The following is a 122057-nucleotide window of genomic DNA, read 5'->3' on the forward strand; positions in this document are numbered from 1 at the left end:
GATTCTGCTCGGGGTTCTGCTCTCACTGTGGGAGGGTGTGCAGTCATACAACCAAAGTATCAAACATGCAAGAAATCCATCCAACCAGTAGGGAGCAGCTGGTGGGGCTGTAGTCAAGTAATGGTTGGCCATCGTATCCCTCAGTGCGACAAATGACATACAATCTTACTGAAAGTTGGTGTGACTTCCAGGTGAGTCATGTGACTCCAAATTTGTATCTGAATCAGATGAAATTTGTGTACTCCCAGCTTAATAGACTGCATTAATTTATGTATCAGATGTTTCATGGCACCTTAAATGTTATAACTAGAGATGTTCCAATACCATTTTTTTCAATTCCAATACCAAGGTGTTGGGTATCAGGCGATACCAGTGTGAACTTTCTGGACTGACTTTGCAGACTAGCAAATTATTTTAGACCTATATTTGACTCAGAACATTGCTCAACAAATAGAATCATAATGTACAGCATCTCTGTGACCCTAAAGTTGTTTTCCTGCTGATAATTAAGTTTTAGTGCTGAATATTAAAATAACAACAGTATGGGGGGGCTGCATCACAGGCTCTCTCTGTCTCTCTCTCCATTATGCTCTATTCAGGCAGCATGACGTGATGAAGGAACAGCCTGCCATTGGCTGAGAGACCCTCACAAAGGGTAAACAGTATGACAGCTAGCATTCCATCTAGCAGTAATAAATTATCAAAATTGGAATGATATGGATAAAAAGGCATTCAGTATTGGGTTTACTGGTGTGGATTTAACTATTTAATTCCCAAAAGTCACATGAGTTCCAGGCTCGCTAAAAATGCTGCTGGATTCAATAGCATCAACAGCGTCAGGCACAAACGGCTAGCTTCAAGAGGAAAAACAAGTAAGAGGCAGCAATTTATGTTTTTAAATTTTGATAAACTGTCACTTGTTGTCATGTACAACAGCGCCGGTCTAGTAGGCATTTTAATGATCACATTCAGGGAAAAACTGTCACGCAGCCTTGATGCTTTGCTGCTGCAGTGGGTCCTTTGCTTCTTCTTTGCTGCTCTAAACACAATAGCATGTGCATGCAAATTTTTCCAGCGGCAAAGAATAATAGCTTTCTGGTTTTTAACATTAACATTTAGCATGGAAAAAGCAAAATATAAAGTTAAACCAAATGGTATCGGACCCATGCATAAACTCGTGTACTTGTTGATACCAATTCCTGCATTTTAAGCAGTATCCAATGTGTTTCTGATACTGAACTCTAGCTTCAACCATGCTGAGGTTAATACAAGAGATTGAAGCCAGAGAGAAACAGGAGCACCTGCTCTTCAGTTTCACAGCTTGAAACGTGTTTGATGCTTAAACAACAATCAAAACAGAAACTGATTAAAGGAAACAGTCAACATCATCATTTTTCAAAAGCTGACCTATTACTTCTTTCGTGCGTTTTGACATGCAGCTGAAGCACTTTAGTTTCTGTCTGATCAATGCATAAAACCCCTTTCCTCTGCTTAAAAGTAGTTCTTCACTGTTAGAGGGATTCATCTTTTTATCTTTTTTTTTTTAAACTTTGTGGTGTATTGTAAAAGATTTCAGTAAGTAGATATTAATTGACCTTTTCCACATGTAGATGAGAGTTAATCAGTATCATCGTTTTCTGAAAAACAGTTTGACTGAGCTCATTGATGCTTGTGTGGTAGTTTGAGGCAATATAGAATATGTGTTAGCAGATGAAAACAACAAAGTTGATCTAAAGCAGCCGAAATTTCACTGACCAAAGACACAATAGATGTGATCTTTCAGATGTATTGTATGTTTTAATTGTGACCTGCCAGGGGACACAATTAGCTTAAAGCTAGCTCTGGAACAATGCATCACATTCAGCTTTTATGTTTATTTTTGTACATGCTCCCTATACAAATAGGAATAATTATCAAATAAATCTATATTTCCCTGCACAAAACCGTCTGATTTTGTAAGTGATTTAGTCATTACGGATGTTTTTGTACTCCGCTGTCACCACAAATGATCCTTCAAGCAGAGATGCTTTATGGGACTTTAAACTGATACAGCAGATAAATGTTCACGTTGCTAATGAGATTTCGCTTTTTAGTTAATCATCATGTTGCTTGTTTTTCATGTTTCCAAGATGTCTGCCTATAAGTGTTAACCAAACAGATTGTACTCTCTCTTTAACAGACATCGGAGTTGTTGTAGTTTTGTTTTACAGAATCTGTTGAGCATCTGGGAGACATTTTCTTATCAAGAATTCAGATGCACTTTTTTGTTATGCCTAGCTCTGTTTTCCCAGAAGACCTTTCACTGTCAGAATGTTTAATATTAACAAGTGTCGGCATATTGAGCTATAGCAAAATGTATTGGGAGTTTTGCAGACAAGATAAATTAGTAATGGCCCCTCAGGCTCCTCTCAGTTTTTGAGTTTGTTTAGCTGACATGATACAACAGACAGAGACATACTGAAGTCATTTCTTGATGAGGAAGCAGAGGCACACATTCAAGGTTAAGTTCTCTACCCAAGCCTGAGATGAGCCAGGCCAGGTCTGGATCCACCCCCCTCTCCTGAGGCCAGGCCGGGTTCAAAGCATTAAAGACGTCTGCCAATGACATCTGATCATCCTGTCAGTCATAGCAGCATCACTAGAGATTTGAGTCTATTTTTCTTGCAATAACTTTAGAACAGCCTCCCTCAGTGCAGACCCACTGCACTCCATATATATATTAAACATATATAGATTAAAATAAACTTTTGTGGGCCCCTGCTCCTCCCCTAAACAAAGTCCAAATGGTTTAGTCCAACCCTGGTGCAGCAGAGTGAGTCTGGAGGAGAAGAAAGAAGGGCTGAGCAAGATGAGGATAATGGAGGAGAAGAAAGAAGGGAAAATGAAGGTTTTTTTCTGAGGACTGTGGATAGAAGGAGAGTTTTATTAAGAAACAAAAGTAGTGGAAAAAATACATAAGCATTTTCCTAAGATCTAAAATAGTTAGAGAGCTAAAATGAGATATATTTTTATACATGTCATAATGTCAGGCAGATAGTAAAAATAATTTTAATCCATCCATTGTAAAAAATATTTCTTATTAATATAGGTAAATTATAGTTCAAAAATACATTATAATAATGAAACATCCTTTGCTTGGCTGGCCAGCCAAGGAGGCCTGTGTAGTTTTCTTTCTGGGAGCCCAGGATCCCTAGCTGGGTCCCTGCTACCTCTACTAAAAAACCTCAAATCTTCTGTAAGTAAATGCACTTGTCTTTTTTATGGTGAAAATATCACACAAATCTTATTTCAAGCCACAGTCACTGGAATCATATCAATCTTATTTCAAGACAGAAACTTTTTCTTATAATGGACAAAACTATCAGGCAATGAAACAAGAAAAAATATTTGAACATGCTGAAATAAGATGTTTGAAACTAACAAAGATAGTACATCTCATTTTACTTCTTAATCTGCAGTCATGCAATACTCTGCATCCTCATCTGGAGCCTGTTCCTCATCCTCTGCTGTCATCCATCTCACAGCACATTGTTTAACACCTGCAGGATGCTCACGAGACTCCGCCTCCACTACATCTGAGACATGACAAAGCTGGTACTACGTGACCTCCAGTCCACCCCCTAATCCACCTATATAATTACGAATACCTCTCTCCAGCAAACACACACAAAGAGGCAGGAGGTGGGTGGAGGCAGAAATCAGATTATGATGCCTCTCAGCTTCATCAAGTGTTTTCCTGTCAGCGACAAAAGACACTTAAATGGCGCATGGACACACAAACACCAAAGCACATTGTTTATCCCTGATAGATGCACGCAGACAATAGAAAGAGCAAGACAAAGGATGGAGAAGACAGAGATAAAATAAATAAATCATTCTGTACCACAGAACACCGACAGTTTGATGATGATTGTCGGCGGCACTGATTGACCGATAAACACATGCAAATCAAAACCTTTCTCTGACTACCATTTAAATTGCTGTTTATCTCTCCCACTGGGATGGAGCGAAGGAGGAGTTCCCAATCACCCAGCCGTCCATGCTTGAAGCCTCTGGAGGGAAGAGAAAAAAGAGAGAGGCAGGCTTAAGTAAACAGAAGAGAACAAATGAGCTCTGTGACGGCTCAGCAAGCACTGCCTCCCTCCTCGCTTGTCTGAATGCCCGGCCTTTGTTGATGGCTGAATAGGGGGCTAAATATCCCTTGAAATCAGAGCCAGAGCCACCTCACTGGATGCTATATTCTGAGGCTGCAGCCTTTCAAATGCAAATCTAAACTGGGTCAGAATTGGTTCTACCCCAGTGGTTGGTGTGCAAAAATGGACATCACATTTGGGGTCAGAGGATGAGTAATGGGCCAATATTTGAGTTTCTCATCTTCTGTTAGCTTTTGGAGTCTTTGGGTTTGAGCTTTGTGTGCTTATCCCTGCTGCTTTGACAAGATCGCATTTTCTTTAAAGGGAGGAGGCCAGATGGCGTCCCATGAACTGGTGTTAAGCATGGCAGGAAGAAGGGTTTGGGGTGAGAGTAATGCTTAGTTACAATTCACTGAAGGATTAGTGCCTGTGTGGGAGTTTGTTTGATGAGGACATATCTTTGTGTGTGTGTGGCTTGGCAACCCATTCATTAGGACCTAAATCACCGACTAATACCCTCTGAATTCCCTAAATGGGTAGGGTCTTTAAAGCACAAACACACAATCTGTGGTGACTTTGCTCTGGTGTTGTTGAAGCCAGCCAACATTCACAGTGAACACAGACGCAAGCTTAGATGAAACCATATCAGTGGTAAAGTAACCAGAATTTCAAGATAATTAAAATATCACCTATCAGTACTTTGCCAACTCTTTGTAAAGTATCGTTAACCTTACACACCAGCTGGACTGTTTCACTTATCCATTGCATGGAATATGTCCCACATCCATCTTGGCCGCTGCTAATTGAAAGTGTTTAGGAAGGGCAGAACCTTTGTCTTGGAGGGTGATTGGACAAATGTTGTGTATGTCTTAACCATTATTGGCTAATCATAGTGACAAAGCACATGACGTAATCGGACCTGGCTCTGGAGTGGACTAGCCATGATATCCGCTATGGCGGCTAACTATTAATGGAGGCAGTAGGTAAAAAACAAAAACATCTTTTAACTGCACGTTGGATGGTTCACGCCTCCATGTCGTCCATTAATCCCTGATAATTTGACACCTCGTCGGGCATTAACCCTTACTTATTCATCATTTTTGCACTGGATTATTTGCACTGTTTTCTGTTTTTCCATTTGAATAAAGGGAATAAAGAAAGTTCAGATTTGAAAAGAATGTTCATGGAAATTTATACATGAAAATAGGCAAGATAATGCTAAATAAATGTGATAATTATGAAACCGAGACGATTTCTTGGACTATAATTGTGACACCAAAATCCATAATTGTTGCATCCCTCCTCCTGACTGAATTAGTGTTACCGTAATTATTCAATTAAATATACTTAAGTGTCCCGTGGTGAAGATTTTTATGAAATCGCATTGCAACAGAACCCACCCCAGCCCTTCTTCCAGATTTGCCTCTCTATGTTCACTCTCTTCTTCACCCTGCAGATGCTTATGACTGTCAGGTAGTGGCTCTAGTGTAACCATATTTACTGAGACAACAGATTTATTCTTAACTTGAGCATAAGATATGAACAGGTGAACACTAATATTCTCGAAAAATAATTTTGGTGGCACTATATTTTAGTAGGCTATAGTTACCTGGGAATTTTATAGTGCTATATAGTATAGCATTTTATAGTAATACGTGTAATAATCAGGTATTTTCCATCACTTGATTACCAAGTAATAAGCTGGCATTTTACCAAGTAATAAATCATTAATATCAAGGAAGTATTTAGCTAGTAATAATTTAGTAGTTATCAAGTAATTCCTTATAATACTGTGGTTATTCTCTGGTAATTAAATGATATTTTACCAATAAATTTCTTAGAAATAAGATGATAATTTTCCATATAAATTGCTCAGTAATTCCTCTGGATTTTTTTTATTTGGTCCTTTGAATTAAAGTGAGCCCTGCCTAGACAGTTTGCAAGTCATTTTTAGGGTTAGATGTATGAGTTAGGGTTATGGGGTTACCGGTTTGAGTTAGGGTTAGGGTTAGGGGTTAGGGTTAGGGGTTTGAGTAAGGCTTACGGGTTTGAGTAAGGGTAAGAGGTTTGAGTAAGAGTTTGGGGGTCAGGGTTAGGGGTTCGAGTAAGGGTTAGTGTGTCAGGGTTAGGGTTAAATACTACCTAATTACCAGAGAATAAACCCAATATTACAAAGAATTATTTGAGGGTTAATACATTATTATCAGGTAGATCCTTACTTAATATGACCATATTTCCGATTTATTACTAAGTGAAAGGTCAACTTATTTCAAGTGAAATTGCCACCGTATTCTGTAGAAATTACTAAATAATTACTACCCATTAATATAAAATGTTCAACCTTTATAATCTGTCACACAAAAAGTAATGAATATAAAAATAAGCTGAATGATAATTTTCTCACTATCAAACAAAAAATCACCACTTAAGCTGCCTAAGAAAGATGGAAAGGATTTCTCTTTTTATTAACTAGAAGCAATCTGTCAGTACATTTTTTTTTTATCAAAGAGGAAACTCATAATATCCTCAGATTGGTGAATGTCATGGGAAAAGAAGACCCTACAATTTTCAGCAGCCTTGTAGAGTCCTTGACTGACTCTCAGCGGTTTACTTAAGAGCAACCAGAATATTGGCTTTTGTCTGTGACAGAAATGAGGGCAATTACCTGTGCCTCTTATAAGGCTCACTGCCGCCTGTAATCTTTCTGTGGAGAGGCTGAAGGGAAAATAAGAGTGCTAAGACAAGTACATCTACACTCCATCAAGATTTAAAGAACAGAATGGGCTTTTTTGTCAAGGTGGAATAATAGAGGTCACCAGGTGAAGGTGTTTTTCACCTGAGGATGCCAAAATAGATGTTTTCACCATTCTGTTAATACTTCAGGTGCTTTGAATGAAAGCTTTTGATCAGTGCATCAATGTCTGGATGAAACTGTGAGCTGGATGAGGATCTATTATCAGGAGAAGCACGGTCAACAGGAGGTTTTTTTTTTGTTTGTTTGACAGCTGTAGAAACTGCAGCAAGTAACTGCTTATGTCTGCCTTGAATCAGCACACTTCTCAATTGATTTCTCAACACTGGCACAGTCCTTCAGTCACATTAGATGAAGAGATTTGCTTGGGCTATGGGCACACTCCAGTAGTCCTGATCCTTTAGTTTAAGAGATGGTGTAGCTTCACTGAGTAAGTGAGGGATATTTCAAAGGCTGGGCTCACTTGTCTGCTTTCAACTCAATTAATCAATAAATAAATGCATCTATCTTTAATGATATTATATATAGAGGCTTAGTATTAGTCTATACTGAGAACTTGGAAACAGTGAAAACTGGGGCTGTCAGCAAGAATCCCAATTTACTAAGGTCCATCAGTAGTGCGTACAATTTTTTAAATTGCGATAAATCACATCTCCCTACATCTACAGTGAGCTTAATTAAGAACCCAGCTGCATAATAAGGTTTTATTTGACTTATGAGACTTACAAACAGCTCATTCGGGAAGTCAAGATTCATCTGTGTCTTGTTTGATCAAACATTTTCCCTTTCTCATTTTCATTATTTCCTTTACAATCCATATCAAGTTTCTTTTCCATGTTCAGTTCATGTTATGATCTTCAATCTACTTAAAATTTCTTATTTTATTTCAAAATAAAAGCAGGTCAATATCCAAACAGGAAGTTGATTTACTTTAGTTTAGACAGTACCAAAATGCAAAATAAAACAAAAACAGTTCTAAATGCAAAGAAGTCAAATTTCAGACAATACAGTAAGGCTAGATTAATTATGATTGACAAAAGAAATTCTAAGATTATCCATCCGTCTTCTGTCACTTATTTGAGGTAAGGTTGCAGTAGCAGCAGGCTGACATCCCTCTCCCCAGCGACACTTTCCAAATTCGTCTGGAGGATCCTGGGGCATTCCCAGACTAGATAGGATATACAGTATATATGAAAGGTATTCAACACCTTAGATGTTTCACCCTAATACTGATTTTATCAATCAATCATGGTCAATATATCTTGGCTTAAAAAAAACTCTTTGATGTCAAAGTGAAAACAAATAATTCTACAAAGTAATTTCAATTGAGTAAAGTATGTAATGTAAAATAAGTGACTGCATAAATATTTACCCACTGTAAAGTGACTGACCTAATTCAACAGAGGTCCAGCCAGTTGTGGCTAGGATTCTCACAATTACTGAGATGGGGATCACCTGAGTGCAGTGAATGTGTCTTCAGTGATTGTAGTATAAAGATACCTGCGTCTGAAAGGTCCATTCACTGGTTAATTAGTATTCCTGGCTACCATTACACTATAAAGACAAAAGGACACTCCAAGCAACTCAGAGAAAAGGTGATTGAAAATATAAGTCAGGGGATGGATACAAATATGTTGAATGCACTGAGCATCCCTTGGAGTTCAGTTATATCCATCATGAAGAAATGTTACGAATATGTCACATGTGTAAATCTGTCTACATCAAACCACCCTCACAAACTGCATGACTGTGCATGAAGGAGATAAATGAGAGAGGCGACCAAGACACCTATTACTACTCTGAAGAAGTTCCAAGCTTCGGCAGCTGAGATGGGAGACTCTGCATACAACAACTGTTCTTCACCAGTCAAAGCTTATGACGAAAACTCAGATTAAATCTGGATTAGAGTTAGACAAAAGGCATGTAGGAGACTCCATGGGCTACAAAGTTCTTTGGTCTGATGAGACTAAAATGGTTCTTTTGGACATCAGAAAAGATGGCAAACACTGCACATCATCACAAACACACCATCCCCACTGTGAAGCACGGCAGTGGCAGCATCATGCTGTAGGGATGCTTCTCGGCAGCCGGCCCTGGAAGACTTGTGAGGGTAGAGGGTAAAATGAATGTGCCAAGTATAGGACAGTCCTGGAGTGCAATCTTATTCAGTCTGTAAGAGAACTACGGCCTGAGGGAAGATTTATTCTAAGGTAAGACAATGAACCGAAATTTAGCAAAAGCTACACAGAAATGGGTTTTAAGACAGCAAGGTGAATGTTCTGGAGTGGACGAGTCAAAGCCCAGACCTCAATCCAATAGAAAATTTGTGGCTGGACTTGAAAAGGGCTGTTCACACTCGATCCCTGTGCAACCTGACAGAGCTTTACAAAGAAGAATGGAGTGAAATTGTGTTTTTCAGATGTGCAAGCCTGATTGAGACCTATCCACACAGACTCAGAGCTGTGATTGCAGCCAAAGGTGACTCTACTAAAGGCTGACTTGAAGGGGATTATTATTTATGCTGTCACATATTTTACATTACATTTTTAATTGACATTTTTTTGTAGAAATCTGTTTTCACTTTGACATTAGAGAGGATTTTTCATTTTCCTTTTTTGGGGAGGTAAAAAAGCCAACTTATATTGACCATGATTAATTTGTAAAATCAATTAAAGGGCGAACACCCAAGGAAGTGAATACTTTTTATTATGTAAATGATTGGCTAACTATCAGGATGTGGAGTAGTTCTAAGATGGGCAAACATACTTGCAATTTAAGTGAAGCAGGGGAATGCATAGATGATTTATAAATGCACATAGCGATATAACTGCTAAAAGTGATGCACATTCACATCATGATAATTTAAGGGTACTGCTTGTCCATTGAAACCTTATGCAAAGTATTACGTTGCTCTTGTAGTCCAGAGTCTTGAAGCAGAGTTATCGCTCCTCATTATGAATCACTCCTTTATTCTCTGTGGGTGTGTGCAGGTGTGTGAATGTGTTTATTAGTTTGTGTATGTAAATGTGTGATCATCATGCTTCCAGATTGTGAATCATTATTTTAATACCAGAAGCACAAATTAAAACATCTCAGTTTGTTGCTATTCCTGATTCGGCCTCTTAATCAGAGCTGAGTGGCACATTTGAATTAATTTGCATTCTGAGTGAAGGAAACGGAGCTCAGAGATAAATACATGTTGACATGAGATGACATTCAGCAGACTCTATTAAACAGCACACACAGTTTACTGTCGAATATAATTTAAGTTATGCTGTTGTGCTACTGTACAAATACATACATTACATGCACATGCTCAGAAACACCTAGACTGAATATCTATGTTTTGCAGCCAATTAACAGGGAATGCAAACACCTATGCTTCTGCTATCATAACAACTGAAATGTAAAAGAACATTGGTTTTATGAGTGTGCTTGTCTTTTTTCATTAATGTCTGTAGATATAGGCGAGGAGATTATTTTATCTGTTTAAATTATAATCTATCTTGACACTGAGCTGGAATTACACTTTCAGCAACTAAATTGTCATCTCATCTGTCTCTATATTGCAACTGCAACATGTCAAATTAATTTTAATGTTTAAAAAGTACCCCCTCTTACCAACTTTTTATGTTTAACTATTATATATTTATATAATGTGACATTTTTGATAAAATGCCCTGTTCAGGGTTGCTGTTAAGGCACTGGTTTAGCCCAGTTGGTAGAGCAGCCGCTCCAGTCCTCAGTGTATCCATAGGTCTTTCCCCACTCTCTTCCCTTTTTTCCTGTCTCTCTTCAGCTGTCCTGTCAAAAAAAAAGGCCAAAAGCCCCAAAAATAATCTTATAAAGACAAAAAAGTTGTTTATATGACCAAATCTTTTAAAATTAAAATATCCTTAAAATGAAACATTTACTTCATGTACCTCTTTAACAGCATATGTGCTTAGACAAAATCCTCTGAAAAGTATAATTTTGTTGAAGTTTTTTTTTTTTTGCCTGCTACCACTGCAACTTGGCCCCAGATAAATGGAAGAAGATGCATGCATGGATGGATGGATGGATGGTCCTGAGGCTAGACCAGTTGAGAACCACTGGCCTAAAATGAAACCACATCCACAGAATGGTTGGGCATAGAACTGAAATAAGAGTCCATGTTAATGACAAATAACTTTAATGTAACATCAATGCTTGGATAACGATAGAACCTCCCACAGTATGACACACCTGACTTTATGGAGTTGGAGGAGTCTGTCTCATGAATTACACTCTAGCGTTGTATGATTAGATCTAATATCTCCTAACATTTCATCAAAGCACTTCTCTGTAAATCAAGGCAAACTCTAAAACTAAGCTATTCTTATTTTCCTCATTTGATCCCAGATCAGTCTTCTGTTGTACAGCAATCAGCTCGTTGTTTGTCCCTGCTTGACTGTGTGTTAGCTCAGTAATGTCTATATGCACACAGGCTGGGGTTTGTTTTCTGTCTAAATACGCAGGCAGCATGTCAGCAGCCTAATGGCCTTAATGTATTGTGTAACTGGGTCCCATAGTTGTTTTGAAATGAAGAGTTGTCATGATTCCAGGCCTCAAGTATGTGAAAGTCTGATCTGTGCATTCTTTTGGTTCTGATGGTGGATTGCTACTTCAGTGAGTGGTAACACTCTGCTCTTTCTTGTTAGGTCTTCCTCCTTGAAAACTTTGAGATTTAGAAGCAGATGTTGCATGCAGATGATACCACAGATACGTGTCTACATGGTCATGAATGAATCTCCAGGCTCACACATACAGAAAACCTCCTCTGAATGCAGTATAGGATACTGTAACTAGCCTGCACAGAGCCCTGACCTGAAACCCATCATGCATTTTGGATGATCTGGATCACCTCAAACAAGTAAAGTCTTATCACCGAACACCGCTACTCAAACTCACTAATACTCTCATGACTGAGTCCAGATGACACATCTGACATCAGATATCAACAATCCTGCCCTCCTGAAGATAATCCAGGACTCATAGATATAGAATAATTCTGTCTGTTTTAATGCCAAATGTTATGTCCACATACTTTTGTCCATGTGTTGAAGTGATGTCTGATTTATCCTGACTTGCACTGCCTGAAGCGACAGCAGAAAGGCTGCCTCATTAAAAAGTCAATTATTTGATCCGTAGTTGTGGGGTGATAGAGGCGGGAGGCCTGAGCTGTTTGTCAAGTGATTTGAGTGGTAATCTATCCAAACCTTCAACCTGTACACACAAACACAGTCTCCGTCCTCCTTCCTGTGCTGTCCTCTGACACACAGTCTGCTCTCTCTCACACTTTGCTTTTCTCTGACGCACACAGACACACAAAGGCCTTCTTCCTGAGGACAATAGCTGTGCAGCGAGGTGAGACTGCAAGAGGAAAAAGCATTTATCCGAGCGGAGTAGTGCTGATGACCCTCCCTGCTGGCTTTCTCTTGCTCTCTTTCTCCCTGAGGGTGAGCACAGGAAGCTCTTCTGTTGGCTGGACGGAGTCGGGGGGGGGGGGGTTTGCAGGGTTAGCAGCAGGCGGACTGCTGTCACACCACACACAGCTTTTTCAGTATACAGGCTGTACTTTTGACATGTGTCTACTGACATTACCCATGATGCTGCCCTCCTCCCTCTCTCCCCTGGCTAGGGTTGTCTCCTCGCCTCACAGGGGTAATGGTGTGTGAGACAGGTCGAGAGAGGGAGAGGGAATATGCTGTGTGTGTGTGTGACAGAGAGAAACTCAGGCTGAGAAACATGTTAGAAAGAGAGGAAGAGCCGTTTCCCTCTGCAGCTCCAGAAATTGTCAGTTTGACTGTTTTGCTACGGCAATTTTTTTCTCCCAAGAAGAGCTCGATTTAGTGTATACAAGTAAACATATGTTCTCATGCCCACCATTTGAACATGTATGTTCAAACAAAGGGAAATAATGTAATTCAACAAGCTATCTGAAGTACCAGCAATCCTGCTTTCTAATGCTTTAAAAAAAGTTTAAGATAGAGCTTTTTTCTTCTTTTTTCCACTGATCAGAAAGATTTTTCATTCTGCTTTGAGTTCTTTTTTGTGCCTGTTGCCTGTGCAAAAACTGGCCCTTGTACAAATGTAGCTGATGACCCATGCTTTACAGTACAATCAGGATATAGACATCTACTTTTTCAGGACAACCTTGACTATCAGAGTTTGTGTGCTTCAAGAAATTTAGATGAATGTGTCAATAGTTATATGTCCAGAAAGACCAAGTGAAAGACCAACATGGAAATTGAATCTCACATAACACAAAATATCATTATTATTCATCTGCGTAAAACCAATTCAAGTTTTGCACATGGGTTTTCCAGTGTGTAAAGTCTAGGACTCATCAGCTGTGGAATCAGCAGAGCGTTACCTTAGCAGTTGTTGACCCCACTCTGTGATTTTACACGCTTTCCTGTTCGCCACTGTGTTGCTGTTGTTCCTAAACGCTTCCATTTTCTAATGATATCACTTACAGAAGACTGTTTAATATCCATCAGGGATAACATTTCGCCAACTGTCTTATTGCACAGTGAGAACTCACTGAGCTCTTTAGAGCGACCCATTTTGTATCACGTGTTTGCAAAAGGAGACTGCATAATCTGATTGAAACGCCTGAATTCAGTTATTAACAGGTGTGGCCAAATACTTTTGTCCATATAATGTATTTTACCATAAGTGGTTAAATGCCTGATGAGAGTGTTCCTGACTGAATTATAGCTGCTGTGTTCAGATCACTAATGATTTATGAGTTTGTACACGCTGGAGGAGAAGATGCCTCCAAGCAGACCCATAGATCTGGTCTGCATCTCTGGGTGGTTGGTAAAACACCTCTGGACCCTCTGCTTACTTTTCTCTCTGCTTGTTTGTGTCAGAAGGTGCAGCTCAAGCATCAGATCAGGATGACTCCTGGTTGTCTCCCAGTGGAAGTATTCAGGTCACATCCAGCGTGTCAGTATGAACTTACATGTGTATGTGTGCACTAACACACCTTTCATATCAGGCGATATCTTCAAGCTGCTGCAACAAGTTGAAGCATGGGATTTACTCAGGGAAACATGTGATCTATTCTGAGATCTCAATTTAGAAAATAGCTTTATTATAACAGATTTGTTTATTTTTAAAGCTGTTGAACCATACTCTTGAACGTAACCATCAGTGACAGAGCTGGCTTATTATGTGATTAGTCTCACTGACTCAATCCAGTTTTCAAAGCACCATTATACCCAGTGTGATGTTTTGACCGCTGCTTTGAATTCCGGTTTTTGGACCCCACACACACACACACACACACACACACACACCCCACCCCAACCCAACCTCACACACTGAATGGACAGTTTCCCCTTTCGCCTCTCGCTTTGCATAGCGCCCATAGAAATCCCAGGAACAGGCTCACACTCATTTGCCTGTCACATTAACTTGGCACCTCACTTTAAGCACTGTGACCCCCCCCTGAACAAATGACCTGTTCATACAGCACAAAGCCCGCTGCCTCTCTGCCAGGCTTCCGGCTTCATTTTACTTCTCTCTCTCTACAATGACCCCCTCTAACCTCCCCTTCCTCTTCTTTTGTGTTTGTTTTCTTTCAGAAGTTTGTCACTTTACGTCATCACTTAACTAGAAACCAACCACATACATTTCAGGAGTAAATTCTATTAAATAAATAAGAATTTCTTTTAATGCTGATGAGGGCTGCTGCGAACCTAGCTGTTATGTTGTGCTCCCAATGTGCAGAGGCTATTGTTGCTGAAGCTGGCAGCCTGGGATGGACTCTAACCCTTGGCACCTGTCATTTCCCACTCTGTCATCCCTGTTTCTGACTTTATACACTGTCTGTCTCTAAAAAATAAGGTAGAAAAGCCCCAAAAAATTATAAAATAAAGACAACATACAATCACATCATCAATGGCTATGTCTTATTCAATTAAGATCTATGGCTCTGATTCTGAAACAGAAAACTGGCATGCATTTGTACAGCCCTCTTTTAACCTGAAATGTATGCAATTACTATTTCCGCTTTTTCAGTTTCTGTATTTGCAAAACTCCAACAACAAGCATCCTTTAACCTCCAATTTCCACATACAGTGAACGTGCCATGAACCGCCAACGAATCGTACTGCGTAGCAAATCGCTCCATCTCCAGTCTATCAGAGCATTTCCACAGCCAGCACTCCTGACCAGCAGCGGCGCGTGCCTGGACCGACACTTCGCTCTGCTTTGTTTAAGATACGCTGCAGGTCTATTTTCAGTGCGCTGATGTATACTACTTAAGAGCTTAATGGAAGAGGAGGGGACCAGAGTTGTACTGTGAACTGTTAGCAATGGCTACCTTGTTGTTGGTGGAGTGATTAGCTCGGATGTAGCCATAGTATAAACATCAGTTTTATCAAAACTGGACGGCATTTCTTTATTAAAAGACCAAAGAGCTGCATTGAAGGATTTTCAAGACAGAAAAGATGTTTTCACTCTTCTGTTGACCTGTCTCTGCCAGAGTTTGCAATTGTTACGGTTGGTGTTGAGTTGTACTGTAAGCTGGCATATACAATGGCCACCACCATGGTAGCAGTTAGCTCGGATGTAGCTATAGAAAAACAATAGTTCAATCAGACCACAGCCACATTACTTTTTAAAACAAGAGCAAAATACCACACTGAAAGCTTCTTTTAACAGAGCAGATGTTTTGCACTTCTCTGGTAGACTTCAGCATGAATTTTAGTCACCAACATGTTTTTCCATTCAAACACTACAGTCGTGTCAGCCTGTGTAGCGCATCTTAGCAGTGGAGCTGTGCATGTTTTTCTGCCTCATTTTTTTGTTGTCCCTCTGATTTGCTCGTCAGGAAAGTGACAGACAGAACATTCATCCAATCACCCTACGAGAATTTTTTGAAAACTCCTGCCTTTTCCAAACACTTTGTATTGGGGTTTCCCAGAAAGAGTCTGTCTGGGGTGTGAGGTTAAGCTGCTCCTAGATGTGCCATAACGAGGCTTAAAACTGCAGGCATTCAAGCTTTTGGGTTAGCTGCTCTGAACCTTTGGAATAGCTAATACTGTGTCAGGCTAAGTTAATGTTAAATGGCAAATAATACTAGCAACAATTTTTTCTGTTACCCTCTGTAACATTACATAGCTATTTTAACCATTTTTCTTACAACATGTGTAAACCATCAGAGACTTGACTTGGACTTGAGCCTGTCGCTGTCTAACAGTAGATGAAGTTTAAAGTGAAAACATGCATGAATTGACATTAATCTTTTAGAAAAACACCTTCCGGCAGGTCAGAATGAATGAACTTGTGTTGACGTCTGTTGTGACAGTTGCTGCATCAGGTTACGGTTGAACTACAGGATCTCTAATGATTACAGAAAGACATGTTTACTCACTCCAGTGTGATGCAGGTCACTCTGGGCCTCATGTTTAATGTATAACTGACATGTTATGTAACACAAGCAGATTCATCCATAGTCACTGTGTGTTTGTCAAGATTCCTTTTTGCTTTGCAGAGGTTAAGTGTGTAAACACTCAAAAACTGTTTTTGTTTTTATTTATACAGTTTGAAATAATTGATTTGACTTGAAGAGTCAGATTTTACATAGGTCATATGTTCGGAATCTTAAATCTTTAATTGCATTTATAATAAGAAAACAGATGATTGTTTGACTTTTGGGGTTGTGCAACAGGTCACCTGTGTAGTCTCAAAGCCTGTGCACACCAACCTTTTTGAGCTGTTTTTGCCTTCAAAAAGAATTTCTTTGGGTTTAGATGCAAAATGATTTTGTTTGATATACTGAAAAGGGAATAATTGAAATCATATCTTTGCCATTCTAAGCTGTGAGCATGCTCCCTGCATTTGGGTTTGCATGAAAACTGGAGCACTGGCAGAAATGTTGCATTAAGGGGTCAAAAGTGGTGAAAATAGGTGAAAAATGGCAAGAAAACTGGTTAAAACTGGAAAAAGTGACAACAATGGGTGGAAACAGAGGGATCTAAAAGAAGCATGAATATGCAAGTTGAACATCATAATCCAATGATAGTTTGACACACTTTTAGCTCCAATATGAAGTAACTGTTAGCCATGATGCTGGCGCCAATGCTGCTGATCCAAACACATGCTCTGATATCATAAAGTAATTACAACTGGGGAGGGCACATTCTCTGGGTTTTTTAGGGCCCAGCCAGTTCTGTGGGCAGCTCTGCTTCCACTTTTAGCCTCAGCCATTGCCTCTAAGAGCTGAACCATGAGTATTTCTTGCTAGAGAACCACGAGCCACTGCCAAAGTTGCATAGTGCTGATAGCAGGATGCTCTGTAGTTATAGTGCAGACACCATTCTCCCTGCTGAAATTCATTGTTCTATTAATAAACTTAAAAAACTTATTTTAAGGTGGGAAAGTTGCATATTTTAGCTTTAAGTCAACCTTGCAAAGCCGATAGATTCGCCCATTTCCGTGTTTTTCAGTGGAGAATCCATCTTGCAAAGCTCCTGTCTGAACCATTTGGGCCCGGTTAGAAAGTGACAGGACCAATCAGCGTCAAGGGGCAGTACATTTGGGTGCGGTGAAGTTGTGACGCAAGCGAGCAGGGACAAGAGGCCAGTCCAATTATAGTGGAAGACATTAGCATGGATGCTGCTAAAGCGCCAGTTTTATCAGAACTTGATGACATTTCTTCTTTAAAAGAAGAACAAAGAACGGCAGTGAGTTGTTTTCTTTTCAAAAATGACAAAAGTCTACCGTCACCATGGTTTGCATTATGCAGTTCTCTATGGAGTTTACTCCTCAGTAGCAGCACACTAAGTGACGTGTTTTGTCGCTCTTACTGGCCCGTAAAGATGTGACAGACACACCGTCCACCCACTCACCCTCCAAGTTTTTTTTTGAAGGTGCTGCCCTTTCCCAAACACTGTCTAAGAGAGGTTTTCCAGATGGATGAGTGAACCTCATCCATCTGGCATGTCAGGTTAGCTTTAGGTAACAGGAAAACAAAAATAGTAGTTCTAAAAACCTGAAAACCTGTCTTTAAATTTGTTATTATCAGTGGATAAAGGGAATAAAAATGCACTGTTCCTGTGTGTAGGAATGCTGCTAACAAATCATCTGTATGTTTTGATGAGCTCTTCATGCTGTGTTTTACTCAACACTTTCCCTCTTATTCTCCTTTAAGCGGCACTTTTGCCCTCTGATCCTAATTATCTGTGAGGACGTCCTCGTTCCAGCTCACACTGATGGAGAGGAAGGAAGGAAGTTTATAATCATGTTCAATTAGTGCTCCTTCACATTTTATCCCAGCCCTTGCACTGGGCTAATTACTTATTTGTACCAATTATTTGCTTTGCTGAGCTTGTTAACCCCCGTGTTCACCTTGGCAGTTAGAGCGATTTGTGTGAGGAATGTTTCACAGTTTGCCGCTTTCAGGATCATGAAATGAAACAGATTTTTCTGTAGTTAATGTCAGTGAGCCAGCGGTTTTCTGTTAATCGCTGTTTTCACCTCTGAAGATGGCCAACTAGAACTGTGTGTTCTAGATCTGACTGCCTCTCCAACCCTGCCCTCATTTGTCTCATTATTATAAAACTCATTAGCATTCAAGAGAAGCTCCTAAACCTCCATAATGACACCATATCCATCATAATGGAATCACCAGTGTTATATGCATTTCTCTGTTACAAAAGGCAAACAAAGACGACAGTATATTCCTCCTCTCTAAAGTTTCTGCCTCTTCAGTCGGAGTGGGCGATAGAGGACATGATTGATCCTGCAGCCTATAGTCACTGTTTGTTTGTTTGCTTTATGCATCATACTGCTGAACTCCTGTCCTCCTTGATATTTCTGGAGCAGTTTGACATTCTGGGATAAATTATAAATCTTTACATGAGGTTATTCCAGGTTATTCAGAGATTTAAAGTTACTATGGGGAGTTTTAAAGTGGTTATGAAACCAACACTGATGTCTCTTAAAGGCCCTCTGAAGCCAAAGGGCTTCAACCACACATTGATTACTGCTATTCAGTAATTATTCATGACTGAAACCACTGTAGGGGGTAGGTGTCAGGTGGAGTGTTAATCTGTCCCCTGTGGATAGTCTTCTTTTTCCAATGCAGAAATTCTTTATCTAAGAAATTAAACAGAGACTTACATTAAAGATACGAGCAGGAGAAAATCAGAGACATAATGCTCTATCTATAGAGGAATAGGAATGCTTTTCATTTTATTTCACAGTCAGGTGGGCAACACCCCCTACATGGTGTTTAGAAAGGGCGGACCCAAAAAGAAAAACTTTAAGAGGGGGGTTTGGGCCAGTTTTTTTTCTGTCACATTCATTACAGGCCAACTAGAGCAATGAAACATGATGAAGTAGGCGTGCAGCTAACATCTTTTCCACCAAGTAAAGTTATATTACGGTTCTTTGCTCTTCTCTATGTTAAGAAATGTTGTCCAGCTCTGATATGACTGTTGCTATAGCTGTAGCCACAATCTCTTCGATGGTTACCATTATTTCCCGGCCTGCTGTACACCTAAACCATGCCTGTAGTTACCGCCTCATTCTCAAATACTGATTGGACCTTTCATTCTATGACAGTCATATCAGACGTGACAGACATGGAATCTGAACAATCCAGGGGCTTGGCAGGATCACGGTGTGGAGTGAACTAAGCTAGATGTTTGTAAAGATTACTTGTCCCAACATTTAAACCACTTAGAATTGTGGGTAAAATTAATCAAAAATGCCTATCAAGGAATACCCAGATTAAACTGAATGCTGTGTCTGAACCATTTGGAGTTTAGGAAAAACGAGGTGTTTTTAGACAGGTAACGCTCTGAACAGACTTACTGTTGCTACTGGTATTAAGTGATACAACTAAAACATTTCTTTTTCATGTCTGGATTGGTATTGTGAAACAGAGGCCTGTAGATGACTAAAGCAAGGAGGTGTTAGCTGGAAAACTCATCTGGGCAAGAGCATGAAGCCTTAGCTAGTTCGGGTTTAAAGTTGATAACAATGGAAAAGAAAATGAGGATTTTACACATATTTTTATTTCAAAAAGTCCAGGTGTTTCAAACTCCAACAAGAATCAGGATTGGCAGATATTTTTCTATATAACATTGCCAATAATTGCCTGGAAAATAGAAATTATTACATTAAATACAGTGGACTACTTAGAACAACAACAGCAAATTTTATATTATACAGAACCTGTCCATGGATCTCTATGGATGCAGTCCTGTTTTTGCACTAAATATATGACTGGATTAAGATTGTGTGGACTATTTCTGATGCAGCAGGACTGGCTTAGATGGAATGTTATGATCAGGAGAGCTTCCAGTGTTGATTTTTATTATTGCTCATTGCAGCCTGACAAATGCATTCATTTTGGCTGCTGTGATGGTTTTATCATAGAATGGTTAACATGGTCAGAATCCTTAAAATCAAAGCTTTCTGGTGGTGTATAAAGTGTGGTATACATGTGAACAGTAATTTTGTAAATAACTGAATAAAAAGATATGCCGGCCCTTTAAAAACTAGTACCAAAAGATGACCAGCTCTACTGAGCTTTTTATTTTATTTATTTAACCTTTATTTAACCAGGCTAGTCCCATTGAGATCAAAGATCTCCTTTCCAAGGGGCTGAGCCAAATGATCAGGAAAGAGATGGATTTCCCATCACAGCTAGTGAGACTGGACATACATCAGCTGAGGAAATACAGGCAAGATCAGAGTTTAATGTGCTGAACCAGGGATTCTCAAACTTTTTTTTGCCACACCTGAGTTCAAACCAGAATTTCAAGGCACACCATCACCATATCCATGCAAAATCACCTCTGTACATTTTATTAGGAACAACTGTATTATACAAATACATGCTAATATTCATGTTTTTGCAGCATACATTTCAACCATATCAGTCTTATACACAGCTGTTGATTAAAGCAATCTATTGTTACTAATACAAAACTTTATGTACCTGTTATAAATCTTTTTTTTAAAAAAACAAATGATCAAAAGCATAGATATGAAACAGAGGAACAGTAAAAACATATGAGAAATACCACAGAAAAGGTTTTTCTAAACAGTTGTCCTTTTTTTGATACTTGCATAGTCATAGCAGTCATGCGTAGTTGTACAAATTCTCAAGGCACATCTAGATTTGCCTCAAGGCTCACTGGTGTGCCTCGCCACACCATTTGCGAACCACTGTGATAAACCATGAAAAAAACGGCACTGAACCAAACAGGACCACTTTGCGGAAACGGACCATACATGAGTGTTGTGTGACACTGCTTGTCCAGGCTTTTTAGGCAGAGGCTTTTTTAATTCCTGTCTGCTGCCATCTTTTTTTTACATCCACTCACCCAAATAGAGTATGGACAGTTACCCAGACTGATGTGAAATATACTCTGTCATATGCAGTGGATATGTGAAACAGTCTATTTAGTGCCAGGTTGCACATTTATAACTCACTGACAACAGCTCTCAGACCAGGGTTGGAAATTGTAACGGTTGGATTCAAAAATCTACCAGCCACTTTTCTAACGATCAATAGAATTTAATGTGGTATTAAATAATAATCAAGGCTTACAGCACTCAAGTTAAAGGGTATTCAATGAGTAGAAATGTTTCACCGGTATTTCCCTTTGTTATGAGTGGCAGACTTGCAAAAATTAAATATTTTGTGCACGATTTCTGCAATACAGCAGAATTCAGTCCTTGTTTAACTCTCTTGGACTTGGGATGAGTGAAACATTGGTTCAAAGACACCTTAAGCAGATACACCAGCTGCAGAACTACTCATATATTGAGTTAAATAATCCCGGCGCACAGCCAACTAAACATCTGAGAGCAGCTCTGACACGGGGAGGAGGAGGCAGGGCTTCAGTCAGTAAGCATGGAGGTCTCCTTGGTTCTGATCATAAAGCAGGAAACCAGGACTTGATTTATGCCATATCTGGTCACAAAATCATTCTTTGACATAAATTGCATTAATCTTCCCATAGTGGCCAGTAGGTTGAGAAAACTCACCAGACCCTGCTCAAAAATACCTGCATTTGGCAGGTGGTGGGTGCTAATTCCCACTTTTTTTCTGACCCACAAGTTGAGAACCACTGTTCTTAAAATCATGACATCAATAACATGATCAAATGTACCATGAGAAGCATCACATGTCAGTGAGTCATGCTGGATTGTACTGGGGTTTCTGCCTGTACATATCACCAACTCTGACACATTTGATATTCAGTATACAGTCAGGGAGCTGTTAGCTTTCCACAGGAAGCCTCCACCCTGAGCAATTATTGATAAAATCCAATTGAGGTATTGTTTTCAACAGGCAGTGTGATCAAAGACCAGAGGGAAGGCCTTTATAGCAGTAAAAGCATTGAATTATACATAACAATATGAAAACTCAGCACACTCACTCACACACAAAAAGCCCTCCTCTAATTTGAGCCCCTGATCCTGAGTGGGCTCTTGTGTCCGGCAGAGACTGATGAAAGCTTCTCATCTTAAGGACGGGTCAGAAGATGGAGCGTGGCCTGAACACTATCAAAGGAACCCAAATGACCTCTGGGAGCTGAAGCACCGGCGCTCTCTGCCTCTACACAAGCTCCCTTTAATCTCCACAAGCACTTGGTTATCCAGTGAGTGATGGAGAAAGGAAAGAGCTTCTCGCTTTTTATCTGCTCCTCTAGTGAGGAAAAAAGAAACACTATGGTGTTTTTCTTTAGGCTGCTCGTTTCAGCCCAGTTGATGTGCTTATATGAGCCGATCCTGGAGACACACGGAGGTGGAGGGCTTTAGCTGCTGAAAATGGAAGAAAAAGTAGAAGTTGGAAGAAAAATATGAAACCATAAAAGGCTGTCTGTAAGAAGAAGAGAGAAAAAACTCATCATTTTACTCTCCATCTCATCTGAAGGAGAGATGAAATCTGTCAGGTAAAAGAGAGCAAAACCTCTGGCTCTGTGCTGAAATGGGCCGAGGAGAGAAATAGAGAGCAGAAGGGTGAAGGGTGCTGCATCTGTTTTCCCTTGGCGATAAAAGCTCTTGACTGTCAAAAGAACAAAAAAAAGGGGTTGTTACAAGTTGAGCCTTTCAGAGCGCTGAGACACCGTCAGCTTTTAGCACAGAGCAAGGGGAAATGTTTTTAAAGATTGGGCGAAATGATGAGAAAAGTTTGAAAGTTTTATAAAGAAACATTTGGCAGGAATTTACTTTAGTGCCCACCAAAGGTCTCTGAGTGCAGCTCTGATCTGTTTATGACATTCGCTGACAAACAGAGGATGACGAAGCCAGCGAAGATGAGAGAGCCAAAGAGCCATGTCAGCTGACAAGGCACAGTAATGGTGCTGGAGCTAGTGAAAGATGACTATGCTAGCATCTGCTGCCATGATGTCTATAGACCAGGGGGGTCCAAACCATGGACCGGGAGCCAAGTGCGGCCTGCTGTCCATTTTGATTGGCCTGCAGCAAATTCTAAAAATAAAATGAACTATGACTCACATTAGAACATGAATCCTGTGTGACTGTATTGTACTTCTTAGTTTTGACACAAGGCTGTACTACCACGCTAATCATGTGACAAACATTTTGACAAGAAGAATTTATTGGGGGTTTTTGTGTGTAAATTGAGACAACGCTGTAAGCATATTGGCAACTAAAATTTTAACAAAATCTTGATTTATAATGCCCTGATAGCTTACGCGAACAAATAGCAGCACCACTGGCATTCCAGGGGCAGAACTAGTAGTAGCCAGGGCCTGAAATCTGATTGGCCTCCCCAAAATCCTTAATTTGCAGCAAAAGTTACAGAGCTGAAAGCAGATGACCAAGATCTCTTGAAACACGCCGTAGATGGGCTTCTTTTTGTTTAAAGTCATCAGATTGACTGTGAGACTGCTATGTCAAGGTGGAAAAGTTATGTTTTGTTGCTTTTAAGATGTTTGTTTTTATGTCTTGCTTTTTGCATGATGTCTAAATTTAGAAAAAAAAATGCATGAAGAAGAGATTATGACACTCGCAGTGTTGTCTTTTTCATGTTGAGTCGAAATGGCTCATAAAACCAAGCAGGACTGGTTTTCTCTTATGTCAACATCACAAGAGCAAACAGCCAGATGAGATTTTTATCTTTAGGCTGCAACCTCCCTTGATGTGAAAAAGGAGAGGCACTCATTTTCAGAAATATTTCTTGAGCAATACTTACCCGCCCTTAAGACTGTGGAAACCCTCTGTGCTCTTTTTTATAGAAGTTCCCTGTTCATGTAAAAATACAACCCAGAGTCAAACAAATCAATCTGAGGCATTTGAAGTTGACATAAATTTTGTATCAGAAAGTTTTAAGTGCATTAGTCTGTTTTTGTTACAGTTGCTTCCTCATCTCACTGCTAAAAATGTTTGGTGAGACATAAAAAAGGCTCAGTTTTGCTCTCAAATTACACAATTATCAGCTGTTATTCAGAAATTACAGAGGATAGTCAGGCAAAGGACATGCAGGAACAGGTTGGTTCATCTTGTTCATCTTTATTTCTTTGTTTACAGTCAAATCCTTGAAAATAAATTCTCAAACACTTCATAAAATAGACTGAGCTCTTTCTAGGTCATTTCATTGAAGGTTATCAAAAGTAGAAGCACCTGGTTAAAATGCTGGGAAATCATCATTTGTTGTGGTTAAATATTAAAGTCAGCGTTCTAACAGGACACTACATGTTCAGAAGATATTTTATTCTCCACACATCACAAAAAAATCCTACTGTTTTTGTATTCTTGTCTTTTTAAAAACGAGAAAGACCTAAAGTCATCATTCCCTTCAACACAACAATTTATTTGCAGTTATATATATATTTTTTAGAATTTTACATTTTAATCTACCAAATATGTGTTTGTTATAATATAGAATTATTTATTGTTTGTTTGTTAAGAAATAAATAAGATGAGAAACTTAAAAAAAAACATGACAATATTTGGGGGAAAATCGCAATTAGATTATTTAGATTATTATATTGTTCAGCCCAACTGTTTAAAAATGATCTTGTATACAAATATCCACATGGATTTCAAAATGTCTATTTGGAGATGCTTAACAGACATCTGTTAACTAAATGACATTAAGTTTTCATGTTTATTTTATTCACGAAAAAGGACAATGTATTCAAAGAAAAGAAAAACATTTGTTCCATTTTTGATTTTTTTTCTCTTTTTGGTCATGTTTTACCAACTAAAACCTCTTTTAAAGAGTGGCCTACATTTCTCAGCCAAATCAGGCCACAGGATTATGTGGGTGGGTTTGTTTTTCTGCTTAGAGTTTATGAGACACAGAGAGGGGGAACTTTCTTTAAAACACCACCCCTGTCAGACATGACAAACTCAAAACCAAACGCTCCATATGTTGCATCAGCGATAAGCAGTGCTTGTGTAGAGGCTTGTTTCAATGATTTTTCAAGGTGGCATGTTTTAGGGACTAAATGAAGTTGCTAGTTTTGTTTTTGGGCCGTTACCTTCACCTGGATTTCAGGATTAACATGATTTCAATCAGGACAAACTTGATTCAAATATAACAAAAATTTATTTTACAGATTTTGTTGGAAGAGACATGTGCAGTGTCTTTGACAATTAGACTGCACTGTGATGACTTCATGTGCCCCTCTATGGAGTCTAGACACTGGTAGTGGTGCTGTGAGATACAGGATCAGATGAGAAGTAGACCAGGACACCATTGAGGTAGCTAGGAGGAGGAGACTGAAGTATGTAGGATGAGATGAGCAGAAAGCTGTGAGGATCTGGACTAGATGCTGATGAACTGAACGGAGGTGGCTGTGGTGGAGGAAGGTCCAGACCGAAACGACAGGCTGACTGTGAAAGAGAGGACGACAGAGGTGAAATATGACAGATGCATGATGACAACAAGGCTGTGGCAGAATCCGATTAGCTTAGTGCTTAAGAGAGTAATCGGCTGATCACCAGAGCGGGAAGAGAGAAAAAAAAAAAGTAGAGAGAGACATGAATGAGTAAGACACAGTCTTCCTGTTTGAACTTCAGTTGTACTGATTGTTTGACTAAGATATGACGGGTAAGGCAAGGAGCACACACTGTGAGTCTGCTGTGTTTTCCTCACACTAAAGGAGTAGTTTTTGTTTCTGTGTATCTGTGAGCAATTACTGCTGGACTCTTATTAACAGTCTACAGTATGACCGAAGTTATGATATTTTGCACTTTAATGAGTGTTAAGCCTTTAAAGGCCCAAAAACTGGCTGGTGCAGGAGAAAGGGTTACAAGGCCCCTAGCAGTCCAGAGCCCAGGCCTGGCCTACCTTCACCTATTTGTCAAGTCTGCCTCTGTTCAGTATGAAAATGGAGCACCTTTTGACCTGAAACGTCACTGTTTTTGTGTCTATAATTGTTATGTGAAAGGATTTAATTCACATAGTTATTGCCTTTTCTTTAAAATGTATTTGCTTAAATCACTGAGCTATATATAAAGATCTTTTCCAGCAAACAGGATTTCTCACAGATGGCTGCAGCTCCTCTAAATGTATGTTAAGTTATTTGAGGAAAATATGTGCATGTATACATTCACAGCTCAGCCATATGTACAAAGGCTTGAGCCCACACAGTTAGCTTAAATGTGTGGCAAAGAAATCGCCCCATATTGCATCTCTAAGCACCAAATCTCTCCCCTCGCTCCCTCACACTTACACAGTCAGAAATCACAGCCTTCCAGCCAGCTCCCCCACAAAAGTGAAAATGAATGCACTCGCCACCTGTGGTGGGAGCAGAACAAGAGAGTGGGAAAGGACGTGGGAGAGGAAGAAAGAGAGGAGAGAAGGAAGAGACGTGGCAAGCGTTCAGGGCGATGAGTCAGTCAAACAGGATTCAAAGACGCTGACATTAATAGTACACATGATGAGTAATCCTATGGAAGCCTGTGCGTGACAAAATACAAAGTAGAAAAGTCAAAAGTCGTGGTTTCATAACCACATGCTGGCTGTGAGACATTTTATCTGCACTCATCTCTGATATCAGCACAAAGCAACAAATTCCCAAAGTGGTTTGTCTGATTCTCAGGTGTGTGTGGGAGTGTGTGAAATCTGAGTGTGACTAAATGTGTCTCTGTTGGTGCTGCGATTCAAGAGAGGCAACAGAGAAGTCACTCACTGAGTCTGTGTGTGCGGTTTGGCAGGCCGCACAGACCCTGAGCTGTGTCTCATCCCTCCCACTATCACTCCTGTGAGCAGGCCCGAAACCACAAACCATCCCGCCTGGAAACAAAGCCATTAACTTATAACAAGCGTCTCTGTCTCCCTCTCACACCTTTTAGATCTCACACTTCACTGCTTTCATATCGGTGTGTCACAACCACCACTTTAACCGTTCCCATTACCAGAAATTACGCCTGCAGCACCTACTTCATTTCTCTGTTAGAGTTGGCATTTGCTCTGTTTTGTTTTGTTTTTGTTTTTATTGAGCGATAACAGTTTTTATATGCAATACCGAACACAAACTCAAACTGCCTTGATTTTAGGAAGAAAAAAAAAACGAGTTAGATGAGTTTTTTTAAATTGAATATTTACACTGAATGTCAAACAGGTTGTCTTACCCTGGCTAACCTTACCAACAAGTTCAGGCTCATCCAGAGACGTCTGGTTGCAGACCACAGTTCTCAGGCGCCCCCTCTAGCAGACCACTTCTATGAGACGTCGCCTCTGTCAGGAAGGAAATTACATAATATCTGGTACAACATATTTCCATTTTAGATTTTTTTTTTTTCGGTAACAGACCAGGCAACATTTCATAAATAAAACAAAGAAGTTCAGATGTCTAATCTGGGATTAGATTATGTATCTACTTAGAAGTACTGACACATATGGCTCACTTTAGCTTTGTTAGCTATAGCTTAAGCCGACATAGCTATGTAAGCTATATTGCTAACGTTACTATGTCAGTGAATGTAGCTATATTAGCTTCAGTAACATGTAGCAAATGCTAATTTAGTTATGTTAGCTACATAGGTAATATGGTTATGTAGCAACAATGACTAAGTTAGTTTTAGGTAACGTAACTTTAGCAAACAAAGCATAAGCTAACATAGCTTTGTTAGCTGTGTAGTTAACGTAACATCAGCCAATGTAGCTATGTTTGCTTAAAATCAACATCAACATGAGCTTAAGCACCGTAGCTAATACTAGTTTAGCAAAGTCAGTTACACAGACAAACATGATTAAGTTAGCTTAAAAAAGCCCAGACTATGCCAACATAGCTTTATTAGCTTTAGCTACATTAGCTATGTATCTTTTTTATTTGAATAAAATACGGGTTTGGGAGATTTGTAAAACCATACAATCTGCTGGTATGTAAACTACAGACCTTTCTTAGCCCAGTTAGCTTCAGCCTTAGCTACGTTGGAGTGTTTTCAATTGAGGACGAGCTTTGTTCCTTATCGAATGTTTTACCATCAGGTCAGGTTTTTAACTTTTGGTATCCTAACCCCTACTTTTACCCCTTACCCAAATACTAACCCCAAGTGTAATTCGATTTCTTTTTTTTTTTTTACATGTATTTCCATTTTGACAGAGACAATAGTGGTCTGCAAGAGGCAGCATCTAAAAAACTGCAGTCTGCAGCCAGACGGTCTTGAGGGCTCAGCATGCTCCTTTGTGGTCACCTATGATTAAGCTCACTAATCCTATCTACTACAGCATGGTTTATTTGCATTTAAGTGCAAATGAACTGTGCTGTATATGCATCATTCATTTTAATACAGTTTTAGAGGATTATTACTATGATAGTACTCTTTCTTTAATCCTAAACATACATCAAAATCTGGGCTACAAAAGAATGGCTTCACCAAGGGAGTATAAAGTTTTAGATTGGTCTAGAAGGGGCCCAGACCTGAATCCTGCTCAGAATGTTTTGGTTGACTCAAAGAGGGCTGTGCACAGAAAGTGCTCCCATGATCTCAAAGATTTTTTGAAAGGAAGAGGGGAGAATTTATGTAACATTAAGACAGATTTCCCTGACAGACCTCTGCCCTAAAGGACTTAACGCTGTAATATGGTCAGAACGTGCTTTAACAAAGGCTTGGTCAAGGGTGTGCATGCCTTTTTATAGTAGTTTTTAGAATCAGTAATTTTACCTCTACTCCAGTATATTTTGGTGGACGTCATGTACTTCACTCCATTTGAAAAATAACCAAGTACTGAGTAAATCAAATTATGCTGAAAGCAAGGTCAAAGCCCTGACTTGCCAGCAGTTTGGTTTTAATCAAAAATGATGACAGTCAATAGCACAAAACGACAGACAGATACCACATGAGTGCAACCATTTTTTTTTACTGTATTAGTTCCTATTTATTAAAGACTTTGGTTGATTTTGAATTATATTTTATATGTTGTAGGTTACATTAAGGCTGGAAAAAAGTCATTAATAATATATCTTGGCCTAATTTTTTTATTAGGTGTATTTATTTATAAATTCTTCTAAATTAGTTGTGCCACACCGGGTAGAGAAACTTGCTTTGCGGGCTGCAGGGTTGTATCATTCACTTGCTTTTGTATTAAGTAAATAACCAGCCACAGTTTTGAATGTTTGACTTTAAAACCAGTACCAGTTAACCCAAGTGGTATCAGTATTCTGACATCTGAATTTAACAACAAAAACCTTAAACTTACACACTGTATTTCTCTTTTTAAACAGAGACTGGGCGTATTCGAGGGTGTTTCATGTGAACTCCACTGCTACACAAGGAAACTTCACTGTCTGAGGTGAGCCAAAACAATGAAGTCAGACAGTTATAAGCAGCTACCGTCTTGATATGATTACTCCTAAACTTACCTGACTAACAGAAGAGATATAAGAAACAGTGATTTAGTATTAGCCCTTGTGTATAAACCTCTTATTTTAGAGAAATGGGGCGATGTTGGGGGCTGAATGTTTTCCATTTGAGTTTTAGAACTGCTGATAAACGGACCATAACACAGCCAAGCTAGCTGTTTGGTTTCACTTCGATAACCAAATCTAGATTCTGTAAGTCATGAGCAAGTTTTCAGAACAATGTGGGAAGTTTTGAGTAACAGCTGCCAAGGACATCAGTGTATCAATAACAAAGAGGGGCCGTTCTACAAAAACAGTTTTATTGATTTATTAACAACTGTACATTTCTTTTCAGTGCTGACAGCATTTGCTACATACTTTGGTGTGACTCAGAGGGACTGACAAATGTTGCCCCTTCTCATTTCTGTTGTGGGAAATGCTGACAGGATCAGGAGCACAGTGTACAAACCAGAATTATTCACACCCATCTAAATGTCAACATCAGAGACACTTCATTACTTCATGTGTTACCTTCCTCATGAGCAGTTACACGTCTCCATCTCACTATCACAGTTGACCAAACATGTTCCAGGAATATTGATAAGATACAAAGAGCAGAAAGAGTCCAACAGCACAGATTGGACTGTTTGAGTTTAGTCTGTAACCAAGAAATCGATGGTGCAATTCAACATCCATATTACGTCAAGTTAGCAAAAAGCACATTATCATCCAGTTTGTGCCTGCAGCACTGCTTCTGCTGCCAACTGAGTGAGGTCCAAGGGTTAGGCTAAAGATTAAACGTCCCCTATCTCTCATAATCTAACAAGGTAAAACAAACAGAGAGAGAGAGAGTTAGCACAGACAGAGATGTACACTTTAAAAACGCCTTTTTGATATAGATATGAATTAAATTTACATCCATCTCTTCTCTTCAGTTGGAGAGTCCTGCTCAGTCACATAGTGGTCCAAACCAGCTGAGGCTCTGCCAGAGTTAAAGGACTCCACATTTTCACTGTTCGGTAAGAGCACTGTGACAAAGGCCATTTTTAAAACTCCACAAAAACGTCCTACACGTAGATTTCATGCTCCTCTATTTGATTTTCTTAGAAGGTCAGCCTGTAGAACGGCTTCAAGGAAATCAAAGAGCAAAACTTGTTCAAAAGTTGAACTCTATGTTCTGCTCCCCCACTCAGAGATCATGGCACAAGACTGAGTGGGCAAAAAAAAAAAAAAAAAAACATCACAAGTACACCCAGGACATGAAAATATATATATTTTATAATATATATAAAATGTCTTTTATTTAATCCAATATGTACACTTTTCACAAGACGTCTGGGGAACATGGGTCTTAGAATAGAAGCCCTGCTTCATCCGGTTAAGCCAAAAAATTCCCAACAAAAAACAGAGCAAAAATGTTGAAGTTACAAAAAAATAAACCCTCCAAAAAAAAAAAAAAGCACAGTTATCCTTAGGCCAAGAGCTCCATTGATTCCTGCCAGGTGACTTTGCCAAGTCGGTAGTTTATGGTAGCGAGTTGTAGTCCACAGATGGTTGGTCAGAGGAAAGTGATCTCAGTAGAAGTGCTGAAGCAGAGCAGGAGCCTCGTCTGTTCAGTAGATGACCTCGTAGACTGTCGCCTTCTTGTCCCCAGATCCGGTCACGATGTATTTGTCATCCGCCGAGATGTCACAGCTCAGGACAGAGGATGACTCCTTTGACTGTGGAAGCAAATTAAAGTCTTCAATAAACCTTCCTCAAATGGAGCATTAGTTCTAGTTTATTATGTTACACTTTGATCAACCTGAGTGCTACATCCTTGGTTTACTGGGCACATGTCCACCCACTAGACAGTAATGGTAGTCAACATGCCAGGCAGTTGGTTCAAAACAACCAATGAAGAATGATTTAACTGGTGGAAATGGGGAGTTTACCACATTACAAAAATAAAACAGAGAAATTACATAATTACTCAGGGATTAAATTATATAGAGAACCATTTTTTAGAAGTAGTTACACAAATGGTAGCTCACGTTAGCTATGTCAGCCAATGTAGCTTTAGCAACACCAGTTTAAACAAAATGTAGCTAATGCTAATTTAGCTACGTTAGCTACACATGTTACATGTTTAGGTCGCAAACATGGCTATGTTAGCTTTAGCAAACGCTAAAATAACTACACTAGCTTCAGAATTAATGTTACTATTTTATAGTAGTAGCTCATTAGCTTTAGCAATGTGAGCTTTAGCAAATGTAGCTCTAGCTTATGTAGCCAACTGCTACATAAGCTACACTTCAGGTTTTTGACTTTTAACTCTTGGGTTCCTAACCCTTAACAGAAGTTTAATTAGATTTTATTTCAAAAGTTTTAGCTTGTATTTCCGTTTTGACAGAGATGGCATCTAGGATGAACAGTCTGCAGCCAGACCCAGCTCTTTGTTTAACATTTTTGATTAGCAGGGATTCCAGTCAGGTTTTTTATGCACATATTAAAAATGCTCATAAATTAGTGAATGGAAACCCTGCAACAAAGAATCCCTCTTGAAACTGATGTATGTAATTTAAAATAATTTCAAAATCCATCAGCTTATATCCTTCTTTCCATCCAAAATTCAGCCATTTAGACTCAAAAACTAAAATTGCCAATTGTAATCAAAAGTTAAAAAAAAAATCTTGACTGGACTGTTAAATGAGATCATTCAGGAAACTGCTTCAGTTTTAAATGACAGATCCTGCTTTCTTAAACCCCATTGTAGCATTAACCCTTTTCCAGTGTATTGCTAGTGTTTATGTTCTTTATAGTTACCTGGAAAATGCTGGCACCATAAGGAGTCCTCCATGCGTTCAGCAGGTTGTCCTTCCCTGTGCTCACAAACCATTTACCTGCAAACAAAGAACAGAGCAGTTAAGAAAACAATCTGTCTCATGTACAAACAAACACGCTGTCTTGTCTCTAGGCTTAAAACACAAACTCACAACACTTGTGTCTGTAATAGCCTCATCAATGACCATCAGACCTCACTGAGAGAAAAACCATCACATTAACCGTCATAAGATGCACATAATGAAGGAGACTCACACCATTTCCACCCTGGTAATTATTTTAATCAGCCTCTGATTAATTACCCCACCGACTAGTTGGCTAATGATTTAATTAGTGACAGTGAGAGCTCTGAAGCAGTGAGCATCATCTGAATGAACCCGTTCTGTGTGGCGGTGATATGAGGCTGTGCTCAGGGGGGTCTTGTGAGGGGAAATGAATACCGACAGTTCTGGTTTAAAAAAAGTGAGGCGATAGTAAAAGCTAATTTGTCAGGGCCTTAAACTTGAAACCAGCTGGTCTGCCTGACAGGCACAATGATTTAAACTGAAAAAGCAATTACTAAAGTCTCTAATGAGAAAATAACAGCTTCATTGTTAATACAGTTACAAGGCTTCACTGAGTGCTTTTTCCACTGCAGCAAGTGTCAGGAGCAAGCAGTGATGTGATATTTAAACAGAGGAAACAGTCTCGGACAAATTAACGGCAATTATACCAACATCGTGTGAGAAATAATAAATATAAAATGTTCTAAACCTGTCATTAAGGAGCTTTCTATCCAAATGTATTGAAGATTTTAGAACATCAGCAAGAGAAAATATGTATTTGTGTTTTTCATGACATGTCAATCACTAGGTAGTGCTACTATAAAAACAAGTAATTTTATTAAGTGAATTAATGGTCAGCATTGGTATGTGGTTTAAAGATTATATCTTGGAGCTTGTGAAAAGATAATGACTGAAAAGAAAAGATGCACAACATTGGAGTTTATCAGATGTCAAATATGCCAATATTTATGTATTACTTTTAGCCCATACCGATATTCTATGGCAGCCCATTTCTGCCAAATAAAAAAGAAAAATTGTGAAAGTAAGGCAATCCTTGAACATAAATTGAATTTTTTTTTAAGTCATATGAGATAAAAAGTCAAAATTATGAGATGCAAAGTTGAAATTATGAGATAAAATTGACTTTTTATCTCATAAATTTGACTTTGTATCTCGTAATTATTACCTTTTATTCTATAATTTTGACTTAGGATTCTTTTTTTTTTTTAAATTGCAGAAATGGGCTTCCATAGATATTCAGTTGTAGTTCAGACCTTAAACATCAGTCCTTAAATTTAAAAAAAAATTCTCTTCTTTAGAGTATAAGGAAGATGATGATGCAGAAAAAGACTTGAGCTGATGCAGGTCCAGCCTAAAACTCCACTAACTTATTTGTTCACATGGCCAATATTTACAGCTCATACAAGCAGATTTTTATTGCAAGAATTTTGGGACAGACATGAGAGAAAGGAGAGGCAGGAGGATTTTGGAAAAACAACGATCTCTTAATATATGTGCTCTTGGAGAGCTCTAAAAAAAACCCTGCTGCTTACTTAAGCATTTTATTATAGAGATGTCACCGTCTGTTTCCTAAAGTTGTTTGCACTGTAAAAACTGTACTTTCCTTTGACAGGTGCAGAGACTTTTCCATCTCATTCAAGCTTTAAACTTTGTGATAATTCAAGGTTTCTTTTTGTATTTGTGGGGTTTATAGTCAGATTGAAAATGAACTTGTGTATGGAAACCCCACTCCTTTTGGCAGAAGGCGGCTGTTTCAGGTTTGAATGTCAGATAACACTGCTCACCAGGGACAGACTGAAGTAGCTCAAGGTCCTGGCCAATGCTAGTATTTCAGCTTTTATTTGTTTGGAGAGGATATAATAAAAACATGTTGTTTCTATCAGGGTTTTAGCCAAAACAATAGTCTGATTCTTCACTTTTGCCTTGCTTATTTTTAAGTCTATTTTCAAGACACAATCTTGGAAATTATGAAAATAAGAAACATGTTTTTTTTTCAGATTTTAATGTAAATCTCTCTACATTTAAGACTTAGTTTGCTCTCAAGGCTTTAAGCCAAATTTGACCCTTTACTCTCTAAAGCACTTTGGTCAACCCAGGTTGTTTTAAACGTACTCTATAATGAAAGTTGACTTGAAAGCCAGTTGACCTATTGCTAAGCAAAGCCCCACATGTCACAAGCCAATTATATCTCTTTTAGCTACACAATTTACTTGGACATCCAGCTCATTGACCTCTATAAAAAATCATTACATTTTCTAAATTTTTGTGGTTTGATTGAAATTCACACCATTATAACTTTGAAAGGGGTTAAAGCATCACTGATATGAGGTATCGTGAGAGGCTAGGGAATTAGATATTTAATATATAGCCCTAAATTTCACAGAAACACGAATAAGTACAAGGTAAAGTAACATTATGTTATGAAAGTATTATAATATGGTATGTAAGTACCATGTATAACCTTACAGCTAACTATAAATTAGCTAAACACAACTAATGTAATGGCTAACTTCAGCAAACAAACAAACATCATTGCTAACTATAGTGACAGGTTGTAGTTGAAGCCCACCAAACTGTTGACTTGGATAGCGTCCCTCCCTCAGAAGGAGTCACACTTTTAAGTTTGTTAGCCTTAAAAATAAATCATGCTAGCCATCATTAACCTCAACAGATGTTGTACTGATGTGACTGTGAAAGAATAAGAGGACTAGTGATCAGTTATTATTGACCATGCTACTGTCTTCGAATAAATCTGTCAACCCTAAATTAAAAAGCCTACATGAGTCTACATCACCCCCAGATAAATATCTATTTGCTCACATATTTAAAGAGAGATCTTCTGTTACTTACCACAGTAGGCGAACTTCAGTGAGAGGACGCAGCTTTCATGCAGGTGCAGCTGATACTTGTCAGGCTTGGTGTGGTGAAGTACCTCCACGTTACTGCTCTCCATGCCCACAGCCAGCCATTCTCCAGTGGGACAGTAGCCCAGTGAGAAGATCTGCAACAGGGGTTACATTTTACTCTAAACAAGCCTGTTTTGTAATGAAGGACAGCACAAAAAAACAGTAAACTTATTCATGTGTGCTTCTCAAAGGCTTCTCTGTACCTGTGAGGTAAAGTCATGTTGCTGGAGCTGCCGTCCCTCCCTCAGATCCCAGGAGCGGACCGTGTTGTCCAGTCCTCCGGTCCACAATTTGGTCCCATCGTGAGAGATATCAATGCAGCTGGCTCCGTCTGTGTGGCCCTGGAACTGCCTACAGCACCCCAGGTAAACAAAACAGGAAGTCAGAGGATTGATGACTTCAACATACAGCTGTCCAGTACCAAAGAGAGTGGGTTGATTCTTTTACTTTGTTATGTTGTTAAAAAGCACAACCTTAGAGTTACTGCACTGACCTAACAAGGGTCTGGTTGTGAAGGTCCCACACAGCGATGTTTCCGTCAGAGCAGCAGGAGAAGCAGACCTTGGCATCAGGACTAATGGCCAGTGCGTAGCAGGCCGGAGCAGAAGACGTGAGCTCGGCCTTTATGCGGGGCGTCTGTGAGGCCAGGTCCCAGATGGTCAACGTGCTGGCCTCACCACCCACTATGAGGGTGCGGCCGTCAGGCAACAGCTTGCAGGAGCGGATGTAATTGTCCCTGTTCTGAAACGAAAAAAGCACCATCAGGATCATGATGAACTACGTAAAGAACACAATTAGAGGTTATGAACAAAGTCAATAACAATTCCATTGAGCAGGTCAAGACCATCTCAGGCAGAGTTTTCTTTGACAAGTAAAGTTTGAAGACTGCTGCTGACTCCTCTGCGTTTCAGTGAAGATGTGGGTGTCAGCTTTAACAAGAGTTGCAAGGAGTGTGTGGGGCTGCAGCTGTTGGCTGGGCTCCAGGAGAGCAGAAAGAAAGGGATCAATAAGGCCGCTGAAGCTCTTGGTCAAATTAAAACAGCACCCTGATGGCTTTATAAGACCCAACTGCACTCTGGACGCACCTTAAGGTTGCTGGAGGCTTTATGAGTTGAACGGCATGAAGCTGCAGTATCAAAATGAGAAATGGGAGGCAGTTGGGAGGAAGTAATGAGCTGGGTAATGGCAGACAGGGTCGGCCAATCAGAACATCATTACTCAGCAGGCTTTTTTTTTCTCACCAAGGATTATTTCAGTACAGCAGAGACACTTTACTGAATTATTCACATCTATGTCAGATGGGATCTGGGGGAAAGCTACGATGGGATGTGGAGTCAGGCTACATTTGATGCTCAAGATAATCTTAATGAAGGAGGAAGCTTGCAGAGACCTTGTGAAACAAGAACATTATGTCTGTTCTGGTCGGACACCTTGTTAGCACTTTGAAATATCCACCTTAATAACACAAAACTCTTGCACAAACATTTCACATATCCTTCAGCCATGACTTGCAAAAGAGAAGAACAAAGATGAGTTACCAGGCAGTCGAGCTGGGACACGGGGCTTTTGCTGCCTGGCTGGCTTATGTCCCAAATCTTGACACAACCTTTGCCACCTGTGTAGACATGGCGTGTAGGGTTGCTAATGGTGACTGCGCACACCACTTCCCCATGGCTCAGTGTGTTAATCTGGCGAGCGTGGCGTGGGATGCCCGGGCCAATCAGTGCATCTGGAGGAAAGGGCACGGGCTGCATCTGACCATCCGCACTTACGTGAAAAGAATACGCTCTGTGAAGGATGGAGACAAACAGTCAGTATAAGTGAATAACATGCTTGTTATCTGATCATGGAAAAAGACTGAATCCAAACTCACGGTTTTCCTCCAGAAATGGACGTGAGGCTGGCTGGCAGCCCAGGAGCTCTCATGTGAGGATGAGGGTCAAACCCCGCCTGGAGGAGCAGTAGAAGCAAAGAGTTAAGAAAACAACTAATAATCTTCAAAGATACATTAGAGCTAAGTTAATATTCAAATTGAAAACTATGCTTTGCTTTATCTGATAACACCCCAAGGAACTCTTGTAGGAATCATTTGCAGGAAAATCCCTTGAAAGGTGCAGATTCAGCTTCATTGCATGCAGAGAGGCTTTACACAAGGCTACAGCATCCCGCTTGCTAATGCTAATGAAAGCCTGGGAGACTTTCAAACATGGAGCTGCATTTTTTTGGAGGGGGAGGGGAGCTTTTTAAAGCCTTTAGAATGCTAACTAACTAAGATCAAAGTGAAGGAGCGCGGCAGTCTTTGTACTCTCTCATTATGTACACACAACAAGCAGCAGCCAGCCGAGCAGAAATATTCACAATGAGTTATGGAAATAGAGGATGAATACTCAAGTTTCTCAAAGTCATATTCCAGACTGACTTTACCAACTAACACCAAGGAGGAAAATTCATACTGCTGCTGGTGAGGGCTTCCGTGTCAAACTGACAGAGGTGGAAATGATACATTTACAGAAGAAAAAGCTGGTAAATTCAGTTAGGAGCCTTAATATTCATAAGCATCGAGGAGGCTGGTTTACTTACAATTGGAGAGCGACCATAGGCGGCAGCAGCTGCAGCACTCATCTGTGGTGAGATGAGACCCGGATACACCCCTGGGCTGGTCAAGGATCCGTTCATCTCATGATGACCCATCATGGCAAACGGGGTGGCATAGGAACCCGCAATGGACAGAGGGGTACGCAGAGCAGGAGCAGCTGAAACAGAGAAAGACACATTTGAATAAATCTATAAAAAAGCAGAAGAGAGACGAAATAAAAACATTTGGAAACACACAACTGTAATGCCACTGCTGAGTTCATGATAATTGAATTTACTTTCAAATGGACGGGTCTATCAGAGATAGACCACCTGAATGAGTGAAATCTCCAAATCAGCCACTTCTCGACCCTATGGTGAGATTTTTGAATACCATTTTTCCAAAGGTAAGGTAAAAGAAATCACAAAACTATGTATTTCACACTAAATAGACTTTTCAGACATTTTTGTTAGAAACTTTCAGGAATGTTCATCTTATATTTCTGGAAAATTTCATTATATTTTTTTGGGAAGTTTGGGGATTTTTTTTTCATAATAATGGAGTTTGTATAAGTTACAGTACAGTGGAATGGTCCCTAGTGGTTCCTTTTTTTTTTTTTCAGTTTTGTTATGTTGCAGCCTGAAGCAGCATAATGTGTTAAGAAATCAATTTTATTCTTATTAATCTTAATCTACACTCAGTACCCCATCATGATGAAGTGAAAACAGAATTTTAGATTTTTTTGCAAAATTATTTAAAAAGACCAAAAAAAAAAAAAAAACAAAAAACAATATTAACCTTGCAAAGCAGATGGATGCACCTGTTTCCGTGTTTCTTTCTGGCAAATCCATCTTGCAAAGCTCCCTACTGAACTGTTTGGGCCCGGTTAGAAAGTGATAGGACCAATCAGCGATGAAGGACAGTACCTTTGGGCACGGTGGAGTTGTGACGTAAGCAAGCAGCAACAAGAGGCCAGTGCCATTATGGCAGAAGACATTAGTGTGGATGCTGCTAAGGCGTCAGTTTTATCAGAACTTGACAACGTTTCTTCATTAAAAGAAGAACAAGAACAGGAGTGAGTTGTTGTCTTTTCAAAAACAAAAAAATTTTGTGCTGACATGTCTAGAGTTGCCATGGTTTGCATTATGCAGTTCTATGAGTTAGATAAGTTTATAAGTTTATTCCTCTGTAGCTGCGCATGTGCACCTAGGTAGTGGCGACAGCATCACATGTCTTGCTGCTCTGATTGGCCCGTAAAGATTTGACAGAGCGTTAATCCATTCACCCTCCGAGTTTTTTTTTCAATGGCTCTGCCCTTTCCCAAACGCTGTATATCAAAGTTTTTCCAGATGGATATGTGAAACAAATCCATTTGGCATGTCAGGTTACTGGAATATCATATTGACATATGTTTTTAGATCCTTTGCAAATAAACCTGAAATTTAACTCCGGTTCCTCCCATATCTCCCAATCTTTGCTGAGATGTTTCTACACAAAAGTACAAAAAAGTATAGCATTGACAATGTTTACATACCCAGTGCCTCCATGCCGGGTGGTTTGCCCATTGTGAGGGGCCTCAGTCCCGGGGTGGTGCTGGTTCCTGGTGTCGGGGCCTCATTTCTTGGTGTCGGTGTGTTTGACTTCAGGCTCGGTGTGGACGACTTGTCATTCTAAAACAAGAAAAACAACTTTTTAACCTCTGGTTGTGACCTTGTTTGGTATCCTCTTACTTAAGTTGTAAGTTCACTCACTCTCACTACTAGCAGTCACACACACCAACACAAAACAGCTGTCCACAGTTTTTAAAAAATGCCCCAGTGATTCAAAAATACCCCCACTGCCAGGAAAATCCAGAGTGACAATCTGAGTGGACGGCTCAAGGTAATCCAATCTAACACTGACACTTCATTACAGCCTTAGTGTGTGTTTGTGGTGTGTGTGGGGGGGCTAGGGGCATAAACCTTAGCTTAGAAGTCAAGCTCGTTAAGAGTGGCTAGACTAGCAAGGTGGAGGACCAAACGGTTTTTCTCATAATTAATCCATCTTTCTTCCTCTGCAGACGGAAGGGGGCTGGGGGTTTATCTTGGTGACACACACTAATGAGGGCAGAAAGAAGCTGGGTGTCTTGGGAGGTGGAGGGGAGTAATGTGGACTATAAATCTGTCCTAATCCTTGTTGAAGTGGTTGTAAAAGCAATGCATAAGGATTGTTTTAGCCTGGTTAGTGAAGAGTGTTTTTTTCATCGTCTGAAGCTATGACTAAAAATGTTTGTCAGGTATCTTTTTCTATGAGGAAGACTAGACTAAAGGCTTCAGCACACCGAGTATGTTTTTCCATCCCCAATTTTTTACGTTAATAAAGAAAAATGAGCTCATGTTGTGACAGTCGTGTTTGCACACTGATGCAGAAACTTTAGTGTCGTTATTTTTCCGGAACAGGTTCAATTTTTGTGTTTTTGCATCTATTGAAGTTAAATACTGTTTTGCTCAGCTAAGCTCTTCAGCCATAATTGTACCCCCTCTTGCTGCTGCTTGTTTACGTCACGACTCTGCCATGCCTGCGATTGGTCCTGTCACTTTCTTAACCAGGCCCAAATGGTTCAGACAGGAGCTTTGCAAGATGGATTCACCAGTGAAAAACTAGGAAATGGGTGCATCCATCTGCTTTGCAAGGTTACAGCAGACCTGGATTTGTTCAAGAAAATGACAACAGCTATGCTAACTGATGCAATTGCAAAATGGGTCACCAAAGACTGCAGACCATCAACATCATTGAAGACAAGGGTCTTCAAGAGAAACAGTTTACATTCACTTTGCAGCTCAAGTTATTTTGTTGGGTGTTTGTCTGCTGATTAGTTTTACAGTTTATGGATATTATTGCTCTGTAAATTAAGATTTTGTAGCTTACAAACCATTAGAACTACGCTGAGATGTTAGATAAAGTTTAAAAACTGCAGTTTACCACACCTGCACTTCTTTTGTCTAAAATCAGGCTACGAGGCTACGATGCGATCCTGAGCAGTAAAATAATCGTGTTGACATTACACATGAGGATCATTCAGACAAATATGTCATTTGAAACGAAGCTCCAGTCAGAACCTAGGGGAGAGGTGATCTTGCTTCAAACTGGGCTTAAAATCCTGTAATGTGTGGCCAGCCTAAGACTACAAGTACATTTAAAATAGCTACCAAAATGAACCCTGTAAGTAAGAGCTGCAGTATTGGATAAAATCATTGGTGGAGGGGGAAGAAGAGTAGAAACAAGAGTGGAGACAGCAGTTCCCTCACTGCGGTGTCTCTGGGTTATTTACAGCCTCGGGTGGAGGGAGAAATGACCATTTATTGGGTAAGCCATAAAGGAGATTGAGAGGTATGAGCCACAGGGTTTGATTTCCTGAGAGTGCATCCACCCTCTGCCCCTTCAAGCCCCTTCTAGCTGCCGCCTGCTAAGCCTCCTGTGTATAAGTCCTTCACACAGACACCCACTTCACTTGACAAATGCCCTTTAGTCTGTCAGCTCACCCTTCGCCCCCTCCACTGTAACCTCCTTATTTCATCCCCCCTCTAACCTAGCTGTCACAAACACTCACATGGGCGTGGTCCTTTGCTTTGGAGGATGGCGTGCTGCCCGATGATGCGACAGAGGCGGGGCTATTAGGGGCAGCGTCCTTCTTCAGGACTCGAGATTTGTCCAGGCCATTCTCTGGAGGAGAGTGAGCGGGGCTGACTCGAGGGGTGGCCGGATCCTGTGGAGTTAAACGAGACAGACAGAGAGCGAGGCTGAGCAAACAGAGCGGAGGAAAGCCACTGGCATGTACATGTAGGTCAAACAAACCAGGGCCTCATGTGCAAACACTGATAAATATACTCATGCGTGCTCTTACTCTCCCTCACACATACACACACATTTCATTCACCTGTCACTCCCTTTTCTCTTTGTGTTCTTTGTCTTACGTTCTGCATGAATGGCGAAAGAAATACAGCAAGTCAGCACACACTCATGGCACACACAAACCCACAACCAATATTATGACAGACTTTTTGGCAGCACTGTGAAAGGTGTTGAGGCTCCAACAGACAAACGACAAAAGAGCGCTGTGTTTAGTTTCTGTGCGGCGTTCACACTGAGGAATGTGGCTGAGCAGCTCAGTTCAAACACTCTTACCTCATTGGAAACGTCCACAACCAAGTCGTCACTCTTGTCTCCGTCACTGTCCTGAAAAGGAGTGACAGACTTAGTCACTGGGAGAGAACTAACAGCGCTAGAGAACAGGGGCATAAACAACTCAAGCCTTTTTTAAACTTCTGGATCACAATAAAAAGTCAGGCCAAATTTAAACTTTTAGAGAGGCATTTGCATTTTGTAGAAAATCATGTATTTGTAGGGATATAAGTCAGGTTATGCTTTATTCTTGTTATTTAATTCCCAGAGAAATTGCCCTTATTACTTTAGGGCTGAAATACTAACTTAGCTTTAATTGGAAAAACTGTACGTGTACCAGTTGAACCAAGTTTATTTTAACTACTTGAAGAGCCAAATTACTCCTTCCATGTCAGGACACTTCCTTGGAAATTATTCTGAAAATACTGGCCTACGAAATAAAGCATTTCCAAAGCCATGGTGATGAAAAACTGTTATAAACAGCCTGTTAATAAGTCAACAGCTTGGTTGGCTCATAAAATCAAAGTTGTTCTCAAGGGTAACTGTTTTTAAGAGGGGCTTATTAAAGTCAACACCCATGGATTAAATAAAACCAAAAACCAGTTTAGATGCAGGCGTAAAGCTCAAGTAGAAGAGCTGCTTTCCCATCAGTATGAAGCAAAGAAAAACACTCACATATCTGCTCATGCTGTCTTTGTCGTCCACTTTTCGTTTCTTAGAGTCCAGACCGTAATCTGAAGAGCCACGGTGCTTCTCGCTCGCTGCCCGCAGGCTGTCAGAAGGCGACACAGAGTTATTCTGCCAACGACAACAACATACAACATCAGTCTCTTCTTCCCTCTGTGCTTCTCTCAAAACATCCTGAAAACACCTTCATTTAGAGATGCACGATATTGGAATATTTGCAGATATCCAGTATGCAGTTATTTACAAATTAACTTTAGCCAATACTGATATTTAAATGTAGTTCAGACCTAAAACTTAATTCCTGAAAATACGGAACTTCAAGTTTGAGGATGAACAAGTTCACAAATTTCAGTCCTTAAAAACTGGAAGTTAATTACATATAAAGTCAATGTAAAGAAACTTTCTTTGCTTCATTTGCATGAGCAGAAAATCTGGACTCAAGCAAATCACTTGCACGGCAATAGCCAATTGGCATGGAGATCCTTCGGTGACATGTTGTACAGTTTCACCAGTTCATTCGACTGGAAAATCGAGGAGAAACTTGTGCACTCTGTCTGTGGCTACCTTGAGCTATACGACACAACATGCCTGCTCTACTGGCACAGGAATTAAAAGGAGCTCACTTAGATGGTAGTGAATGAGGAGGTTGGTTTAGTTGTGAAAATGTGTCTTTCACATGATTACAGCCATCTACTACCAAGTTAGCACTGCAATCCACTCAATGTAGTCACGCTCAGCCATGTTTGTTGACAACTGCCTAAAATGCTGGATGTGGGAGAAGGATGCGTCTATTGGGCACTCATGTTCATGCAATTTGACATGTGGGTGGAGTAGGTTATTTGTGCAAATTTTTGATAAGTTAAGTGGATAAACTCCCTATATTTGCGAGTTCAGATACATGGGAATAGACAATCATTTGTGTCTGGTGTGAACACAACATGAGAATGACATGACACGTCATAATCGTGGCATTACAGCCGTAATTCTTATGAAGGAGGCTTTATGAATGTTTATGAATATTGTCAGCAAGTGTAATTCAGTTATGTCATCTTTACTGCAAAGTTGACCTTGTTTGATCCCTTTTTGCTTCTTTGTACAGTGAGGTAAAGCTGAAGCCAGCTGTCTTAGCCTAGCATGAAGACTGGAAACAATCGGGCAGAGTGGGGTAAGATCCTGTTTTTACTTATGTGGCTCTCCAGGAAGGGAAAAAAGCTGCAGGGCAACCAAAGTGGAAGGTAAACTGAAAACTTCCACTCTTGATTTGGGATTTCCAGTGGTATAGTGGTGTGGGTAGCAGTAGGTAGGCTCTTAATTATCACATTAAAGTTGACAGCATTCCTAAACGTTCATAAAGCCTCCTTCATGTGAATGACAGGTGTCATGTCATGGTCATGAGTTTCACGTCAGTCTTATGCATACCCCTTCAAATAAAGTGTAAGTAAAAAGGACTAGCTGGTGTAGGTCTGTTGGTCCAAAACTACACTAACTTTTACAGCTGATACAGGAGGATCTCTATAGCTGAAATATCAGTATTAACAGGGTGTATAAATCTGGCATTAAATTTGATACTTTAAGACATTTTTCAAGACCCTCGCCATACATTTTAGGCCTCTACTGCATCTTGATTTTCTAACCTATTACATTAAAAACAGTTAAGAATCTGTTCTGTGCAGAGTGAGACAAAAGTGTGACAACAACAAAAAAGAACGTGCCAGTATGTCATATTCTAGTATATAAATTTGGTTTATTTTATATAAATTCGGAGTATTTTGAGATTGGACTGAAAAATAAATCCTGATATCATAAGAAATCTGAATTTAAGGTTTTATTTTATTACCTAAGTGGCCTAAAAGTAGTTGCATCACAATCTAGAAGTACTTATTTACAAGTTTTGTTAGAGCTAAAAAGTAGAACAGCCTACATTTAGGTGTAAATAAAAAAATAGCTACAAATGCCCTTTTCAGGACACTTAAAATACTCTATTTTTTATTTTTTCTGATGCAAAGAATTAAGCGTTAATGATCACTTTACTGCTGCAGCTTAACTTTATTGAGTTATATTAATTTCAGTATTATATTTCCATAAGTCTATGTGGACTGTAACATCTTTAATAGAAAAATGAAAAACAACAAAATATAAGGCCTTATATACTTGCATTTAAGACTTTTTAGGCTACATTGACTTATCAACTTTTAATACTTTTTAAGACTGCGTAGGCATCCTGTGTAAATATCAGCAGAATTTTTCATATCTGCCAATACAGATAATGTACTTTTTCAGCTAATATCTTCCAATAATGATAGACCAATAATAATGTGCATCCCTGCAGTCAATGCCCATCTAATCGGCTTCAAACAAGAATATACTTGAGCTTTATGGTCATCACTATGGATTGCACCACATAGATCTGGAAAAAATTAGACTGATGAACAGAAACTGGTTTATGATGCAAGATTCAAGTGATTTCAAACTAAAAATCAGCACTTCAAAGCCATGGCATGCCCTGTTGAGTGACTGTTCTGGTACTTAGATGCAGCATTTTACCCTCAAAAACTTGAAACTACAAAAACGGTGCACTGAAGTCCAGCCATTGCTTCTGGCTTTGCTGGAGCTGTGACAATATTGACTGTAAAGCTAAACGCACAATGCTCCTGGACTGATATGGGATAGAAGGTGCAGGAGAGGATTCTGGGATGGCTTAGCAGCCACAGCTGCCAGGGCAATGGAGCAAGGAGGAAACAGATGAGGCAGCTGAGCAAACCCACAAACACACAAAACATCGCTTGAAGACAAAAGCATTAACTCGCAAGCTAGGTGATGCTAAAGGCAGGTTGAGCTGAGGTGAAAATGTGAGGAAGAAGAAGAGTGCTTCATGGGAAATTTGGTGCATATGTGTATGTAAAAACAATCACACAACCTGTAAGTCAATCCTCTGTCTGAGCCTCACAGTGACCTGGTCAGAGACATGCTTGAAGCACCTCAAACTATTCAAACCAAACAGCTCACATTCTTTCCTGCACTTTGCCTCTTTGCTGCATGGAAGTATATTAAATTAAAAGAAAGGGATGAAGGTCTCTCTGTGAAACTACAAAAAAAGACTTCAAGGGCAGACTAAGAGCGTGTGAGGGCTGTAGCAGATCAGTGACAAAACAGCAGAGAATGACAGCAGAGTTCATGAAAATCAACCAGAATTAAAAAAAAAAAAAAGAAGAAAGAAAGAGGCCATTGAAAGAACCTGGATCAGAGTGCAATGTGAAGACACAAAGAGGGTGTTGCCAGCAGAGAAAAGAGCCATGAAAGAGGCAGAGTGAGAAAACGAGAAAAAAAGAGGAAGAAAGACAAGAGAGCAAAACAGGAAAGGAACTTGGCAAGCCATGAGAGCGTAGCAGTGTGGCAATGAGTTCTCCCCACTAGTGGGAATGCCCGGACAGGCTGGCACTCTCTCAGAAGCTGCAAACGGGGTTTTTGTAGTCTGGGCACTGGTGTGGAGGGGTAGCATTGCCAAACAGGCCGACAGGCAAGGAAGGAGGAGGAAGGGAGGGGGGAGTGAAGCAAGCAAACCCTGAGGCTGGGCCACACTGTTAGGCAGCTCAACAAATCCCTGCCTTCAGAAAGAGGAAGATTTGGTGAATGAGGGAAGAGATTTCTGGCTGCGAATGAGGGGAAGAGACAGAGGAGTGGTAGAGAGAAGTGAGAAGTTGAAAACTATGTGAAAGGGTTTTAAAAGGGAGTGGAAATTAACAGTGAAAACAAGACTGTGTTCAGGCAGTTGCTTTTGCAATTTCCACCTTCCTCCATCTTAAGTTAAAATCTGGAAGATCTGTTAAGCTACTGCTGAAAGCCACAAAGAGCTGCTTTGGTGTGAGGATGCTGCCTGCTTGACTGACAGAATCTCTTCCAGCCTGTCTGTGTCTGAGCCTGTGACCTTTAAAGGACTGCTTAGACTCAATAACCCTGCACTTGCCTCCAACTCTGGTATCAGATGACCAGAGACAACGGGACAGGACGTGTGAGTGTGTGTGCATCAGAAAGGAGATCAGGTAAGGTAGCACTGGCAGCCGCTCGTCACCATACGAGACGGGGGAAGAGTTTGGGTTCCCTTCAGACATGAGTGGGCCCATTCAGGATGGCCAGTCAATGGGAACTCAATCTGGCTGAGCAGATCTAGCAGGTCGTCACGCTCCAGCTCACTGAGAGCTTTAAGCCAGTCCAATAAACAAGGACTTTAACATGAGAAGGAGGAGAGAGAGAGAGAGAGACTGAGGGGGGATGCTGGAAACAAGCAAATGAGTGAGATAAGAAGAAGAAAGGAGGCAGAAAATAAAGATGTTTGGTAAAGAAGAAAAGAATGCTGGATAAAAGAAGATGAAAAGTAGTCAGGTATTGGACACATGCAACAGTGAATCCTTTAAAGTGGCGAGGGAAGAAGAGAAGGAGAGTCAAAGTCGCTTTTAATTGTGCTGAAATTAAAGGAGCTGGCTGACTGCTAATCCTCACCCAGTGATTGGAGTCATTTTCCACCTGGATTAGATGGCACTGGCTTATTTGGCCAGACTTCATTATTTGATTTCAGTCTACCTCCCGAGTACAAAAATGTGTGTGTTCTTACAGAGAGAGCATGAATTTCTATTGAACAGGGAGCTTAAGTCTATGTAAAGTACACCTAATCACCAAACACAGTGAGCCAGAGACCAAAGTCAAGACACACACAGGAGAGGAAAGTCAACGTACCGTGCTCGACTCGCGTTCTTTCAGAGGAATGGCCAGAGGCGAGTGAAAAGATGAGGGGCCAGGAGAGAGGAAAGCAAAACACAAATTAGTATGGGTGTCACCAGGAGTCAAAAAAAGGAATAAAACAGTAATGACATTGTTTTTTTTAGCTTGAAAATTACTCACGTATGCAAATCAGCATTAATAGGTTTGGTACCCTTTTATAATGCTGCCCCTTTTAAACAAGGTTTATTCATGCTTCACTAGTCTTTTACTCCATAAATAACCAGCTATTTAAGACAACAGAGTTTTTAGGTTGCCAGGATATAAATCTCCTAGCTTGAGTTCGTCCTTAACAAGTAGCACACTGTGTTGTTTTCTTCAGATCTTAAGTGTTAGGTAAACTCATATATTTGAACTCTGAGTTTTAGTTTATGGGCCTTTTACATGATAATGTTGTGCTCTGTTATCAGTCTTTGTTTTCAAAAAGTTCCATGTGCAGACAGAGACGTTTTGAAATTAATCTCTATGCACAGGAGACTGCAGGAAACACCGAAAACAGTGTAGTATACATGCCAGGCCAGTAGTTTGCAGTGTGATTTTGCACTGAACCAAAATACCCTTTCTTCCTTGGAGCAGAACCCTACACGGGCATGTCAATTGACTGCAAACATAGTGCACATGTGCATTTGCTTTTTGGCATTTTCATGATAACAGAGATGGTTTTTTTTAAGAATTTAGTGTGTGAATAAGATTATTTTTGAAAACAGAGGAAGAAAACCTTTAAATCCTCCTGGTCTACATGTTGACTAGTCTTAAATACATCTCATTTATTAAAGAAACCCCTTTAATCAGTGACTTCTTATTTCCAGAACTTTAAACCCCTCTTTCAGCTTATTATGAAGTAATAAAACTCTTGACTGATGTTTAATTATAAGACCAATCTGAGGGTTTATCGCCCACAACTAATTAATTAATCTATTAGATATATCATTGCGCTTAGCAGTAAACTAGACAGTGTTTTAAAGCCCAAAAGTCGATACTTGTCTATTTTTAATGACTTATAAATTATATATAACGCATTAGTAAAGGGTTAATGGGAAGTTATAAAAGCCTTGGGTACATTCTACAAACACCTGCTGGCTTGTTTCTATGATGCCTGCACTGTGCTGGTAGAACCAGTTCTAGGAGGAACACTCTCCCATCAGCACTAATTGCTGCAGGCAGTGTGTGTGTGTGGCAGGTTATGCTCCTCACCTCTGTGCTCCAGGTCGTGGTGGTTCTTCTCGTCTTTTACAGGAAGGTGGGCCTGGCTGCCAAGAGCACCCAGAGCCAGCAGGCCAGAGCCGGCTCCCGTCACAGGGGGGATGCCAGGCGGCTGCAGGCCTGATGGGTGGGGGGGCAGCTGGACAGGGGGGCCGTGGGCTGCGTGAGAGAGGTGCTGAGCCTGGAGCTGCTGCTGCTGTAAACAAACGCACAGAGACAAGACAGAGGACAAGTGGGTCGGCTGGGAAGTGAATCCATGGATGACCACACTCCACTCATGCATTAGAGCGGGCTTTGACCACATTTAGTTCAAGGCCAAACCGTTTATGCAGAATAGACTGACAGAGAGCGCCAACATGCTGGTCCAGCTCATTCAGCAGCTGAGGGGAAAAACAGATTCTGTACACCACTCGAGCTGTACAGTACCAGTATCATCTGGATGAATGTGTTAGGCAGCACAACAAATTCATTTTCAAACATTTCTGTATAATTTAGGCTTTATTGCGCAGTTCAGAGTCATTAGCATCTGTCTGCCTGTGCAGTATTACAATAAAAGAGGCTGAGCTGCATCAGAAAGCAATAATAAATCCACTTTCCTAATGACTGAACACATTCTAACTTTTACTTACTGCACACTTATGAATTAGTACATTTTTTTAAAGATGTGCAACCATGCTAAAATGATTGCTGTGACTAACAGATGGTTGTATCAATAAACTTCATGAATTGATTAATTCAGTAATGGTTTAGTTTGATAAATACCAGAGGATTAGGGTAATTTCTTGTCTGTTCTTAAAAAGCCCAACTAACGTTGCTAAATTTCTGTGCAGCAATAAAGCAAATAAAAATATGATCAAATCTCAGTTAAAACTGAGGAATAAAAGCAGTAAATCATAAATTCTGAAGAGATGGAAACACCCAGTCATTGATGTTATTCTTGATCAATGATAAAATAAATGTCAAAACTTCTGTGGATTCTTTATAAAAATTTTTGAAGGTTTGTTATGCGGACGAGCTTCAGTAATTTGTGTGAGAGGATTCTGGGTTTATACTAAGGCTGCAATAATAAACAGATTTAATTGTTAATCAATAATTGAAAGTGCTGGCAACAAATTTCTTCATTGATTTGCAGTGTCATGTGATTATGGCGGTATTCACCACAGAGCTCAGACAGTTGATACATTTGACCTTCACTTGGCCTTAACTTCAATGGTAATTATTTTTATCATTAACAGAAATATGAGGAGAAATGTTAACCAATAACCATTTCTCATCCAGAGATGAAACACTGGTGACCTTAAAATAGATCTTTTTTCGTAAAATCACTTATGAAACTCAAGTTCTGTTTTCTGTTGTGCTAGGTTAGATGCTGTAGTAATGGGCTATCAGACATTCAAAATCCATGATAATTCCCTCACTGTGTGTCTTACATGTCCACTAAAGTTCAAGTAGGAGAGAGAAGAGATGTGCTGAAGGCAATTGTCTGTGTGTCAGTAAATGATTGCCAATGTGACAACAAGTAATAATGAGCTGATAACTTGGTCAAGCAACAACTGGAAAAGCTCTGTGAAGTATAATATCAATCAGCTTTGAAGGCCTAGGCTTACTAAAGATAAAAACAGTGGTTCTCAACGAGCCTGGAGTCAGGATCCACTACATTGTTGACCAACCATAGCCCAAATTTTTGACTTTTTCAAACATACCAAAATGTTTTAAATGAAAAATATGGGGGTTTGGACTTTTTAAAAAAAAAACATGGCAAAACAAGAGATGGAGACATTTCCTTCAAAATAAAGCATATTATTCACTTTTTGCCACATATTTTCTTTAAGGAATACATTCGCAATCCGCTGATAAAGGGGTTGCAACCTTTAAGGTCCTGACCCATCTGAACCAGGGATGTAAAAAAGCTGCTTTATTGGTCAAATCTGTCACTTTTCTATGATCAAATGTCTGCCAGAGGTAATAGTAAAAGCATAGGTAGACATCAACAGTATCTCACTATAACTCAAAGTTCTTCATTCATAGCCTGAGTTGGCTGTTGTGATCAGTTTGATCTGAAAGAGTCTATATATGTGAAAGAGGAGGGAGGTAAGGCAAACATATCTAACAGCCTGTAAAACACAGAATCAGGACATTTTGAAATGTCTCTATTTTGCTTTTAAAACTGTTATTGTTTCATTTTGGATTTTTGTACTGTCCAAAACTGTGCATCAGACTTCCTGTGTAGATACAGATCTGCTTTTACTTTGAAAGAAAACGAAGAACTTCATGTAAATAACAGATTATAAAAGAAAAAAGAGCTTGTAATGGATTGAAGAAAAAAGAATCTGTAAAAATGTCAGTTTTTGATAACACAAGGTGCAGATGACTTTTAACTTGTCCACTAAGCTGTCTGAGATAAATAAGACATCAAGGAGCAGTGGTGGATTTATTTGACATCACTGTGGCTGCAGGGAGAAGCTGGAGTGGCTTCACCAAAGTGTGCTGGGACAATAAAGCAGGGGTAGACTGATTATCAGCGTGACCGATTATTGTGGCTGATATTTGGCATTTTGCCAGTATTTGCATTTTATTTTACATATTTAATCGATAAAGTTAATTAATCAAAAGGTACACTACTTTGGTTCCACTGAAAAGGGTATCTTCCCCTCTGGCTTTATTTACACTCTCTGTGTTTCACTAAATGTTCTGTATACAACACAATCTGATTGGCTAGATCTCACGAGTATCAGCCAATTAATACTTAATCCTGTGTGCCACTTATACAGTGAGTGTATGACATCATACACTCATCTCCTGTTTCCACTGTGCTGCTCTGTGCTGTTTCTCATGCTGATAGAGATAGGGCTATATTGTTTATTTTCCTTCTTTTCTTTTTGATCATGCAATTTTACTTCTGCCACATTAAGTACATTGTGCACATCATGATAAATGGGTTTCGGTTCCAAATACCGGTTACTGATCTGATGAGCCACTAATAATCGGCATTGATATCTGCCCTGAAAAAAAAAAAATAACATCAACCCTGACAATAAACCATTGGATTAATCTTAATTTAAAAAAAAAAAAAAAAAAAACATGTACTAATTATGGAAATCCTTACATTGTGTTAATGATGGCAGTCCTAATATATTTATATTCTTTGTGTCATTCCATTGCCTTTTAAAGTTTTTTTTTTTTTTCGTAGCAAAATTCATCCATGATAAATAAATGAATAATATAATTTAATCTCATCAGCTCTGGGGTGTCTGTGTTTTGTATCTGTAATAAATCTGCAGCCCTAGTTAATACCAGATATTCTGTACTCCTTTTACAGTATTTGTGCTTTAATCCAGCTCTCCAGTAGCTGTTTATCTTCACTTACTCATAATACGAGACCTTCATGGGACAGATATGTTTGACTGAACAGAATATGTCAGAGATGATACCAGGAGTTTTTGTTCCTCCAAACCTCTGTGCTTCAATCATCACTGGGACAGTTAAAAAAATCAATAGGTCTACACTCCAAAACCTCAAAACCTTTCAACACTCTGGAAAACCAAGCAAGCACGCCCACTCCTCTAGCAGAATGCAGTTAAGCACAGACACAACAGAGAACATACACACACAGCTCCCAAGAGGCCATGGATGTGTGTGAGAGAGGCAGCCAGAGAGGAGAGAGTAGATAGACAGGAGTTAAATAGCCACTCAGGCAAGAGGGAAGCAAGTGCTTTAAAACAAGGTTAAATAACACTTAGCACATCCATCAACTGCCTCTCTAAAACTGAAAAAAAACATGATTGCTATTCTGCTTGCTAGATAGAACTTCAATAAGCTCATCCATACATTCATTACAAGAGCTAGACGAGGGTATATCTAGTGGCTTACCACATTTAAAGGTTTATTTAGCAGCTGGCCATTATTCAGTCAGCTCATTATGTGGAGCTGGACCTGAAATCGTACAATGGATAGAAGCGACTGAGGAGCAGCATTGTTAATCGATATTGTACTGGTGTGCCGAGCCGCCTATTTGTTGTGAAAAAAGGAAAAGCGAGCAGAAAGAGAGGAAAGGGGCAGCCAGAGAAGAAAAAGAAGGGAGAGGCAGAATCAGACAATAACAAGAGAACGACAGAGAGAGGGATGGAGGCAGGGACGTCCCTATTGAGTGTGCCTAATGAGGAAAAGCGTGCAGGGATCATTATCAAGAAGCCTCATTAATGAGCTATGGCTGAGAAGAGGAGCGAGGAGAGACGAAGGGAGGGAGAGAAAGAGGGAGAAATTCAGAAAATAAATTGCTTCCAATTCAATATTCATGGATAAAGAGCTGGCTTCCTTTCACACTTATCTTTTTTCATTATGTGTAAATGCCGCTGCAGCTCAGGCAACTTCCACAGGAAACAGGCAATTAAAGTTAACTAGGCGAAGCTGGCTCCCTGCAGAACAGTACTGTCAGGTGGAACACGCATCAACAGCACCGGCACAAACCAGCTGGCAGACCAGCTTAATAAGTCTGGCAGTCATCACCACATTACCTACTTATCCTGCGCTTTACAACAGCTTCTGTGGCTCATCTTAGTTCCTTCAGTTGTTGCGACAAAGATTAGACTGCTTTTGACACTAAAAATACATCTGATTGATTTCAGTATTGGAATAAGATTGAGACATGGGAAACCTGGCTGAGATTAGAAGACACACCGGAGAAGAAAGTGCACACACCAACTCAAGTCATGCTTTTATCTCCAAGAAGCATTGTTACTGCTACCAAATACATACATTCAAGTGCTAGCAAGCAATCCAGAACACTGAAATAAACAAGATTGTTTCTGTCTGGAAGACTCTATGAAAACTGACCATGAAGGCTGGGTAGACACTATGAGGGGGCTGCTGCTGCTGGGTCAAATGAGAGAGGGAGAGGAGATTCAGCCACAGACAGAGAGAAAAAGAAGAGGAGAATTTAAAATAAACATTATGACCACAGCCTAGATAGCTACATTATCGGTTCATCTACTTATTCTTGTTTAATTCCTTGCCCTCTGAGCCTTATGCCTATGCTATTTTTTTAACCATTGGGTCTCACCTGGACTTTTTGTCTTAAAAAACTTGTAAAACATCAACCCTTTGATGCACAGTCAAGAATATGTTTGCTGCAGTAATGTCACGGGAATTTTACAAAACGTTATGGGACAATAAAGGCAAAAAATAAATAAATAAATAAACGGAAATCAAGACTCAAAGATTTTCATGTATTGCACACAGTTAACAGCCACTCTGTCTCTGTCTCTCCATTATGAGTCATTCAGGCTCTCTCCTTCAGTTTCAATGTGTTTGCACATGCTCTGTTCTGCACACATGATGACAAAACAGCCTGCCATTGGTTGTCACAGTCTGTCACAATACATTGTGGAAAATTGCTATAGTGGCTAACACTAAAGCTATTAGCAGGGACAACAGAAAAAAATGGAACATAAAATGGTTAAAAAGATGTTCAATATCTAAATTACCGGTGTGGATTTAATCTTTCAAGACCCTGGAAAGTCACCAAAGTTACAGGCTTGCTAGAAAACCTTCTGTAAGATCTACAAAAGCATGAATAATGTTTTTAGAACAGCACAGGGGAGGGCTTTGAGAGGGAAAAAAAGGGAAAGGGCTATGATTTATGCTTCAAAAGTTACTTAACTTTGAATAACGTATCTCTTCTTGTATTTACGACAACACTGGGCTCAGTGGGTAAAAGTTGAGAGATCTATTAAACTTTCATTAGTCCAGAGTGGCATTCTCATGATGGCACTTTGACTTTACGAATGCAATGAAACAAAGAAATGGCGTCCAAGTTTGTAATTTTATAATCATATTACCTGAGCTTCCTGCTTTACAAAATCAAAAATATGGTATTTTTGCTTATTTTAAGCCTCTTCTGTAAGTTTCCTGGTAACACAGGTTTATGTTGTCATGTGAACATTTACATAGGGGCTGGCGATGAGCAGCATGGCACCTGTACTGACTCATTAAACTTTATCTCCATACAATCTTGGCCTGTGTTGAATCATGGAAATGAGGCCAGGAGGATGGAAATGAGAAGGCACCTCTGACAATCAAACTCAATCACATGTTGCCTCGAGGCACAATTTATGCAAACTACAGAGCAGTACAGAGGAGGCACGTTTGTTTTTTTTAGCTTTTCCTGTCAACTCCACACACTTCAGCACACTTTGGCTACAGATAGCTCATGTCCTTTATCATTATTATGGAAACCATGAATACTATCTACAAGGTCTTTTGATCCTCTTAACAGGTTTGAATTTGTTCAGCTGTCAGCTTCTTTACTTGTCTATTTATTGGACATTCATAAGGGATCAATAACATCATGATAAATCTTAGACCTTTTAAAGTATAGGTATATTTAAATAAAATGTTTTTAAAAAATAGGGCTGAAACAGTCATTTTTATAACTTTTCTTTCATTTTGCCACTGCTTATCAAATGCCAGACAACTGATAAAAACCCCTGATCCTATTCTCCCAGAGTCAAAGGTAATGAGCGACTTCTATTCAAACATCAGCTAATCCAAAAGCCTACACCATTTTACCAAATACATCCCAGCTCATTTGTAAGACTTTCTTGATTATCAGAATGGTTTAAGAAGATCACGAGTTTACCGTTACTCTCAGAACTCAAATATAGTCTTGTATTGATCAGGATGTCAGGATGTCTGCTCATAGTCTGTGCTTCTACAGTAGCCAGCAGATATCAGTATGACTTATTAACAAAGACTTCCTCTCAAAGAGGAAAACAAATATCCTTCACCAGGTTGTGACCTGCAGTCGCATGCATATATCTGTTTTGTTTTGTTTGTTTTTTTAAGATTTGTCTTCAGCCTTTTTTTGCCTTTATTGGATAGAGGAGGACAGTGGATAGACGCAGAAACAGGGACAAAGTGGGGGAGAGACATGCGGCAGGCTGGATTCAAACCCAGGCTGCCTGCATACATGGTGCATGCCTTAACCACTCGACTACCGGTGCACCCCGCATCTATCTGTTTTAAGAGATTTTGAAACAGCTTTTCATGGAAAGTATTTACAGATGTGTTCTGGTAATTTCTTTTACATTGCAAAAACGTGATTGTTAAATAGTTTTTGCAGTACAAAAACTTATCTGACACCAAAAACGGACTCCCCTGATTCTAGATTAACTAGCTGTCTAATACAGTGGTTCCCAACCTTTTTTCCATTGAGCCCCCCTTTCACATATCTAAGAAGAGCTTTGCCCCCCCACACGACCCACACAAAAAACACTGTGACCTATTGCTGTCAAAAATACACATCAATTTGTATTGTTTTCATCATATAAAGCCAAACAAAACAGCCAAAAACACAAGTGTTTGGCTTTAATTCTTTTGTGCATAATGAACAATTATTTAAGAAATCCTTCCCCAACACTACTTTTCTGTGATGATTAAATGCTGTTAAATTATTAAGCTAACTAGCCACTAGAGTAACATTTATCAAACAGCATCTCTTCACAAATATGAAGCAGATAGCTCTGATAGTTCTGTTTTCAAAATTTCTGAAACAGATCTTAGATATGGTAAACAATGTATGAGATGTACAAACTATAGTTAAGATAAAGGTCCCTTTATCAGCTGACCATCTTAGTCATACTCTCTGCTGCTGCCACAGTCAGCAGATCGCAGTAGACACTGCAGTTATGACAGCCACACAAGATGGCAGCACCCACAATTTAGCTGCAAGTTTCCTCTATAGTGAATATTTTCTTGACTAAACAGTTTTTTTTAGCATGATTAAAAAATTACAATGGGGAGAAATTTCCTCCTTTCATATCAGCTGACCTGGATCAGGTCCTCCAGGTTGTCCTCTAAGGCTAAACTAATTATCTCGATTTGGCCTCAGTCACCTCACCCTGGTAGGAGACAGTGATGCAGCCAGGGACTTTAATATACCGAGCATACTTTATCACTTATCAAAACACAGTCCATCGTACCAGTGTGTGCGTGGTCGTCTAGACTCATATCTGATCTAGCTGCTGTATGAAGCAGCAGAGTCTCATGCTCTGTGAATATCTCTGAGACTTTAATGACACCAGACGCACCGGCTCATTCACACTGTGGGGACATGAAGATTGATCACCTGCCAGGTCTTTGCCCTGATGATTAAAGCTTTTTATCCGTGCGTCTGTGTATGTGTGCTCTGTCTGGCCCTGCCCACCCTTTATGACGGCAGGGTCACTGTGGAGAGTCTCACTGAGCTGGTTGGGGGAATACAAAGAAAAGGAAACAGGAAGTAATTACCTTGAAAACTGCGGGTTGTGCTCTTGGCTCATTTACCTTAATCGAATCTCGATATCTGGCTCTCATTAGACTTGACCCCCAACCACTGAGACCAGCTAACTGGTGACAAACCTCTGCTACTGAGGGCTAATCAAAGAGTCACGTATTTATCTGGGTCCAGGCTGCCTACAGAGAAACAGCTTAGCTTTAAGTGGTTAAATAAAACCATGTGAAAAGAAAAAAAAAAAACTAACACAAGCACACCAACCTGGGTGGGTTCAGTGTGTATTTAGAACTATAGCTCCATTAAAATGTCAATTAGTGATTTAGAAGTGAAGTTTAAAAAGTAGGATTGCTGCAGATACTCTTAGTTCACGCAAATGAGAAAAAGGCGCTTTGAGTTTATTTGTGGAGAGGAAACCACAAATAAAGAGCTAGTAGTTTTCCTGGAACCTGCTGAGAAATATGGTGATACTGGAGGTACATTTTTTAGATTAAAAGCTGCTAAGGGGAAATACACATTCACATCGGATTCTGAATTTCAAACTGGAGATTAAATTAGGTATTAACCTAAACCAGGGCTGTCCAATTTGGGGCCCGCAGGCGAGCGGTTATTTTTGGCCCGCTGCCTATGTTCAAATTTTGGATTATTTAAAAAAAATATTATTATCCCTCTGCCAGCAGTCTAAATATTTCTTTCAATATTTATTTATTGTTGCACTTCCTCTCCTGACCACAAATTATCATTGTGTTACATTGGGGGTAGGGTGGCGCTGTTGATCTCCCGTCAGCTTAGATCTGACAGCTCATGACCAGAGAGTAAGCCAGTGAGAAGACGCTGGGGTCAAGCTGGAGTCATGGCAGAGACAGAGCGTGGGAGGCAGTGGCACACGGACAAGAGAAAATTTAAAAATAGTTGGGAACATGAGTTTTTTTTTCACTGTAATTGATTTCAAGGCAGTATGCCTAATATGTAAGCAGAAAGTCGCTGTTTTACAAGAGTATAATCTTTTTCGCCACTACAAAACACAGCATTCCCATCAGTTCTCAAAATATACCGGAGAGGAGCGAAAGGTGAAGGCTGGAGACTTAATATTAAAGCTAACCTCCCAATAACGCACCCTACTCCAGCCGTCAACTGTGCAAGAAAATGTCACTCGTGCAAGTTATCGGATTAGCTCCATCATTGTCAGAAGTGGATGACTTTTGCAGTGGGTGATTTTGTGAAACAGTGTCTGACAGTTGCGGCTGACACGGTGTGTCCAAATCAGACGCGGACTTTTTCTCAGATTAGCTTGTCACGGAACACGGTCGCCTGCCACGTTGAGGATATGGCCAAAGATGTTCGGGGCCAAATTGTTCAGAGAGCAGGTCGGTTTTCTGCCTTCTCCATCGTGTGTGATGAAAGCACGGACATATCGGACTCGGCCCAGCTACTAGTCTTCCTGCGAGGCGTTAATAAGGACTTTGAAGTGTGTCAGGAGCTAGCGGGCCTTGAGACACTGAAAGGGACAACAAAAGGCATGGATGTTTTTATGGCAATGCAGCGAGTTATGGATAAAAACAGCTTGAAGTGGGAAAACCTATCTGGCATCACGACTGACAGAGCCCCAGCTATGGTCGGTAAAAGAACAGGCCTCACTGTACCTGTGTCAGACAAAGTCCGCGAGTTTGGTGGGTCAGTTTTAAAATACCATTGTATTTTACACCAAGAACAGCTGTGTGCCAAATCCCTTGGCCTGAAAAACGTGATGCAAGATGTCATTGCCATCGTCAATAATATTCACTCAAAGGCGCTCTCACATCGGCAGTTCAAAGCTCTTCTGGATGAGATGGATGCACAGTACGGAGATGTGCTGTACCACCAGGAGGTCAGGTGGCTGAGCAGGGGGAAAGTTTTACGGCGTTTCTTTGAACTGCGCAAGGAGATCAGGGCATTTCAAGCTACGGAGAAAAACAACATTCAAGTGCCTTCGGACAAACACTGGATTTACGACCTGGCTTTTCTTGTGGACATCACAGAGCTGCTGAACATCCTGATTCTTCAGCTTCAAGGGAAGGACCAGATCATCACCCAGCTGTATGATCACGTCAGAGCCTTCAAGCAAAAACTCCTGTTGCTCAGCAGACATCTCTCAACAGGTGAGGTCTGATTTCAATTTTGTAAATTAACACAAAACAATTAATTAGGCTTATCATTGATCCTAACCATGTCAGTGAAAATTAGGTTGCTGCATTGAATGGAGCACCACAAATTTCTGCATCTTAAATTGTTCTTTTTGTCTTTGTGTGTCTACATTCAGGAAATTTGGCACATTTTCCCAGCCTCAAAGAAGTTGGGTTGATGGAGGAAAACACACAAAAATACCTCGACATTCTCAGCGATCTTGTGGTGGAGTTTGATAATCGCTTCAAAGATTTTCAGGGAAATGCAACAGCATTTGAGCTGTTTGCGCAGCCCTTTTCTGTACATGTGGATGCAGTCAGTGAGGAACTTCAAATGGAACTGCTGGAACTTCAGTCTGATTCAGACCTCCGTAGCAAGTTCAGAGGGCTTCCCTTACAGGACTTTTACAGATGTGTTCCTGCACACAGGTATGCCAAGATCCGCAAACATGCACAGGTGATGCTGTCCCTGTTTGGAAGCACATAAGTCTGTGAGCAGGATTTCAGCCTGTTGAATCTCAATAAGTGTAAATTGAGGAAGTCACTGACTCTCACCTGCACAACATTCTCACTTTGTCAGTAAGTCAGCTGGAGCTAGAGCTGGAGATATTGAGAGACTTTTAAAGACAAAGGACAGGCTCTATGTCTCCCACTGACAGGCCTTCTGCATGTAATATGCACTGAGGATTGTATGCCTAAAAATGATTGCTCCAGGCAGTGATGGATGTAGCATTTTTGTACCATACGGTAATTTTGTGTTATATGTTACTCATTGCACTCAATGTCTTTCTATGAAAACAGTATTGTTCCACATCTTTTTCAAGCACTGAAGAATGTATAGGCCTAGGCCTTAAATGTCTGTCACTTTGGAGCATGTTCTGCTCTGCATGGTTAATTTTTCAACTTAAATTAATGTAAACACAGTACAGTGATTTATAAGAGAAAAACTTCTAAAGCTGGTGTCCAATTATATTACTATTCCTGATATTAAAAGGATTGTTCAAGGCAGTGGAAAATGTAGTATTTTGGTTTCATAGAGGCATGTTGTGTCCCATGTTGTTGAATTTATATTGCACCAAATGTCTTTGAAAACACAGGCCTAGCATTTGTGTCATATTTCATGCTGTGAAACAATAAAAATTTGTGTTATTTATTTTAAAAATTACTTTGTATACTTTTTATTTTGCACTATTATGCTGTATAGGTGTATTAAATTTCATGCACTGCAACATTAATGTTTAGTTTTGGCCCGCGACCTTGAACCCTGATTCATTTTTAACCCTTTACTGAAAAGAATTTGGGCACCCCTGACCTACACAAACTACAAAAATGTCAACAGACCAGAGGCCAATAGTTGTGAATCAGAGGTGGACAGACAATAGGAATGTTATACTCAAGTATAAGTACAGTTACTTTAGTGAAAATTTACTTAGGTAAAAGAACCGGTCTATAAATTGACTCAAATAAAGTAAAAAGTATTTAATTTAAAGTTTACTTCAGGTACTGAGTAACTAGTAGTTAACTGATGTTGACTGAGAGATGTTATAGATGTTTACACCACACTTGTTTAGCATAGCTTTGTATTGATGTTCTGATGATCGCTAACGAGGCTGTACATTAATAAAAACTGAATTTACTAATGCGATTGAAGTATGTAGATAAAAATATGTAATTCAAATTGATTAATGCATCATCTAATTTCATCCAAATCTTAAGGAAACCGGGCGTTTTCTGTTAGAGCCCCTCGGCTTTGGAAAGACCTGCCAAAAGAGATATGCAAATTCTGTATCACCTTTTAAATCACTCCTTAAAACTCACTTTTAGAGACGTGCTTTCATGTGATGTCTCCTTTAACTATTTATCTATTTTTATCACTCTTTTATTCATTTTGCTGTTACTCTACTATATATATATTTATTTTTATCTGTCATTAATCCTCTTATCATTGTTTCATCTCTCATGATGTGATGATTTCTTGTTGTGTTTTATGTTGTTATATCAAGTTAAGTAAGACCTGTCCTGTTAAAGTCTGTCCTGTAATAGAAATGCTCTTTTACTCCTATTGTGACAGTCTGCAAAGAGACATAAAAAAAGACGAAAAACATTCGATTTTAAATCAAAGATGGATTCTTTTTTCAAATACACAGGCTCAGTGTGAAAAATTCAAGCAAAAAGTGCAATTTTAACAGTAAAACCAACCGTATTTGCTCATTTTGAGCAATAGACTGCACTGTAACAACTTGCTGGCAAACAATGAGCTCTGTAGCGCACCAAATAAAAATGTGACCCTTTTTATAGATCATATTAAAATTGATTCTCCTCATTAACCTACAGGTTTATGGAGTGGTTCCCTGAAACAATTCTAGCAAAGTGACATTCTTCTCTTCTAAATTATGGACACATGTGGCATCACTGTATTTCTCAGCAGGATCCCAGCTAACATTCAGCTCTTTATTTGCAATTTCTTCTTTACAAATTATACTAATAGCAGTACAAGTACAGTATGACTGAAGCTGAAAAGTTATGTATAAATGATGAAACATCAGTATTTTATAATACATCAGTCATTAATGTCAGCTTTTAAGCAACAACCTGATAAATGTTTGATTTCAACCTCACAGGTCTGAGTGTTTGCAGCATACTTCGGTCTTATTTGGCCAAAAACACGGAATTATTTTTATTCATCTAAAAAAGAACCGAATGATTAATAAAGAAACATACTACACACACTGAAACATATTGAGGCATTCATACATGTAAATATGAATGTTTTGGAATGAGTACACTGGGAGTTTTTCTGTGCAGCTGATATCCTTTATCCTCTGCTGCTTACAAATGTTCACTACCTGCTACGTCCACACTGCTGTAATCTCTGCGGCAGGCACACTGCTTGTCCTAACTTTACTGCTCTTAAATCCTGCAGCTCCTAGGTCGGAGGTTTGGGTAAGTCTGTTGGCTGGAAGCTTTTATCTAATTAAAGTGCAGCCAAAGTGAAATCTGAGCAACACTACGATCTGATCTCAGCCCGGACTGTGTTACTTTATATCAGATGTTCTTTGACTCCGTCTGAGAGCAGAAAATCAGAGCATAGCAGCTGCTGCTGCTGCTAAGAGCTGCACACAGAGTGCTGACAAGTCACGGTTAACCAACAATCAGTGAAACTACACCACTGAACACCATATTGACAGCACATCGCAAACATCATGAACTCAAATAAAAACATAATAAACCTCTGAAGACAGGGGCCAGACTGCATGAGAGAGGAGGACATGACATGGAGTCAGTAGTTTGTATTTATTTTGAACATTCAAAATGCCACAGTGAAGATGGTTTCCAGTTTATATGATCCCATCGTACTCTTATGTCCTTTCACCATTATTTTTCTCTTAAATCTATTGCTCTTTTCCAGGTTATTCTTGAAATGCAAGTCTTCAATCTGAAGCCCATAAAGGTGAAACAAACCCCTGAGCGTACAGTGGCGAGCTCTAGAAAACAAATGTCTTTATTAGAGTGCCAGTCCTTCTCTATAAATGCAGTTTTGCCCCTGGCTTCAGGTTAAATGAAGGAAGAAAAGGGGGTATACACACAGTGAGAGGCAGATTGGGAAGTCCACGTACCCCGATGATTGCATTTAGCTCAGTCATTGTCACCTGCTTTGCCCGTTCAACAGCCTGAGCCACCTGCTGTTGATGCTGCAGGACACAGAAACACACCGATTACATTACTGTATAAATAATGAACATTACAAAAGACTGAAATAAAAGGAGATTGTCCTAGAGCATCCAGTATACGATAGTAGAGGTAAAATGGTTTACAGAGGTCACAGTTCGGTTCAGGTTTGACTCAGTAGGGGGAAAGGCAACAGAAATTTCCAGATTTATAATTCTAGGTTCCCTCATGTATGATTATTACTGACAGTAGTGCACATTTTTCAGGTGTGCTGAGCTGATTTTAAACAGCTGAACTATTAAAAAGCAGAATAAAAAAATTGCAGGGAAGACCTGTTAAATAAAAACTGAATTATGGATGATATTAACGCAACAATTTGTGGGGAAAGATGATTAAAATCATACAAGGTTTGCCAAAAACAAAGATTGTATCAGACCATGTCTTAGTCAAAGTCTAAAATTTAAGCCCTCTCTTTAGTAAAAATCTGGCTTTTTATGGCCTTAAATTTCAAATGTGCAATTGAAGACTACTTAAGACTTTTAAATGATCTGCTGGAACCCTGAGCATATGTAAATACAGGATGAGATGCTGTGATGGAGAGAACATCTCTACTCCTGCATAGCTATGTGTAGCCTTTAAAATCAATTAGCATCAGTCATTTCCTCAAGCCTTATCACTCTGCTGCTCATGTTACCAAATGCAGCTTTTCTTCTTCATATGTTTTGTTGTGCCTGCTTCTTCCTTGTCGGATTTGTTTAGTAGCAATTAAACAGTGACAAGTGTTATTTCCATCAAGACTAGCAGGTAAATACTGCCATGTGTGACTGCCTTTTTTCTCCATTCAGGCGTATTTGTCTTGTGACTGTGCACTGAAGCATGACCCCCAAACCGTGATGTTGGGGGGTATAACTAACCCATGATGAGTCAATGTAAAAACTTTTATTAGAAACAACTGACTAATAAAGTGTCTGAGGCATCGTTTTTACCATGTTTGATTTTCGCACTAAGTGGAAAATTACAGAGAATACATGTGGTACAGGACACAGACACCTTGTTCTTAGTTTCTCATTTGATCAGGTTAGTCACAGGCGTCTTTGTGGGATCAATAAACATTTTGTCTGATGTACTTTTCTTTTTCTAAGTTCTTCAGAACTCTGAGCTCTAATGTTTTGCACTTAATTTGGCTGTTTCTTAAATAACAAGTGGAGAAGGAACTGTGACAGCACTTCTTAGTGACTCAGATCCAAAATTAGCAAATTACTAACTTTTCCCTGATGATGGTTACAGCTAAAAATTCGATCTTCGTTATGCAATGGATGCATGTTTTGTACTACAATAAGATGCCCTCTCATTCCTTAATTCTGCACAGTAGCAGTTGTCATGGTGTATTGCACAGTTACCGACACAAAGAATGAAATGAACCTCATTCTAAAAAAAAGCTGCAGGATGAAATGACACTCACCTCTTGTGACAAGAACGGCATGATCTGAGCCAGAATCGCATTGAGACGTTTGGCAATTTCAGTCTGTGAAGGAGAGAGAGGAAATGTTACAACCACAGTATTTCAGTACACTTTCTGCAACAGGCACTATGACAATGAAGTAGTTTAACTACCTGTGTAACACATGGGTAAATGTCTGCAGCATCCTTCTGGACAGATCATGTTTTTCTTAGCTAAATTGGAGCCGCCTTTAAACAAATTTACCTCCCTCTTTCTCCTGCCTCCATTAGACTCAGGCCTTATTTCATTAGCAGTTTGAAATATGCTAATACCATCTGGCTGTAGAGACCATAATGAGGTCCATACTTCATAATTACAGCCCATAGAGAGGGGGTGGTGCATGCTGAGGCAGACAGGTTAACTCTCTGGCCGTATCTATCAGAGGCATCTCTGTATCGACCCTGGAATATTAGCTGGGACAGTAAGATGATACAGCAGGCTGGACGAACATAGAGCACTTTACAGCGCTGCATTCAGACAAATGGATCCGCTGTGCTGTCCGTCTACCCTACTTGAACGTCCCAAGACATTTGGCCCAAACCCATTTCCTTTTTTAAAGTCTGTATTTTGTACAGAGAGGAGCAGAAGGAGGAGAAAAGCACAAAAGTAGAGAGCAGAATAAAGTAGAAAGGGTGGAGCGTGTGGGGGGGGTGACTGGGGAAGTGAAACACTGATTTGACACTAAGGTAATGTAGTTTGACTGAACCAGAGGAGGTGAACTAATTGATTCTGAGAGATTAAGGGTGGAAGCCCAGCAGGTGTGGGTGGGGGGAGGTGGGGGTGGGTTGAGGTCCTCCCGCCGTTTTATACGCTGCTGCATTCCACTCATTTTCTCCTTTAACCTTTTTTGACTGTGAAAGGAGGGAGGAGAGGGAGTGGAAAAGGGGGACAGGAGGTGCCGGTAGCCTTTTGCACAGCTCTCTGTGTAACTCTTTTCTTCTTAGTGGAGGGGACACAGGAAAAGAAGGAGAGAAGAGGAGGGGGGCGGACCTTTACTGGCCTGTCAGGAATTATCTCACAACCCCCTGTCTGACCTTAGACGCACTGTGCATTCTCTCTCCATCCAGCCTCACCCCTCTCCTCCTCCAAAGGCTTCTTCACACCCCTCCCTGCTAATCTCCACTCCTCTCCTCTGTGCCCTCCCTCCTCTTCTCTCATCTTCCCCCTCTTCTGTTGCTGGGGAAACGCTATCTGGCACGGCTGATCGTTATGTAAATTGGGCTGGGGCCCTGACCAGAACAGCCTGTAAAATCATATTAGGCGCAGCAAAGAGGCAGGTCATTAAATTGAATTTTCGGCCTGTCGATCTGATCGGCACGGGAAATTAATGAGGGATAACTGGGAGCGGGGAGACGTGGAGGGGCCGCTCTGGTGGGGGGGCTGAGAGAAAGCGAAGGAGGGAGCTCTGTTGAGACTCATAAACCATCATCATTAGCGGGGGCTGGATACAATGACACACAGTAGGATTAGAGTGTTTCAGTATCACACCACTTCTCTGGAAATGGCTGCGAGGCGAGCAACATGGGGCTTGTAGGACACAGCAGTGCACTGATACACTCTGCTATTAGAGCAACAACATCACAAGCCCTTACCACAAACCGATTCACAAAGAAAGGCATCCATTTGTTCACAGAGAATCACCACTTCAGAGACACCATCTTAAGCCAAAAATATTCACTGAATTCAAACACACTGTGGTTTTTGTGTTGAGTTGGTATGATAAAAACACAGAGGTGTCTCAGCAGCTCAGTCTGACAGGTGAGCTCCATCAGATACCTTCAGTGCTGAGATCAAGCTGAGTTCAAGTTAACGGTTCCCAAACACTTGGCCTTCCCTTAAATCTGAGTTAATGTATTTTATGAGCTGGAAATAAAACAATGGAGCAGACTTCCTTTGCAGTCAGTTTTGTTTTTCTAGTTGTGGCCTGATCCATAAATCTACAATCGTATCTTAACTGCAGCTGGGGTTATGTCAGGGCAAATATGACTCACATATCAAGCTGAGACACAAACTACAGGAACAATACAGGATTAAAATGACACTGCTTTATCTTATCTTTCTGTGATAAATTGCTCTTTTTTATTTTAAAAAGGAAACTTTACCAGATAAATGTAGCATCTTTATGCACATTAATAAAATCTTCAATCTACATTTACATATTTTCCAGCCCTATGACACACACACAAGAGGAGGATAGTGGCAAAGTGGAAAGAGCAGGAGTGACACATTTGGTATTAAACTTTACAAATAAACTTGTTGCTTGTTATTGCGTTCTTTAAATGTCTTCAGGTGCTCCTGATAATGTCAAAGTTGTTTTAAGGCTACATGATCAGTCCTGTGTCACCTCTGGTCAAATGAGAGCTCATTGTGGACTCTGACAGGTGTGGCGGTGCACACCTACAGCTTAAAAAAAACACTTCATGGCATGTCAGTGTCGTTCATGGACCATTTGTGTGGACATAGCATTATCAAACACTGGGAAAAGATGCTGCTGATAGTAGGAATGCACTGTAATTGAGCACTTGTTTCAATCATCATACTGATCTGTCTGTGACAGCAGCAGCATCATCTCTACCCTGAATAGACACACAAAGCCTAGTTCTGATTAAAGATTTGAGATGAAGCAAGTTGAAACTCACAACTATTTCTGAAGACAGATCTGGAATATTCTAAAAACCTGTCAGTTCACACCACTGCGACCTGAAAGAGATGATGCGTCGTTTTCAAAGTGACGGGTGTCACACTCTAAAGTGATCTATTTTTTAATTTAAAGCGTAAAAAAACATTAGTTTTCAAAGACTTATTTTGGGGCTTTTTTGCCTTTATTAGAGAGAGATAGGACAGTTGATAGAGCCAGGCACAGGGAACGAGACAGTGGGACTGATATGCGGGGAAAGGGCCACAGGCTGGACTTGAACCAGGCTGCCTGCATGCATGGGGTGCAACCTAACCACAGGTCAAGTCTCTTTCACCATAATAATGTGCAACATCAGGCTGTCTGAGTCCTGCTCATCACTAATTTCTTTATTATTACCATCGTAATTTGGCAGTGAAATTTCAACTTTGCTAGCAGCCCTGCGACTGACTGGAGGCCAGTCCAAGGATCCCAATAACAGCTGGGATATTCTCCAGCCCCCTGCGACCCCAAACAGGATAAGCAGTGTAGAAAGTGAACAGATGGATGCATTGCTAGCTCAGTCCTTAAAATTAAGATCTCTTCTAAGATTGACACATTTTCCATGGACACATTTAACAACTACAGCCTTAAATTTTGCATATTTTAGTGAGTATGGTGTAGTGGTTCTGCTTACACGCAAGCTGACCTTTCCACATGAAAGGCAATAAAAAAAGGTAGATGTAATCATTTACAAAATTCACAGCATGACTTTATCTACCAAAATAATCCACTTCTTCTAAAACAGTCTCATTGTGTCACAAATCTTTGGTCTGAACTGAGATCAAGGACACCAAGACTCGATGCTCAGTTCTCTGAATACTGATGGTAATAACAAACTTTTACTGGAAACCATTCTGGTTTTCATTAAACATCAAAGAAACAAAAACATGATGTGGTCCAAGTTATGTGATCGACGACACATCCTACGATGTAACTACTGCACATGCGCACAGTGCAATTGAAAAACTCATTCAGCCCTGAAAGGTAACGTCCAACTTTTAATCATACTGCCACCTTCACTGACTTACTCTCTTTAACATAGCCCTTTTGATGTGTTTAGACATGTTCATAGAGTTCAAATGGGCACATGGCTTATTTACCAGACTTTTTTGTCATTTTGAAGGGAAAAAATACACCCAACGCATCACATCCAATGACTTGCAGCACTCTTAAATTACTCCCACTTTGCTGTGGAGGCTCTATTTTCCACAGTGCTTTTAGCAGCAGAGACAGGCACTGGAAAGAGTTTATTGTCACTTAAAGCCACTGAAAACAGAAGCCTTTGAGCCGGCAGAAGCTTTTCACTGCAGCTCCACAATTACAGGTACTCAGGGTTGTCTAGTAGCACCACAGCTCTGAGAGGCTCTCTCTCTCCATTGCATCCCTCTGTCAATGGTGCGTTGAAAGCCATTTGGCTGTTTGTCGCTGCAGGCATTAGCCCCCAAGTAGAGAGCAGAGTCTCTGACGAGGATTCAATTGGCGAGGAAAACAAGTGGCATATGACGGGGGGAGGGGGGAGCAGAGATGGGCTGTTTGGGAATTATCTTCTCAGCCAGAGCGGAGGGAGAGAGAGGCACTTAGAGGTATCTTGTTCATTACAAATGCATGAAGAATATTTTGCATGTGCATGTCTTTCTATTTTGAGCTCGTACACACAAAACTGTAGTGACATCCTTTTCTGCAGGGGAGTGTACGAAGACGGGCTGTTTTCCAACAGATTACATCTGATTCAAACCATCATGTAAACAATTTTTCTATGGCTTTCATCTTAAACTATGCAGTTTATATATATACACACACAGACCAAGTATTTCTAGCCTTTAACCACATTAACACTGACACACTAAACAATCCTCAGATGGTTGGTAGAGTACACACAAACACTGAGACACTAATTGTGTAATCCTGTTTCTAGCAGCCCTTGTAGTCCGGCTATCAAAATCCAGCCTGTCTCACCGCCTCCACTAACCTCGTCAACCTCCCTCAAGAGTGAGAGAGAGAGTGTGTGTGTTCTCGTAGTCAGTTTGTTTTGGCTTAGAGACAGGTCGGCCATCATCACCTTGGCAAACAATTCCAGGAATCCACGATAAATTATTCATTTGCACAAGCTCCCTCTTTCTCCCTCCCTGTCCCTCCTCTCACCCTCTCCCTCCATCCAGGGAACGGACATGACTCCCCTCGATAAAGCACTTTCTTTGTTTCCACCGTTCATTCAACAAGTGAGGAAACGGATACGCAAAGCTAGAGATGCTCGGATACACATTTTAACACTGATTGTTGGCATAAGTATGACTGTCTTCTCTTTCTTCTATTTTTTCTGACTCTCTGCTAGTACAACTAGAGAAGCACAGATTGTTAAAATTAGGGATGATACTGACGTTTAAAACAACAATTTAGTCAATACCAATGCAGTCAGAGATGTTTTTACAAGGGCTGAACAATTCTTGAAAAGTGTTTCATTCTGATGACTTTGACTGGTATTGCAAAATGGATGTGAATTATTGCATTGAAGGGTTTTTGACATTCTTAAAAAATGAAAAGGGTAGGATTTTTTGTAGACTATTAAAAAATGGCATCTGGAAGACTGCATAACATGTAATGCATAACATCTCTATTGCAAAAAAAAGTTTAAAACTGGTATTTTGACACAAATTTAAGGTCAAAGACATATTGCATCTTTTGTGATTTGAAAACTGCAGCAGGTCACATTGCGATTTAATCTAATTTTCTATTAATCGCCTAGCCCTACTATGAAATCTAATCAGAGTTTGTCCTATAGGTCACTTTTCTGACCTGTAAAAAAAAAACATCTATTTTAACTTTGGGGAGAGAGTGTGGGGAAGATGTGCACCAATCAGCACCAGGATCAGGATTCAATTCTGCAACCACTGCATTGAGAACCGTGGCCTCTGTAAATGTGCACCTGCTAGGGCTGCTCGATAATGGAAAAAAACATGATTACTTTAATTGTATTGACATCATGATAATCAATATCATCAACATATACTGATTTATGTATCAGTATAAACCTAGCACCAAATGTAAGGAAGTTTGTGTTTGGTAGATTATTTTTTTGTTGTTACAATGCCATCGTCAAAATTGAAATTGCCCAACCCAATTAAATGCCCAGCACTAGCGCGGCTCTATCAACTGAGCTAAACGGGCACCCTAGACTGTTGTTTTTTTAAATGCAACACAGTTATTTACCTGAAACTAGTTGCTGTTTTTGTGGCAGTTTGGTTAAAGAATACAGACATCACATTTTAATTGGTATCTGAGGCTGATATCAGAAAAACAAAGAAAATCACTATCTTCCTACAGGAGTAAACATGCAATTACAACAGCAATTTACAGGACCTGTTGATACCCAATTCAGTGAATCTTTCTATTTCTGTCTCTTCTGCTTTCAATCTACCAAATAAAGAAGTAATATCAAAGCGTAGGCGAGCGAACAAGAGATAAACAAGGGCCACAACAGAAAGCAGAGGCAGTGAAAAACAAAGCCGCCCACACCACAAAGTCAGCAGGGCATGTTGCTGAGACAGCCTAATGAGCTGCGCTAATTAAAATCACTTATTGACAGCGAGCGAGGGTGATTACCTCCACCCTGCACTCTTTGCCATCATAAGAGACACTGTCAAAACAAATTACCCCCCGGCAACCGCACACATCCCTCTGCTAGCAACAATTCAGATCATCAGCAGCAGGTTAGACAAAGTTGTGTATCTCTCTGTGTGCAAAGACGCAACTGGTATTAACTACTTAAGAGATGCAAGAATTTATTCATGCGCATGTGTTTGAGCCCATTTGCCTGGTTTTCAATCCAGCTTTGGGGTGATAACAACACAAAGTGGGTTTATCACATCTTTTTTTCACGCACATAAATCTTCTACACAAGCAAAGTAATACCCCTGCCTGCATCCAATAATCCAGCAACCCCCTCCCCACACATACACACACCAATAACAGGGACCGCTAAGGGCCGTCTGTTTACCTCTAGCTGATGTCATCACAAACACTCGTTCACCAGGGAGGGAGAGTGAGGGGGGAAGAGAGAGGGGAGGTGGCAGGAATCATGCATTATTCAGAGTGCTCCGTCGACTCCACCGGGCTTATTGATAAACAAAGGAGATGCACAGGAGAGGACCAGTCGATTAACCCATTTACCCCGAAGCCTCTCGCTCCTTTCCTGTCTCCTCCTACCTCCTCCTGCTCATCCTCCCTTTGCTTTGTCCACTGCCACCAGCATCTACCCACAACAACCAGTTCCACCTCCCCCAACCCCGGCATCGCCTCAGCCTCCTTGTCGGTGATAAGTGCTTGACAGAAAACGCTTGAGAACGGTGGGGCGGGGGGGGGGGGGCTCCTTCATAAACAGAAAACACCTAGTTAGCACACACACATTTACACACACCAATACACAGCACGTGCCTGGAGAAACCGTCTAAAGCTGATGAATTGTGCAGTCTGCCGCTGTTCCAACTGGGCCTCCCTCCCACTGATGCCATTAACCTTCTGGATCTGAGGACCATGCAGCCTCCCCCCCCCCCCCCCCCCCCGCCCTCATACATCATATCACACAGCTAATGACACGAGGGCCATCATTCACATCACATCACTAGGGTGGCGGGGCAGACAGAGGAGGGGAAAGCAATAAAAAGACACAAGGAGGTTGAAAAAGGAGAATCAGGGCAGCAAAAGGTGAGACAGAAGCAAGACAGAATCAGAGGAAATGGAAATGTAAGTGTGGCGAGATAAACTAGGGGCATTCTGAGATCACATTAATCTTTTTTCCTCTTATTAAGTGAACTGAATAAAAGATTATGCTTATCCCTGTTGATACTAATGAAAATGTGGGTGTTACACTGTTGACTAAACGACCTCAGGTCAGATCTGTAACTAAAAAGAGCGGTTTTCCAGCACTTCTAACAGGGGGAATCTGACTTTTATAGAGGGCTGATGTTCCTCTTTGAGGACAGTGGTGCCCTATCCCATCATAAGTCAAACTGCCCATTACAGTCAAGCCCAGTGCATGTACATTCCCCATTCAGGGGACAAACCAAAATACTTCAGCTAAAGCCTGGCACATGCTAACAGATTTTAGGATCGATTCGCAAACATCCAAAGCCTGCACTCTCAAAACTTGAACTTGACTTTAGAGTAAATGAGCTACATGTGGTTAGCTGTTAGCTACATACCACATCCACTGTGGTAGAAATTTCAGTTCAGCTCCTCTCCTCATCAGTTGGACTGTCGACACATTTTTAACAGTGGAGCTGCAGCCACAAATCAACAAGCTGGTCCTTCATTTGTGATGTCCATCTAAATTTATGCTTCACCTTTTGGTCATAGTGTATTATGTCTACTGCCATGGCTGTGTTTGTTGTGCTTCCTCTTCCGTCAGCTTGCTCCCTTACCGGCTATCATTCTGTTCCACAGAACAATCCTGATCATGTCTGCTCAGCTGTCCTTAGCGTTCCCCCTACACACACAACAGGTTTTCTGATTTTGAATATCAAATATGTTTAATATTTACAATCACAAGTCTGAAGGGCTCTGACCCTCTCATGAGCAGATCAGAGAGGGAAATATTGCTCATAACACACTGGTCAACACAAGAAAATCTGGCAACATAATCTTTAGATAGCCGAGGCAGGTATATCTGGCACATCTTCACCAAATTCCAAGGTGCATGGACAAGAAAAGTCTTGAAGGAACCAGAAATCTCCAGCAACACTTGCAGTTTAAAGAACAACTTTATCAGAAGGAGAAACATGTCAGCCTAATAAAGTTGTTCTCTAAACTACAAGTATTGCTGGTGATTTCTGTTTCCTTCATAATAATCTTTAGAAACATCAGATGATCAAGACTTTGCTGACTTTGGTCAAAAAGGAGAAATCTGACCCAAAATCAGCACAATTATCTTGTAGTGTGTGCCAAACTTTAGGAAACTGCATCTTGCAGAAATGGCAAAAAAAAAAAAAAAAACTGTTTGATGTTGCTTTTTCATGTTTTCTTCTACAAACATTGGTCTGCAATAAAAAGCTTTTCCATAGGCAGACTAGTTTTGAGTATTTATGTCAAAATGACATCCTACAGTGTTAATATTGGCAGCTGTTTTTACTTTAGCCCTTGTCTTTATATTAAAATATACTTTAGTTTAAGTCCCATTTAAGTCGGTTTTAACCTTCATAGTCTGATTTTAGTCAAAAAAAAAAACTTCAATCAATCAATCTTTGTTTGTACTGTGCCAATTCATAACCAAAGTTATCTCAACACATTTTACAGAGAGGGCAGGTCTAGACGGTCTTCTTTGATATATACTATAAAAACCCTATGGTGACCACCATGAGCTCAGCACTAGCAGTATGTAGCCTTTGTTACAGTGGCGAGGAAAACCTTCCCGGGGAGAAACCTGGAGAAGGTTCACTCATATTTACAGCCATGCTGAGGTAGGACAGGGTTAGAGTATTTAGTGAATAAAAATCCTGACATTTTAGTCTTTGACAACGTTTATTCTCTTTGAAATAATTTAATGAGCCAAATTGTAAAGCTAATAAACATGTTAACCACTCAACCTGTTGCATTATCCATACTTTAGTTGATTTAAAGTACATTGATAGAAATACTAACATAATTTATATGCACAGTTGAGAAATATCATGGTATTTGACTGTCTCGTTTTAGTGTCCTTTCCAAAAACTCAACTTACTTTTCATCTGAGTCACCATTTTTTTCTAGTCTCCGTCTAGTCTTTCTCAATGAAAAAGGGGCATCAACAAACATTTTTGTCATAGTTTAAGTCTACAAAATGAGCACTGACACTCTGGCATACCTTTTCTCTCTGAAAAAAAAAAATTGGAAATATCCCTTTATAAAATAACAGAAATATTAAATCAGCTGTCCTTCGTAATCAACTTGATATTAACTTGTTTCTGAGTCAACAAACTTTAAGTTAAGTTTGTATATTTACTCCCAAACTATTCTTTCTACTAAAGTAAAAAATGTTGATTGAATCCAAGGGATAAAATCTTGTAGTGCGGGTGAGTCCCTCCAAACTGGTGCTGAAATATATGGTTGCCATGCAGAAGAAGAAAGCACTTCTCAATCGAACAAAAATCCTATCACAACAAAGAAAAGTTCTCTTCAAGATTTCAGCTTTCAGTAACTTGCTCAGGGAAACTTCGGTAGTGCACATACTCTTTAGTGTTGGGGCTACACGCTGAATAAATATTACAGTTTGGGGGTGCATCAGACTGCCTCTGAAAATCTGGCCATCACAGACCCATAATTACCCAGAAGCATATCACCAAAACTTGGATTTGAAACACTCATTTTTTCTAGTGCAAAGATAATTTGAACATATCTGCCCCCAGTGGGCCCCATCACCCCCGCCCTTCCTTCATGCCTCCAGTTTACTGAATCAGCTCACTGGGTGGTGCAGAGGAACTACAGATATTTTTTGCCCCATTCATCTGTGGAAGTCTTTCCACTGCAGCGTGATGCCCAATGCTGGGTGGCAGCTGAACTAATGAGCTTTTAGCCCGGCTGGCACTGGGGAGGCAGACGCAGAATAGTGCAGGCATATGTGCGCACACCAACACAAATACACACATTCAGAAGGACAAACCACACAAAAACACATCCTCTCAGACTGTCTGCCAAATACTTTACTTTAATCTTATCAAACCATCCCCATCAGGCAGCGTGCCCTCTGTGTTGTTGAGCCTGTCAGCGTTTTCACTACAGAAAGCCGGTATGTGTTCGCCTCCTAAAGCCATTTAAGGATGAGGGTAGACACTAAGGTCAGGTATGTGTGTGGGTAGGTGTGTTTATACTACTCAATCACAAGAGGGAAAACAGCATAGTTTTGGCTGCAAACACAACATCAGCGATGTGGCTACATACCTGTTTGTGCATCTCAATGTTGAGCCCATAGGACATCTCGTAGTACTGTAAAATAACAAAAGGAAAAATTATTACATAAGAAATCAGAAGAAGACAGACTATTTAATGATGAATTTCAATTTAAACTAATTCAAAAAGTAACTAAAGGCTGGGCATGACCCAACATTTGTGTCTGTTCTTATCTAATGCATGCACTTTCTTAGTTTTGCACAACAGAAAAGACGGTAAAACACGTTGGTTTACTGGTCTGACATCTTTATCAGTGCACCAAAACCATAAAAGACAAGCTGAATACTCTGTGCAGCACAAGGGTGAGCCGTTAAAAAACACACTGACATGAAACAAAGAGGTTGACAACTTCATGTTCTTTGTGTAACCACAGCCGACAGACGACTACTGGCTACTCCTCTCGTTTATTTCCACCACACACTGCCAGTCTTTGTGCTACAAACACTTTCTATGGCTTCAAATCCCCAGCGGAGAGCCAATACTATTATTGAAAGCAACATTATCTGCTGTCGATTGCCAAAAAGCTTGTGAGCCCACCAGCAGATACAAACTAAAGCCGAGTAGTTTGTCTGTCTTGTTTATCAAACACACAGCTAACAGCTTCCATTTATTATAACTACTCCCACCACCTTCTGGTCCCTCACAGGGAAAATAATATTTAACAAACGTACTGCTGCGTTTGGTTAAACTCATTCCTTTCATGTACAAACAAGATAAGCGCACACATACACAAACTTACAGCAGGGTCTGAGTTATATCACTTCTTAGATAAAGATTGTTCTTTTGCTTTCTTGAACACAATGCAGCCTTTCCTGTATTGGAGAGAACCTTTGTGTTGTGTTTTCTTTGCAGAGGCACAGATTTCTTTGTGTGTGTTTGATCATCAGGAAGCTCTGAACTGAATGAAACATGTTTAAATGGCAGTAAAGTAACGGTTTTACATGTAGCCCATTTATTACTCTTTGATAGAAATGAAGTGTCTGACTGTGGTCTCCTTTTGGTTTTATAGTGGAGGTAAAAGTAGCTTCACATATTGAAAAGGCACTAAAAGATTTTACTGATACAGCAGGGCTGTACAGGGCTAAAATATGAGACTCCTAATGGAAGATCATTTAATGATATTAGGGCAGCAAAGAGTATCTTAACCATCTGCTCTGAGTGAATTAATAGCTCTAGAAAATGTTTCAAAATAGAGGGAGGAAGCCAAAATGTGTCAGTTGTCTTATCTGATCCAACCAGAGCCAAAGAAATTCCGTTTACAGTCATACAAGTAAAAAAGGACAGCAAAGTAACTAGCACATTTGAGAAGCAGGAACCAGCACATGATTCGCACTTTATTAGGGCTGTCAAAAGAGTGAAATTTTATTAGCAATTTACTGTAGTTAACTGCACCCTTTCTATAACATTTTTTAAATTCCACTATTTCACACTTTAAAATGTTTTAGTCGTTTTTTATTTTTATACTATCTTCAACAAGGCGTAGACTTCCTGTTTAGATTCAGATCTAGTTTTATTGGCAGATCAAATATTTCAACATGAATTTAACCGAGGTAAAAGGAACCTGTTATGGATTGAAAATGAACTAATAGAACACCAGAAAGGTTCAGATGACTTTGACCAATCCACTGAGCTGTCTGTAAGCTTTTTAAAGTAAAATGAGACATTAAGGAGTAGTGGTGGACTAATTTGCATCACTCTGACTGCAGCGAGAGGCTGAACCAAAGTTTATTGAGAGGGACAATAAAGCATGCGGTAAAAAAATAGTGCACTGATTGTTTACGCTGATTAATTGTGATTAATCTTGACAGCCCTACAAAAAATAATGCAAACACACTGTAAGGCAAATAGACACTTGTCATTTATCAATTAGGGCTGACAAATCAATCAGAGTGGATCTAACAGACATCACATCACCATATTATCTAGTTGTTCTCCAAATTAGGGATAAAGTGTTACAATGTCTTGTCTAAAAAATAAGATGTTACTTGAACAGATTTTATGTGAGATTTTGCAGAAATACAACCCAGGCTGTGAAGATGAATAGCATTATAGCAATTAACTAAGATCCACAATAAATGCATAATTTTTTAAAATCACATGCTTTGTTGTCCATTTCAACAAACTCTGGTTAAGCTACGTCAGCATCTTCCTGCAGCCACAGTGATTAATGTCTCATTTCTCTTAAAAAACCCTCACTGACAGCTCAGTAGACAAGTCAAAAATTATCTGCACCTTGTGTTATCAAACATTTACTTTTTCAACTGTTCCCATGTTTTCTTTTAATCCATGACAAGTTCCTTTTTCTGTGGTTACGTTCATATTTAACTATCTAAACAGGTCTGTATTCAAACAGGGAGTCAACTACTCTTAGTTTAACACTGGAGTAGAAAAATCCAGTACGACTACAACTGTTTGAATGCAAAATAGTGGAATTTTTCAATGTGATAAAAAGGATTTGATTAATCTTGATTAACTAGAGAAATTCTGAGATTAATCACACTTACAGATTTTAATTGTTTGAAAGCCCTGAATAAAGCATATTACATAGTGAAAAAACTTTCTATATACTGTGCTATTTGACTTTATGCTAACACCTGGCTCTAAGTAGTAGTGCCTGTTATCTTTATTGTTGGAGGAATAACCCACTGTGGAGTCCCCGGGTGTGTCAAAGTGTCTGAATGACCCCCCGGTTCACCCTGGGGGAGTTAAGTCAAAAACATGCAGGAAACCCTCTGATTCATACACAGAGCCGGCAGACCAGTCATTAACCCCCAGTGGGTCATGTTGGGTGTGTTGGGGAGGGGTGGTGGGGGTCATAAAGAAGACCCCAGAGCCATAGAAGGGGGGTCGTCACACCCCACAATCAATGGTTGGACATTTGACCCCTGCTTGAGTTTCAACCCCCCTTCATACACCCCCAGCCTGCACCTTCTTGTCCAATGAAAACACAGCGGTGACTCAACAATACCATGCAGGGAGAAATGCTAACATGGCCTTTGCAAAACACCACCTGTGACTGTTCACCTGAGGCTAAAGGGAGGATACGGCTTTAAATCAGATTCACAGCTTCACAATGACTGCTCTTACCATGACGTAGTGACGCTGCATCTCTGTCTTCTCATTGGCCAGTTTGTCATACTCCACTTTTAGACTTTAGGAAGAGAAGAACGGTTTTTATGATCAGTTAAATGCAGTTTACATGCTTAAATAGTGCATTTTACATCTGAGTAGAACAGATGTATTAATAGGTGTAACATCAAAGAGGATGTGCTGCATTACGCTATTAAATTTTGCCAAACAGAGGCAGCTTCCTCTTCCTATTATTTCCAGGAAGTTCATGCTGTTTACAGAAGGCTGATCATTACCTGTGGTACTGCGCCTGCAGGAACTGGAACTCATCTTTGATCCTGTCACAGGACTCTGCCACAGTGAACTTGAAGCCAGGCTGCCCTGGCTGGTGAGGTGCCTGAAAAGGGCAAGGTTAAAGATACCACAGGTGTAAGTGACGCCATCACAGAGCAGATACTAGCCTCATATCGCTAGCAGCCTCCTTTTTCTAGGTAAACTGTGTATGTGTGCTCGAGTTTTTCTCTCAGTGGTTTGTCCTCACATTTCCCTTGAACCCTGGCATGCTAAGCAAAAAGCTGATAGCATATGCAATGACAAGAGGTAGGTTACCTTGTGCAGCGTAGTGTTACATGATAGAAAAGTTTAGCATTTTAAGCACATTAACATGCTTTCTGTTAAAATGCAGTTAGAAGAAACTACATATAATGAGGTGATGATCTGAGGTTTTGATCTTTTTGCAAATTAACAAGATCTACCAGTTTCTTCCTGCCAAAGTGAAGCTCTGAGCCGCACCACTACACACCATAAATAGTAGGTGTGGATCAGCAGCTCCTCTATGAAGAGCTAATTAGGCTACTTTGAAGGGCGGTGTATTTGCATCAATTTACAAATAGTGACATAGGCAGCTACTTACCGGATGCCGGCCTTGTGGATACATGTCGCGTCCTTTACACAAGGGAATTCGGTTTGTTTTCTCTATTTCCGTAATCCCAGTGAAGGTGCGGTAGATCACCGCCGCCCCCTCCCCTCTACACGCAGGATGGCGGCGGACAAAGCCCTTCTCTCGGCTGTGAGGAGCACACTCAGACCCCGACCACTGGATCTATCACCCCCTCAGCCTTTCCTTTGAACCTAAACAAACAGAAACCGGCAGAGCTCAGGAGATGAATCACTTTTGCAGCGAAAAACTGAGGCAGCTTGGCTGCAAATCAACATGAATTTAAATTCGTTATGTTTTTAAACGGATTTATCTATTTACTAGTACTTGATAGAAATGAGAATGAAGTAGTTTTATCCTCGTTGTGGCTTTTTTTCTGTGCAATAGTCCAGATATTCTGTCAAAATTTCATTCAGTCGACTCGATTTGCATTATAAAGAAGGAAAACACAAAAGTGCCAGCAAAACATGTTTGATCCGTGGTATCAAATAAATCCCAAAGTTGATACTTTGAATCACACGCCCTCAACGACATGAAGCTTTGTTTTTCTCGTAAATCTAATGAGTTGTCTTCCACAAAGGGAACAAGAACACACAGAGCGGCTTGTTTTGGTGGTCCGGGAAGATCAGAAAACAAGGAGCTGCTGCTTTCAAAGTCGGCTGCCATAAAGCCACACCAACACCACCACCCGTCTTGTTAGCGGCTCTCTTCATGTCGCCCTTTTTACCTTTGTCTGGACTGATTCCTGCTCTCTCTCCTTCTCTCTCTCTCTCCTCTGCACAGGTAAAAATTGTATCCAGAAAAAGCACGTAATATCCTCTGGTTGTATCCGTCACCATAAGATGATATGGGCGGAAAATGTCCGTCGTTGTTCCTATTTTTCTCCACTTCTTCTTTGCCCCTTGAGAGTCCTTAAAAACCCGGCGATCCCGAGGCGGAGAGCGTCGCTCCGTCCGGTCGGACGTTGGAAACCCCTCAATTGGAGTTGTTGGCGGTATACAACTTCAAAGAAAGCCTCTAATAGATCCAGTGGTGTTACACGAATCTTCAAGTAAGTCCAGAGAATATTTTTTGGCGAATAACCGGGTTAAATTTTCTTGAAAATGTCGGCCGTTGTGAAATACACCACTAGCTTGCTGTCGGGTATACCCAGTTCCTCCGCCGCGCGCTGTACCACACACAGACTGTGCACTGACACGAGGACCCGACTGCCGAGAGAGGGCCCTGCACGGACCAATAGGATTCTCAGAAGGAGTTTAACAGCGTTGGCCTATCACAGCGCGGCATCCCCACGTGGGGGTACCAAGAAAAAAGAAGCTCTCATTGGGCAGGGAAATGTGACCTCACATGTTCGCCATTTTGGATTCGAAGTGACATTCAGTGCGTTCAACAGCTTGTTCAAAACAAAGGCAATAATTTATATATCCGCGAATTACAGCCGGTGCTTCTGTGTTTCAGATTATGGGAATAAACCTGCGAGTATTATAATGAAAAAATACGGAAGTTCAAGCCTTCTTTGGGGGATGAAAATCCTAAACAAAGACAGAAGTTGTCATTTAAACTAAGCATTTGGTTTTAAATGTGTTGTGCGTTCAATACATGAACAGCTTTAAGCTGACTCAGAACAAAGGACTCCAGTTTAAAACAGGAAGATCACACTTTCTGCTCTCAATTCATGAGGAGGTAGAGAAGCCAAGAAAAAGAAATCAGTTCTGTTACTATGCCAAGAATAATAGGAGGTCGTAGAAATTCATTCAAGACCCGAAGTGTGCAGAAGATGTGAATACCGCTTAATCTACAGCAGAGTGTCCTTTGAGTGACTTGAATTGATCGACCTATTTCTAACGAGACCTCAAGCATCTACAAGCTTTCCTATCAGCAGCACTAGGTGGGCTACAACACGTCTGCGCGTGAGGATATCAGCCTATCAGGTGTTGCTCACTATACTCGCCCCCACGTGGGTCCTCTCTTCCTCCTCTTCGGCGCCTTTCATCCAATCGTGTCGCGGCTGTCTCCCTGTGCGGCTCGTGATTGGCCGAGAGCTGGGGAAGATGTCAGTCAGGAGCCACGGTTGTCAATTAAACCCACGTTGGGTCCGGCGCTGACAAATGCCTGTGCTACTCTCCCTCCTGCCTGCAAATAGTGCCTGGAATGGCTGCTTAATTAGCTTCGAATGGCTTTTCCTTTCAGCTCAAACAATCTGTCACTACCATGTGGTAAAAAGAGCCTTGCATAAAACAAAAGCAGGAGAAAAAAAGCCAGTAGGGGCTAAATATCAGTTTGATTCCCCCCTCTTCAACCACCCCCCTCCATGACAACATTTGCCGCAAAACAAAGCTTTTACCTCGCTCAAACATTGGCTGCTTACACTCATCTGCTTTGCCCTAATTCCTTGAAAATCGTATTTATTAATCACAGTGTCCATTGAAGTAGCTTCACGTTTACTTTCAGGAAAATTGTCCGGTATAAAAAAAGCAGACATAGCTTTGTCCAATTACACCACATTATAAATTGAATAGGCTAATTAGGATGCTGTAAATTTCCCAAGACCTTATCATCTATCTCAAAATAAGCAAAAGCAGTATCATCATTTTCTCTTACATTAAGAAATATCAAATACTTCAGAGTGACACTTCACAGTGACTTCCAGCTGAAACTTTCTCAAATTTATGTAAATATTTATTTATATTTTAACACAAGGTTCATTTAACTACATATTCATTAAGTGCAGACTGAGTAACTCAGACTTCTGTGAACCCCAGACCCCAGCTAAACAATATTCCTCTTTCTTGTAGCGAAATAAAAGGGCCAAAAGGTTCAAAAAGTACAGTCCGACCAAATTTTGTTCATAACTGAAGCTAGCATGCTGCGAGCTTTAGCGGTTGCCAAGCAACAAATGTATCCCTCCTGCAGATGCTCTGACATGAGCTGGGATAATAACTCATGCACTGAGGGCATGTCAGAGAGATACACACTCACTAGGAGACTTTAAAGGGTTTTCTCAACACAAAACTTCCTAAATGATGAATGATCCTAGCAGTCTGAGTTTTAATTATAGTAGTTGGAGTTAAAATAGGCGGCAAACAATGACAGAAACTCAGAATTCTCCAGAAAACACAAGCTTTGTGTTGTCACTGGCTCTGACAGACATAACTGTGGCAGACAAAATAGTCCACACATCTACTTTGAGGTTAGAGACTGAACCGTCTACATCCATGTTGTGAGAGAAATCGGCTTTACACTTTCCATTGTGTTTTGGTGTTGGTTGTGATTTCTGTCTGAATCCTTTACTTCATCATTGCTTAAATGAGAGTTATTCATTTGGACATCTAAGAACTATCAGACATCTAGAAGTAACTTTATAAAGGTAAAGACTAGTCGGAAATATTTGTCAATCCTTACATGTGAGGCTGCCCATAAGAGGGGAGAGCTTTCCTGTGCCAAGCCAAACTGAGGTCAGCAAACTCATGATCCAATGTAAAGTTAGGCTGTGATAATGTTTTATCTGACCACTCTTATCAAAGCAACAAAGAAATGGATTTTATGTAGGCCTATCTACGCTGTAGAACAATATAGCCTCTTTAAAATGTAAGCTCCTTTTCTTAAAAAAGAACTAGCTTTTTATTGGTAATATTAACAATGTGGATGGGCAAACTGAACTAAACGATTATCAAAGTTATATCACTTCTCAGCTCAGCCATAATGAGCAGAGAAAATAAAGTAGATGAAACTGAGACGAATTTTGTTGGAAAATAATCAAGTGGTTGTGAAAAAGTTGCAAAATGGGCATATAGTGGCAAAAAAATGGCAAATGGGCAAAAAGAGAAAAAAAGGGAGGAAAAAGTTGCAAAAAGTAGCAAAAAATGGCAAAAAGCAGGGCAAGCTTATGGAAGTAAAAGTTGTAAAAAAGGTCCAAAAGATAGGTCGAAAGGGACTAAAAGTGGTAAAAATTGGCAAAAAATGGGCAGACATGGGCATAAAGTGGAAAATTTGGGCAGAGGTGGGCAAAAAAAAAAAAAAAAATATATATATATACAAAAATTGTCAGAAAGTGGCAGAAATAGGCAAAAAGATGCAAAATTGGTTGAAAATGGCACAAAGGCCAAAGGGGGTAGAAAGAGACTAATATGGAGAAAATGGTTTAAAAGTGGCAAAAAAGTTGCAAAAATTGGTTAATGGTGGAAAAAAACTGCAGAAGTTGAGTAAACATGGCAAAAAAGTGCAAACAGTGAAAAAGGAGTGGCAGAAATGGGCCACCAATGGCAAAAAAGTGGCAGAGTTGGGTAAAAAATTATTGAAATTGGTAAAAATGTTCAAAAATTGGCAAAATGGGTCAAAACTAGGAAAAAATAGTTAAAAACTAGCAAGAAAATGGCAAAAGGAAGTTGCATAAAGGGGCCAGAAGAGGCAAAAAATAGAGAAAATGGGCAAAATTGCAAAAAGTAATGGCAAAATGGGCTAAAAGAAGCAAAATTTAGCCAAAAGCTGCAAAAACAAGTTAAATGTGAAGTGCAAAATGGGTTAAAAGTGGCAAAAACTGGCAAAAATTGATCCAATTTGGTAAAACAGTTCCAAAAGAAGTGGCAAAAATGGGTTAAAGTGGTCAAAATAGACGAAAAACAGCAAAAAACAACAATGGGTGGAAAAAGTGTTCAATGGGACAACAGAGTTTGAAAAGTGTCAAAAAGAAGTGGCAACAATGTGAGGTAAAAGTGGTAAACTGGGTAAAAAAATGAGCATGAATAAACAATTCAAACTTCAAAACTCAATAATAGTGTGACACACTTTTCAGCTCCAAAATGAGGTAACTGTTACAAATGCTACTGATCCAGCACACATGCTCTGACATCATCAATAAATCAAATGTTGGAGGGCCCATTCTCTGGGTTTTTCAGGGGCCGGTCAGTTCTGTGGCAGGCCTGCTTACATGTGAAGCGAGAGTTTCTAGTAAGTCTTGGTTTAACGTGATAACAAGAATGCAGTGGCAGCACGCATGGGATAACACAGACATACATATTTAACTGATGAAGCTTCTGAATGTCACAGGTTTTTCAAAAAGTGTTTAGTTATACAACCATGTTTTTTATTAAAGTAACAGAATCTATTAAATGTAGATATTCTCTAATCCTTTCATATGAATAGGTTTTTTAGTATTTAAAGTGTACTATTGCATTACAGTAGGGAGCATGTCCTCTCATCACTTTTATATAAAAGAAAAAAACTGAATTAATTCCTGTTTGCTTTGACATTTGACCCCAGTTGTGGGGACTGCATGCATGAAAGCTGTTAAGAGAAATCAAACCAGTACAGAAAAGCTTTATTGGTTCAGGGTTCAGGTTCCACCTAATGCTTCGCTATATAAAATCCTCTCCTCATGAAATCAAGAAGCTCTTAGAAATTATTGTAAATGAACAAGTACCTCCTTCCCACTGATAAGAGGCTGAAGGCTTCTCAAGAATCTTGTTAACTTAGAGAATTCAATTCAACTCAAATCTTTCATAAGAAGGAGACAAAAGGAATGTAAACTCAGTCCTTGGTATACAGGATTGTAAAGATGGCAGATTTGTAAACATTACAATACTATCATTAGAAAAATCAAAGTGTATGTCAATACCTGTTCTATAACTACAGCAACAAAAAAAGAAGTCCGAGGCACCCAGTACTGGATCATTTCCTGTATTGAATTGCCAAAATCAATAAATAAAGGGAAACTCCTTCACTCTGTCTGAATTAGACAGATTAGATAGTTTTCTCTCTATTGCTTCCAGCAGATTTTGGATAAAAACAGAAGTGAGGATCTTTAGTGTATCTTTAAGTCTTTTGTATTTCAACAGCGTCAGTCATTAAAATAAAGACTGTATAGTTTGAAACACTGTGCTAAAAATAAGATACTTGTAAAGCCAAAGTGTGTATAAATACAAGGATGGGGAGAAATTACTCAGGTAGAAGTCTTATGAGATGTTAGCTACATGTAACGTTTCTAAATTTCAAGTAATCGAGTAAATTTAGAGAAAATATTTGCAGTATGAACAAAACTTGTGAATTTGCGATTGTTACTAGGTGGAGCCTCAAACAAAAATTGACATCAGCATACCATCCACAAACCAATATGATTGAAAGAATAAATAGGACATTACAAACAATGATTGCCTCATTTGTTGGAGAGAACCACAAGGGTTGGGACAAGTACCTACCTGAATTCCGCTTTGCTCTCAACTCAGCATTCCATGAATCCACTGGAGTCATCCCTGCTGAGCTGAACCTGGGGCAGACACTTAGGGGACCTGCAGATGTGCTGCTGCAACCAAGGTACCCCACTCCAGATACCTCAAGCTACAAAACCATCACAAAGCTTCAAGGCCTTGCTGAATTTGCTCAGTCTATTCTCGTAAAAAGCAGAGATAGACAAAAGAGAAATTATGACAAGAATCACCGAGATCAGTCTTTCAAGACAAGGTCAGAGTTTGGCTCTGCTCACATCCATTGTCAAAGCCAAAAAAGCATTGGTCCCTACCGTGTTGTGGCTCAGGTAGGGCACCCATACCTGCACGCTCCCCTGTGTGATGAACACACCCCAAGAAACCTGAAGAAATATGGCGCGACCTTACCAGGGAGTGCACATGCTGGAAGTGAGTCCAACGTCTTTCTCCTTGGCCAGCCCTTGGTAGCTTGTATAATTAAGTCGGTTAAACCTGCACATTTTCTCCCATCTATACTCTGGATTATTCTGGATTCCTTCGACCTGGTTTCTCTTTCCTGTCCCTTTCGCCTGGAAGGATACCACATCTCCTCATGGCGGTGTTTCCATGGACAAACAAGGGGGAGAGGTAACACCGGTTAGCTGGCTTTGATAGGAAGTGAAACAGGAGGTCCCACTCTGAGAAAAACACTGCTGCAGAAAGGGACTGTACTGACTTCTAAATAGGGGATCACAGATAGTGACTCTAGGGTTTTTGGGGATTGTTTGGGTTTGGTGTAGGGTTGAACTGTGGGTTTTTCATCGAACTGTTGAATACACTGTGGGGATCACTGAAACTGCTTTTGTGTTGCATGGTTTTTTATGCTTGCTTCTTTGTAGTTGTTGTGCTGGGTTTGGGTAACAGTGAGGTTTGTGTATGTACCACAAGCCCATTGTGGTGGAGCATTCGGGTGACAGAAACAATTATTTTGTCAGAGTTCACTCTGGCTGGCACCCCAACGTCATCCGCTACAAGTCACATACTCCCACATGGCTAACTACATCCGTAATGAGCATGTACATAAAGCCTGGCTCAAGTTTTTGGGTTGTTCATGACTGCACCGTGTCAGACCATGTAACTGAAATCTTGACTTGTCTTGTCCTGGACACACTACAATTCTGTTCCTGACCACTCGTAGGCTGACGTCACTACTGTATCTGCAACTGTGTGTGAGGTCTAAGGTCAAAGAGACTGATAATAAAAAAAGTGCTCTATCTCAATCCTTCCCAAAGTCTGGGTCAAAATCAATGCTTAAGCTTTCAGACACATTTTTAGGTCGCCAAATTTGTTTTCAGAACATCTTTGCTGCAGTATTTAATGTCAGATATAGTATATGTCTAAGGTGCATATTACAGCCACATGGAATGCTCTACCATACAGCACACGTCTCCTCTACATAATAAAACACACAAAAAAAGGCTCTACCAGCAGCTGGATGACAAAAGAGCTAAAATTACCATCATTGATGCTTGGCTAATATGGCTTGAGTATGCAAGAAAGCCTACCCTATGTGAAGGGGGTGAAGTCGCCTCTTCCACGTAGAATAGAAAGCACAGCAGGCAAGGACCAGATTGAGTCTGGAATTAATGCTGTTTAAGCTAGCACCAGCCATCAGCTAAGCTGACTAGCAAAGAAGGCAGACTTGGTTAGCAATAACATCATTCTTTGATACCACTTATCCTGCTGGGTGCTAGAGCCTATCCTAGCTGTCATCGGACTGGTCAGCAGTCAATCACAGGGCTAACATTTAGAGACCAACAACCAGGCACACTTACATCTATGGACAATTCAGAGTCACCAATGAACCGAATGAGCATGTCTTTGGTGGTGGAAGGAAGCCGGAGCACCTGGAGAGAACCCATGCATGCGCACGGTGAACCTGCAAACTCTGCACAAAAAGGCCCAGACCAGGAAGGGAACCAGGGAACCTTCCTGCTGTGAGGCAACAGCCCTAACCCCTGCGCCGCCGTGCAGCCCATTAGCAATAACACACAGGAAGCAAATTTGGTCATGATGGCTTTTAGTTTGTAAAACGTGGGTTGCCAGAAAAAAAGTCTGGGAAACACCACTCTATGCAAACTAGATCAGGGATTCCCAAAATTTCAGCCTATAACCCCTAAATAACAGCGTCACAGACCAGGAACCCCCAAATTCCCTGGAAGTGGTTAAGGGTTAGGAAGTCCCACAAAGCATCATGTACAAATTAACATTTGAGGGAGTTTTTGTACACATGACTTCAATTTTGGCACAAATCTCACTTAAAACTATAGATTTATGTGAAATTGAACTGATTTTAAGAAAGAAAGCATCCTGGGACCCACTTGAGAGCCTCACAACCCCTCTGGGGGTTCCGACCCCTACTTTAGGAACCACTGACCTAGACAGCCATACAAGAAAAAAACTCTTGGCCAGAATCTGGCTGAATTCATGTCGTCTGAGCTGGCCTTAAGGATCCATTTTCAGAGTGAACTTTGTATTACTAGTTCACATCCTGAAAACAGCGTTTTTTTATAGTTACCACTCTGGATTTATTTATTTATTTTTCTGTTTTCAGGCACCCAAACCCTGTTGTGTAAATCAATAGCCAAAATGCAATAAAAGATTGCTTTTGGAAGGAATTGCTGCCATGTAAACATGGCCTGAGAGGAAAGCTTAAATAACCAAGGCCTAGCCTGCCCAGGTGCAAAACATCAAATTACTAGGCCCTGCCCCTTTCCACCTGAGGGCAACCTGAATGAGAAGTAAGGTAAGAAAGGAGGAGGGGTACTCCCACCATCAGGAGTTGTCAGAGATCAGTGTGATCATATAGTTTCCTGTAGCACTCTCTTCTTATTCAACTTCTTGAAGCACAAAACCAAGATTACAAAAGTATAGTGGGACACTTTCAGACCCATCAGGATGAATTATACTAAAAACACACTGTAAATACAGGTTTTGGATCAGATCTAAGAGACGTGCAAAATGGATCTATTTTTCAGTAAAAGGCAGAGTTGTTATAAAATGTACATCCTTTTTCAAACTGTCCCAAACCAACTGCTAACATATCAGCCCCATCATCTATTCATCAGATGTGTGTATTTATGCAGAGTTGTTGGTTATTGTGTTGATATTTGTTGGTCTGCTCTCACCGAGGATCCTGGGATCTGTGTGGGTCCAGTGGTGTAAGGATATGGGTTATCTGGGAACGGGCAAACACAGCGGTGTCTCCACAGGCCCCCAGACTCTGATTCAGGAACCACATCCAAACAGACATTATCATACAGCTTCATCTCACACTAAGGACACGTCTCTCCCTCTCACACAGGTCCAGTTTTCATTGCACTCAATAGACAGTGGCCCTGATTAGGCAGCAACAAAGGAGTGGGCTTCGCCTCTGAGATGGGGTGGGGGTGGGGGGGGGGTTCCACCCTTGTAGACCTCTGCTCTGTTTATTTGCACTGGAAACCCAGACGCTGTGAAACTCCCACTCTGAGGCGCTATACAAATATAGGGGCTATTTGCAGAGGTGGTTTTAATTCTTTACAGAGCAATGATTGGCTCCTTTCACTCCCATCCTTCAAGAGCCTGACCAATGGATTCCCAGCTCAAACCAGCCCCAATATAAACAACACTGATGTATATTTTTAATGGCTTTAGTGGCCACTGAAGACTCAAATCCCATTTCTTCTGCGTATGGTATCACTTTCTCTGCTTAAACAAATCCTCAAACCACAGCTTCTTTTGCAAACTGGTGCTGGTTCCTGCCTCTGCTGCTCATGAGGATCCTGATACTTCCTGAGAGGAGAGTCCATGTTCATGCTCCTGTGGTGTGAAAACAAGGAGGAGCGATGCAATAAAGCAGCTCTGGTGATGTTTAGTATTGTATGAGACGTTTATACATTAAAAGGACATTTCTGTGTTTTTGAAGTTGGGCTGCATTAGGTACTTGACAATGGTAATAACATTAGCCTACAGGGATTTCCGCATTCATTGCCCCTTTGAGAAGAGGAGAGAGCACACTGGGGACACCAGCAAGGAAATTACGGAAAGGAAATTAAAAATCAGTGTGTGACACACAGTACACAATACTCTTAGACTACTACTGACTTAGACTGTCTTTTGCACAAACTTGTTCCCCCAAGTCTTGAGGAACAAAAAGTAAAAAAATAATCATTCTGTGACAAAAAGTCTTCAAAATAATCTCCGGCGCGCCTTAGTCGAGTGGTTAAGGCGCGTGCCATGTACGCAGGTGACCCGGGTTCGATTCCGGCCCGCGGCACTATTTCCTGCATGTCTCTCCCCGCTCTCTTCCCTGTTTCCGACTCTATCCGCTTTCCTATCTTATAAAGGCAAAAAGGCCAAAAATAAATCTTTAAAAAGAAAAAAGAAAATATTCACGGCCAGTACAAAAAAGTCCTTGCGCTTTTTTGTACTGGCCGTTGTCGCCATTATTCAAAGCAGCTCCTGTCTGCAGTGACACGGAGGGCCACATCACAGGCTCTCTGTCTCTTTATTCTGAGCTATTAAGGCCGTCTTCTGCATGAGCTTAGTGCAAAGACATGCACGGTTTGACAAAGCATGATGAAAGGATAGGACAGCCTACCATTGGTTGCCACAGGCCGTCATAATTCATTGTGGGATACAAAATGAAGGATAACATAAACCATTAGCAGCAGAAATGATAGAAAAATTGCTAAAAAAAAATGAATAAAAGGACTTTCAATGTTGGAGTTACTTAGCATCAAGGGGTACATCAGCATGGATGGCGTCATTAGAACGGCAAAACTGAGGGCTTTCAAAAGGAAAAATGTGTAAGTGGCTACGATTTATAGTTCAAAACTTATTTAGCATTTTGTATCCTATCTCTTCTTGTTGTATACAACAATGTCGGTCTCAGAAGGTTAAAGCAATGCTAGCTCAACTATAAGCTGTATCAAATAATTCAAAAGCATTTCATTTTTCCCAGAGAGCGAGCAAGAAGGGCTCTGAGTAATCAATCCAGTATTTAAATGACTTGGACTGAAGCGAAAAAAATGCAATGAAACTTACATGTTCTGAAAAAAATAGCAACAAAGTTTCAGTGTTGAGACATGATAAGAACATGCAATTGTTTTTCTTTTTTAATGTGTGAACATTCTGAATGAAAAAACAGACTCAGTGTGCAAAGACCTTAAAGCCATTACTGTTGCCAAGTACATTAGCCAATCCAGCTTTAAAAATACCAAAATATCCCTTTAAGAAGGCTCGTATTCTGCCGTACATGTTGTAAATGTAGATCTTTTTGGTGAGTAGCCCAGTCTTTTTTGGACTGGCTTGGTTATCGGCATCCATCAGATTAATTACTTCATCCATTCAACCATTCCTGTCATTTTTTCCTCAGAGGAGTGCATCATGGGAGCCTCATGGTCTGGGTGGTGGGATGGTCGCCGCAGTATTGTGAAGCACCCACTGACGAAGGATTATTGACATGCTTTCACAGGCGAGTTGAGGCCATGAAAGGAGACATTCCTCGCCACAATGGACCCAGTGTGTGTCGCGGGGGCTGCCGACATGAAAAGGGCCCCCTGAGTGCAACACTGTGACTCGTCAGGCTGTAATCAATGCAAACAAGATGAAAGGGCCTTATCAAAAGAGACAAACACAGACATGAGAAGTGTCTGGACAAAAAAACTGAAGGCCTTTTTTGGCTAAAGTCCATGCTCCTGTTTGTCCAAGTAGCTGGTGCATATGTATGATTGAGTGTATATAAAGGCCAATAAAGAAGTTTAACACACGCAGGCTTCTCTATGATGTTATCATCTGTTTCATCTCCCATATAAAAGGTAGCATTGTTGTAGCTAGTGGGCTGCCTTACAGGTAGATGTAGACTTGCAAGGAAACATTCTCAAATTGTATTTTATTCATTAACAGAGGAAGTGAGTTACACAGACCTGAATTTCAAACACTGGGAGGATGTTGAGGAATTTCTTGTTTTGAAAATCCTTTCTGGTGATTTGCTGTAATCCCTCCTTGAAAGAGGGCCCCTTCCTCTGCAAAGAAAACCTGTGACAAGTAAGCTCTTTTAAAACACAGCTGTCTATCAGGACAGATTGTTAAGGTACGAAAGATAAACAAGAGCCAAGAAGTGAGGAAAGACAGGAGGGCTCCTCAAAGTGCCTCGACAAATTTTCCTTTTGTTCCTGTCTTTAAAGACACACAGAGATACTTCATCTCAGAGCTAAAAGCCTGCTTTATTCTGGCTTCAACATTTTATGTGCAAGATGTTCAGAGTTATTCTGAGACATAATTTACCCAGCTACAATGCCTATGTTGTTAAAAAAGGGCACTATTAAACCACTTAAACATGACAATAGCTTAAAATGTGGATTGTTTGTTTTTAAATTGCGCCATTTAAATCAGAATAATTCGTCTTTTTGTTTTTTTTTTTAAACCAGCTCACTTGTTAATACAGGTTATTTGAAGTGTTTTTAGGACCTGTTGCCCTGAATGTAATATTAAGCACTTAGCAATCTGAGTGTTTGTTATGCTTGCAGTGTTAATTCAAAAAGAGTTCACAGCTGATGATATCAAAAACATGATTGAGTCTTTTCAGGCTGTTCTGCTGAGCATTAATGAATCCAGAATAGCTCTGCCTCTGACGCTCTGTGATTAATAAGCTCATTTAGCCGGCACTCATTGTGACCAGGTCTACAGGCCGGCCCAGTGTAAGGCTCTTTAGTGGGTTGGTGTTATTTTTTGTGATTACCGTCCAAGTGGCTGCTGTAAGAAGCAGGTCAACAGAGCGACCTGATCCTGTCCTTCAGCTGAGAGTGAAAGGGAACCCAGTGATGACTGTGGGGCCCACTCTGCCTTTACCAAGTGAATGATAACACACAGGGAGGTGACAAGTACCCCTTGTGCTGACACTACTGCTGCCAGTGAAAAAACAGGATAGTGCCTCGTACAGCAGACCCTATTTCAACAAAATTCTACCTACAAAATGTCAGCACACTTTTCACTAACTACACATAAGTCACATATGTCTTATGTTATGATGTAAAGTCCATATGACACCTTATGTTGATCATAATCAAGTCACAATTTTAGTCATGTCATCGTATGTTTCTACCACAGAGACATAACCCTTATCTAAACTAGGAGAGTGTAATATCCAAACTAGAGCTATTAAATTTACCTTTTTGTTGCATCTTTAATTCCACACTTTTGTATTAAATAGGGACGCATGATATTTGATTTCTGCTGGTATCTGATATGCCAATATTTACCAATACTGACATTTAAATATTTGTCAGACCAAAAAGTTCAGTCCTTTGAACACACTTTAAGGAACAAAGAAACAAGCTTTTGTAACTGAAACACACTTCAAAGTTTTAAAGAAAAAGGATAAATAAAGAATAAAACTCCACTGACATAGGTTTGTTGGTCCAGACAAAAACTCCACTAATTTATTAGTATAATGCCAAAATTTACAGTAAATATATGCGGATATTCACAGCAGAAATATCATATTTAACTATCAGCTGAAATTTTGATATCTGCCAACACCGATATCAGGCCGATAATATTGTGCATCCCTAGCATTAAAAACTGCTTTCGAGTAATTATGGATTATGGTCTTAATCTAAGGTTAAGTGACTTCCTGTTTGGATACAGACCTGCTTTTATTTTGAAAGACAATACAGAACTTTTTGGTAGACTGCGCTAGCAATGTAAGACTGTTTCATATATCCATTGCACAGATATATTTCACATCCATCTGTTAAACCTCTCATACAACACATTTGGTAAGGACAGGACATCTTAGAAGGTGACTGGATGAACTGCTCTGTTACATTCATATCGTGCCAATAAGACAAAATGAGTAGCGGGCATGTGCAATTCCAACAGTAACAGAGCTTTGCAAGATAGTTTTGGACACGGATGTCATACGCCCAGCTGCAATTAACTGACAGCCAGCTCTCATAGCCAATCACAGCTCTTTCTCTCAACAAGGTTGAATTTGAATTTGAATATGAATATGACATCTTTCTGCTGCTAGTGACAAAGCTTTACCCCCTCCACCCCAGCCTCCTCCTTTATAGCCTAAAGCTTTTGTTGCACCTTCATATTCACCTTTTTGCTGCTGAGGCATGTAACTAACATGCATATAGGGGTGGTTTCTAGAAATGTGCTTCTTGGAGAGTCAAAGCCTGCTGCTAAGCTAACCCAGGGAGCATTTTTGAAGAGATCATTCACCAACAAGCAAAACCTCATATCCATTTTGGTTGAATCTATGACAAAAGTGGTCCTATATTAGGTTGAAGTGGTTTAAATTTTTTAGAGTTAAATAGCTACAGGATTGATACATGTTGAGTAAATGATACACTAAAGTTGAAGGAGGAGGAGGAAATCCGGATGTATTCTTGTACAGCATTCCAAAAATAGCCCAACAGATCACTGTCTGAAGCATCTTTTTCCATACAAGATGTTTTTTGTTGAAATTGAACAATTTATGCATCATTTCTGGAGTTCAGTGCAGCTGAATCAGGTAAATAAAATGCAGTATAAAGTCCCTATTGATTAAATCAGAACATGCTGTTCTTGCTCAGGCTCCAAAGAGAAGCATAGAGAGGACATGCTAAATTAATTAATAAGGTTGGTTAGATCCTGGTGCTTAAGCCACATGCATATCGTCTAAAAGATATCAAAACTTTTAATGAAGCTAAGAAAACGTGTGTAATTTGGGGCCTTTGAAAAAATTATTTCTAAATGACATGGAGGTAATCTCTGCCTGGATTATGCCAACAGGCCCCTTAAAAAACTAAATTCAAAACAAAGGTCTATAACTACCAAGAGTGACTGCAAACATTTAAGTCTTCTAATTTATCTAAAAGAATCCTTTTTGGTGTAACGCTGACCTTCTCAGCAAATTAAAACACAAGAGCTGTACACATAAAATGGTTGCAGACGGCTCTGCATGTTGGACATTGCTCATAATTGACAGAGGATTGCACTCGGCTGCGTTTGCTCTTGTTCTGATGTAAAAATTTCTATTAAAAAGGAAGAGAAGGGAATGTACAAGTATGCGAGAGCAGCCTGACATCTCTGTGACATTTCAAATGTCTTCTCCATGTAATGATCTTTTTTTCATCAGTCACTCGGCAGGCTACCAGCGGACCGAGTTCATTATGGACCACAGCAAAATGTGGTTTCCAAGGGAACAAGCCCGAACACGCAGAGCCTCAGGACTGTAGGCAGGATGAGGTGTTTGCACACATGTTTACTTCAGAGGGAGCTGTGTAGCATTTATGCATGCTTATAGAGGGTATATAATAAGGTGCACTGCCTTATGTGAGGCTTTTGTGCATGTGGAGCCACTCAGCCTTGTGAGATAAATGGAATGAGGTAAATCACCTGGGAGATTGCACCAGGCCATTGATTTCATGGGTCATCAGATAATACCAGGGCTTGCTCAGCACATGCCCTTCAGCACTAGGCAAAGGCTATCATTTAGCCAGATCAATAGCTCTAATTACCCCACTCCACCCACTGCAATAAATTCTGAACTGATCATATTGTCTTCAAAGGAGATGGGGCGAGGGAGTAAAGTATTACTGATGTAATCTCACCTTCCCTAACAGTGCAGTTGGATGAAGTTTTTAATGTTTTTAACTTCATATTTCCTCCAACAGCCAAGTTTAAGAAACACTGAATATTGCCTCTGACCATCACTAAACTAAACTGATGTTTAAGCGACAAGCTTTGCACCAGTCAGCTAAATTAAGTTAATATGGACAAAATTACCCATACAGGTGCACGATTTCACACAATGTAGCAATAAAATAGACTCCCATTTTGTTTATTTAATAGGCAGTCTGAATGACAGTCATAAAACCCAACAGACTGTCTTTATGTAGGAAAATTAAGATAAGGCAAAGTCAATGATAACCACAAGGAAACACAGCAGTTGCTGGTCAAGGTCATCAGCCCTCTTTTATATAAGTCATAGCTGCAAGAAAACACACATCATGTTTTCATACATAAGGATGAATGAATGTGCAGAACTGAAGCATCATCCCACCTGCACATTAAGACTGCTCAGTTGTGGAAAAATCCTTATTATTATGATTGGCATTAAGATCACAATTATCAAACATGATTATTTGTTGATTTTACAACATAATGAACTCATTGAACCTCACAGCAACAAGGTTCCCGGTTCACTTCCCAATCAGGGCATTTCTGTGCAGAGTTTGCATGTTCTCTCTTTGCATGGGTTGTTTGCGGGTGCTCCAGCTTCCTCCCACCACTAAAACATGCTCTTTAGGTTAATTGGTGATTCTAAATTGGCCGTAGGTGTGAATGTGAGCTGGGATTGACCAGCGACCAGTCCAGGGTGTATCCACCTCTCACCCAATGACAGCTGGGATAGGTTTCAGCACCCTGTGACCCAATGGCATAGGCGGTATAGAGAATGGATGGATGGAATAATATGTAACAGCACTCAACAAAAATAACAACTGTTATGGCAAAAATATGAACACACTCAAACATTTACCACATGACAAATTCAATGGACAAACCCACATGTGCACAGTAATTATCAAATTATGATTATCATGTTGTCATAATCAGCATATGCCTTTCAATCCTGAATAAAAATGACACATACAGATTAATTGCCCAGCACTACTGTGTGTTATGTTCTTTTACACTTGAAAAATTTCATGTGGTAAACATACATTATTGAAGAAAACCTACAAACAAGAATCCTTCATCCACATGGATAAATGTGCAAACAGATTTTTTTTTCCCCAGCATCACCAAAAAGCATCAGATTTTCGGAGCCAATGGGTCCCGAATACCTACAACTGTTAGGTTGGACTGAAATGGTGCCTCAAACAATATTTCTCTGACCTCGGTCTAGTCAGATCAACTACAGTTTAGCCAGAGATATTTTGTTTTATCTAATGCTCATATATCTCTGGTTGGGCTATGAGCATTCTGATTAATTCACTTACCACATTATTGGAGGATATCCATAAAGGACACACTGTAGAGGCCATAGACAGTACTGTGCAGAACTTTTAGGGATGTTTGGGCCAAATAATTGAACTAGGGTCTGTAATGGTGAGTAAGCCCACCTTAGGGCACTTGAGAGCAGAAAGAAAGATTGACACAACCCAAGCCATGCTCTGGATGTCCTTCACATTACCAGGGGCATGGGAAAATTATTTTGAAGAAAAAAAAAATTGAAAAAATTCCACACCTTTAGGGCAGATATGGGGTGGATGCAGGGAGGATACTGTCCAGGGGGATTGTAGGGCTGCCACAAGCCCCTTGTGGTGCCATGGATGTTTTAAGGGCCTGAAAATCGCTAGCGTTCTCTGACCCCCCTCGGTGTGGGTCGTGGTACATCAAGCCCAGCGATGAATCCTTAGCACCCTACTTGCCCACAATTTCTGCACATGACCCTAAAACTGTCTGGTTTGTTGGATGTAAACACAAAGATGGTGACACTTCAACAGTATATCCATCCATCCATTTCCTACATGGTTTATTGAATAATCAGGCCTATGCAGTGAAATTGAATCAAGAACTGTGGTTAATGATAGTTAACTCAAGATTTAACGGGGGGGGGGCAACTATTTTTTCACATAGGACCAGATAGGCTTGGATTTTTTTCCCCCTTAATATATAAAATCATCGTTTAGAAACTGCACTTTGTATTTACATGGGTTGTCTTCGAGAGATATTAAAATTGGTTTGATGATCTGAAACATCTAAGTGTGATAGTATACAAAAAAATACGGAATCAGAAAGGAGGTTAATACTTTTTCATGGCACTGTGCAAGCATCTATTTTAACAGGGTTGTTCCTAGCCTGACACACTAGATGGATTTGTTGTACTCATCCATCTGAAAAACCTTCCATAGACAACATTTGGGAAAGGGCAGAGCCTTTAAAAAAACTTGGTGGGGCACATGTCAGTCTACTGAGGAGTAAACTCCGTAGAGGACTGCATAATGCAAACCATGGCAACTGCTGACATATCAGTACACGACTTTTGTTGTTTATTAAAAGAAAACAGTTCAATCTTGTTTTTTTTCTTCTTTTAATGAAGAAATTTTGTCAAGTTCTGATAAAACTGATGCTTTAGCAGCATCCATGCTAATCTCTTCCGCCATAATTACACCGGCCTTTTGTTGCTGCTTTCTTATGTCACAACTCTGCCGCGCCTGAAGTGTACTGCCCCTCCACACTGCTTGGTCCTGTCATTTTCTAACCCGGCCCAAAGCTTCAGACGGGAGCTTTGCAAGATGGATTCACCAGTGAGAAAGACGGAAATGGGCAAATCCATCTGCTTTGCAAGGTTAGGTTGTTCCTACATTCTTCAACAAATTTCAGCTGAATCAGGCTGTTAGTTTTCTTTAATCCACAGGAGTAAGAGCACAAGGACATCTACCTCTCATAACAAAGATTTCCTCCACTGAGTTTCCTCTCCTTATGTAAGTCTCTCACAAGTCTTAGTGTAATAAAAAACCTTTGAATCCCTTTTGTGAAAGTATTTGCGAGGTTATTCAGATGTCTACAACAAGGCTGAGATTCTAACGCTGCTCTGTTTGTTTGTTAATGTGACAGTTAATCACACCACAAGGTGCTTTTTTCGAGACTTGCTTACAAAGGCAAAGAGAAGTTTTTAGGGTGTTTTTCAGGGCGTGGTATGAGATCCAGCTTCAAACAGAAAGTAACCATGAGATGAACACGCTGATGAAGAAACCGACTGTCAGTTTGCAAATGTGGTTTGTGATTTCACCAAATATGAAACAAAAAAGCTCACACAGCATAAAAGGAAGCAGGGGACATTGTGAAAGAGTTTCAGCTTCACTCATTGGCCTGGTGAGACAGTCTTTCGACACTACTGCTTGAACTGACATTAACTCAGGTCACACTAAACACTCACATACCAACACACGCATGCATGGACCAACACTATCATGTGTTAATATCTTTGAGCTGTCCACTTTAAAGTAGCGCTGTTGTCGGTGTTACGCCCTCGCTCTCTCTGTCCCTCACCTCTAACGTGCTGAGTGCCTCCGTCCTGATATCAGGTTTCTCCACACTCAGAGCTCTGCAGTACTCCACTTATCACCGAGGCTGGCACGCTGCCCACCAAACATCCCTTTCAGCTTCTCTCAAACAGGGAAAACAGCTCTGATGCTCTTTAGGAGGTAAAACTTGTGTTAATTCTCATCTGGTTGGCACATATTTATCATTAAAGTCAAAATTATATCACAATTATCACAGAGGGTGTTGTTATAATTTGCCAAAAAAATACAGATTCATTATTTCTAACCATTTTGTCAAGTTTGATATTTAAAAACACTATAAATCAAATTATAAGCATGGGGACAAGACTATACACTTTTGTGGAAAGTAATCATGAAAACTTTGTCAGATGTGCAGTAACAAAGGTCCTTGGTAGATAAGGTTGTCAAAATGTTTGGTACTTCTCTGATACCACATGCTTCACACAATTATTCATTACTTTCACGTTTGATAGGACAGAAAAGTACTAAAGAAAAACAGACTTGCAATCCAAGTCTCCTTGTCAGTCTGAGTCCTTGTCAATACCACTGTTAAAAATCTCAAATCCTCAGTCCTACTGAGACAGCCATGGCAGAGCAGGGTAGAGGGGCCTCAAGAGGTTATTTAAGAGATGGGTGTGGTTATCGGCCTCCCTTTGTCCTTGAGCCTGCTCTGTCCATGCTGCCACAGCACTTAAGTAAGTTTGTTTGTTGAATTATTCCACTTTTTCCTTTGTTTACCAAATAAGTGCATCCTTTTAATTATGTTTGTCACTTTCACCAAAGGTAGAAGTTTGTTTGACCACTGAAACCACAAAGAAGATCTAGAGACTTAGAATTGTTTGTCTACTTTAAAGGACACATATGAGTGAGTACATTTCCTACCTAAGTTTAAAGAGAATAATCTATTTTGACACAGTGCACTAATTTATGTTTGTTTAGCAGGAAGCTGAAGCAATTCCTCACTCCTTGTGTAACATATTGGATGCATAAATTAATGTAAGTTGATCCCTGTTAGCTTTAATTTAATCGTGATATGTGCGTGGCAATGTTTTGATTTGTTATATCTGTTTTGTACAGAAAATCATCCATCCATCCATCCATTCATCCATACTTTCATCTTCATCTTCAAAAAATGGTTAATCTGATTTCTGGATCCATGTGTTTAAATGTGCATCCCACCTAGAGGTTCGATGAGCTAGCATCAGTTGAAATTCAATTGGCCTCCACTAATTCAATTTAGTAACAGTTTTTATAACCACTATTAACACTTTTCTGTTTTTGGTAGAAAAACAAACAACATCCTGGTTTTAAGTGGTCTAAGATGTGTAGATTGATTTATAAAGTTAAAATTCCACCTGTTATTTCTGTTTAATGTTGCTGAAAAAGCGAGCTAATTTCTCATCCTCACATCAGTATCTATTCAAGTTTCAAAAAACTGAATTTCCCTTCTCTTGATGTGACATTTGAACACATCAAGACACTTTATTTAGGCTAAACTCAAGGACTCGTATTTTCTTACTGCCCTTGAACTAGGGCTGAGGGATATGGCCTAAAATTAATATCATATGTTTCAGCTTTATCATGATTAGAGCGGGGGCAGCGCATCGAAGTAATCACCGCTGACGTAAATACGTCAACTCACATCACGTGCGTCAAGTCATGGTGAGGAGAAATATGACGGTGCCCCTTAAGAGAGTTAGCTGTTGAGAGTTAGTGCTGCCAAAGATGAGCTTGTTGAGGGGAGAATCATTGCTAACTTTTTTCTATCATTTAGGAATACTTGAAATGGAATCCTGACAACATGGTGCTCTGCAAGCTTTACAGAGTTGAAACGTAGCATCACTGTAGCACCGCCACTACATTCCAGCACCTCAAGAGAAAGCATCCAGGGGAGAGGTCACACAAGACCGCAGTGGGAGCAAAATGGCACAGCAAGTAATTTTTACTTTTTATCCCTGAATGACATAATGTTTTTAAACATTTCAAATCATAATGAATGTGTTGCTTTTCTGGGAATTATTTAATATATCCCCTACATGCTACACTAACTTCACTCCAAACTGATGTGAAAATATAACCCAAAGTGAATAAAGAAAGTCTGTTTACAAAAATGTGTATAAAAATTAAGTCATTTTTTTAAGGTAAAAATAATCATCCTGGTATCTGATTAGAAAAAAAATGTATTTATCTAGAAGGAAATCTAAGCAAGTTCACATATGTATTATATGTAAGTTATATATGGGCTACATATAGCATTTATTGTATCCATATATTTTTGTTTATTATGTCTTTATTTCCAAGATTATTTGTACATGTATCTCTAGCAGTTGTGATAAAGAAATAATGCTTATTTAAAAATTATGACAGTTAAATTTATTTCTATATGCTTTTGTGTCTATTCTTTCTGGAAAAGAAAAGGCACCTTGAAGGATTTTTCTTTTTGTTGGAGCCTAAACCTTTCGATGCTTCAGATGTCTGCTGAGCTGTCCACACACCCAGTGTTTTGCTTACCTGTCATGCATATTTGTGTTACAGAAAAGAATTTTAAAAAATTAAATATAAATGACATGCTTTTAAAATTTGCCTGTATTCAGGCATAAGTTTGTACGTTAAAGTAACGACTTCAAGTTGTCATCACTTGTCTTGAGCTCCAATATAAAGTCTGATGCTATTATAATTTATTCCGACCTGCATCTTGTCAGTAAGTGTGTATTTGTTTAAACCCACAGTCATGCCCGTGTTTATGTCCATGAGTGTGTATGTGTGGGCCTATTCATTAAAGGTCCATCACGCTGTGCTGCCCTCATGCTGGCAGGCCTTTGCAATGCAGGCTCGTATCCAAACACATCCAAACATGCCCAGCAGCTGGCCTCAGGGCCGCTGTAGCAGTTTAGCCCATAATAGTGACTGATTAGAATACCAGTGGCAAGAGCTGAACTCAAAGCAGTTGTTGACAGGGCATATTAAGCAAAGTGGGGAGTCCAGCCGCGGGGATTTGATGATGCCACCAGGGAAACATGTGCTGGCCCACACAGAGGCTCTTTAACACCATAACATCCAAACAGCTGATAACTCTATCCAAGAGACTCGAGGAGGTCAGACTGCTTCACCCCACCGCCCTGCAGCAGGAAACTGTGAATACAGCGATGAAACTCCATGATAATCCAGCAGACAGTGTGCACCACTTCCCTATGGTATTGTCCAGTGTACTATTTTCTTGTCTTTTGTCTGTGACTATGAAAACGTTCACCTTAGTGTGCTTTAGATTGAAATACCAGATACTGACTGAAACTACTCAATTACTGTTTACATGTCCAAACAATCCGTTTTCTTCAAACCTTTATTGACCTTAATAAGCTCTGTGTAGTATTCAGAAAATGTTTTTTAAGTGAACATGGAGGAAAGACATTGCAAAAGTGCCTCAAATGCATATGCCCTGATCATGTTTCTTGCAGCCAATCACAGATCCCCCTTTACCTATGAGTGAAACTGGCCAACCACACCGCTTATGTTTTCCATCCATCCATTTTCTATACCACTTAATCCATTGGGGGGGGGGGTATGGACCCTATCCCAGCTGTCATTGGGCAAGAGGCGAGGTACACCCTTGTTTTTATATACCACCTGGTTTACAGGCCGGTCAGTCTACCTAGCTTTGTAGTGTACCGAGACCTCCTCTGATGCCTCTCTCTGCCTGCTGCATACCTCCCATCTCTGCCCTCAGTCACAGCCTTGCTAACTGATCTAACTGAAGGATGAAGTTGAAACAGTTTTTGTTCTAGTTTAAATGGTGCCATCTCAAAATTCAATATCCTGGTATCATGACAACACTAACTGAAAATGACTGAAGTTAAAAAAAAACATGGATCTTCAGGCACTGAAAGCTTCTGTGATAAATTGAGCTGGTGGTCTTCTCAAATTTACAGGTTGGGAAACAGTGACTTTCCTTAGCTCTGTTGGCTTCTCATAAAAAAACAAACCTTATGTAACGTTACATTTCATTTCTTACAGAGGAGAGTATGGGAAAAGAGAGTTAAGCAAAATGCTGCTGATGTATTTGTGCAATTCAGAAAATGTGCAGGAGTCAGTTTTTAATTTACCAAAAAAAACCCAAAAAAAATACCTGTTATTAAGTGTGTAGGACTTCTACTTAGTTACTATGTTTTCAAAACAGATAATGGCATATGAAGTTGAAATTTTAGTAGTATCGTATCATGTATCAGAATTTAATTTCTGGTATCATGACCAGCCAACAGCAGCTTTACTGATTTCGTACATAGACAGAGACATCTATGTCAGGTCTTCAGATACTTTTCAGTTCCCTCTATCATTTTCTGGTTTCCTTTAAAGTTTCTTTAAAGTCACATCTGAAGTCTTGAAGTACTATACCTATCAGAACGTAAACCTTAAAATATAATCCTGAAACATGAAATGCACTAAAACATTAATGAGATTTTGGTCTTCGGGGAAATTTAATGTAATTCATTTTGTCATTGACAGAGAGCTATTAGCACCTTCCAACACTCCCCCAGAGATCCATCCTTCATGTTTGATTGTGTTTCGCTGCTCTACAAAGTGCCACCTCAGTGTAATGAGTTGTTCATAATTTGTCACCACTCTGCCTCTTTCAACAAAATAACCTTTTGTTCTGCTTTGCTGTCCACCTCACTGCACTCTCCCAGGAAAGGCTTTTAGGGACATCCACTTCAGAGAGGAAGAGCTGCACGATGCGTGGAAAACGAACGCGCAGACACGTCTCTCACTTCCATTATTGATGCAGAAAATGCATTTAGCTCCAGTCTTTTCAAAGCTAATATTATGTTAATAAGGATAAGGAATCGAAATATAGTGCACTTCAGAAAAGGAAGAATATGTGCCCACAAACATTAAAGAGACTAATGTTAATGCACCTTGCTGCCTTTTTGCCCCTGTATGCAGCGGTTTGATGCTAATGGTCTGTCAAGGTTGGTCTTAAGTCAAGGACTGTGCACCAGGATCCGCACATTATGTTCTTCTGACCAACAACAGCAATGCTAATGTAGGAACATTCTTTCGTGATTAATAACAGGATCTCCTACAATAATTGAGGTTACTCACCAGTAGTCTAGCAACAACATTAAATGATTTTGAAGATACTCTAAGCCAGTGTTTCTCAACTGGTACGCAAAGACCCAAAAGTGAGTTGTGGGGCTGCTTTCAGTGGGCTGAAGATGAGTGCCTGTAAAAAATGTGGTCAAGGTTTATGATGCAATGAAGCCCTGGGCTGGTGTTTGCTGTTCCTGATTGTGGTATGGATCTCATCTGCCAATGACTGAAGGACCTGGTCGTGGTGCAGCAAGTTGCCCCCCCCCCCCCCCCCCCCAGCACCTTTGGACAGGTTAAGGATGTACACGAGCATGTGTGAGTACGCCCTTAATAGGGATGTAAGGATACAATCAACGCACAATTTGAAACTTGATTTTTGGTCCACAATATGATTTGGAAAAATGTTTAAATAAATATTATCTAGGGTTTTTTTTTTGTAAACAAAGTAGTCTTTTTTAAATTTTTAACTGTACTTTCTGATTCAAAAACCCCCAAACCTGCACATTTTTTATATTAATTACCTAAAAAAGTTCAAATGAGAATGTCTCTTTTAAACAATTCCCACATAAAACAAATAAAGCGTTATATACAGTAAGATGAGATGATCCCCTTTTAATTCCTATTAAATAGCAACAGTGGAGCTTATGTACCTGGCCTGGAATTGACATGTTCTTCTAAAGGAATATCAGCGTATCTACATCCTCAGGCAGAAGCTGAGAATTCTCAACGGTCATAGTGTCCCCCTAGAGGAGAAAGAAGAGCTATCTTTACACCACTAAAATAGACAGCTCCACTTCACAACGCGTTGCTACATTGGTGATTAGCCTACACAGGGCAGCTGCGGTAATTTCTGTTTGGACGTGATCACAGCTGTGGCTGCTGAACCCTGCTGGAAGAGAGATGAAATTTGCCTCATCTGACGCAAGGTTCATGCAGATCAGCTTAGGTGGCCAAATCAAGCGTGTGGACAAAGCGCTTGGTGCTGGTTCAGCTAACGTTCAGTAACATTTACTATGTTTTAGCAACGACAACAGCAATTCTATGACTTTCCCTGTCAAGCTCCCATTCAGTGATAGCAGACATTATAACCTCAGTATTGTTTTTCCACTATGTGTCGAAGAGAAGCCGACTTTAAACTCACTGGGTATTAGATGAGCCGTGTTTGTCGGGGTTCCAGCCATCTGTTATTGAAACACTATCTGCACCTCTGAGTGTTTGACTTAAAAGAGGACAAGTTCACTACAGCACCCTTCCTGTCATGACTGTTTTGTTTACCTGCTGCTCTCAGGTGAGCTGAAGAGAGTTTATGATGTTGAATAAGCTGTGTTTAAGGCAGGCAGCACCCCCTACAGTTCAAATAGAGAATCAATACACAAGCTTGGCTCTATCAATTTAAATCCCCCTTTATTTGTATTGATTTTTAGCCGATACAGGATATATCTTTACATCCCTAGCCCTTACTATTAGTCGAGAGTTCTTCATGTAGTTCCTCTAGCCATAGATGGGTTCCAAATATTCTTCAGCTGTTGACAAAGTTGACCCAGTGTTTTTAAAAATCAGTATGCTTTACTATTCCATCATTATGAAATTATCTTTTACATTGCAGATATTCAAGCTGTCTTATTACTGGGATATGAACAGAAAAGTGTCTGATAAAGACATATCCTTGAGGTTTTACAAGATTTGAATTAAATGCTGAATCACATTAACATCTCTGTTGTCTGTATGAATGTGTTTGGCATCAGCATATTCATTCAAATTAAGCCAGTAAAGAAGATACATAATGGCTCGTTGCTAGTAAATACACAACTACAAAACCTGCACACATCCTCTCTGCGGACATGTGCTCACACACTACACTGTATTCACTTGTAACTAAATGAATATGAAAAAGAAGGCTTTCAGTTCAATCAGAGCACAGAGCTGTCAAGTAGAGAAGATTGTTGCCAGGGGGGCTGCACCTAAATTACAATTAAGCTGTCACAGCCAGAGTCAAGAGCACCCTCTTAAAGCCTTTCTCTCATTAATTGGGATTTGGGGAGTACCTGGGTCTCCTTGGTAGCGAGGTTCAAGTGGTTGTTAGTGAATGACAGAGCAACTCCTTGAGCGGTTCAATCTTCCAGGGCTGAGAAGATGAGATTGTTACGAAACGTGATCAACAGCCTCTCAGGGGTCACGATGTGGCGCTTTAGCAGCTCCAGGAGTGTGTACTTTACCTCATGCTCTTTGTGGCATCGCTCACAAATATGTTTTAGACACTGACTAAAGAGCCTCTCCAACAGCAGATGATTCTCTCATTCAGGAGCAACACACACACAGACACACAAACGCATGCATACAAATTGCAAAGCAAGACCCAGTGTTGGGCTGTTTCTAAGTGGTCAAGGCAGCTGATGTCTTTAAAATGTGCATAAAAGAAACTATCCTTACACGAATGAGTGGTACAGAAAAATAATGTGCCATTTTAAATACAGAACAAAAGACCAAAGAGTCTACAGTCATGCTATTTATTGAGATTCAGTGCTTTGAGCTTATTGCTTATGGTAATGTCTCACCAGGCTCCCAATGTGAACGTTTACATGATCCTTTTTAAAATGTTAAGAAAGCATGCTAAAATCTGCTAATTAGTACCAATTACAATGCACAAAAATATCATTAGCTTTGCAGGTGCATGGACAGATGTATTAAGAACCAAAAGCTATAAAATGTTGGATAAAAATCTGAATTGTTAGTGTCATAATGATGCTTGCTAGTAATTCATACATGAATAAATGCAAAACTATTAAAGGCAAAACATCTAATAGAGATACAGCCTCATGCACCAGCTACTTGAATAAATATCAGGGTCATCATGGTCTATCCTCTAGGGATAATGGTATTGGGTGCAGAGGTTTATGGCAGTCCACAGACTGTGAAGGTCAATTCAGACTGCATGAATGTAAACAGATTTAGACACAGCTGCAGCCAATCATCAAATGTCCATGGAGGTGCTACAAGTTAAGTATCAGAGCAAAATAAGTGCGACAGTCATGGCAATACTGGCAGTGATACTGACATTCAGACATGAGCTCTGTTTGTGCCAAATTTAAAAAATGGTTTGAAAAAATATGTCAATTTGCCTGTTTATTGGGACTGTACCTTTAATTTTTGTCTTATAAATGTAACAGTCTGTGCTGGGGAAATTCATGTGCAAGGTCAGCCTTCTTGTGTTTCATTGAATTTTGGCATAAAAAAAAATATTTAACTACATGACTTTCACTTTGAACTGCTGCCATTCTGCCCTTTTGAGCATTTTCTGAATACTTAGTGGAAAAACATTGCATTATAAACTCTCAGAGTCTCTCTGGTACAGCTGCAAGTCATATCAGGGTGCAGCAGTGGCCAGATTCTTTCATCACATAAAGATATATGCTTTAAAGGCAATGCTAACAATGCTAAAAATGAAATTCACACATAGAAAGTGTTTATACTTATAGGTGACACATACTGATTGTCATAGTTCCAGATTAAATAAAGAGGTGAGGGTTGATTAAGGAGGATTTGGCTTTGCTGCCAAGCTGTTTTAAGCTGTACGATAACAGTGACAATACCCTGAGTCAGGGGGTTAAAAACAATTAAATCTTGTACTAAACCACATCAGCTGCCTTGAAGTCATTTAGATGTTCTCTCAAAGATAGCAGTTAATGAGATTAAAGAACCGAGCTGTTAGTAGCCAGCTGAAGTAGGCGGACTGAGCTGAAGACAAGCTGTACTGGCTCACAGTATCAGCAGTGTGGGGGGAGAGTTTCTTATCATTGATCCCTCTGAAAAGTAGAGATCTATTATTGGCAAATAAGGAAATCAGGGTGAAACACACATCACTGTTAGTCATATGAAATAATAAACACAAATTAGCCACGGGAATTTATTTTGAGATTTTTTTTTAATGAGTGATAAATAGGATTTCCCTGAGATGGACCCCAAGTGGATTTCTCTTTTATTCGGTTAATAAAGCTACATTTGTTGTAGTGAAAAAAACATGTTTAAAATGCCACAGATGTGTTAGAGTGTTAAAAGAAGCAAATATATTTTCCATAAATGTTTTTATAGCAACAATTCTGAAATTGGTTGAAATCTGTTTTAGTTTGAAAACAAAAGAACAAATCTTTGTAGTCAAACTTCCTGTATCCACAGCATGGACTCAGGCATGCTGTCGGCCAGGTGAAACCTGAAAAGTTTAAGGAAACCGAGGCTGGCAAGGAAAGTTGGAACATACCAGGGACCACAGATATTTATTATGTCTGAGCTGTTCATGAGCTGTTGTCAGGGGACCCAAAACTCCTATGGGCACCTCTGTGAGTGAAGGAACCGCAGCAGCAGAATGCCTATGCAGATCCATCCCACAACTGCCTACAGTGCAAAACACAAAGGCTATGTGTCTCTGGAGGCTCTCCTGTGATACATTTCTAAGTGTCAGTTCCACAAACCCTTGCTGTAAAAAAAAAAAAAAAAAAAAAAAAAAAAAAAGAGAGAAAAGAAAAGAAATCTTCCCCTTTGGCTTCTTCATTGTTCCTGTACAAGTTTTTACCACACAGAGATTCAACCAAAGCCCTTTCAGGCAAAGAGATTTCACACAAGACCTTCAACGATTGGCAACTGACACAGGGGTCTCAGAAATACACGTTTCTTTATAAGCAAGCAGTGAAAGAATGACATTTCTCTCTGGATGCTAAATTTACAAATGTAGAACCAAAGATCAATGGCAAGACTGAGAAAAAAACTCATCAGAGGTAATAGAAAACTGGTAATCATTGATCTTATATCAATAACCTGTGTACATATTCATCAACATGGATATGCAGGGTTTTTCCTGCATATTAAACTACAAGGCGGCCACCTCCAGCTAATTTCATGTGGCCCCGAGCGCTCAAAGCTCTGACATCATGAAAACTGTTTTCTTTTTTCTTTTTTTTTTGTTTTTTTTAACTAGGTGGATTTCATTTTAAACTGCCACTGGCGGTATTATGAGGGCGAATGCTATGCTCTATGCTCCTTCAAGCGTTTTAAGGATAAACGTGGAGCTTTCTTTGCACGTTTCTCTCTAAATATTACTGTCGGATCAGCATACGAAACCGCACTGCCCAATATATGCATGCACTTCCACTGTCCCTCAGTCTGTATTCCGTGCAGCAGCTGGGTAGCATGCATATGCAGAGTTTTAATAATCTGACTCTCTGTAAATAAATAATTCACTGAAAATAAAAACTTGGTGAACATCTTTTCAGATTTATTGTTCTAGTCCTGCAGTAATTTCGGTGACAACAGCGGGCTTAATCAGCTTTGATCTTTTTTTTTTTTTTTTTTAAGGCAACACCAGAAAACTCCATCTCACACTAGTAGGATGAAGAGTGGCCAGGGTACTTCTTTTCCACTCCAATCAAAGATGCAGACAATTTCTGTAAGTTGAACTGCAACCGCATTATTGAATCTGAGGTGACACCAATCTACGTCTCCTCTTCTTCAGTACTGAAGTCATCAGCTGCTGTTGCATAGCCTAGCTTAAGACATGATCTCGTTTACAAAACATTGTTTAGTACATGATCAATTACATGATTAAATTTACTTGGTTTTGACAAAATAAAACACTTTAGGCTGTTTTAAAAGTTTTCATTACCCTGACACAAAGCTAAATCTGTTTGCTTATTAATAGCATTTTTCATTATAAACAGTCTAAGCATCAAGCTAACAAACTAAAATCCACATCCATCTGTGAGATATCCAGATTGTCTTTGCATGATTGCCAGGGACTTTCAAATGTGAATCTTCCTTAAAACACACATCCCTTCCAAATGACTTTTTTAGGGGTTGGCTATTTTTAAGAAGAAAAGCCCAAGGGACTGTTTTGTTTATAAAGTTCAGCTGGAAAACCACAATACAATCCATCTGTATCATGTTATTGTTTGCCTTCAACAAAAACCAGCCAGTAAATAAATGTAAAAATGCAACATGGATACTCTGACAATTCATGAGTTATATTTATTCAAGTGTTTCCCTGTTTCCAGTTTAAGCCCATTCCACATGCAGCACTCTGCTTTCATTACAGGACTGCAGTTTTATAACACCTCGCTTTGCTGAGCGTCGGGGCTGTAAACATCTTGATGTGATCTGGGCCTGACACACTCTGAGAGTGATTAAGCAAATCAACATAAATTAATGAAACTAATAAATCACTGCGTGTGATGGCAATTTTCTCGCTTGTCTATGCTGATGAAGATTTCAAATACTCATTTCCTACAATGCTTTAATTATGTGCTTGTGCCATGAGATTTCTGTAAAACAACCCTGGTACAGCGCTGCCACACACAGACACACAAACAAAAGCAGTTATGATGAAGAGAAATCTGGGAACAAAACTAAGACTTGGTGCTCTGGCTAATGAGATTAATTTGCTTTATGTGAAGATTCTCTCATCAGACATCATGCTGTGTTCCCACACGTTCCCTTTATTCATCCAAATTCTTGCATTTCAACTAAACTTCAGACCATCTTCAGTGTTAAAAAAAACTACAAGAACCTTTCAAACCTGGTTCCCAGCCAACGCTGACCATCTGTGCTCCACATTTTGAGCAAAGGTTGAAAAAGCCAAGAGTATCAAGGAGATTTTCTTGACGCGCCTCAAGCAGCCAACACATAAAAGGATTGGATGAAGAAGCACAGGCACAGTCTGGATAATATTTAGACGATAGTTCCATTAAAAGCAGCAGCTGACAAGGCGAACAAGCCAAGAGTCTCCTCACTGTCTCAGTCCTGCTTTTAAAACAGCATTGACAGGCTGGGTTTGAACATAATTGAACAAGCAGCTGATTACATTTACAGCTGAGTGACAACGCACCAGGGGAGGAAATGAAGTCATGAAAGTTTACTCCAAGCAATTTTGTAAATCATTACTCTGAAACCAAACATTTGCTGGCATGCTGCTGGGTGGGCCGTGCCAAACATCACATTTGGGAAATATTAACCTAAATCTACGATACAAGGAATCTATATCAGCCAGTGCGGCTGGATTTTGTCAAATGATCATTGAGTTTATTGACAATTTATGAGACAGAAAGTCCCAAGCAATGATGATAAAACAATATCAGCATGGCAGAAATGTTCCTGCTCCTGAGAGCTGAAGCAGTGCATGTTGCTGACTTTGCCTGTGATGTCCTCAGCAATACTATAATTTGGTTTCCTATGAGAGTTATAGTACTTAGCCCTCTTGCCAAGGCTGAGTGAGCAGCTTCCCCGCTGGACACCTTAATGAGATCTGTGCAGGTGTCACCATAGTTTCACAGCTGCCTGAAGGCTCATACATAAAAAACAACGCACAGAAGTGGGAAAATATCTGCACAAATATCTCACCAAGAAAGAGACTGAATCCTGCTTAAATTCAGAAAACAACAATGGCTTAAGGCATGCATGTATACCATCCACCATAGTCCCTTTACATCTCTATGACTGATTGAGAAAGAGGGTCTACAGCTATGCTAGCTTCTCTACGAAGGCACAGAGACTAATATTAATAGCAATATATAATAATCATGCTGATTTTTAACTGACTTTATGCTTTTTGTTAGTCTCTTAGGCTTATTGTTAGAATATGTTAATTGTACAATGCTAAGGTGATGCTGTTTGAGATGTAACAAAACAATCTGACATCTTTTAGCAATTTTATGTTACAGCCTGATGCTACAGTCAATCAAACTACATTTTCTCTCAGTCTACACTCAAAACCCTGTGATGACTAAGTGAAAACAGAATTTTAGACTTTTTTCGGCAATCAGAGAGAGACCTCATCCCTCTCTACGGCTGGGGCAGTCGCAGGGGGCCTCGGGCGCCTTCGTCCCCCTAAGAGTAGACCGCACAGTGGCCTCCATATTTCTCAAACGGAAGAAGTTTGGCACAACCAGGACTCTTCCAAGAGCTGGTCACCCAACCAAGCTGAGAAAATGGGAGAAGGCCCTTGGGAAGACAGATGACCAAAACCTGATGGTCACTCTGACTGAGCTCCAGAGATCCTGTGTTGAGATGGGACACAGTTCAAATTCTATACAAAGTCTATTGGACATCAGCCAGGCTTCACAGAATAGGTCTGACTGACAGGCCAAAGTGCTGGAAGTGTTGTGACAAGGAAGGTGCTCTTGAACATATGCTTTGGAGTTGCCCAAAAGTCAACGAGTTTTGGTCAGGGATACATATCACTATTGGGGAAATTCTTGGCCAGGACAGCCCCGTCACCCCTAGTCTGTTTATCTTGGGAGACCCTGCTGGTTTAAAAAAGTTAACTCCATCACTTGCAGGCTGGACCCAGACCACCCTTATGCTAGGGAGGAAAATTCTAGTGAGGGAGTGCCTGCTCCATCCTACTGGTATACATCTCTAGGCCATCTGGCTGCCTTAGAACAGTTATCCTATAGACTCTTGGATAGGGTGGAGGACTACAATTCAAAATGGGGGCATTACCACTTTTTTAATGTTCTCTGATGTTACCAGCTCATGTAATAAACAATCAATAACTACATAACAGTCTGAATAACTGTGGGAAACATTGTAAAGTAGCCTTTTTAGAGAAAGAAGAAGCATTATTTAAGCTGTCTGTGCATCACTGTTAAGTTGTAGTTGTGTTATCCCCTTTTTATATACATTTAATTTATATTATATATGCTTTTCTGTGTAATGCTTTTACTTTATTTTTTGTTTTGTGTGTTAGTATGTTACAGTGTGTTGTCACTGTTCAAAGCCTGTTGGTTTTGTTCATTCAAAATCAATAAACTATGAATCATAAAAAAGAGATGGGACAAAGTTCTAGAAGGACAACCAGCAGCCTTTTGCTGATATGGGCTTTATGGCAGACTTGCTAGACTGAGGCTTAACTGAGTACAAAACACCAGGGCTCCCTGAAATCTGATATGCTGCCAAAAAATCAGGACAATTGACTGGCTATTTTCCTCGTTAGCCACTGATGGAAAGTTGTTGCGTAGAATGTTTTTGTTTAAGCATATTTAATCACTAAGCTTATCTTAACCTACTCAGGGTTTTACTAACTACAGATCCGAGTGCACTTTAGCCTAAAGTCCAGTTCGTTTGGGTAGTATGAATGCAAACGAACCACACCCGGGCACCGGGCCCGGGCCCACTTGGGGAGGTGGTCTCGGGTGTGATTCAAGTGGACTCTGGCATGGTTTGGATGAGATGTGAATGCAACCGCGCTCAGATACGGGACAGAGCATCATATCAGCTTTATGACATCATTGTAAAAACTAAACTTCTTTCCACAGCGCGGCAGTTTGTTCACATTTTTCCTCAGTAAAGGAAAATCATCAGAATCCAGCCAATAAACGGTCTGTTGTGACTCACCTTACAGATGAACACAAGTTGGAGTCAGTGAGAGGAGGCGCAAGGCAATAAAAGTCTCCTGTCACCTCAAAAACCACTGTATTTGCGCAGCACGAGCCCATTTAATTCTCTGAGCTGTAGTAGATGTGCAGATACAAAGAGCGAAGTTGCTGGCATCTTAAAGAGTGATTTTAATCATCCATGGCTGCAGGATGGACTTTCTGCCGGGTCAAAACAAAAATAATCTTTGCTCAAGTCATGACCCCAGTGGTTGTCATGGTAGCTTCTTCTTCTTTCTCCTCCTTTGCGGGGTTGTAAAACCAGCTATGTGCATACTGCCACCTGCTGTTTCAGACCGAGTAAATACGCAAGTGCACCATGGCACAGTTTGATATTGCTAGTGTGAAAGCAAGCCGGGGGGAAGGAGGAGGGAGAGGAATCCTGCCGTGGCACGTTCGAAACAACTGGGCCTAATGTGAAAGCACCCTTACATACTTGAAAGGCGAGGCATATGAAAGTGGCCCAGTCATGCTTTTTTTCCTCTACATGGCCCTCAGTGAAAAAAAGTTTTGATAGCCCTGGTTTCCAGGCTTGCATTTGCTTCAAAAGAATCCTGCCTGTACTGCCTTTTTCTCCTCAAATGGCTGACTGGTCTGGTCATTCTCTAACCAGGAACATCCGTATCAGCTCGAAGCTTTGCAAAAACGAGCCTCCTCGACAACAGACATGGAATCTGGCCAGTCAATCTGCTTTGCAAGATGAGTTATAAAAAGAAGTAACGGGCAAAGTAGTGTGCTAGTTTCTGAGACACTTTCCAAGAGATCATCTAGGTAAGTAAGTTCCATCCTCTTATGTTTGGACAAAATTTAAAGGCAATCCATTCAAAAGTTGTTATGACTTTTCAGCCAACCAAACATCAGGGCTGATACCAATACCACTGTTTAAAACAGCAATTTTAGCATTGGCTGAAATCAATGTTTTTTCATTACTGTTTTTAGTATAACACTCCTACTATGCCAACATTTTCTCTCATGTCTTCGATCAGGTTTTGTGCATTTGCCCAGGAAAAAAAATCTCTTTTTGATTCAGCAGTTTCGTATACCAGATACCAGCATTAATTCAGTATGACAGAACAGATAAACAGTGGCTACTTATTCCAATTCATGGCCACATTTTCTGATGGCCAGTATTTGTCAACCAGGCTGGTATCAAACAATACTAGTGCTGAACTGATAGGTCAAAGCATCGCACACTGCCTTCACTGACTGGCTCAAAAACATTTCATCATAAAGACATGGATATGAAAAATTCAAGTTTTTAATATTTTCTCTTTACAAAATCAACTATAGTAGAAAGCCTAAAAAGCAAAGCATGTACAGAAAATGTGAGATGCATCTAAAACATCGATGCTACAAGATTTAAGATTACAGTCATATTTATTTTCATCTCAATTGAAAGAGAATGATCAGTTAACTCTTGAAAAGACTTAAATAATGCTATGATGCCACTTGCATACCATTTCAAGGATGTTATTCAATTCTTGCAAACTGCTATAGACACAAAATGAATAAGATTCAAGCTTTCTAAGAGAGCAAAATGCACAAATTGTAGAACTGTGAGTGTTATTCTAGCCACAAAAAGAGTTATCATTTCAGCGCTAGTCTGCTATCTGGAAGCTGAATGGTAGAATTCTGTTAGAGTTGAATAGTTTTATATTCATCTGGCATACTGACATATGTCTGTTGATGGCATTTATATTGATGAGTTTTCTTGTCTAACCTTTTACTGCTCTCAATTCCAATGACATAGTTATGAATACCAGTAAATTCTCTCAAGCAAAATCTAAATGTAAAACCAGATAAAATATGCTTACATCTTGAGCATCAAATATAAAAAAAAAAAAAAGAAAAAGGAAAAAAAAATTGAATGCTGAATCGTAGCAATACCGTAACAGTTTCAACCTGTTGGCTAGAACATATTTAAGACTTTCAGCACAAACATAATAGAGCATCCTGAATTTTTACTCTACTATCAATACTAGCATTAATATTGGGGTTTCAGCTTAGCATCAGTGGTAACCTCAGTAATCTTACCTCTGGTCAATAGAGCCAAAAAATCTTTGGGGAAAATAGTTGACCATCTTCACTGAGGCTGAAAAGACCCCTGCACATCAAGGACAATGCAAACTTACGGTACTAAAATGCTAATACTTCAGTACTGATTTTTTACATGCCTTTCTATGCAAATCAGGAGCAATGCAATTTTCCAAATAAGTCATGCACATTTCCCCAGGAAACACGCTGGTAAAGTCTAAACACCGCGTTCTGAATTATTATGCAAATTGGATTTTAGAGTCATAAACATTCATTTTTTTGTTTTTCAATGAAGCTCATGGATGGTGTTGTATCTCAGGGCTCTTTTGTTCACTGAAATCAATCTCAGACACCTGTGATAATTAGTTTGTCAGGTGAGCCTAATTAAAGGAAAACTACTTAAGAAGGATGTTCCACATTATTAAGCAGGCCACAGGTTTCAGCAATATGGGAAAGAAAAAGTATCTCTCTGCTGCCAAAAAGCGTCAAACAGTGCAATGCATTGGACAAAATATGAAAACATTAGATATTTCGCAAGAACTTCAGCGTGATCATCGTTTGCGAGGAAATTTGTGGCTGATTCAGAGCACGGACGGGTTCAAGTGGATAAAGGCACAAAAAGGAAGCTTTCTGCCAGACAAATTCATCAGATTAAAAGAGAAGATGCTAAAATGCCAATACAAAGCAGCAAACAAGTATTTGAAGCTGCTGGTGCCTCTGGAGTCCCACCAACCTCAAGGTGTAGATCCTCCAGAGGCTTGCAGTTGTGCATAAACCTACTATTCAGCCACCCCTAACCAATGCTCACAAGCAGAAACGGTTGCAGTGGGCCCAGAAATACATGAAGACTCATTTTCAAACTGTCTTGTTTACTGATGAGTGTTGTTCAACCCTGGATGGTCCAGTAGGACAGGGTAGTGGATGGTTGGTGGATGGCCACCATGTCCCAACAAGGCTGTGACGTCAGCAAGGAGGGGGCAGGGTCATGTTTTGGGCCAGAATCACAGGAAGAGAGCTGGTAGGCCCCTTTAGGGTCCCTGAAAGTGTGAAAATGACCTTGGCAAAGTATATCAAGTTTCTGACTGACCACTTTCTTCCAAAATTATCTTCATGCATGACAGTGCACCCTCTCATGCTGCAAAGAATACCTCTGTGTCATTGGCTGCTATGCGCATAAAAGAGAGAAACTCATGGTGTGCCCCCATCCTCCCCTAACCTCAACCCTATTGAGAACCTTTGGAGCATCCTCAAGCTAAAGAACTATGAGGGTGGGAGGCAGTTCACATCAAAACAGCAGCTCTGGGAGGATATTCTGACATCTTGCAGAGAAATTCAAGCAGAAACTCTCCAAAAACTCACAAGTTCAATGGATGCAAGAATTGTGAAGGTGATATCAAAGAAGGGCTCCTATGTTAACATGGAACTTGGCCTGTTAAGATGTTTTTTTATTGAAATAGCTTTGATTTCAGTAAATATGACCTCCTAATGCTGCAAATTCAACAAATGACCATTTTCAGTTCTTTACAACCGATAAAATGTTTTGAAACTCTGTTTCTGTTCCATAATAATGTGGAACAGTGCATTTTGAGTTTTTTATTTTTGTAAAAAAAAAAAGGAATCATTGGCAGGTTTGTTTAATAAAATGTGAATTATGCTCTAAAAGTTGATGACTTGAAAATTATACTGAATGTCGTTTACATCGACTATTTAGGAAAATCACAGAAAATATAATTTGCATAATAATTTGGAGTGCAGTGTAGATACATTAGAGCAGAAGATAAAATTAGGTTTCTACCCCTCTCTCCTCTGCTCTGTCCATAAAGGCACCGCTACACACTGCCAGGAGGTCAGTGCCAGTTTTTTCTCTGTGTGATCAACTGCGCTGCTCCCTCTCTTTTCAGCTAAAGGCTCATTTACGCTCTCCGTTTGAACCGCATACAAATACTGACGGACCTTACAGTCGGCACTCTGCGTTCATTTCGTCCGTTTTTTGTCTGTTCCCTCAAAGCTTACAGGTACGGATCACACGTTGCAATACTGCGGCAAATCATGGGGCAGTGTTGAGCAATGCGGCCAACAGTTCAACCCAGAGCAGCAAACACAGCAAAGAAGAAACATTTGAAAGGACTTCATCTAGTTCTAGTTCTAGTTCTGAGGAAATATAAATGAATGATGAGTGAGTTATAAGAAAAAAAGAAACAGAAAACTAAGAGAGCAAATCTGAGCGGAGGACGGGCCATTCTTCCTTCAGTCTATTGGTGGATGGAGCAGCATCAAAGTAGCGTGGTGAAAGACGACGATCTCTCGTTAAATAATTTTTCAATATCCACTCAAACATAATAGACACAAGTCAGTATGAGGGTTGTAAAGTTCAAAATGCACGAGCATCGACTTACATTCATGCATAGAGCATAAATGAGCCTTAAGTTGTCTAGGAGGATGGGCCAACTTCTCATTCATTCTATTAACTCAATAATATATACAGTTATATTAAGGGTACACTCAAGGTTCACTGCGAGTGGCTGTTGGCTCACCTGTTTGTGGTAGAGGAGTAATTTCAGCGAGCTGATTGACCAATTAGTTTGGACAGAGTTCCACATTTACGTTTTAATGGACATATCAAGCTTCCTGCTGCCTGTTTCTTTGTTGGCTACATGATATCAAATTTTAAAAATACTATTTAGCACTTGCCACTGCCAGTGGAGGTTCTGAATTCTTCAACCATGGAATCAGCAGAGCGTTGATGACTTCTATGCACCATGCACCATGACTCCAATGACTACTAGCAAGAGCTGAGAATCTGCAGCCTCAAAGGTGAAGCTCTATCTGCTTGAATGAAAAGAAACAAAATAAAATAAAATAAAGGGCATGAAGGAGTGTGGTTGCTCCTCAGTTGCTTTGTTTGCTTCTCATTCACAGAGACTAGGTTGGGTTGTATCACTGGATTTTTGTTTTGCACACACAGAACTGCAGCTATGCAGTTAATAGCCTGACTACCAGCATCCTTGGTACCAGTAACGCTATTTATGTTTGGCATAAACTAGATATAATAACATTCAGAGGAAGATGCCCACATTAGTATGGGATTTTCCCTTTAGTTACAACATCTGCATGGTTAGTTTTAACACAGAAAGTCCCTGGTTGAGTCAATGCCTTGAAAAATATGTCTGTTGGACTCATGGTTAGAGGAACTGTTAGACCTCCACAAACAACTTTCAGATTTCTTTTGCCTTTGCCAGCTCTGTTTTTTTTTTCTGAGTGTATTTTTTGTAAGCAATATGTCTCCCAGGATAGCATCCTTCTTTAAAAATGTGTGCAGGGGTGTTAGTATACAACAGAGACCTCTTTAATATTTTGACATGTATGAATTATACACTTTTAGCCTGAAGCTAACTCTGCAGAACTAAAAGTAAAACTCACAGCTGCCGTGTTGTATAAACGTAACATAAAAAAGCAGGAAGGACACAAACACTGAGCTTCCTTATACTTGTCTGCAGAGCGAGAAAGGCGCTCATCACTTCCATGCAGAAGTTCATCTTGTGTCAGCATGAAAAACGTGAAAATAGAAGCTGCAAGCTGTTTACCTCTGTGGAAATCAATGAGCGGAGACTTCCAATTAAGCCAATATACCACAGATCAGAGGGAAGCAGACTCGGTTTGTTTTGTTTTGACTCGACTGGCACGCTCAGCACTCCTCTCTCCGTGCAGGAGAGTGTGTGTCACAGCACTTTTTCCTGATGAGTCCAATGCGATCTGTCATTCCCTCTGTCATTCACTCCCTCTCCTGCTTCCTCTTCCTCCCTCTCTCTCCCTCTGGACTCCTTCCATCACTCGTCCAAGTGAGAGAGTGGCGTGACAGTGATGTGATGGGGCTACACAGACTGTCAAGATGGATTGCTACCCTGGGAGATTTGCAAACTCTCTCTCTCCCACACCAACACACACTCAGGACACACAAATGTACAGACAGAGTCACACATGCGTGCATTCACCCATATTCATACACACAATTGCACACATGCGTGACCACACAATCACAGACTGTGTTGCATGCACACACTCACGGTCCAGCGAACTCTCAGGCCTGTCAGCCGAAGGTCGCTCAATCTGACAAAGTGTTCCAGTTGGAAACAGGCCCAGCGAGGCATCATGGCTCCACTGCATCCGCTACATTATGAAACACACTGAAATACACACGCATACACCTGAAAAATGCTTCTGTCTACCAATTGAATACACTCATGTAGCTGGCACAGTAATCGCCCAATGAATGATGTTTGATGTTTAGAAACTGTTCATGCAAATATGAGCTCAAGTCAACTGCAAGGTTAATGTAGATAACTAAACTGACTAAACCACAAAAATACCATTTTTGTTTACTGAAAGTAAAATATAAAGAAGGCTTTACAAAAAAATGAAACCAACTAAAACTGTACTGTGTGCTTACAAACTAACAAATTAAATAAAATTATGGAAAATACATCCTTGATCTTGGTCTTTGACACAAGCATACCGATTGACATGTGCACCCAGACCTAAGGGTGTAAAATGATGGTTTACACAATGGTAATTTTAGGTCTTGAGTTGTATTAAAATATCACGTTACTACCGCAGTCCTAATATGTTTTGTTATTGTAAAGTGTTTCTTGTGTGTTCTTCAAACTGGCTGTGTCAGGAGCGTGTGTGGTGAGTGATCGGCGACTTTGCTATCTATCTGTCCAATTAGGTGCGCTATCGCCTGCCTGCTGATCGGCTGCTCTGGGTCCCGTGCAAACAGGTGGTAGGCTGCTGCGGAGCTCGACAGTGATTTAATAAGGAGAAGTGATGTCACCACAGCACAGGGGTAACCCTGTTCCACTCACTTTCCAACCAGCCACGCCACAGCATTGTTGAGAGCCTAGCTCGTAAATGTTAGTTTGACCAGTGTATAGTGTACTCCTGGTAGTGTGGGGGTTACATCTGTTTATATGTAAAGCAGGGTCGCTGCTAACTGGAGAGAGTCATTTGTTTTTGTAGATTTGTTTGAACATCTCTGCCTTTGTTAGTTATCATTGATTCACCCCTGAGGTATTTAGAGTCATTTGGAAATGTAAACTTATTTAAGTTTGGGTAAATAAATTGTATTATTGTTTAAATCTTTGAAACTTAGTCCTGTGGCTACTTGAGAAATTAGTGAATTTTCTCAAGTAGAATTAACCAAGATATAGTCACCAGTTAACACGATCACTCATTCAACCATAACACTGGTTCGACATGACACAGACAACAGATCCTGTTATTTCATTGTTCGTGCCAGTGCAGGTCAGTAGTGGTCGGAATGTATGACCTGAGCTCAGACATATGAAGTGTCCCTGAAGTGGGCTGCGTTGTATTATTTTAGCACACTTAGCACACATGTCAGGTCAGGTTTTCTTACCTGGGATTACAGAATCCAAAGTGATTCTTCAAACTTTTCTTTAGTGAAGACGAGGCGTACTGCGTAACTCAAGGCTCCATAGAGAGTTCAGACCAGGGATGGGCATTGGGAAGAAACCTGCCAACTCGAGCATCTATAATGTTAACGATCAATTAATTGATTAATCGTTATGTATGTATAAAAACATACATACATAGGCATATATATACAGTATATGTGTGTGTGTGTGTGTAAATATATATGTAGAACACTTCCCTATATAACAAAAACAGGTAACTAGTGAGTGTGTTTCTCAATGATTTATTTTCTCCCTTGGAAAGCCTAGGGCTCTTGAACATAAACAAGGCATGGTATATTGTATTACCTATTGAGGGGATCCGCAAAAAAATATGCAAGCATCTCGAAAAAATATTCAAACCCCAAAACAACCACAACAAACAACAGCCTTAGTTGGCTGCCATTTTTTTCACAAAATGAAGTTAGAAGGAATCCAAAGTCAATAGCCCATCATATAACAGAGAGCGGGCCTCATAAAAAAAGAACAACAAACAAAAACAAAACCCACTCACAATGTCATGATGGTAGATATTGTTGTGCAGTGCAGATTAAGACGTGTTTAGTCTCTTTATTAAATGCCAACATCAGATCGACTAAATTCCCCATGACTGACCACATTCTTAATGACCAATTAAACGATCATCGATTAATTGTTCCCATCCCTAGTTCAGACAGTACATAAGTATGTCAGACACAGCAATTAGCGACACAAAGAGCTAGCGCTGCTAATGCTAACAGCACAGCTTGAAAAACGATACATCCTTTTGCATTATCTGTGATAGAAAGGCACACTTCTTTTGAAATTCCTAATAAAAACAAAACTAAAATTGATAAAAGATAAAAAGGAAGTAAAAATAAAAGCTAATACAAAATCTAAACTATAATAACATGGTCCACTGAAACATTTCCTCCCTCAGCATAAACACATATATCATCCTCAAACAGACGACATACGACGCTCATACGTCATCTGAGATATTCCCATTTATTTCAGACCTGTGTAACATTCAGATTACCTTCCTTCACACAAGCACATCTCCCTGCCCCTAAAACCACAAGCAGGAACACATACAGACCAGTCAAGGATGATCAGTGTGAATCTCTGCCAAGCAGTGCTTCCCCTCCTCCCCACACAAACGGGAGCCTAACCCCACAGGACAGCATGTCAGGCAAAGATCTGAGAACACATTTTCGACTTGGCTGAGCAATCGAGCGGCCCAGGGGTCCACTCGGGTGCTGGTCTCTGCCCACCCTTCGTCTGCCCCTCTTTCTGCATCGCCAGTCAACAGCGAGCAGCCGATGAGGTCAGCCAGACAGAGATGAATCCATACTCTGCTGGCACAGACGCCTGAAAGACTCAATTCCTGTTTTTCTGTCTTTATCTGTGGACCAAACACTGCTGCTTTGTACGACAGTCATCTACTGGTTGTGACTTTGGCTGCTGATGTTCAAATGGCAATACTTTACAGATGATGTGGTGCTTTTAGTTGCGGCTCTTCTCACAGTACACTGAATATAAACTCTAAGTAATATAAAGAAGCCCTAATTTTTAACTGATTAAATGTGTTCTCTCACCAACACATATGAATCCAGAGAAATGATACTGTATGCTGTTATCATCAGAGTAATTGAGAGGTTTTTGGGATTGTGAGGCAGCATTTTAGT

General features: G+C 40.1%; 1 protein-coding gene and 1 long non-coding RNA gene across 6 annotated transcripts; one reads left to right on the forward strand and one right to left on the reverse strand.

The window, feature by feature from the left end:
- Positions 1 to 30008: 30008 nt before the first annotated feature.
- On the reverse strand, positions 30009 to 80269 carry LOC121507822 (transducin-like enhancer protein 3-B). Of its 5 annotated transcripts, none has more exons than XM_041784196.1 (21): positions 79824 to 80269; positions 79073 to 79290; positions 78456 to 78556; positions 78178 to 78241; positions 75082 to 75126; positions 64458 to 64520; positions 62944 to 63018; positions 48887 to 49091; positions 47651 to 47667; positions 42908 to 43030; positions 42236 to 42286; positions 41661 to 41816; positions 39606 to 39741; positions 38077 to 38249; positions 37370 to 37446; positions 37035 to 37284; positions 35990 to 36237; positions 35700 to 35847; positions 35441 to 35591; positions 32508 to 32584; positions 30009 to 31423 (listed from the first exon to the last, which is right to left on the reverse strand). In XM_041784196.1, exons 2-21 carry the CDS (start codon positions 79094 to 79096, stop codon positions 31316 to 31318), a joined length of 2292 nt encoding a protein of 763 aa, XP_041640130.1. In that variant the 5' UTR covers positions 79097 to 79290; positions 79824 to 80269; the 3' UTR covers positions 30009 to 31315. The 5 variants fall into 5 exon arrangements, with proteins under 5 accessions (XP_041640130.1, XP_041640114.1, XP_041640105.1 ...); XM_041784180.1 differs by having other exon boundaries at positions 47651 to 47709; XM_041784171.1 differs by having other exon boundaries at positions 47651 to 47709; positions 48887 to 49088; positions 62914 to 63018.
- Positions 80270 to 99021: 18752 nt separating this feature from the next.
- LOC121508013 lies at positions 99022 to 99426 on the forward strand. Its single transcript, XR_005991775.1, has 3 exons — positions 99022 to 99079; positions 99168 to 99249; positions 99327 to 99426. It is a non-coding gene; the product is annotated as an uncharacterized LOC121508013 (long non-coding RNA).
- Positions 99427 to 122057: the final 22631 nt, after the last annotated feature.

Source organism: Cheilinus undulatus, linkage group 1 (genome assembly GCF_018320785.1).
Source record: "Cheilinus undulatus linkage group 1, ASM1832078v1, whole genome shotgun sequence".
Taxonomy (NCBI): domain Eukaryota; kingdom Metazoa; phylum Chordata; class Actinopteri; order Labriformes; family Labridae; genus Cheilinus; species Cheilinus undulatus.

What these genes read in the sequence shown, in the direction of transcription:
- LOC121507822 (XM_041784164.1), bottom strand. Translation starts at nt 79,096, where the DNA reads ATGTATCCACAAGGCCGGCATCCG. An exon ending in AAGAACGCGAGTCGAGCACG is followed by an intron (nt 43,031 to 47,650) that starts GTACGTTGACTT and finishes TGTCGTTGGCAG; the next exon opens with AATAACTCTGTGTCGCCTTC. An exon ending in AAGACAGCATGAGCAGATAT is followed by an intron (nt 42,287 to 42,907) that starts GTGAGTGTTTTT and finishes ACTCCTTTTCAG; the next exon opens with GACAGTGACGGAGACAAGAG.